The 144,179-nt window shown below is 36.0% G+C and overlaps 7 protein-coding genes across 16 annotated transcripts; 4 read left to right on the top strand and 3 right to left on the bottom strand.

Annotated features, from left to right (window-relative positions):
• Window positions 1–4,683: 4,683 nt before the first annotated feature.
• LOC110812840 (uncharacterized) lies at window positions 4,684–7,256 on the top strand. Of its 3 annotated transcripts, none has more exons than XM_088222531.1 (6): window positions 4,684–4,820; window positions 5,033–5,136; window positions 5,514–5,690; window positions 5,856–5,954; window positions 6,021–6,278; window positions 6,641–7,256. In XM_088222531.1, exons 2-6 carry the CDS (start codon window positions 5,068–5,070, stop codon window positions 7,034–7,036), a joined length of 999 nt encoding a protein of 332 aa, XP_088078657.1. In that variant the 5' UTR covers window positions 4,684–4,820; window positions 5,033–5,067; the 3' UTR covers window positions 7,037–7,256. The 3 variants fall into 3 exon arrangements, with proteins under 3 accessions (XP_088078657.1, XP_088078656.1, XP_088078655.1); XM_088222530.1 differs by having other exon boundaries at window positions 4,954–5,136; XM_088222529.1 differs by lacking the exon at window positions 4,684–4,820 and having other exon boundaries at window positions 4,827–5,136.
• Window positions 7,257–14,535: 7,279 nt separating this feature from the next.
• LOC110812822 (cardiomyopathy-associated protein) lies at window positions 14,536–20,812 on the top strand. 3 transcript variants are annotated; one of them, XM_022039690.2, is made up of 3 exons: window positions 14,536–14,607; window positions 15,096–18,421; window positions 19,257–20,812. In XM_022039690.2, the coding sequence occupies exons 2-3, from the start codon at window positions 15,134–15,136 to the stop codon at window positions 20,511–20,513; spliced, it is 4,545 nt and encodes a 1,514-aa protein (XP_021895382.1). In that variant the 5' UTR covers window positions 14,536–14,607; window positions 15,096–15,133; the 3' UTR covers window positions 20,514–20,812. The 3 variants fall into 3 exon arrangements, with proteins under 3 accessions (XP_021895382.1, XP_021895380.1, XP_021895381.1); XM_022039688.2 differs by lacking the exon at window positions 14,536–14,607 and adding an exon at window positions 14,614–14,964; XM_022039689.2 differs by lacking the exon at window positions 14,536–14,607 and adding an exon at window positions 14,614–14,964 and having other exon boundaries at window positions 15,056–18,421.
• Window positions 20,813–23,264: 2,452 nt separating this feature from the next.
• Window positions 23,265–36,209, bottom strand: LOC110812861 (uncharacterized). Its single transcript, XM_022039736.2, has 6 exons — window positions 35,865–36,209; window positions 34,593–34,763; window positions 33,616–33,849; window positions 24,389–24,478; window positions 24,000–24,119; window positions 23,265–23,521 (listed from the first exon to the last, which is right to left on the bottom strand). The coding sequence occupies exons 1-6, from the start codon at window positions 36,045–36,047 to the stop codon at window positions 23,477–23,479; spliced, it is 843 nt and encodes a 280-aa protein (XP_021895428.1). The 5' UTR covers window positions 36,048–36,209; the 3' UTR covers window positions 23,265–23,476.
• A 14,209-nt stretch (window positions 36,210–50,418) lies between these two features.
• Window positions 50,419–85,896, top strand: LOC110812841 (uncharacterized). 2 transcript variants are annotated; one of them, XM_088223302.1, is made up of 8 exons: window positions 50,419–50,585; window positions 59,161–59,263; window positions 72,947–73,194; window positions 73,883–74,038; window positions 74,173–74,329; window positions 84,061–84,200; window positions 84,294–84,329; window positions 84,590–85,896. In XM_088223302.1, the coding sequence occupies exons 2-8, from the start codon at window positions 59,185–59,187 to the stop codon at window positions 85,493–85,495; spliced, it is 1,722 nt and encodes a 573-aa protein (XP_088079428.1). In that variant the 5' UTR covers window positions 50,419–50,585; window positions 59,161–59,184; the 3' UTR covers window positions 85,496–85,896. The 2 variants fall into 2 exon arrangements, with proteins under 2 accessions (XP_088079428.1, XP_088079429.1); XM_088223303.1 differs by lacking the exon at window positions 50,419–50,585 and having other exon boundaries at window positions 59,136–59,263.
• Window positions 85,897–90,041: 4,145 nt separating this feature from the next.
• LOC110812886 (ELMO/CED-12 family protein) lies at window positions 90,042–108,442 on the top strand. 2 transcript variants are annotated; one of them, XM_088206582.1, is made up of 11 exons: window positions 90,042–90,418; window positions 90,544–90,734; window positions 90,845–91,027; window positions 91,127–91,229; window positions 100,025–100,137; window positions 101,908–101,976; window positions 102,767–102,882; window positions 102,987–103,041; window positions 107,491–107,611; window positions 107,859–108,001; window positions 108,137–108,442. In XM_088206582.1, the coding sequence occupies exons 3-11, from the start codon at window positions 90,887–90,889 to the stop codon at window positions 108,233–108,235; spliced, it is 960 nt and encodes a 319-aa protein (XP_088062708.1). In that variant the 5' UTR covers window positions 90,042–90,418; window positions 90,544–90,734; window positions 90,845–90,886; the 3' UTR covers window positions 108,236–108,442. The 2 variants fall into 2 exon arrangements, with proteins under 2 accessions (XP_088062708.1, XP_088062709.1); XM_088206583.1 differs by lacking the exons at window positions 90,042–90,418; window positions 90,544–90,734 and adding an exon at window positions 90,467–90,509.
• A 110-nt stretch (window positions 108,443–108,552) lies between these two features.
• LOC110812842 (protein DETOXIFICATION 24-like) lies at window positions 108,553–112,884 on the bottom strand. The gene is made up of 8 exons (XM_022039717.2): window positions 112,329–112,884; window positions 110,881–111,425; window positions 110,597–110,683; window positions 110,435–110,491; window positions 110,115–110,353; window positions 109,828–109,946; window positions 109,339–109,425; window positions 108,553–108,910 (listed from the first exon to the last, which is right to left on the bottom strand). The coding sequence occupies exons 1-8, from the start codon at window positions 112,581–112,583 to the stop codon at window positions 108,830–108,832; spliced, it is 1,470 nt and encodes a 489-aa protein (XP_021895409.2). The 5' UTR covers window positions 112,584–112,884; the 3' UTR covers window positions 108,553–108,829.
• A 16,870-nt stretch (window positions 112,885–129,754) lies between these two features.
• Window positions 129,755–135,966, bottom strand: LOC110812871 (protein DETOXIFICATION 24-like). Of its 4 annotated transcripts, XR_015812785.1 has the most exons (11): window positions 135,669–135,966; window positions 134,679–135,220; window positions 134,384–134,470; window positions 134,218–134,274; window positions 133,900–134,138; window positions 133,554–133,672; window positions 133,069–133,155; window positions 131,545–131,959; window positions 131,268–131,335; window positions 130,948–131,045; window positions 129,755–129,976 (listed from the first exon to the last, which is right to left on the bottom strand). XR_015812785.1 is itself a non-coding variant. In XM_088206235.1 (8 exons), the coding sequence occupies exons 1-8, from the start codon at window positions 135,921–135,923 to the stop codon at window positions 129,869–129,871; spliced, it is 1,494 nt and encodes a 497-aa protein (XP_088062361.1). In that variant the 5' UTR covers window positions 135,924–135,966; the 3' UTR covers window positions 129,755–129,868. The 4 variants fall into 4 exon arrangements, 3 of the variants coding, with proteins under 3 accessions (XP_088062361.1, XP_088062362.1, XP_021895441.1); XM_088206235.1 differs by lacking the exons at window positions 130,948–131,045; window positions 131,268–131,335; window positions 131,545–131,959; XM_088206236.1 differs by lacking the exons at window positions 130,948–131,045; window positions 131,268–131,335; window positions 131,545–131,959 and having other exon boundaries at window positions 135,665–135,798.
• Between the last annotated feature and the right edge of the window lie 8,213 nt (window positions 135,967–144,179).

The raw sequence follows: 144,179 nt of genomic DNA, 5'->3' as shown, positions 1-144,179 counted from the left end.
GAAGGTTAAAAAAGTAATGAGAGTGTAGTAACTAAAAAAAAACGTCGTTTTGAGATGGATGGGTAGGAAGAGAGGAAAGAAAAGAAAAGAGAAAAGAGGAAAAGAAAGAAAAGAGAGGAAAGAAAAGAAAAGAGAAAAGAGGAAAGAAAAAAGGGAGCAAAGGAAAGAAAAGCGAGAAGAGAAATCGAGGGAAAGAGAAGGTTCGAGAGAGAGAGAGAAGAGCTGGAGCGGAGAGGAGCGAGAAGAGAGAGAGAAGGAGAAAAAGGAAGGTGACGGAGCAAGCCAAGGGAATGAGGAAAAAAAAGACAGGAGGTACGGTAAAATTTTGAGTTCTTGTATAGGAGTGGAGTGATTTCGAATATGTGATCTTAAGTTGAGAAATCTAGGTCCCGTTTAGTATGTAGAGCAATAGACTACGAGGTAGAGACAAGCGGTTGTGGATGGCAGGTGGAATCGTGAAGGTGCTCATGGAGGAGGCCGCGGGAAGAGAGAGAATGAAGACGTTGGAGAATGGGAGATATCCGTGAGAGAGTGTGGTTATTTTATGTAACATAAGTGTGAGTACATGGTAAAGGCCGCAGGAGGAGAGAGTGAACGAGGAGGTCGATGAGTGGGTGAGATTCGTGAGGGCGAGGTGAGGTTGTGTGTGTGCGAGCGGGGTACACGGATGAGGCCGTAGGAGAAAAGAGAAGGAAGAAGGAAGTTGGTGAGTGTTCTGTGAGAGAGATGAGAGTTGTGATTGTGAGTGTGTGATTGGAGAGTGGGAGAGATCCATGAGAGAGTGTGGTTATTTTATGTAACATGAGTGTGAGTACATGGTGAAAGTCGCGAGAGAAGAGAGTGAACGAGGAGGTCAGTGAGTGAGTGAGTGAGATCTGTGAGGACGAGGCGACGTTGTGTGTGTGCGAGCGGGGTGCACGGAGGAGGCCGCGAGAGGAGAGAGAAGGAAGAAGGAAGTTGGTGAGTGTTCTGTGAGAGAGATGAGAGTTGTGATTGTGAGTGTGTGAGTTATGATATTTTGAATAGGCCGTGGGAGGTAGAAGAATAAGGAAAGTGGTGTGTGAGTTCTGTGAGAGAGAGAGGAGAGTTCATGATTTTGCAGGGGGTCCTTAGAGTGCACTATGGAAGGAAGGAAAAGGATGAGTTCGGTGTGTGGGAAGAGATTCGGGTAAAAGGAGAAGTGTGGTATGACCGTAGGGAGAGGTAGATATAGAAGGAGAGGATAGTGTATATGATGGAAATTTGGGAAAGGAAAATAGAGGCCAATAAGGCGTGTTTTAAGGTATTGGGATAGGGGCGTGTTGGTAGTTGTGTGGTGTGAAGGTGTGGGTTATATATAGGTTGGTATAGCTGCTGTAAATGTAATGGTTGGTGATGGAACATTACCGGCGTGTGTGTGAAATGTTAGTGTGTGTTCTAGGAGGAGATGTGTGTTGGGTTGGTATACCGAGTAAAGGAATAGGAGAGCCTCATGATAACATGGTGGAGCGAGTACGGGATGGTAGAGTCCTTGAGTTGGTAACATTGGGGACGTCGATATTGGTGGTCGCTACCTAGAAAAAATAAGTTGATCGCTGATGAAGGTGATGGTGGGGAGACTCCGACGGGAAGGGGTTTGGTCGCCGATATTAGTGACGGAAAAGAATGGTATTTGGGTGTGTGCGCGGCATATTAGGGGTCGAGGGATAAACGGTTTATTGATGGTCGCCGATACTGGTAACGGGTGAGAATGGAATCTGTGTGTGTGTGTGGCCTATTAGGAGTCAAGAGATAGGCGGTTTATTGGTAAGTGCCGATACTGGTGACGGATGAGAATGTTATCTGTGTGTGTATGTGGCCTATTAGGGGTCGAAGGATAGGCGGTTTATTGGTGGTCGCCGATACTGGTGACGGGTGAGAATGGAATATGTGTGTGTGTGTGTGGCCTATTAGGGGTCGAAAGATAGGCAGTTTATTGGTGAGCGTCGATACTGGTGACGGGTGAGAATGGTATCTGTGTGTGTGTGTGGCCTATTAGGGGGCGGAAGATAGGCGGTTTATTGGTGATCCTGGTGACGGGAGAGAGTATTTGTACGGTTATGGGACGTCGAGGGGCAGTCACAATTAACATGCATAATTTTTTAAATTACGAATGGTAGGTATTAAGTTGAGTAGGTAGAGTACATATAGGACCCCTGAGTTCCCTATTGTTGTATATGATACTTGTAACATAATTTTTATTATACTGAGTTGTATATACTCATTCTTTATTATTTACAGATGAAGTAGGGATAGAGTCGTGATCGGAATTGCTAATTTTCGAGTCTAGCAGATAGAGGAACAGGGCAATAATATTTTCGTTATTTGACATGATTGAATGTGTAATAACTAGTAGTATGGTAGATAGTGTGTCTACTGGGAGTCTATGAGATTATTATTCACTGTGATATTACATGTAGGGTTGCAGGTTTACTATAACTTTGAATAATAGATTGCGGTAAGGTTTCTATGTTTGTGGTGGATTTGGAATAACGCGTTCATATGTGGCCGTGGAATTGTCTTAACTTACGCCATTAAGAAAAAAAAAATGGGTCGTTACAGAGAGCCTCCTAAGAATACATTAACGGAAAGAAGATTTCTTACATAAGTGCTTCACGAAATTTAATATATAGACATCCATGGTGGACAAGCTAGAAAAAGAACTGGCAATTGCAACAACCATAAGTAGATTTAAAGACCAAAAACTTTATTTATGTTTACTTATATATACAGATAAGGCCTAAGGGTAACTTGGACAATATAATATAAAATCCTTAGCTACAAGTTTGAAAAATTAATTAATAGAATTTATTGCAAAAACCAGAACACCTTATATGATAGATCTAATAATCCTTCTTTCAATGGAGTCTAAAAGCTTTACTGGGGTGATTAGTTTTTTTTTATAAAATTTATGTCTAAATTATTTTTATTTTAAACCTAGAAACTAGAGAAAGAATAGAGAATAAAAGAGAGAATTTTTTAGAGTTTTATTTAGTGAACTTTTAAGTTTTGTAGAATGTTAGAGATGGCTCTACCAAAATTTGGAATCTGGCAAATTATCAATTTGTTCCCTATCAATATGAATAAAAAAATGTTATTAACTTTGAATTCTAAGAACAAAAAGATATTATTGACTTTAAAGTTTATAAAAAGCCATTTAATCACATGATTTGTATTGAGGATGGAAAACATGAAGTGACAGCATGAGAATTCATGTGTTTGAGGTTTCAATGTCAATTAATTCATTCATTAACAATAACTAGCGAGATACAGTAGCAACGTTTAGATATGTCAAGTATGCAATGACTAACAGTAAGGTAGTGCGCCAACTACATAATGCACTTCCCTGGAATGTGGATGTCATAGCAAGGATACTTCATTTAAGTGCTTTAGACCTTTCTCACCTTAATATCAAATATTTATAAGGTGACCCCTATTAGGTATTCTATCATGTGTATGTATATGACTTTGTCATTAGGTTTTAATTCTTTAGATTGAGGACTTATCTAATGACATGGCTTCTGATACTTCATCATAAAAAATTTGTCATTAAAATGATGTATTTACTAGTTTTTTAAACATTTTAAATTGTGTAATAAGTCAATTACATAAGATATGTAAAAATATTATTATAATAATTTTTTTTCAAAAATATTATAATAATATATTTTATTAGTAAAAATGAATTATTCTATTCTATCATTTTATTGTAAAATAATAACAAGTATCTGTTTAATTGTTAGGAATATATAAAATCATAATAATGGGATTTAAATACAATTTATAAAGTTTTATAATCAAATAATTAATATTTGGGAGAGAAACTTTTCTTTTTATTTTCCAAGTCATGGTCAAACCCTCACTCCCACAAAATTTTTGTTTTGTTTTCTTTTACGGATAAAGTTTAAAATAAAATATTTTTCATACCGTATATACAATCCTTATATTGCAAAGCTAATTTCAAAAACACATTTTGTGAAGTTTTTGAGTGAAAATTTTTAACTTCGTTTCGTTATCGATCTATAAATTATATTTGACTTAGACAAGCTACCTGTAAAAAAACTTGCATTCTATTTGATTATTGTGGTTTTATTAAAATTTTTTATTATTTTAAGTAATGTAAATCTTAATCTCTGTAATTTTTAGATAATTATTTATTAAACTAATGTGACGTTAAAAAAGATTCTAAAAACATATATTCTTTATATATATAATAAGACAAAAGTACTGATAAAATAAATATATTTTTATAAATAAGTAATTTAGTGTTTGAAAACTAAAACAAAGAAAAATATAGCTTATAGTCATATTCAAATAAGTAAGATGTTAACTAATCACATTTTTCGTCTTATCTCTGGTAGGTAAAATAAAAACATACATTTAGTATTTAGATATGTAAACATCAATGAATCTGAAACAATATGCAGAGAACAAGTGTTATATATATTCATACACATACGCAAATATCCAATTGATTCCTAATTATATTAAGAAACAATTGGAAACAGTGTGTTTCTCCTCCATAAATATATACTTAAACATATATATACATATATATATATATAATGCAAACCCATATTCCAAAAGAGAATATTTGTCATTCATTCCCCAAATAGTAAAATCTATCTATCCCCTCTCCTGTTCTTTTGGCAAACAAAGCAAAGTAGGACCGCAATGTCTCCATTTTTGTGGGATCTTCATTTCCATCTTACCTCCACCATTTTTGTCCATTCAATTTTGCAAAAAACAAAAAACAATGAACAAGAAAAAATCTCGAACACATTTTACATGCAAAACAAAAGGTTTCTATAATTTGACTGTTATCCTATATATCTGCCTTTGCATGCATGAAAGTGATGATATATATGCATATATATGATCATCATCTCATCATTAGTTTCCTTTCTATGTACTAACTACATTGTTTCATTACAGGGATATTAACTTTACTGATGTATTGTTCTAATTCTACATACATTGATGTGTGAGTTCTAATTCTACATATATTGTGTAGCTTAATCTTTCATTACGAAAATAAATTTTCAAAGTATGGGTTCAAACCAATTGCGAGGAAGTGCATCCCAGAAACTTTTTTCCCCAGAAGACCAACAAGCCAAGGTATTTACTTACGATCTGCTCGTTTAATTTAATTTCTATATTTTAACTTATAAACACAAACGTAGAATTTGTAAACTTATAAAATGAATAAATTTTTTAATTTTTGATAAATCTTTCTACATATGAGGAGGCATAACAAGAATATCTCAGATTTTTCAGAAGAAGTCATTTTAGGGTTCTTAATTATTACTTTAGTATCCGCAATTTCATATTACATAACGATCCAGCATTAAAATAATCTGAATTTTTTTCTCAAAATGCATTTGGCAGTAATTTTTCTAATAATATATATCGAGAAAAAGATAATCAAATAGTTAGATTTATTTCCATGCGTAAATCAATGATGAATTGAAATGTTTCAATAAATTAATGATCAGATCAATGAGGTGAAAAAGATTATAGGTGGTATTGCTGATAAGCTACCAGAGTTTTGTTCTGACGAATCCATATCAAGATACCTAAGAGCAAGAAATTGGAATACAAAAAAGGCAGCCAAAATGTTGAAAGAAACTTTGAAGTGGAGGTTGCAATCCAAACCAGAGAAAATTACATGGGTAATTTTTTGTTTTTCATTTTGCTTTCAGCTTTTAATGTCTATTATATATGTGGTGTCTATTATATCTGTAAATAGTTATGTCTATTATATGTGTGTGTGTGTGTGTGTAAAACAGAATTCAAAAGATAATTTTATGTGGAATTTACCTTCTTATGTGTGGTAGGAAGATGTTGTTGATGAAGCTGAGACAGGAAAAGTTTACCGTGCCAATTTCTGTGACAAGAATGGGAGGATTGTGCTTATCATGAGACCAGGTCTCCAGGTACATACATATATATGTGTGTATAATTTGGATAAACATGATATATTTGTGTATATAATGTGACAGGGTACTCAAAGTAAAAGCTCATCATCATGCGGAGGGCATATAAAGTACTTGGTATACTGCATGGAAAATGCAACAATGAACGTGAAGACAGATGAGGAGCAAATGGTGTGGCTGATTGATTTTCAAGGTTGGAAAATGGGTTGCATTTCTGTCAAGCAGACTAGGGAAGCTGCTCATCTCTTGCAACACCATTACCCGGAGAGACTTGGACTTGCTATCTTCTATAACCCTCCTAAAATCTTTGAATCCTTTTGGACGGTAATTATATATATACATATATACTATATACTATATATATACACTTCTTATTCCAACATTTTTTAGTGGTTACATGTATACATGCATGCACAGTTCAAAAAGTAAAATTTAGAAATATGTTTAATTGCATATAAAAAAAAATGTGATTTTTAAAATTTATATATTGATTCAATTCACAATGTATCAATAATTTGTGTTTTGATCATTTAACAGGTAGTGGTTTGTGTTTTAAAATTATTGAGTTACTAGTAATTGAACATGAAAAGTTATACTTATTGTCCAAAAAAGAAATAAATATTATATATAGATAATAAGGGAGTTAATAATAGATTTTGATGGAAGTTCGTGTTGTGTGATGATAGATGGTGAAACCATTTTTGGAACAAAAGACGTATAGAAAGGTGAAGTTTGTTCATTCTGATAATCCTCATAGTCAAATATTGATGCAAGAATTGTTCGACATGGATAAGTTAGAATCTGCGTTTGGTGGTAAAAATACAAATGGATTTAATTGTGTGGCCTACAGTCAAATGATGAGAGAAGACGACGAAAAGAAGCTTCATTTTCTCAACAGTAACACAAGTTTTAGTTCGTCGCCTCTAACTATTAAATCACTCCAATCTAATTTATCAGATCAATATGATTCTGAGGACTCTGATGAATCTCATAGTTCATCGTCATCTTCAGGTGATGAATTAGATGTTTGCGCTACCTTGGCAAGTGTTGATGGCAAAGCTCCAACAATGTTTGTCAATTGAGTCATCTCAATGGTTGAATTAATTAATTGTCAACTCTATATACATGTATTTCTCTTCATAAATTTAATAAATAATTTTGATCACATACAACTCATTAGGAAAGGTACCAAAAGTAATTTATATACATACATTATGATTGTAATGGGTGAATTCTCTAATGTAAGTATATCCCCATTGATGTATGAAAATCTCACTCTTACACCAAAAAACATATACATATATATATGTGTGTGTGTGTGTGTGTACATGTAAATAGGGAACAAATTAAACAAATCATTTTTATATTAATTATAATAAAATCTTTTTTATACTAATCCCTTACTCATTAGTTTAAGTCATCATTTCTTCTTTATACTAATTATTACTTACTAAGGTGGGTGCATGCATACACTAAATTTCATGCATCCCACAATATAGCATGACAAGATAGGTTTAATAATTAAATTATATATTAATAATTTGCAGGTGATATCATATATCAAATAATGAAAACTTTAAAATAATCCTGAATAAATAAATAATTGCTACTTATAGTTGTTTTTTAATTTTTTTTAAAAAAAAAAATCATAAAAGATATTCTTCTAGTAGCATTTCCACATAATTAAAATTTTACACCAAAAAAAGACAAAAGTTATTATTATCAGTTTCCTATTTCAGCTGTAACCTAAAACTAACATCATAATTAAAACAAAGTAATAATACTATATATTATATTATATTTCTTTAGCAGAAAAAAATGAACTTGCATCATCATAGAGGAATCCCCCCAATACACATAATAATGAATATTAGTATATAAGTTATATGTTGTTAGTTTTATAACATGTATTTTTTAAAAAAAAAATAGTAAATATGTATTTTAAAATTTAATGTATAAAAAGATTGCAATGACTAATTATGACATGCTCTAATATTATATCTTCAATTTATATATTTAAATTATTTTTGACAATATGAGTTTTGTAAAGACAATAATTAATAGAGTACAACTATTTATGTATAGGTTAAATTTGATCATACTGCGTATTTAGAATTATTAGATAAAATATGAGTATGATAGTATACTAGATTAATATATTATTTTCTATTAATTGATGATGGTACTAATGATAAAAATAGTGACAGTAATAATAATAATAGTAATAGTAGAATCAATATGATAGTGATAACTTCTTATAGTTACAATGACATTAAATGCATATACTTCGATAATTTCACCACCCTCCATTAACATCTTCCTTTCGACTCCTCTACTTGAAGTTTAACGGTACTTGTAGAGCTTTCTTCTGAAATTTACATTAGTCGATGATAGTTAGTAAATTATGTGATGCTTAAATCACAAAATAATTTAAATTTTATAATATCTTTAAAATTTATAGTCAAGAGATTCATTTCTTGAAATATTATATCAAGTATATAAAAATAGTATGATTGTTGTGTCATGTCATACCTCTTCTCTTTAACTCTTTATATTTGATTAATAATTTATTGTCATGTTTACTTCTTTCTATCTATAAACAACTTTTGACGTAATAAAAAATATTAGTGAATTATCTCCGACAACTCTCGACCAATTGACTATAGATATCTTTCTAGCTTGTTTAACACAAATATCTTTTATATTCATTAGTTTGCAACTACACAACTAATTAATATATAAGAAAAAAAATAGTATATGATCATTAGTATGAGTAAATCAAATTAATATATGATGTTAATGGAATAATTATTATTTTGAAAGTGAAAATTTATAACAAGTCTCATCAAAATTAATATATGTGGACAGGGAGGGTTGGTTCCCAACTGGCAACTTGTAAAGAAAGCAAGAGAAGGAAAGGCAAAAGAATCTACCCTTTATCCAATGAAGTAATTATCATTACCACACACTTTAAGCCAATTCTCAAATTTTTTAATGTTAAAAAAATATCTTTCTTTGTTTTATTTTATATTAAAAGCTACACACCCATCTACATTTTAATTAATTAATTAATTAATTTTAAAAATTTTATATTAAAAATATCTTTATTAATTTATTTTTTTATATAAAAAGTTAGAAACCCATCTACTTTTTCAATTAATTAATTATATATATATATATATATATATATAAAAGGGATGCCAGCTGCTGCCCAGTTCCCTATTCCATACCAGTGGGCAAAAACTGGAATTCTCTTAATTTTAGTTCTAATATCCCATTTTATTCAATTTAAATTTTGAATAATGGGAAATTTTATTTTTTATATTGATGATTTAAAAATTAAAATTTTAGATAATTTAAATATTTATTATTAACAGAACAGAGAGAATGTTTGTTTTTGCTGCACAAAATTTAGTCTGAAAATATCTTAAATGTTAAATAAAAAATTATGTTTATTTTTTTTATATAAATTTGGTAATTTAAATTAAAAAACTAAACTCATTTAAAATTAATTCAATTTTTTTTCTTCAATTTTATCTATTATATTTTAGTTTTTTTTCCTTCAAATATGAAAATAATAATAATAATAAACAAAATTACAAAAAATGATTAAATTTTAAAAAAAAATTAAGAAAAAAAGAAGATAAAATTTAAGATAAAGGCTATTAGTACAAATTATGTCAATGTATGTAAAGACTCAGAACTTAAAAGAGAATAGAATCATAAATTAAATGCAGAAGCGAAATAATAGAATTTACGATTTATATTATTTTTACAATAATTTAGAATATCTAATAGGGTTACAAGAATGTGTAGCAACCCGAAACTTGAAAATAAATAAATTATAAATTGAATGCGGAATCAAAATAATAAAGTTATGGTTCATATTCATTACACAATAATTTAGAATACCCAATAGAGTTACAAGAATAATCATTCAAAAAGAACAAACGAAAAATCAAAGAAATAAATGAAAAGTAAACAACTGTGCATTCTATTCGCAACTCTCTTGTGGATCGAAATCTAAATTTTAGTATTTTTTATCTGAACTGGTTGATGAAAGAGTAAATTATATTATCCCAATAATAATATCACACTACTCATCGATATAGAAATGAAGGTTGGTAAAAATCATAAAAACAACAAATTGAGCTCTTAATTTAAGTAAATTTATTTATTACATGCTTACCGTAGCGAGATTTCTAAAACCAACCTATAGATACAATAATACAAATAACATCATAATCTCATTTTTAATTAATCAGAACAACAACTTTCCATTTTTATCTGTCTACTGGTATTCATGGAAATTCATAGGGATATCCCTATCACGCGTGAACTTTTATTCAACATTGTCAATTAACCGACTGTCCCAATACCTCGTCCAATATGAGCACTAAAAACATTATCCTTCAATACTCCGTCCGGTATGAGGGTGAAACAGGCTGTCTTCATACCCCGTCCGGTATGAGTGCCAAAAATTCCATCCCTCAATACTCTGTCTGGTATGATGGTTAAACGGGTTGTCCTCATACCTCGTACAGTATGAGCGTCAAAATAACAATTTTCGATACTCATTCTGGTATGAGGCAACGTTCACAGTAGGGTTTCTTATGTACCTAGTCCGTTACCATCTCTCAGGATATCCAGTAAGGCTATCATTCATTCATTCACTTAAGCAAGTAATTTTTCGTTTACATTTAATTTTTAGTTTCACAATTTAACTTTAAATCACGCAAAACAAGCAATACATGCATTAAGAAAATATAATTGAATCATCTTACTAACTTTAGTGTATTATTATGTCTTTAAAACTGTAAAATCAATCAATCAGTTAAAACATGACAAACAGTAATAAATAATCAGTTTCAGCTCTATTAGTAACTTGTAATTAATTATCGAAGTTTTCTAAATTACGTAAAATACAATATTATTTATAATTAAACTTCAATTCTATAATAGGAGATAAGGTAAGAGATTCTTACTCGAATTGATGTCCGAAACACTAAACTTTCAGCTACGCCTACTAACATTTCTCGGGCTTTTTGATTTTTTTTTCGGAGATTAAAACACATTTTAAGTACCTAAAAATACCCTTAAAAACTCAAATTTGGTGTTATAAACATTTTTCGACAATTTTAAAAATTCCAGCATAGCAGCACCGCCCTGCTCCGACAACGGCATTGTCGCTCGCGACGGTGATTTGCCTCGAACTGGCTATTTTTGGCCAGTTTTGGTCGATTCTGGTCGGTTTTATGCTCATCCTTGCAAGAAAATACGTTAAGAAATTTCAGTTTGCCCTAAAAAAATTAAAAAAATAAAAACTCACTAGCGGTGGAATTTTTTAGTACAGCGGCTCCGCCGGCTCACCTTCGCAGTTGAGCATTTTTCTTCGGTCAACCTGTAGAAAACATAATAGTAATTACAATTGTGAAAAATTGCACAAAACAGAAATCGGGAATGGGCTCATTGGAGGTAGTTTTTTATTTTTTTCGTAGCGGCACCGCCGGACTTTACCCACAGTTTCCGGCTCATCTGCTGGTTCTTTTACTTTGATTTGGCCATGGAAGTGTTCAAAATAAAATTTCGAGCGAATAAAATTTTTTTTACCTTTTTTGGCAGTCGAAGGTAGCTCCAGTGTGGCGGCGGTCGACTCCCTTCTCTGGCGACTGGTTCTTCTTCTCCAGCGGGGGGCTGACAGTTAGGGTTAGGGTTCAGTGTGGAGTGAGGTATTTATATCCATCTCTCTTTAATTTGAACCGTTCATTGCGTTTGATCTCGACTATATGATTGAGTTTAAAGAAGAAATGAATCTGCATCGTTTATCGCGATTTGATCTGAACAATACGATCTCATTTAAAGAGAAATAAATCTGGACTATTTATCACATTTAATCGCGACGGTCTGATCGTGTTTGAAGAGGGAACAGATTCGGACCGTCCACGTACACAGAAACAAATCTGAACCATCCGATCGCGAGTATGTAGATTGCCAGCGTGACCTCCTGTGTAGCACTGAGGCAGCGTGCTTACCACGCGGTGCACTCCCCTTCGTCGGGGCTGCTGACTGGACAGTCCTACGTGACACATTTTTTTTTAAATTACGTTTTGACCCTCAGTTTCTGATTTTTCTTTCAAAAATATCATCTGAACTTAAATTTTCACCCATTTTTTTAAAAATTATTTTCAATTTCATCATGCATCTATTTTTTCTAATTTTTACATTAAATAAAAATTTATAAATTGAAAAATTATATTTAAATATATTTATTTTTTAAAAAAATTAATCTCGGACAAAATTTCGGGCTCACATATTACAAAATATTTCTTCTTAAAAAACAAACAAAAATAAAAAAATAAATAAAAGACAAATGACGAAGTATTATACAATGACTTTCACTAACTTTTGAAGGGATTTAATGTGGTAAACTGTTCATAACCCTCTTGTTGATCAATTTTTGAATTTTCGTCCTCTTGATCTAAAATAATTAATGAAATATGGAGGTACATTAGTTTAGTAAGAATATCACACTACTTATCGATACAGAAAGTAAAGGTTGATAAAAATAATAAAAATAACATGTGTAACTCTTGATTTAACTAAATTCATTTATCATAAGAAAAATTATTTATTGCATATATTCAATGTTGCGAAATTTTGCTCGCAGCGATGTCGTTGAGCTGTACTCGCAGTTTTTAAGTCACCCACCATTTTTTTTGCTCCGATTTAGCTATGAGGGTGCTCAGAATCAAATTTCGAGTTGACAGAAGAAATTTTTTTTTTTTTTTTTTTTGCGGTCGGAGATCTGATGTGGCGACGGTCGATGGTCGGCTCTCTTCTCCAGTGACTGGTTCTTATTCTCCAGCAGGAGGCTGGTGGCTAGAGTTTGAGTTCAGTATGATATGAAATATTTATACCTATCTCATGTTAATCTGCGTCGTTCATCGTGTTTGATCTCGATCATCCGATCGTGTTTAAAAAAGAAATGAATCTAGACCGTTCATCGCGATTTGATCTCGATTGTCCGATCGCGTTTAAAGGATAAACAAATCCAGACCATCCACACGCGCGGAATTGATCTTGGGCTGTTCGATCGCGGGGCATGTGGATCACCCGTGTGGTATCCTGCGTGGCACCCCGTGTCCGCGCACATTGTCACGCAGCGTGCTCTGATTCGTTGGGATTTCTGACTGGGCGGTCCTACGTAACAAAATTCTTCTTATTTGCACTATAATCTCTAGTTTTTTATTTTTTTTTCAAAAATACTTCCCGTACCTAAATTTTTACTTATTTTTTTCAAAATTATTTTCAATTTTATTTCATAACCTATTTTTTTCCATAATTCAATAAAAAATTAAAATAAATTAAATTAAAAATAATTTTTTATTTATTTAAAATATTAAAATTAATCACATATTAAATTTCAAACTTGGGTATTATAATCTACATTTTATACCTAAATTAGTTTTTGTATATATACATATATATATATATATATTATCTTACCTAAGTTACATAACTTTCAAATTTCTTAATTGGGATTTAACCACTTAGTTCAAAAATGAATACATCCTAAAAAATGTACCAAACACTTTAAAGGCCAATTTCTAGATAAAGACAAAATAATTAGACAAGAAAATAACTTATGATAACTAAACATTTCATGGAAAAAGAAATTAGTCACACAGACATCCAAGTGAACAAATAAACATATGACTATACCGTGCATACCCAAAATTGGAAGAAAAAATTAAAATAAAACTACAAAATCAAAATAGAATAAGAACAATAAAAAAATATTAACTCGAAATAATAACAGACATTTAATTAATCTTATAAAAAATTACATACATCAATTAAATATGACGTATTATAAAATAAAATATAAAAAAATATACTTTATATAATTACAATTATCGTAAATAACTAAATTAGTTATTAAAATTTTGTGATTGTTATAATTTATTTTTAATATTTTTTTATTATAATCTAATTTATAATATTTTTTATTTATTTTAAATATATAATTTTTTTAATGTTTCTTGATTAAAAAAATTTTAGAATAATTACATCATGTTTGAACGTTGAAAGTTAAATTATAAAAAAATTAAAAATTAATAAGTGATAAATTTTAAAAAAGTTTATTTAATAATTGACTCTTATAATTATTAAAAAATATATTTTTTATACATAACAAACTTAGAAATCAATAATAGTGATATTATACTCACAAATTTATAAGAACACACCTAAAAAAGTTTCAATTATTTAGGCTTCTTTTATTTTTATTGTTATTGTCATCAACTTTATATTATAATAGTATCATAAAACTAATACTCTTTTAGAATAGTTATTGTTATCATTATTTTGCATTTATTATATATATTACATAATAAATTTTCATATAATATAATAATCATGTAAATAGAATTTTAATGAAGGAAAATCTTAACTTGAATGCAATATTGGATAAAATAAGTCTAATTAATAATTGCAAAAATATAAATAATATATTATAATTTATTAAGAATAAGTTTAATATATATATATATATACACACACACACACACACACATAAACTTAAAAAAAGCAGAGGATTCTATTCAACTTTTGCTTTGTTGGTGAGATTATGATCTCTCCATTTTTCAACCAGGTGAGTCCAATTTTCTCTCTCCTCAAAGTTCTTCGTCCATTTTCTCTTTTCATTTTCTTTTTAATTCACTACAAAACTTTTGCATACTCCAACCAACCCCTTACCATCACAGACTCTTTCTTTCTCTGTTACAGCCTATATTGTCTTCATCCTTATCAAATTGCCTGATTTTGAATTTGCTTCGATTTCGCTTTATCGGGTTTTCAAATTTTCTGCAACTTCTTTTCTTTGAACCATTTGTGCTCGAACCAGAATCCCTCGGATAAAAGTCCTCTGTTTCTACTTTTTTTTTTTCTTTTGGATACTTGGTCGATGATCATCTGATTGCTTTGGTTTCCATTTCATTGAATTCTTGAGGTGAGTTTGTGCTTCAATTGTTAGAGCATTCTCTTTTGCCTCGCATATTTGCTTCTAATAAGTTTGTTTTTGCATGGATCTATTGCATAAGGGTTTCGTTCTCATTCGAATCTTCCTTTCCATTGGAGCAGATTGGTGAGAGTATCAGAAGAAAAACAGAGGCTTTGTAATGGGTCGTGATGGATATAAATTTGGGGATAAAATTAGGAGATTCTCAGCCATGTCAATTAAGGCATGTTATAGATCAGTGTGCAATCATCCATTTCTTGTGGGTATGGTGTGTTTCTTAATATTTTTGTACAGATCTTTTCCTTTTCTGTTCTCCCTTTTGGTTTCTGCATCTCCTGTTTTGGTTTCCACTGCTATTCTGCTTGGGGTCCTCTTGAGTTTTGGGCAGCCTAACATACCCGAAATTGATAAGGAAGAGAAAATCACCCATGAGAGTGCTCCCCTCAAAACTGAGGTTGCAAAAGATACAACACTTGTTGAGAGGGACCAGAGTTTTACCGTGGAGAGATATGTGGGAAAAGAGAGAGACGTAGTAGAGGATGGCTATGGAGAAACTAGGTTGAGGAAGAGTCTAGTGAGTGAGATTGAGGAAGATAACACTTCGGTTGATGATAGGCCCTTCATTGACGAGAGTTCTCGGGAAATTAAATTTGAGAAGCGAGCTGTTGAGGAACTGGAGAGAGAGTTTTATCCGGAATCAGAAAAGAATGGTGAAGTTCGTGAGGAGAAACCCATAATTGAAGCTTTAACTGATGGGGAAGTGATTCAGAATGAAAAGGTAGCTGATAAGAATCTTGAGGTGGAAGATGATAGGTTCCGAAAAGAGATTGTTGAAGCTGAGAAAGAGGATCCTATAGACATTACTTCTCCAGTTTCTCCTTGGAAACCTCTGAGGCCTGAAGATGACGATGATGATGCTAATGATGGTGATGAATCCTTGGATTCTGGGTCTGATGGTGCAGAGAGCTCCTCGCCAGATGCTTCAATGGCGGACATTATCCCAATACTAGATGAGCTCCACCCACTTTTAGACTCAGAAGCTCCCCAACCTGTTCATATGTCACGTGAAGTAGGATCTGATGCTGCTTCAGAGGGTCCTAATGGGAGCACTGATGATGGCGATGAATCTGATGTTGATACAGAAGATCCGGCAGAAGAAGGTGAGGAAGATAATGATGATGACGATGACGACGAGGAAGGAGAAACCCGAGGAGATAAAGAGGATGGAAGTAAATCGGCAATTAAGTGGACGGAGGATGATGAAAAGAATCTCATCGATCTGGGTAGTTTGGAACTTGAAAGAAACTTACGCCTGGAGAATCTTATTGCAAGGAGAAGAGCTCGTAAAACCTCGAGATTTATCACTGAGAAGAATCTTATTGACTTGGATGGTGCTGACATTCCTTTTAATATTCCACCTATCACTACCAAGCGTAACCCATTTGATGTTCCTTATGATTCCTATGATGATTTGGGACCCATTCCTGGGTCTGCTCCATCCATCTTGTTGCCTAGACGAAATCCCTTTGATCTTCCATATGATCCAAATGAGGAAAAGCCTGATCTCAAGGCAGATAGTTTCCAAGAAGAATTCTCTGGGTTCCACCAAAAGGAATGCATGTTCCGTAGGCATGAAAGCTTTACTGCTGGACCATCAATCTTCGGGCTTCCTAAGCAAGAGAGACAAGATGTTAAATTGAGACCCTATTTTGTCCCAGAGCGGTTGGCTTCAGAGGGAACAAGCTATCCCTCATTTGAAAGGCAACTGAGTGAGGTTAGCGAGTCAAAGGTGAGTTCTGTTCCTGACACTGAGTCAGTAAGTTCTGCTGCAGAGGAGGACAAGAAGCTCAATGAACAAGATGTTTCTGAACAAAATGAGGTGATGTCTAATGCAGACCATTCTTCTGTCCGTGATGAAAATAGAAGTCAGTCATCAGAAGAAGTTGGTTCTGTGGATATTGAACAAGCTGAGAAGAGAGATGTTCACCATGATGTGGTAGAAATAACATTGGGGGATATGGAAACCCATCATGAAATTGAATCAAGTTTATCTGAAGCAGTAGCAACCAATCTTGTTGAACTTGATTCTTGTTTAGTTAATTCCAGAAGAGATCTGGTTGAAGGGGATTACAGTCTTAGGTCAAGCTTGTCATCATTGTCAGGAGTAGATGAAAAATTTACTGACATGAAAACAGTAGCCTCAACAAGTTTGGAGCCAGGTGATCATGTTGAGGACTCTAGACTTTCTCCTAAACCTTCCCTTGAGGAGTCAGAGTTTCATTTTACAAGTGTGGGACCAGATGACCAACAACACAGAGAGCCTGTTTATGATTCAAGCCCCCCGCCAGTTGCAAAGTTCCTATCCTTTTCTTCCACATCTTCTGATTACCAATTAGAAACGGATGAAATGCGATCTCCTCCAGCAAGGGTTGATTTGACAGAAAAGGGATCTGAAATTTGTTATGAAGGCACAAAAAAGAATGCTTTTGATTTTGAAGAGGTTCATGCTGCCTCATCACTGCATACAATGGATGAAACAGAATCCATATCAAGGGAAGTCGTGGAGAAAAACAAGCATGACTTTTCAGAGGCCGGGTTGTCAAAAATTGATACTAGATTTGATGGGCAAAATGGATTTATGGTGTCTGAATCTGTGCTTCAGAATGTTTCTGTTAATGCTAGTTCCTCATCTTCCAAGAAAGAGGGGGACTTAGATCTTGACCAGGATCAGGTGCACTTGTCTAGTGTTAACAATGAGATGCTGGGCAGGGTCCATCAAGAGGTAAATGGGACATCTGATTTTTCACATTCAAGTCATAAGTTGGCTTATCAGGATTCACATATGCCTGAAACAGAGAAAAAACAAGCTTCAATGTTGGCTGAACGCATCCCAATGCTGGAGCCTAGTTTGTCTTCTTTAGATGTGGATCATTTGGAGAAGAATGGAATGGATGGGTCAGTTGCAGAAGGCACATCACGTCCCGGAAAAATCAATTTGTCTAAACAGATTCAAACATTTTATAGCTTTGATACAGATGTCTTTGTTTGTGACCACGAGCATGTTGATAAAGAGCTTTCATCATCAGCTTCATTTATATCTTCTGGTGATTTAACATTGTCTGCAAATGAGCAACAGCCACCATTGGCAGCCAAGCAAGTTTCAGATGGTCACTCCAACTTGTTTTCTTCGGAGGTTCAACATCCTGAGGTGTACTCATTAGGTAAGGAAGATGTTCTTCAGTTTAGATCAGATCAAGCCCAATCATCAAACTCCGATGAAAAGATTGACTCTCATGTCTACCAAAATATGGATGTGAAAGTGGTTTCTGTTGATAGCAATCAATATGCACATTCTAAAGAGAATTATCAATCTAAATTAGAGAAACGGCTCTCCTGGTCAGATAAATCTGTGGTGGAACCATTCATCTCTGATAACCTCGAACACCAAGTAAGACATGCAATTTTGCTTCTTGTTAAATCATGTAGTTCATACTCCCAAAACATTATTTATATTGTCCTATCTTCTCTTTCCCCCTTTTAATTTCAAAACGGTATCTCTACTGACTCAATGATCCATTTCACCAGTATGTAGTCTATATTACTTTTTTCATTTATATTATGTGGCATAGTTGAATGTGGGGCTTGTCAATCCTTCATGAATTCCTTTGTGGGCTATAATAGAATCACGATTGCCCCTCTGGCCCCTGGTATCATCACGGTGTCTTTTCTCCCTTTCTTTGTGTCTGATAAAAAGTTGCTATAAGGATAGGAAGCTGACATAAAAAGTTAAATTACAAGAAGATCTTGATTAATTGTTAAGGCATAAGGAACATTTGGAGCAGAAGGTGCTTCCTCCCTGGCAGATCATTAAGATATTAGTCGTGTGATTGGTTTACAAATGTAATCTATGTATGCTGTGGCTTTGATGTTTAAGCAGTTTATAACCAATGCTTCTTCTCAGTTAGATGCCCTTCTGATCATTTAGATGTGTTTGCTTCAATGGATTTGAAACACATGCATGTTTGGCTTCTGTTTGTATATGACATGTCTAATCTACATAACTTTTTGTTTCTCACCTCATCTCGGGTGGAGGGGAGGACAGCTGTTTTTTCTAGAATGGTCATAAAACTCTTTAATGTCTTTTTATGGTCAAATAGATCTCTCAACATGCTTCAATTTTGACAAACTTATTGACATTCATGCAAAGTCACCATCTCGAAAAATTTTCAAAAAGGAACATTCATGCCAAGACTAAACTATCTAGCTGCTTTGATTTTACTCAGGAGACATCAACTTCCCTGATTGGATCTGCTGACGGAGTAAACTCTACGAGCAATGCCAATTTACAAGAAATCCATGATCCTGATAACAGAATTTTAGCAAATTTATCACAATTAACTTCAGATTTAATGTCATCACCATTGGGGAGCCCTGAATACAAATCACCTTCTGCAGGAGATGATATGAGTGTTGAAATCCTTGATGGAATTGTCTACGAGGACTGCAGTTGTGGTTCAGAACCCTTGGCCTGTTCAGAAGAACATGATTCTCATGTTGCTGATGGAAATATTCATGAAGAGCCAGACGAGATCAAGGAGATTGATGAAGGATTGTTGTCAGAACTGGATACAATTGGGGACTTCAGCGTGAAGGAAGTTGTAGGTGAGTCAATGGACGATCAGCTTTTATCAGAGGGGAGAAATTTTGGGAATCCTGAATTTGGGTTCTCACTGGAAGACTCAACCCTGAAAGAAAAAAATATGGAGCTTCCTGCACTTGAAGTGAGATCTGTTGAAGATATTGACTCAGCTTTTAGACAGATTCATGAGGGAGCTGATGTCGAGGAAGTCATCCTTCCCAGCATGGTTGAGGATCAGCTAGCTGCAGATAAATTGAAAGATGCCGTGGATGTCAAATCAGAATTGCCAGTAGTTGAAGCAAGATCATTGGAAGATATGCATATTGTTTTGAAGCAGGTCTTAGAAAGTCATGTAGATGAGCTGCTAAAACCATCGGGATCAATGGATGAGGCTTCAGAACAAGGAGTCAATTATTCCCATCAAATCATGTCAGAGTTTCCTGTTGTTGAAGCTAGGTCAGTGGATGATATGCATACTGTATTGAAGCAGGAATCAGAAGGAAACATGGGTGGGCTTCCAGAAGTAGAAGCCAACAATCATGTGGTAGTCGAGTCAGAGTTACCCATTGTGGAAGCAAGATCTCTCGAAGATATACATATCACCATGGAGCAGGTAGCAGCGGGCAAACTCGATGAGCTGCCAAAATTCTTGGAGAAGGATACTCCAGCAGGGGTTGAAGCCAAGAATGAGGTATCTAGGAAAGACATTGAATCTAGCAATGCAGAATCAAACATCAAAGAGAGCACTCCTCCTATAGATGAACAAAAACTTGGTTCTGAAGAAACATCTGAAATTTTGAGTTTGAGCAAATCTGACGGAAGTAAGGAGAAGGGAAAATCTGTTAGATCTAGTTCCAGTTCCAGCGCCAGCTCGGACTCCAGTTCTAGTGATTCTGATTGAAAAAAAGCTTATGGTTTTCCTCCTGGATGAAGGGTGTTTGGTATTTTAACATCTCATTTTGATTTTTTTTCCTATTTAGGGTAATTGAGTCTTTTGATTGATTGATTTCTTCAAGAATGAGTTTTGGTTTGATTTCTTGAAGTGTGAAATTTTTGTTGCTCTATTTCACTCTTGGAGAGGGCAGTTTCAAGGGTTTATATATATATATATATATATATATTATGTATGAGAGAGATTGGTTTTGATCCTTGCATATTGTAAATTACTATATTTTGGTTTTCGAAGTGGGAGTTTCTAGATGTGCAGTGTGGAACTGTAATACTTTGGTTTAATCTTTAATTTGTCAATACATGTTTGATATCATACTTGTGGAAAAATTATTGCACAGGCGGGAAGCATCACATATGTATTTTGATTGATTATTACTAAAATTCATATATAATTATTATTATTTTTTTACAATTTATTTTGGCAGACCAATTAAATATTACTCGGTATTGTGAAATTTTAAAATGAATATATATATATATATATATATATATATTTCATTAATTAAGTAGATATTTGAGACAGTTGTAATTTGTGCTGAGTTAAAGCAATCACTGACTAAAATTGATTTTAATCAAAATTTATTTAGTATTTGGTAAGAAATATCTTTACCAAGTGCTGTTAATTTAAAATAAAAGTTTTATATTGTGTGAAATTGACTTTTGAAATTTAATTTAAATTTTTTAATAAAAGTGAAAGCTATTTTTTAAAAACAATACATTAAAAGTAGATTTTGACAAAAATTATTTTTTAAAAACTATAACTTGTACTTTTTAATTTTAATTGTTATAAAAAAACACTCTGTATTTTATCAATTTAATTACAAAAATATTTCTAAAACATAAAAATTGAAACTAAAAAGTTAAATTATATACCTTTCTTAAGAAACAAATATATATTAATTATAATACTACATAACACTCAAAAAAATGCCAAATCCTTACCCTAGCATACAATTTAGTGGTCATACCTCTTAACTATCTTATCATACTGTAAATTTTTTTAAGTAAAAATATATATGTTTTATTAATTGAAGAATTTATACACATTAATTATAATACAATAAAACATTAAAAAATGTAAAGATATACATTTGACATCTACTCCAACGGTCGTCATATCTTATGTTCAAATAAAGAAATTGTATTTAAATATATAACCTCTTATATATACGTGTATCTCTCTCTATATATATATATATATGTATATGTATATATTTGGGACGGTGACACATCATTCAAATTTTTTGCTCCATCAGTCAACAATATTTCCGATCATATCTCTTCTAACCTCAAAGTACAAATTTGTTTATGATTACTTGAAAAGCACACAACACAACGCACTGTCTTTTCTTCCTTTTTGGTTGGCCGGCCACTTAATTAGACTTGTTTTAGCATCTTCACATAGAAATCCAATTTCATAATTACAAACAGTGTTTTGACTTAAATCTTTTTTCAATTATGTACTCGAGTAATACTTTTACTTTTCGTGTATATCAAACTGCTCTCACCAAAATATTTTTAAGAAATTAATAGAAAACAATATTTATTTTAAAAAGTTTTAAAATAATATATAAATAAATTATTATTTGGAAACCTTCTAAATTTGTATACTTTAAGATGAATGGAAGATGTTCTAAACTTTCCCCCCATTTCAAAGGGAAAAAAAAAAGAAAAAAGAAAAAAAAGGAAAAAGAGAGAGATGCTCTAAAGTTTATTGCTCTGGTATTTCATATTTAAAGCTTCAATCTGTGTAAAGTATCTAAAAAGAGTAGGCAAAAAAGCTCTTTAGCCGACATGATGATTTTCTCAAGTGAGAAACTTACCAGCTTAAATACTAAAAGAAGAAGAAAGGATTAAACAAAACCAAGAGAGAAAAATCGAAGATTTCAAAGATGCTTGACTGTTGAGAAAGTTAAGGTGTATATGCAACATGAATGGGTGGCTACTTTCGGTATTGGCTTGTTGAGAAAGTTTAGATTCTACATCACCCAAAAAAAATTCCAACTTATATACTTTGAAGTTCCATTATTAGATATTTCTTAATTCAGATTTGGCTTTTCCCACCCACCATTGCTCTTCTAGATTTTGTGTATTTATATATATATATATATATATGTGTGTGTGTTATGTATCGCTTGACTATTGTTAAATAGAGTTATCTTGGCTCTTATACAATTAAGTGACATTTCATTTTGCTTAATTTTTATTATATTCTTACTTGATGACGATTATAGTTCTTTTTTATCTTAAATTCTAAACTTTAATATAGAGAATTAGAATGTTTGTCGTCAACCCCTGGAATTCGACAAAACAAACATTAAAAGAAGTGACTAATTTTCTTTATGCATTTAATAAGTTTGGGCTATTTACAACAATCATAGTCCTAATTTATCTCTCTCTTCAAAGCCCAACATTTTTTTTATAAGTTATATCTTACTATCAAATTATTTTACTCAGTTTCTTATTTTTCTTACACTCAAAATTCATTTATAAATTATAAATTATAATAAAAATATCAAACTTAAACAAAATTTCTATTTTCATACCTAAAATAGTTTAAATATAAGGACAATATCATTCTCAACTTCTTTTATATTCAATATACGGTTAGTATATCCATCATTATCGTCAGAATATGACTTTGAGTCCTAAATTATATAATCTTTGTTATAAGACAACCGATTAAAAAAAGAGCAGCCGATTAAAAGAAAGAAGAACTGCATAGCATTGACTTGTTTCTTATGAACTTATCATGAATTTTCCACTTTGATATACATAAGGTAAGGTGAACGCAATGCTATGATGATGCTATGACACTATATTTGCTAATGATCATGGTATGGAATTTATCAACAATGAAGAGAATGAGAGATGTACAACACCTAGAAGGAAAGAAAAACAGTACACAAAATTTTACTGCCTTTGTTTCTTCTGCACTGGTCCTGTAGAAGTCCCTGCCTGCCAAAAAGAAAAAAAAAATACACAAAAACTAGAAACTTTAGTTTTGCTAAAAGATGCCAAAGAAACTGATTATTCAGCAGATCACAAAAATCAAAATTCCCATAAATTCCATGCATATTCCATAAGTCTACCTAACTGGGTTCATAACAGGGATACGTTAATCAAGGCAGTTTCCCCTGTAGGAAATTTGGGTAAGGTTCGGGCCCTTGTAAGGACAGTTGAACAAAAAACAAATCAAAGAATAAAAGAGGGATGCACTGACATGGCTGTGGCGTTTCTTTAGCTGGAGATGAAACATTTGAGTAACAATAATTGGAGTACACGCATCACACCAAAGGATTAAATTGTACCTTTGTCTGGAGTGTGACTATTTTAAAGAGTATTTATTTCAGGTAAATGTTGACAGTAAACAGTAAACTGAAAAATATGATGGTAATAATTAGAAATTACAATTCAAACCAATCAAAGAACTTACCACATTTGATAGTTGCTCACTTATGTAGGTCATGGATCCTAACATGGCTTCAAGTGTGTCTCTAGTAAGCTGAAATTTCACTTCTGTTTCTCCTGAAGGTGACTTGGTGTAATCCTGCAGCTGTAAAATGAAGATGAAATAAAAGAAATATATCATCAAGCATAAATCATGTTGTATTAACAGGTAGACGCAATTATGCATCAAATGTGTAAATTATAACTAACTTTTACATATCAAATTATTAAAATCTTGGAATTGAATGGGAATAGAATAGGATTGGACCAAATGCAACATCATAATCACTAAATGAAATATATGGAACATCTGCTAGGCTTCTTGATGTTACTCAACTCTTCGTTAATCATATCAAACCTATATGATTTGAATACCTTAAGAGTGACAATGGCCACTTTATTAGCTGGTGCAGACTTGCAGTTCTCCATGGTCCACGTCATTGACTTGAGGCGTGGTAGAGTTCCCTGTCCATACAGAAAGAACCAATTTAGGGAAGTTTCCAGCAATACCATGTTACCACATGAAATATAGGATGAATAAACAAATGCTAATTTAGAAACAATGAGATCTTTTTAAGAAAAAATATGCCTTTCCTGATGCAAATATTAAACAATAGAACAGTAAAATCAGATACCTAAATTAGCTTCGGTATTGAAAGTTAGCATAAACTCTTAATGTTTTTCAGAAATAATTGAACCCCAACAAAAACAATCTCTTCTCTGCATTGAAGCTGGAGCATCTTGATAGTAACTAACTAGGAACCACATTTTTTCTAATTTACACTGGTCCAGAAATAAGTGATGTCTTACTTTTTTTGGGGAGAAAAAGAAATGCTTTTAGAAAGAGAGAAAAGAATTAGATGCTGAGATGGATAAGTATCCTCCAGCAAAAATAAAAGGAAGAAACACAGATGAATAAAGAGGATGCATGAGAACAAAATAGTATCTCAATCATGCAACATGGGTAAAGATATCCCCACTAAAAGTTCATGGGCCTTAGAGCAAAGAGAAGCAAGAAAATCAGAGAAGTAACTTAGCTGTGTACCTTTCCCTATGGAGTTCAGTGTTTTGGATTCAATACTTCACGAGCCTCTCAGGGATACGCAAAAATAAAAGAAAGAGAAAGAAACAAGAAACACCATCCTTTCCCAAAGAATGATAAGTGTTTGAGCTTTTCGCTTAAAATATCTCCCATGTTTTTCGATGAAAGACCCATAGCCCTGCCAAGATAGTCCCTCCTCAGAGCAGTAACTTAGCCCTGTACCTTCCCCTAAGTGGAATTCAGTGTTTTGGATTCAACTCTTTACAGGTGAGGTGCCTTAGGGACAAGAAGAAACAAAAGATAGAGAGAGAAGCAAGAAAAATTATCCTATCCCAAAGAGTGATAACTTTTTGAGATTGTTGCTTAAAAGTTCTCTTATGTTTTTCCAACGGAAAGACCCGTAGCCTGTAAGATAGACCCTCTCCAGATCACCATTTATTCCTCACGCTACCCAAAAGTCAAAGCCATCCAAAGGAGTGGATATAAATGCCTCCAGGTGAGGAGAACACAGCTAGGGAACAGTGCATCAAGGCACTGCACGCTGAAGAAACAAATGAAGATTACATTCTGAACTCAGAAAGCACATCAAACATATATACAAAGAAAGAGCTCTAAGAGGTCCATGAGCCTGCCCAAAAAATAAGTTCTTGGTATTAGTATCTTGTTTGTGCATCCATGGAGAATTTCTATATCTCCTTCTAAGAAGGAATCAAAAGTTAATTATATGAATAGCATTGGACGCAAGTAATTTTCCACGGATGATAGGGAAGCCCAAAGATAAGAGTAAATGATGTCTAAGAAAATTCAAGAAAAAAGATACACCCGGTAAAGCACCTCCTCATAATAATGATTTTCTTTTTTCTTTTTAGAGAAAAGGATAATGGAAAAAAATGGCACCAAGTGCTACTCATGTACGGGCAAACAATTACAAGTTTCTTAAAGAGAAATGTCATAGAAATACATAAAATCAGCCCCATCAACAAGAAGGCAACCTATAAACAAAATATGAAGTATTGTAAGCCAATAACCTCTGATGCCGGCAAGAGGGGAGCATCTATTTTCAAAACTCTCTTGTTTCTCTCTTCGACCCAGGAAATGGGTGGGGATGGGGCAAAACGAATTCCCCTCTTGGTTAGGAAGCAGGATGCCATGCAAAACCGATAATTTCATCTTCGACTTAGCCCTGACTGCCCAACAAGGTTAACATGCTGGAGAGCAAAATCCCACAGCCTCCTCACTTTAGGATATCAGAGGAGAAAATGCGTGGGATTTGCGCTCTTTGTCGCAAAGAAAGCACTTGTTCTGCCATTATTCTGCCTTTTTTCATGAGATTATTTATCATTAAAATCCTCCATGATGCAGCTCCCAGCTAAAAAAGGCAATTCCCAATTTCACCTTCCAAATTTGTTCGGCACAAACATGTCCAGGATCTCATCAGAGGCCATCATGTAATTGTGTAGGCTAATAGTAAATCTACCATCCTTAGAAAGCTTCCAAACAGGAGTATCCTCAGTGTGCTACTGAATAAAATTTGACTCCATCCAAGCCATAAACATAATGCAATTGTTAACCTCCCAGCTCCATATTACATAGGAGATGCTCTAAGGGATTCCACCAATTATACACCTCAAAAACAACTGACAGTCCTTGCCTCCTTGAACCTGGAAACAGACTATATAGAGGGAAATGTCTGTTTCAATATCCTATTATGACACCAACAATCATCCCAGCATTTAATCTGCTTCCCATTTCCCACCTTGAAATGAATGTAATTGCTCAAATATGACCGGTTCCTTTCAATTCACCTCTAGGGACTAGGGCCAAAAGCACCTCTACTTGGCACAAACACCACTCCACCATCGTCAGGCCAAACTTTACGCTAACATGTTTCCACCCAAGAGAATCCAGACAATAGAAGAACTTCCATTTCCTTTCATTAGAAGTGGATGTGAAACTCTCTAAGATCTAACCAAGCCCCCTTGGTTCTTTGGATGTTTCACATAATTCCCAACAACCAAGCAGTACTTAATGTCATTGACATCACCTCATAGAAAATGGTGTTTGATAGCCTCAATCTGCTCAGCAACTTACCTCAAATAGGAAAAGGGGACATAAATTAAATGAAGAGATTCGATAGTTCAGTTTTCAGAAGAGAATCTATACCCCATGATGAATAGTTTCTCCTCCATCCAACTAACTGTTTGCCATCATAATCATGATGGGATCCCACAGAGGCTGTCATTCTAATATCCGCACAAGGAGGTAGATTGAGGTATTTAATGAGAATTTTGCTAATCTTGCGCCCCGAAATCTGAGAATACTTACTACAAGAAAAAAAAAGGGCAAACCAGCACCAAGTCTGACCTTCTCTGGTTAACCTTCAAACCTTAAACACTTGGAAACACAATAGCACACACCTACTGCTCATCATGGCAGCCCTGTTCGCTTTAAGAATAGGAGAGTATCATTAGAAAAGATGGGGTAGGAAATTACCACCTTTAAATCCTGTTGCTAGTATACAGGCCCTCCAAGAGTTTTGCCAATCTAGCCTGGAGAATGAGGCGATTAAAAGCTTCCATAAAAATATTTAACAGGAAAGAGGAAATGTGATCACTTTGTCTCAAATCCCAGGACAATTTTAAAAAATCAAACAGCCTCCATTCACAATCTCAGCAAAAGAAGTTGTTGAAATACAATGGGAAACCCAACTATACTATTTCTTGCCAAAACTCCTCCTCAGGAGATCAAGGAGAAACGCCAAGAGACAAGGTCATAAGGTCTTCAATATCAAAATTGCCAAGAACTTTACAAGCAGCATTAACCATTTCATAAGTGATTAAGAAGGCATCTAAGATTCTTCTTCCACCAAAAAAAGCCGAGCTTCCCCTACCACTTTATCCACCATTAGACTACGTAGAAAATAAATATTAGATGGTTAGAATTAAATGGTAGAATTGTATTTTCATTTTCTGAACAGGTGGAATTGTCCACCACCACCAGAATTTGTTATTTTTGTTGTTTCCATTTTTCATTATGTTCCCTAAATTTTGGTGTGTCATCTTGGCCGTTGGGTGCTTATAAAAGGCACTTCTCCGCCTCTATGTAGAGGAAGTAAGAAAGAAGAGAAGAATTTCTCATTCTCAATCTCACTCAAATTTGCTTCCATTAAATTCTTCATGGTATCGGAGCCAGTCTGATCCAGAATTCTCCTTCCGCTTGCGCCAGACGCTTCAATAGCCACGGATGACCAAAATTCATCACCCGAAGCTATCTTGGGCACGTATCTTCCTAACTCCACCAACTCTAGAATGGTGGAGCAGCACTCATCATTCATCGCCAACCATAGCCTTAATGGTGATAATTATCTCCAATGGACGACATCTGTTCGGCTATTTATCCGAGGGAAAGGGCATGATGAATTTCTTATCGAGGAAAATCTAGAACCACAGTCGGATGACCCACGAGCTCGTGCTTGGAAAATCGACAACAGCATGGTAATGTGCTGATTGCTAAGCTCCATGACTCCTGAAATCAGCGAAAACTTTCTCTTATACGAATCGGCCCACGAAGTCCGGGAAGCTGCCAGTGAGTTTTATTCCAGCCGCGAGAACACATCAATAATTTTCGAAATCGAATCCACCATTCATGAGCTGCGGCAAGGTGAGCTCACTGTAACTCAGTTTTATAATTTGCTAACCCGCAACTGGCAGCAGCTCGATGTCTTCAAGGACCATCAATGGTGTTGCCCAGAAGATGCAAAAAGGTACAGAAAGATTATAGAACAAAATAGAATTTTCAGGTTCTTCATGGGGCTCAACAAAAGCCTGGATGAAGTGCAGGAACGCGTTTTGAGCACAAAACCACTGATGGGTATTCGTGAAGTCTTTTCTGAAGTTCGGCGAGAAGAGAGCAAAAAGAAGTTGATGCTAGGAGATCCTCAGTTGACTCAGCTGAGTGAAAATGCTTCAGCTCTCACTTCTCACGTCGCCGATTCCCGTGGAAAGAAGAGGCGCCCGTTCTGCGGTTTTTGCAAAAAACCAGGACACTTCCGTAAGAAATGCTGGAAGCTCCACGAAAAACCTGGAGAGAAGAAGTTCCCTAGCTCACGGTAATTTGGCGACTTCAAAAGAGCCATCTGCGCAACCTGAGAGTGCTCCCTTCAGTCCAGAGCAAATGGAGGCGTTGATGAAGTTGTTTTCGTCAAAAATGGGTACTATCTCTGCTTCCGTGGCCCAAAAAGATAATTATCCATTTGGTTTATCAGCATGGTGTAATAAAAAACAAATTTGGATTGTGGATTCTGGAGCCTCTGACCAAATGATAGGAAATCAGCATTTGCTTGGTGATTACAACGAATGTAAGAAAGATTATTTGATTAAAATAACTAATGGATCAAGCTCTAGAGTGGCAGGAATTGACCCCGCAAAAATATCATCCTGCTTGACAGTCAAATTGGTGGTTTATGTGCCTAATTTGAATTGCAATTTACTGTCCATAAGTAAATTGTGTAAAGATATGAATTGCATGGTGAAATTTGACAACTATACTTGTGTATTTCAGGACTTGACTTCGAAGAAGACAATTGGCAATGTTAGGATGGATTAAGGTCTCTACTATATTGCAGTTGATTCATCTTCCTCAAGTGGACAAACTTCTAATGTTGTATGTGTTAATTCAATTCCTATAGATTGCTCAAACAGGGATCATTCAATTATGTTATGGCACTACCGATTAGGCCACCCGAACTTTTTGTACTTAAAGTAAATGTTTCTTACTTTATTCAAGAATAAAGATCCACTTTTATTTCAATGTGAAGTATGTAAGTTTTCAAAACATACTCGCTATTCATTTTCTAGTATACCATGTAAACCCACACAACCGTTTGCACTAATCCACAAGAACTTCACAAATAAAAACTATTACTGGAAAAAAATTGTTTGTATTTTTCATTGATGATCATACTAGAATTACCTGCGTTTTATTATGTTATGGCACTACCGATTAGGCCATCTGAACTTTTTGTACTTAAAGCAAATGTTTCTTACTTTATTCAAGAATAAAGATCCACTTTTATTTTAATGTGAAGTATGTAAGTTTTCAAAACATACTCGCTATTCATTTCCTAGTATACCATATAAACCCACACACCCGTTTGCATTAATCCACAAGAACTTCACAAATAAAAACTATTACTGGGAAAAAATTGTTTGTATTTTTCATTGATGATCATATTAGAATTACCTGCGTTTTCCTTATGAGAGAAAATTCTGAAGTTAGCCAAATATTCCAGAGATTTAATATTATGATTCAAAATCAGTTTCACACTTCAATCCAATTTTTGAAAACTGATAATGTCTGTGAATACTTTGAATCTACTCTCGGAGAATACCTTAAAAAACAAGGTATCATCCACCAAAACTCTTGTGTTTACACCCCACAACAAAATAGCATAACTGAGAGGAAAAATAAGCACATTCTTGAAGTTGGTAGATCTCTTGTGTTTACAACCCATATTCTTAAATTTTTATGGGGTGAAGCCATCCTTACTACTACCTATTTGATCAATCGAATGCCTTCTCGGGTACTAAAGTTCGAAACCCCTTATAAAACCCTCCTTCAGAGATTTCCAGAATCTTATCTCTTAAACACTAGCCCATTAAAATTATTTGGCTGCACTGCCTATGTTCACATTCACACTCACCTCAAGGGAAAATTTAATCCAATGGCCCTTAAATGTGTGTTTGTTGGTTATTTCTCAAGTAAAAAAGGATACAAATGTTTTTTCCCACGAACTCATCGTTTTTACAATATCATGGATGTAACATTTTTTTAAAACCAACCATTTTATCCTACAACTAACATTCAGGGGGGAGAATTTCACTCAAGTATATCAGTTATGGGATATAAGTCCTCTACCATTCCATACCCCGATACCATCTCCTCAAAATACAAATATCCAGGAAATCCTTGAAAAATCATAATCCATCACAGATACTAATGACACATTACCTGCAAAAAGTAAGCTATATGTCTACACAAGGAGAACCAAAAACAAGATAATAGAATTCCTAAATCAACTACACAAAGTCATAAGTCAACTCCTGGACCAAGCACTCATAATACTACAGGTAATAAAATTTCTGACCCGTTGGTTAATATTGAAACTAATGTTGAACTTCCTGTGCCTTTGAGGAAGGGTGTTCGTTCTTGTACCTTGCATCCAATACAAGACTATGCGTCATATGGCAAATTATCTCCTACCTACAAAGCCCTTGTCAGTAAGCTTGATAACAACATGATCCCAAAAACTATTCACGAGACACTTAAGTTTTCAGAATGGAAAGCCGCAATCCAAGAAGAGCTCGCAGCACTTGAGAAAAATAAGACATGGGAAGTTTCTGACCTACCTTCAGGGAAAAAGACTGTAGGATGCAAATGGATCTTCACCACAAAATACAATCCTGATGGAACTATAAGCCGTCATAAAGCTCGCCTTGGTGTCAAGGGCTTCACTAAGTCATATGGAATTGAATATCATGAAACTTTTGTTCCAGTTACAAAACACAACACTATACGTGTCCTATTCTCCTTGGCCTCTAACCTTGATTGGTCGTTTAATCAATTGGACGTAAAGAATACCTTCCTTAATGGAGATCTAGAAGAAGAGGTTTACATGGAAGTTCCCCCTGGGCTTAGCATCGGGCCTAAGAAAGTATGCAGATTAAAAAAGGCTCTCTGTGGTCTTAAGCAGTCTCAGAGGACATGGTTTGAGAAATTCTCAAGGGCAGTGAAATAAATGGGATACATTCAGTGTCAATCTGATTACACATTGTTTGCCAAAAACAAATCAACAGGGAAGAAATATGTCCCGATTATATATGTTGACGATATTATCTTAACAGGAAGAATTTCTCATTCTCAATCTCACTCAAATTTGCTTCCATTAAATTCTTCAGACTATAGATGTGAAAATGGGTAAGCAGGCTTGATAGGCTATTCAGCTTGAACAACAAACCTGATCCATTTCAAATTTTTAAATATCTACTTGAGCTCAGTCAGTTATGGCCGCAAATCCTGACTGAATGGGCTTGGGCCAAGCCAAAACTATTTGGTTTGCCCGAATCCCTTTAACTCAACCTGCACAATTTGACAAGTGAGGTCTGGCCTAGCCTGATGACCACCTTTGATGAGGGGTCAAGCCCATACCAAACTCAGGCGTGTCGACCCACTCGTTTTGCCACCTATGCGCGTGATTCATCTTTTAGACAAGTCTTTGTTGATTAGCTTGTAAATGCATGCCACAAAACTCAAGAAATAAGTTAACCATTTCCTCGACTTTTGGAATAAGAAATAAGAAGGAAGCATTACTACTACTAAAAAAATTCCCAAAATCCCAGAATCCTCAAAACATATCAACAATATCACCCTCCATAATATGCAATTGTGAAGGAAGAGGCCGCACAGAAATTATTTGTGCTTGGGGCTCTGTCCTCGTTGCAAGAGTGAAGGGCCGCATCAACTCCTCCTCAAGAAAAGCAACCTCATGCATCTCTTGTCATGACCATCAAGGCATAAGAAGTTTAAACCATTAGCTCTGGTCTCCAGGGCTCCTTTTCATTGTACAAGATAGAGAAAAAAAAAATGTTTGGCTCATAATTCTTCATGAATCTAGCTTCGGGTAAAGCCTCATACTTCTTTGTAGGCATTTCCTCATCCATTTTACAGAGAAATTCAAAGGCTATGTTGTATTTATTTTTTTGTTTCCTTTTGGTTTTTTGGTTCTCATTTTCTAGAAGGTCTTTGAGAATGTCTTTTTCTCATCTTTGTATCATCCCCTTCTCTAATCTTTAACAATATTTCTCCTTTCAAAAGAAAGAAAAAAAGAAGTTTTTTAGCTGCCTGCCTAAGATCTTTGTAAGTCACTTCCTCTATTATCCACAACAGATTTAGGAACAGATAATTACAACAATTAGAATTTGCCATTTAGTGAAAACTTAATATTCCAATGACCTTCATTTAGTCAAAGTGATTTGAGATTGTTGTTTCCAGGAAATCTCTTCCATTAACAAGATCAGTGGCTTCCTCCCTCATTTCGTTTCTTCAATTTCAAAACCCTCCCTCTGTTATTCCTTCCAAGTGATAACATCAAAGTTCTGCTTTTCCTTCTCAAGCACCTGCTCCAAGTGTTATTACCCCTTGACCAAAAAAACTCATTGAACGCCTTAAAAAGCCACATTATTTCTAGGTCAAATAAGAGGACTGAGAAATGATTCCAAAACTATTTCTAGTAATGCTTAAGATATTGTGAATCTCACCCTCGATCGCAACATCAGATGATCTATACTTTATAATCAGAAACCTTTTAGGTAGAGATATGAGCATGGTAGCTCCAACTAAGAATGCTGGCAAACAAGAACACCCTAGTACAAGAATTTGAGGAGCTTTTTTCTCTATCATTTTCTCTCTCTATGCTAATTTACGTTTTCATACTTCTATATTGCAACTAGCATAAGTTCCAAATCTTAAAATACACATGTTTAAGAAACAAAATTCAAATTACCATGTCTTCAGGAGGACCAACATCATTTTGAATAGATATGGTACGCAGGTGTGACCCAGCAATATTAGTCGTGCTTAGCGCAGACAGTCCAAGGTTGTTAGGACTAAAGCGACCAATCGAACCATCTTGATTAGGCCACAATGACGTTGACATCTCAGAATAGGGAAAGGATGAAAAAGATGATGGCCCATTTGTCTTGACCTGATGGGAGACACTTGTCCTTGGCAATGAGTGCTGCAAAAGAAGAATATCAGAATCGTACCAATAATAATAGTGACAGATAGTCCAGAAGTGTAAGTTGATAAGCAGGTAAAATAGCAAGACTATTATTATTTCAAAATAAACAGAAAAAATATTATATGAATGGCAGACACGGATCAGATTGATGACCATCTAAATTAGTCATCAATCAATTTGGACACAGGACTTCATGCAGAAGTACCAGAATAAATAGGGTGAAAAATAGAAACAAGAATTAGTACGCAATAAAAGCCTTATTCACAATTGTTCAATGATCCATAGTATTCTTCTTTTCTTTAGTGGAAAAAAGAAAGACAACTAGAGGTGCCACTCCTGTATAAGGATTCACAAAAGGTCAACTATAGGACAACCCTTTAAAAACAAAGAAAGGATCCTAAAGCAATGATCCTGAATACACCCAATTGAGGAGGAAGCATTCTCAAAAACCCTTGTATTTTTTGAGGGCACCCAAGGGAATGACAGCCAAAAAACTTCCTTTTGGACTTGGCAAAAAGTCCACAGCTCACTCCAAGTGTAGCCGAACCTAATGAACCAAATTCTAGGTAACTATGATCTATTTGCATATTATAAATAGGTAAATCTATATGTATATCTGCAAACATTTATAGCATATTAATCCCGTGTATATACATGGATAAATATTTACAATATTAAGCCATGATGATATGAGCTAGCTCTCAAATCTTAAAATTTCTTCAATGAGTTTACGAGGTTACCTGTTCTCTGGACATTTCCTCCTTCCACTGATTCTGATATTTCTGAAGCATCATAATGAGCATGCTTTGCAGCTCAAGTGGTAGATCTGGTGGAAACAGCTTCAAGAGATCGTCACCAGCGAAATTTTCATGTACACATTTTCTGATAAGCGAACGAAGGCATGCCAAAACCTATGATCGGGTGTTTACAAATTATTGCAATGTTGATAACATTTAAGAATGACAAAACCCTACATATCAAATTTAAAATCAAACACAAAAGTGAGAGAATATTCTGTTTAGTGTTTGCAAGCAGCACAACAGAAATGCAGGAACTCTGGAAAAGAAAATTGCATGTTTTTCAGTTAAATGCCTTCCCAAATAAACAAAGCAAATCATAGACAAAATCTACATCCAACACCATAAACCAATTGGTCTTCAACCATGTCACCAGGGTCAGGGCTACATGGTTGCTGTGGGGTGATTAACCCCACTGAAATTACAAAAATAAACTTAGTACATGTAAAATACTCTATGCAAAAGTTCTTTACTTTGAGCTCATAGTGTCTGTGATTTTTACCGCATTGATTAAAGATAAAATGGAAGTGTTTAGGTCTCCATGTATAAAAGAAATCTAGAATGTATAATCTTCTTCAAAAAGATTTAATAAACATCATTAGATAACTTGAATTATCTAATCAACTGTTTGCCCGTGTTTAAAAAATTTCCATTATTACTTCATAGCACCAAATGCCAAAATCTTCTAGCTCTGCCAGGCCTCGTGTGATATAGGTGCTGAAGGAAGTCACCTCAACGGGAACAGATTTATCACAAACACAATATCCATCAGGAATTTTTCACTCTTTAATCAGCCGAGAAGAAAACTACTGATAGCCGTTCCTTCATAAAATCAGATTCATTGTTTTCTTTCAATTAAGCTTTTTAATTTTTCAATGATAAATTTTAATTCTCTGTATCTCCTATCCATTCCAACAGTTCCCCGTACACAATTTGCAAACTAACTGCATAATTATACACCAAAACCGACCAGCACAAACGTATAAGCTCCAAATTCACTAAGAAATATAACAAGCCCCAGAAGCAAAGACGAGCCAGAAACAAGTAAATAAAAGACCTAGGAAACAGAGATCATTTATCAAGTGCAGCAAAAATCAGCAAATGCTCCAGGCGTTTCTTTTTTAACAGATATCCATAACTGAAAAAACGAAAGTAGAAAATAAGCCTAGGTAAAGAAGAGAGAGAGAGAGAGATGAGAAGGGAAAAGAACATTACCGGATCGAGCTCGGGGAGAGATGGAAGGTTGAGGAGGGACTGGAAATGAAATTTCTCAGGCGAACGAAGACCGGTTTTTCGAGTTTTCCAAAGATTAGTGAAGATTTCGTCAAGCGTTTCCTCTGAGCTTACAGCAGAGAGCTTGTGCAGTTGCAGGTATAAAGTGTCTTCCCACATTTTCATTAGTGTTTTTCTCTATTTGAGTTTCTGGTTCAAAGGAATGCTTATTTCGGGTTCAAAGGCAGGTTCACCTCTTAATAACGAGGCTTTCGACGGCGCCGGGAGAATATTTTCCGGCGGCATCCGGCCAACAGCTATGTTTGGATACCGTGAAAACGAGGCCAGCTATGGTTGAATTATTATAATAATTATTATTTTTAAAAAAATTTTACATTTTTGGATTAAAAAATTAATCGAATAATATTATTTTAAATTATAAAAATAAAATTATTTAAAAATTGATAAATATCAATATCTGATATCCCTTGTATCTATCAAATATTTTTTCAAAATATAAGTTGTACCTTTTTGGAATAAAGCATGTTATTAATTAATGTTAGAAATTCATAAATAATTATTTTTTTAATATTATTTTATATAATATAATATACAATCTATAATAAATTACATATAAATTTTTAGGGTATAAATATCTTTTGTAAAAATTCAAATTTCTTAAAAAAACTAATTAAAAATTTCTTCTTATTCTTCACATAAGCATAAGTTTTTATTAAAAGAGAGCGCGTATATATGAGTTTTTATCTACGTTATGTTTATTTTATTTTTTTATAAAACATTAAATGGATAAAAATTTTTTGATGTAATAACTAATTATAATTTTTTTATTTTTAAATTTTAAATTAATAATTATTATTAATTCAACTGAGTCAGATTACATGATGGATGATTTATTCGATTAAATTTAATAATTAAAAAATAATAAAATATATATTTATTATAACTATTTTATGACTTATCTTATGTATAAATGTGAATATCATCTTCATCGTATTAATCAACATAACAAGTAAAATAAATTTTTCTAAGATCAATTTAAAAGAAGCATGTAAAATTAATATATTATAATTTAATATTATGTGCATGTATATGTGTAGAAAATTAATTTAATATTTACTAGTATATATATAATCTATATTGTATATATAAGTAATATTAGAAAACGTTACACTGCAATTTTTTATTTAAAAAAAATAAAAAATGAATTGATATCAATCATAATTATATATTATATTAAAATAAAATTAGATATTATTATCTTTCACATTTTAAAATATACAAATAAAATTAATGTAACGGCCCCGAAAATTTGAATGAAATATATGTATTAAAAATGTTAAATGCGGAAGCGTAATAAAAATTTTGATTAGTATCCCTTACACAATAACTAAAACGTACTCAAAACAGGAAAGAACAAACTAACTAAAAGAGATACTCGAAATAAGAACTATAAATATAGATATGAAGTCTTTAAGCGTCCCATTCGCCGTCTTCCTGCGGAACGGACTCGGAAACAATGTCTTCCTGATCTGAAATAATTAAATAAGGAATGAGCTACACTAGCCCAGTAAAGACATCACACTATCTCACCGCCACGGAAGTAAAGGTGGGTAGAAAACAAAATAACCAATGGAGCATAATTTATAACAAATTCTTTTATCAATAATAAAATCATTTACTATCCACTTACCTCAGCAAGATCAATGAAAACAACATAGGAAAATAATAACCTTACAATATCATGAAATCATATACACTTTATAACACAACATATATCGCACATTTACATTTCAATCATCAGAAAACAGATTTCCTCTTTTACCAGCCTACTAGTATCCTTGGGGATCCATAGGGGGTCCCCTGTACACGTGAATCATTAACATTTATAACCTGATTCCAGGGCCGTCCCCATACCCCGTCCGGTATGGGCGCCAAAACCATGAACCTCAATACCCCGTCCTGTATGAGGGTGAAACAAGCCGTCCCCATACCCCGTCCGGTATGGGCGCCAAAACACATAAGGTCTCAATACCCCGTCCGGTATGAGAGATCACGTTCCCGGTAGGGTTCCCTACGGACCCGGTCCGTCCACCATCTCCCATGATATCTAGTCAGACTGTCCACATTTTCCACTTATCAATTCACATAACCTTTTTGCCATTTTCCTTGGCCTCAATCATTCAATCACACACAACATATAAACCAGTAATTGACACCCAACCGATTCGCCTCGGGTTGGCCGTTTTTGGCCAAATTCGACCACGCTTGCATCGGTCCCTGAGATAAAACAACCCTAGGACCCTCGGTGGACTAAAAAACTACGAAAAACTGAAACTTACTGGCGGTGGTGCACTCGAGTGCGGCGGCTCCTCCAGCGTGAGTCGCGTTTTGATGTTTGGCTCCGATCAACCTGTAGAGAAAAGAATAGTGATCACAGTGGTATAAAATTTGCATCAAACGGGGGCCGGGAAGGGCCTCATCGGAGGCAAAAACCGAGGAGGGGTGCGGCGGCGCCGCTGGGTTTCGGCTTGGTTTTCCGGCCGTTTCACCGGTGGTTTGGCTCCGGTTTGGCCATAGGCGGACTCAGCATCGAAAAACGAGCAGGGAGGAGAAAATTTACCTCAATCGACGGTCGAAAACTTCCCCGATGCGGCGGCGGATGGCGGCGGCCGGCTCCTCCGGCGTCTGGTTCTTCTTCTCCGGCGAGGCACTGGCGGCTAGGGTTTTCTGGTCAGGTGTGGGTGGGGTTATTTATACCATTTTTCTTTTAATCTCAGTCGTTCATCAAGATTAAATCTGGACCGTTCGATCGCGATTTAATTGGAATTAAATATGGGCCGTTCATCGCGATGCAATCTGGGCCGTCCGTGCGCGATTGAATCTGGGCCTTCCGTGCGCGCGGGAACGGATCTGGGCCTTCCGATCGCGCGCACGCGGATCGCCCACGTGGCCTGTCCCCTGGTCAGCGTTTCCTTTCCACGCGGCGCGTCCTGGTTGGCCAGGGGCTGCTGACCGGGCCGCTGATGTGGCTGCTGACGTGGTTCTGACGTGACACAATTTTTATAAATTGTGTTTTGACCCCCGGTTTTCGATTTTCTTTTCAAAAACATCCACAGAATCCAAATTTTCACATATTTTTCTTAAAATCAATTTCAATTAAATTTAAATAATATTTTTACCCAATTTTATCATTATTATTATTTTTATTTTCATTAAATTAAATCAAATTAAATTAAATAAAATAAAAAATCAAATAAAATTCCAATAATTACAAAATAAAAGAAATTGAAAAAAAATAATAATAATAATACACTTGGGGTGTTACAATTAATGTGATAATACATACTTTAATTATCTATTTAAATTTTTAAATATGAAAATAAAGTTGAATTTTTAATTGATTATGCACCATATAAATTTTAAATAAAAATATTTTTGATCATATATATAATAGTCATCTATCTAATATTTTAAAAATATTAATAAAATTTAATTTTAAATTAATTATAAATTATGTTATCTACAATTAATTTTTAAAAATTATAATTCATGTCTAGTACGTGACATATCTAATTTTATAATATTACATGCATACATATATTTGCCAATTACAAAATTTTATATCTTTCACACATTTTAAGAATTATATTAATTTGCAAATATGCATAATTAGAGTATTGAAAGATGCATTAATAAGTGAAAATACTTTTTTTAAAATATTTTTATGAATTTAAAAGACCGCATTTAGTTTAAATTTAACATATGAAAATATTCACACATGTTCTAATAATTATATGTTATATTGGAAAGAGAAGGTAAATGAAGTTTGTGCAGTGTGTGGGATTTCAATATTAAAACACACATGATGAACAAGTTACTTATAGGAGAAATAAGATTTCTACAAAAATTTTGTAATATCTATACCCGAAAATTATAATCGAGATAATTTAATAATAATAATAAAATAAATTAAACTAATTTAATTTTAATTTTTTGTAAATTTTTGAAGAATATTTGTAGTTTGGATGCATTTGAAAATTAGAGTCAAAATAAAAATAAAGAATAACCTATTTAAAAAATATAAATAGAAAATTAGGATAAAAGTGAAAAATAAAAAAACTTTGGCCACATGGACTGACACATCAGCAACACGACCGATTGTCGTGCACCGCGTGGCAGACACGCGGGCACGCGTCCACGCAGGGAGTCATGCGTGCCAGTCGATCCAATAGCCTAGATCTCCTCCCGCGCGCACGGACAGTCCAAATTCGTTTCTCCTTCAAGCGTGATCGAACAGTCCTAATTTCATCTGATCATACTGTCCAAATTTGTTTCCCATATATAATTAATTCAACGGTTGAGGAGGGGTCACATCTTCTCGAATGAATAACCTGAATTTAATAGATATGAGTATTTAAACTCCTCATCCACAAGAAACCATAGCCCTAGCTGTTAAGAGGACATTGGAGAATAAGAAGAGGGGAGGCCAGAAACGAACCAATCGCTAAAGAAAAAGACCGGCTGCCATCGCGACTGCACTGGAGCCACCGCCGATACTGGAAAATTATTCCCCCCCCCCCCCCCCCCCCCCTTCTCGTTGGGAATTTGATTCCAAACCTACCTACACCCATATTGGAGTTAAAAGGCCTAAGGGTAAACCAGAAAATACGAGCGGAGTTCGACTGAGCTGCCACGGTCGTGACCTAAAACCCCTCCGATGAGCTTTTTCCTATTTCTTGTTTCTTTCGATTCTTTGACCTTTATGTTCCTCATCTCTTTCTAGTGCAGGTTAGCCGAAGAGAAGCCCCGACCATGAGAGAAGAACGATGGAGCCGCCACACCGAAAAATTCCTCTGCTTGTAAGACCTTAGTTTTCCCTTTTTCTGGCTGACAGAGGCTGTCTAACCCCTTTTTTGTAGAATTTCATGCAAAATCAGCCTAAACCGACCAAAATCGGCTGAAAATGACCAGGCCAAGAAGAGACGTCATTGTGGGCAGCGGAGTTGGCGTAGAAGCACAACAAAGTCACCATGCCAGAACCTTAAACCGACCAAAAAATTTTAAAAATGCTTATTTTGGCCTTTTTGAGATATTTTGGAATACGTAACTTGTATTTTTTTATTTATGTAGAAAAACACAAGAAACTCGAGAACCACTAGGAGATCTAGTGAAAAATACAATTTTTCAAACACCGATGCAGTGTAAGTATCCCTCACATTTTCTCCCATTATAGTTAATTAAAGTTTAAATAATAATAAACGGTTGAAATTTTGTGAATTTTGACAACCTTTTATTAACAAAATACAGGTCACCGACGAAACAAGTAAGGAGTTAGTGTATAGTTTATTTGTGTTGCCTATTTGTTTCAATGTTGCTTAAATTGCTTACTGTTACATCGTATGCTTTAATTTATTAATTTTAATTATTTCTCGTTCATTAGCTTATTTAACCGTTTTATTCATATCTATTGGTTGGTTTAAAATAAATGTCCTCACAATGTTTTCTTAGTGATTAAAGTACTAAATTATATTGCAATTTAATTCTCGTCATGATGTCCTGAAATTATAAAACAAGATTTTGTATGAAATTGATGATTAGTTGATAATGAGGATATGTATGTGATATGTTTATCGGGTGTCATGAAAAATAGTGTACGGATCCGGTACATGGTAAACATTGTCGTTGACATTACTTTAGTCGAAATGGGCTGAGAAATCCTATACTAGCAGGGGTTATGAAGTATTTGTTTTTCTTCATTACCGGACAAAGTATTGAAACAGTAGCGCGTCTGACACCTATTATCGAACAGGATATTGGGACGACCGGATATTTGATAGATTAGATATCAAGTCCACGTGTAGGAAAAATTTATATGGACCCTCATCAATATCGGTAAATAAGTAAAAAGATAAGGTTTGATTACTATTATTTCTTAGAATGTCGAATAAATTGTTATATTGATTATCGCCTTTACAAGTCGTATTTGAGAACTTAAAAGGTGAGTATAAATTACATTTTTAAAATTAAATGAATTTACGAAAAAAAGAGTTTCGTTAGATGTTTTATAATTTTTACCAACATTTAATTTTCTGTATCGATATTAAACATTGACATTTTTACTAAGGTAGTATAGTTCATCTCCCTTATTTAACCGTTTCAAATTAGAAAGATTAAAATCTAGATTATGAAAATGTTGTAAATAAAAGCTATCTTCCGTATCTCATCAGAGTTGCTTTATAATACCCAAAGATTTTTCTTTTATTTTTATTTTTATCTTATTTTAATTTAATTTAGAATTTTATATATTTTAATAATTAATTTATAAAGTTTTAATTTAATTTAATTTAATTTAATAGAAATAATAATAATAATAAAATAGGGTAAAATTATTTTTGGGATTTAATTGAAATTGAATTTGGGAAAAATGGGTGAATTTTTGGATTCTGGGAGTGTTTTTTGAAAAGAAAATCGAAAACTGGGAGTCAAAACATAATTTAAAAAAATAGCACTACGTCAGCAGCCCCGGCCAACCAGGACACACCGCGTGGCAGGGACGCTGACGCACGAAGCCACGCGGGACGGAAATACATAGGCGATCCACGTGCACGCGATCGGACGGGGTATTGAGGTTTATAGTTTTGGCGCCCACACCGGACGAGGTATGGGGACGACCCTAGAATTAATTTATTAATGTGATTGGTTCGCGTGTAACGGGGACCCCCTATGGATCCCCATGGATACTCTTAGGCTGATAAAAGAGAAAATTTATTGCTTGATGATTGAAATACAATAGTATGATATATGTTATGTTACAGAGTGTGCATGATCTTATGATGTTTATGATGTTATTGTTTCTCATAAGTTGTTTTCATGAATTTCACCGGGATAAGGGGACAGTAAAGGTTTTTATTATTGATAAATGAGTTTGTTATAAATTATTCTCCATTGGTCGTTTTTGTTTTCTACTAACCTTTACTTCTGTGACAATGAGATAATGTGATGTTTTTACTGGGCTAGTGTAACTCATTCCTTACTTAACTATTTCAGATCAGGAGGACTTGGTTCCCGAGCCCGTTCTGCAGAAAGACGGCGAGTAGAAGCCAAAGAATTTATTAGTTTTCCTTATAGTATTCATTCATAGTATTTCCTTTAAGTTAGTTTATTCTTTCATACATTTAATTCGTTTTGGTTATTGTGTAAGGAATTTTAATTATAATCTATTTCATTTCGCTTCCGCACTTAGAATAAATATATATACATTTTATTTTAATTTCCGGGTCCGTTATAGTTGGTATCAGAGCCGCGTTCCTCGGACCTGTCCTTTACACAATAATACTTAGAGTAATACTAAACTGAGAATTATTACACAACCATTCTTTATGAAATGCAGGTGCAAAGAGATGAGGAGACGGAGACTCCCACTAAACCAAGCAGCTCGGGATGATTCGCTTCGGGAGGATGTTGACAGAATATTTGAGATGCTCGAACGGATCATTGCTGCTCAACAAGGTCGAGAGGAGAGAAAAGAATTACCCGACACTCCCCCACTACCACAGTTTGAGCCATCGCTGCAGCGAGCGGATCCCGAGCCACCCCTGCAAGAGCCTACTCCTCCACAGTACCACCCAGCACCACCGCCGCAGTATAATCTAGTGCCTCAGCCACAGTATTTCCCAACACTGTCACAGTATGATGCGGTGCCCCCACTATATCAGCAGGTGCCACCACAAGGCCCCCCAGTCTATCCTCAGCCCGACCTAGTCCCTCTTTCACGGGACCCAACTTCTTCCCTAATTGATCCGGGCTACGTAGAGAGGTACAGGAGACTAAACCCTTCCACTTTTGCAGGGGAATCATCTTTCAAAGATGCCCAGTACTGGTTGGCAGAGACAGAGAAGACTTTCAAGACCTTAGGAGTGGTTCCTGAGCAGAGGGTTACTCTTGCTTCCTACATGCTGGTGGGGGAAGCAGATCGTTGGTGGGAGCTCAAGCAGACCACCATACCCACGCTTGTCACTTGGGAACAGTTCCTAGCAGCCTTTAATGCTGAGTACCTCCCCGAGCACATTCGACATTTTAAGGAAACGGAGTTTGTTCAGCTAGTCTAGGGAAAGATGACAACGTCGGAGTATACTTATAAGTTCCTATAGCTGGCCCGATACTCCCCTGAGACATTGATGGATGAGGGCAGAAAGGCTAGGAGATTCCAGTGGGGCCTCCGCCCAGAGATCAAGCGGCACTTGTTGGTACTAGAGCTCAAGATATATTCAGCAATTCTGGCAAAGGTGCCGATCATGGAGAGGAGTTTCAACACCCTTTCCCAGTCATCAGGGAGTCATCGACCCTCAGTTCCACCCCGCAAACCAGCACCTACTACACTTGTCCAACAAAATAAGAGGCTCAGATCTGCGATCCAGGCTCCCCCTCAGGCTCCAAGGGCAGCACATGACAAGATCTGTCAGCACTGCGGCAGGGATCTTGGGGACCGAACATGCTATCACCTCAACAACACCTGTCGCATATGTGGTAGTGCCCAACACTATGTGAGAGAGTGCCCGAGGAACCAGAACCACGGAAGACCTCCTTTTCAGGGCAGGGTTTACAACTTCACCCAGCAGGATGCTGATGCTGACCCGGACGTGGTACATGGTATGTATACTATCTGTGACCATATTGCTTATGTTTTATTTGGCACTAGTGCATCGCATTCATTTGTTTCAAATGTTTTTGCATCTAAACTTAATGTAGCACCTGATAATCTTGATTTAATGTTGTTTGTGTCTACTGCTGGGGGTGAAACACTATTAGGAGAAGTTGTCTACAGGACTTGTGCCGTGGAGAGAGCAAATAGAAAACTGAATTTATACCTAATAGGGTTAGACACGGGGGATTTTAATGTAATTTTAGGGATGGATTGGCTAGCGGCATATCATGCCACAATAGATTGCTTTAACAAGAAAATTGTATTAAATCCTCTTAATGAGGAGCCATTTAAAAATTAAAAAAATTATTTGATACTTATTCCTTGATGGCAAGTTTCTTTAATTTTCAAGTACTTTAACCTTGCTATTTTCTCTAACTAGGCAAGTCCAAGAATGAAATTTGTATTCAAGAGATTCCGGTAGTCTGAGGCTTTCCAGATGTATTTCCGGACGAACTGCCCGGACTGCCAGTGGACAGGAAAGTTAAGTTCACTATAGACCTACAACCAGGTACCAAGCCCATTTAGGCTGCTCCTTACCACATGAGCCGCGTTGAGATGAAAAAACTGAGGAAACAGATCACTGAATTACAAGACAACGGTTTTATTAGACACAGTATGTCTCCTTGGGGTGCCGGAGTCACGTTTGCCAGAAAGGGGAATGAAACGTTAAGACTGTGTATTGATTATAGAGGATTGAACAAGGTCGCAATCAAGAACAAACATCCCCTCCCAAGAATTGACGACCTCTTCGATCAGCTGCAGGGTGCGCAGGTTTTCTCCAAAATAGACCTGCGATCAGGTTACTATCAGGCGAAAATAAGAACAGAAGACATCCCCAAAACGGCCTTTCGAACCAGTTACGGACACTATGAGTTCCTGGTCATGCCCCGACCATCTTTATGGACCTGATGAACAGGGTCTTCAGAGAATTCTTAGATCAATTTGTTATTATTTTCATCGATGACATCTTCGGATATTCAAAAAGTAGAGAATAACATGCTCACCATTTAGCCCAAGTTTTGCAGGTCCTCAAAATGAAGAAGATATATGCAAAGTTGAGTAAGTGTAGATTCTGGCTTGAGCAGACCGCCTTCCTAGGACACATCATATTGAATAAAGAAGTATAAGTGAATCCTGAAAAGATTGAAGCAGTACTTGGCTGGGAAAAGTTGACATCAGTCAAGGAGATCCGTAGTTTCCTAGGAATGACAGGTTATTACCGCAGCTTCGTCGAAGGATTCTCCAGTCTAGCGACTCCCCTAACCTGGCTCATAAAGAATAATGCCAAGTTTGAGTGGAATGAGGACTGTGAGAGAAGTTTTTCAGAATTAAAGGAGCGGCTAACCACTGCACCCGTACTGGCTTTATCGAGTGGATTGGGGGATATATAGTTAATAGTGATGCCTCCTATCTGAGTCTCTGCTGATGGGTTACTCCGGTTCCAGAATAGAGTGTGTGTTTCAGACGACAGTGAGTTAAAGAGAGACATCATGACAGAGTCCCATAGCTCCAAGTTTGCCATGCATCCCGGAAGAACCAAAATGTACCAAAGCATGCGACCCCGATTTTGGTGGAATGAGATGAAGAGGGACATAACTGACTTTGTATCTAAATGCTTGGTATGTCAGCAGGTCAAGACAGAACATCAACGCCCAGACGGGTTACTTCAGCCCTTACCGATCCCAGAGTGAAAGTGGGAACATATCGCAATGGACTTCGTAATGGGATTACCCAAGGCATGTTTAGGACATGACGCCATCTGGTTAATTATTGACCGGCTTACTAAGTCTTCCTACTTCCTGGCCATCCGGATGACCGATCCATTGGACAAGTTGGTAAGAATGTATATCCTGGAAATAATCAGATTGCATGGAGTTCCAGTGACAGTGGTATCCGACAGGGACCCTAGGTTCACTTCTTGGTTTTGGAGTAGCTTTCAGCAGGCCATGGGAACAAAGATGTCTCTTAGTACTGTCTTCATCCTCAAACGGATGGACAATCAGAAAGGACAATCCGTACACACACTTGAGGATATGCTCCGAGCTTATGTTCTTGACTCTGGGGGCCATTTGGATGATCATCTACCCCTGATAGAATTTGCCTACAACAACAATTACCAAGTGAGCATTGGTATGGCTCCGTATGAGGCGTTATATGGGTGCTCATGCAGATCACCGATTTGTTGGGAAGAAGTGGGCGACAGAAAATTGTTCAGCCCAGAGTTGGTGGAGGAGACCACGTATAAAATAGTTAAAATTAGAAAGAATATTCAGACGGCTCAGAGCAGGCAGAAGAGTTATGCGGACACTTGGAAAAGAGATTTAGCGATTGAACAAGGCGACCGAGTGTTCCTTAAGATCACTCCTTTCAAAGAAATTAGTAGGTTCGGTAGGATGGAAAAACTGAACCTTCGATTTATTGGACCATTTGAAGTCTTGGATAAGATTGGTACTGCCGCCTACAGACTAGCACTACCTTTAGAGCTCTCCAAGGTCCACAATGTGTTCCATGTATCCATGCTACATAAGTACAACCCAGACCCCCCCATGTCTTGGCTCATGAACCACTTTCACTCCAAGAGGACTTATCTTATGAGGAAGTACTAGTCGGTATCATGGACCGAAAGAGCAAAATATTCCGCAACTGAAAAATATCATTTGTAAAGGTCGTGTGGCAGAACCACTCGCCAAGGGAGGCTACCCGGGAGCTAGAATCAGACTTTAGAGTCCAGTATCCCCATTTGTTCGACCAAGAGTAAGAGGCAAATTTGATGGACCAAATTTCCTTAAGGGGGTGGGGGGGGGGGAGAGTTGTAACACTCAAGTGATTCTAATTTTTTTCTTATTATTTTTATTTTTCTTTTTTTGTATTTGAATTTTTTGGATTTTTATTTAATTTAATTTAATGAAAATAAAAATAATATGTTTTGAGGATCGAACGTGCGCACGGACAGCCCAGATTCACGCATACGGACGACCCAGATTCAATCAGGCACGGACGACCCAGATTGCATCGCGATGGACGACCCAAATTTAATCCCAATTAAATCACGATCGAACGATCCAGATTTAATCTTGATGGACGGTTGAGATTAAAAGGCAAAGGGTATAGCTAACCCCACCCACACCTGACTACAAAACCCTAGCCGCCAGTGCCTCGCCGGAGAAGAAGAACCAGACGCCGGAGGAGCCGGCCGCCGCTGCACCGGGGAAGTTTCCGACCGTCGATCGAGGTAAATTTTCTCCCCTTGGCTCGTTTTTCGATCCTGACTCTCGGGTGGCGTGGCTCCTCCGTTGCAAGTTGCAGTTTGGTGTTTTACTCCGGTCAACCTGTAGAGAAAAGGATGGTGGTCACGGTGGTATAACAATTACATCGAACGAGAACCAAAAAGGGTTTCATCTTAAGCAAAAATCGAAGAAACCCGCGGGGGTGATGCTGGACTTCGGCGGTGTTTTCTAGCCAATTGGCCGGTGGTTTGGCTCCGATTTGGCCACAGGCAGGTTCAGCATCGAAAAACGAGTTAAGGGGAGAAATTTTACCTCGTTTGGTGGCCGAAAAATCCTCCGGTGCAGCGGCGGGTGGCGGCGGCCAGTTCCTCCAGTGGCTGGGTCGTCTTCTCCGGCGAGGGTTTTGGCGGCTAGGGTTTGGGTTTGGGTGTGGATGCGATTATTTATAACCCTCCCCATTTAATCTGAGCCGTCCATCATGATTTAATATGGACCGTACAATCGCGATTAAATAGAAAATAAATCCGGGACGTCCATCGCGATGCGATCTGGGCTGTCCGTATGTGATCAAATCTGAACCGTCCGCACGCGTGAGATTTGGGCCGTCCATGTGTACCTTTGATCTGGGCCATCCGTGTGCGCGGGAACAGATCTAGGTCGTCCAAAATCGCGCACGCGAATCGCCCACATGTTTTCATCCCGCGTGGCTTCCCGTGCCAGCGTCCCTACCACGCGGCGTATCCTGGTTTATCGGGGCTGCTGACGTGGCACTATTTTTTTAACTTGCGTTTTGACCCTTAGTTTTCGATTTTCTTTTCAAAAACACTCGCAGAATCTAAAATTTCACCCATTTTTTCCAAATTCAATTTCAATTAAATCACAAAAATAATTTTACCTCATTTTATTATTATTATTATTTATATTTATATTAAATTAAATTAAATTAAAACCTTATAAATTAATTATTAAAATAAAATAAAATAAATAAAATTCTAAATTAAATTAAAATAAGATAAAAATAAAAATAAAAAAGAAATCTTTGAGTGTTTTGATGTTTGGCTTCGATCAACCTGTAAAGAAAAGAACGGTGATCACAATGGTATAAAATTTGCATCGAACGGAGGACGGGAAGGGCCTCATCGGAGGTAAAAACGGAGGGGGGCAAGGCGGCGCCGCTGGACTTCGGCTGGGTTTTCCGGCCGTTTGGTCGGTGGTTTGGCTCCAGTTTGGCCATAGGCGGACTCAGCATCGAAAAATGAGCCAGGAGGAGAAAATTTACCTCGATAAGCGGTCGAAAACTTCTCCGGTGCGGCGGCGGCCGGCTCCTCCGGCGTCTGGTTCTTCTTCTTCAGTGAGGCACTGACGACTAGGGTTTTGTGGTCAGGTGTGGGTGGAGTTTGTTATACCATTTGCCTTTTAATCTCAACAGTCTATCAAGATTAAATCTGGACCGTTCGATTGTAATTTAATTGGGATTGAATCTGGGCCGTCCATCGCGATGCAATCTGGGCCGTCCATCGCGATGCAATCTGGGCCATCCATGCCTGATTGAATCTGGGCCGTCCGTACGCGTGAATCTGGGCCGTCCGTGTGCATGTTTGATCTGGGCCGTCCGTGCGCGCGGGAACGGATCTGGGCCGTCCGATCGCGCGCACGCGGATCGCCCACGTGGCCCGTCCCGTGTCAGCGCTTTCTTGCCACGCGGCGTGTCTTGATTGGTCGGGGCTGCTGACCGGGCCATTGACGTGGCTGCTGACGTGGCACAATTTTTTTAAATTGCGTTTTGATATCCGATTTTCGATTTTCTTTTCAAAAATACCCCCAGAATCCAAATTTTCACCCATTTTTTCCAAAATTATTTTCAATTAAATCCAAATAATATTTTTTACATAATTTTATAATTATTATTATTTTTATTTTTTTAAATTAAATTAAATAAAAATCTAAAAAATTCAAATACAAAAAAATAAAAATAAAAATAATAAGAAAAAAAATTAAAATCACTTGAGTGTTACAAATTAGGTCATCAATTTGGTATTTATACAATAAAAATACAATATCAATTTTTAATAATAAATTTATAATTATTTAAATAATAAAAAGTATTAAAATTAAACATTAATAATTAAAGTTGGAGAAAATAATTAATTCAAATAATAATTTTAGAATAATTTAGTGATTATAAAATTCTCAAAAAGATTATTTAAATGTTTGTAATCGTTAGTTTTTTATCTTACATAATTTAATATTATTATTTTCATCACATATTTGGTTAAACACAATACTGCTGTATAATATCTTATTTTGGACACACACACACATATATATATTTTTTAATTGTACATTATTTTTGTTATATAATGTTTGAGCCCTCTAAAATTTTATTAAATATTATTATTTTTTATTAAAAATTTATTTACCGCTTCTATTCCGGTACCAAGCCGGTTGCTCTCCTACTCTGCATTTATTTTCTTTCCTCCGTTTATCTTCCATCTGGCTACGTCTACATCGCCTACTTTTCAAATCTACGGTATCTATAGCGCCACGTGGAAATCCGCAGATTTTCAGAAGATTTACCTTCATCCTTTGTCTCTTTCGAATTTATTTCTTCTATTGTGGAAAAAAAAACGAAACCTTTCTTCCTCTACCCGACAGGTTTTACATCTCTCTCTCTCTCTCTCGCCAAACTACTGATTCTCTTTTAATCCAAGGGTTTTCCATTTGGTTGCGTCTTTTTTGGGATTTTACACTCTATTCCGGAAGCAAAACCAGGTACAATTATGAATTATTTGATGTTTTTCTTGTTATTAATTCCATATGTTATGATTTGAAATCGCTAGCTTCAATTTGTAATTAAATCATTCAAAATCTCTAATCTCCGTGCCATTCTTGTGTCCTTTTTGGAAAGGCTTTGCTGGAACAAAACCCTAAGCTTCTCTTTAGCTGGTGAGAAACTGGGGGTAAATTTAGCTAACAGGGAATTTGACTTTTAGGTTGCGTGCAGCTTATTGACTTATTCCCTCTTTCTCCTACAGCTGTTTGTTCGTACTTGAAGGTGAACGTTTATAGGTTTTAAGTCATCGAATTACAGTGAGGTTTTAGAGTTCTGAAAAATGCGTCTTTTTTTTTTTAAATTTTGTTGATATTACGGCGTGGTCAAAGTGTTCGTTGTGTTAACTAAAGATTATGTTATTTACCTTCTTATGTGATGCTTCTTTGATATGGGTTTGGGCCGGAATAGTTTTGAGGTATTTAGTTTTGCTTCTAAGATAGGGATTCCGGAAAGTCTGTTTTAAAGATGCATTGATATGCCACTTGCATTATTCGCTTGAGTTTTTCTCAAAATGAAAGGGGCTTTGGATTTTTGTAGTATCTTTTCTCTCACCATAAAGGATTCATGTATGCTGTACTTTTGAGAAGGCTTGTGTCAAAAGCATAAAAATTCCATTATAATGTTATAAATTTTACAAAGCTTCAAAAGTGTCGCAATTCTAACCATACATTGAATGAACATAAAATTAAATACACGAAATTTTTTTGGCCTTACAGATCTAACTGATGTTCGGATTCGTCCTTTAAATTGTTTTGATTCTCCACCAATCTAATATGAATATTACTCAAAGCCCAAGCTTTATCTCCTGCTACTATAACTAGTGTTTCTCATCTTAGTGCAAAGAAATAAAAATGAAAAAATGTTCTTATCACTTTTGACCAATCATTGAAATGCTTTTTAAAAAAATATGCCAAGTGCAAATATTTTACCTAAGCCCAACCCTTTCTTTTTTCCAGATAGAAAGATGAGTATATTTTTCATTTAGGGTCTTGGGCATTTAGTTCGTTAAATAATTAGTTGGGTGACTAGTCTAAAATTTCGTTTAATAGGAAGTGACAACTATTTTTTTTTTTTTGAGAAACAAAGAGTTAAAAATGCAGTATGAATTATAAGTTCATTGATACACGTAATATAGAATATGGAATATATTGATGATATGTAACATGAATGGCAAAAAGGAGTTTCTGTACCTCTTGCTCGTCCTTCTATTAATAATATTTCTTTTCCATAATTGAAAATTTGTAATTAAATTTTCTATTTTTTCAATCTTTGTTCATGATTTTTAATTTACAACAGTTAGATATATATAAGAGAAGATTATAGAAAATTTTGTAATTAAATTTACTAGGAAACTAAATATAAATCAGTCATATAAAAGGAAAAGAACTTCCAGTTATAGAATTCGACTATGATTCTGCTTTATAGGAAGATTTATCTAAATATATTAATCTGTATAAGAATTGGAATTTTACAACAAGTCAGATTCTTGCACTCCCCCTTAAGCTGGTTTGAAAATGTTGAACAAATCAAGCTTGGATCTCAATTCTTTAAAAGTCTTCCTAGGTAATGCTTTGGTAAAAATATATGTGGTTTGACAACAAGAATGAATGTGCCACAAAGATAATGCTCTTGACTCTATATTTTTTTAACAAAGTATCTATCAATCTCCACATATTTAATTCGATCATGATGAACTAGGTTCTTTGTTATGCTTATTATGGGTTGATTGTCACATAACACTTTCATACGTTTTGAAGGAGGAAATCTGAATTGACCCCATACTCTTTGTGGCCATATTCCTTTACAGATATCATGGATTAAAGTGCTAAACTCAGCGTTAACACTACTTGATACCATATACTACGTCTTATTTCGCTAAGTAACTAGGTTTTCCTAGAGATATGTATAGAATCCAATGGTGGCTTTTTTATCAGTTAGAGAACTAGCTCAATTTGAACCAGTACATATTTCAATTTCTTGGTTTCTATTTTTCTTGAAAAATAGTTCTTATTCGGCCGTCATTTTTAGATACTTAAGAATTTGAAATACTGGTTATATCTGTCCTTCAGTTGAGTTATTCATGAATTGACTTACCACATTGACGACAAAACTAATATATGGTTTCATATGTGAGAGATAAACTAATTTACCCATTAGATATTAGTATCTTTATTTTTCAGCTAGAGCATTGGAATTTTACTTCCTAGTTTAATGTTGGAAGCGATAGGTGCGTCCATGGGTTTACATCCAAGCATTCCAATCGGTTTTGGTAGATCCAACACATATTTTCGCTGAGAAAGCGAGATTCCTTTCCTTGACCTAGCAATTTATACTCCAGTGTTTGGGATTTCTTAGGTCTTTAGTCTCAAATTCTTTAGTTAAGACATTTTTTAGTATAAATATTTCTTTTATGTCATCTCTTGTAATTATTTTATCATCTGCATATATGATGATAATTGTTTTTTTGTGTGTGAAGGATCATACTTCACAAACATAGAATGATATGTTTGACATTGATCATATTCAAATCTCTTAATTACTTTAGTGAATTGGTCGAACCATGCTGTTAGAGATTGTTTGAGTCCATAAAAGGCCTTTTTGAGTCTATGGACCTTTCTGGTAGTGACTTGACTTTCAAAACCAGGTTGTATCTCTATATAAACTTTTTCCTCCAGTTCTCCACTAAGAAAAGTATTTTTCACATCTAGTTAGAATAGTGGCCAATTCAGATTGATAGTTGGGGACATTAATAGGATTGTTTTAAGGTTTGTTACTGGTGCAAATGTCTCATGATAATTGATTCCTTAGTATGGCGAGTTGGTAACTTGCAACAAATATGTCTTAGACATAATCTAGGATATCCACTCATGGCACACAATACTAAATTTGCAATAACCTTTATTCTATTAGTCCCATGGATGGTTTGCAAGCGGACATGGATCCTTTCAGAGGCTTGCGAGTTGGTAATGATACTCAGGGTAACAACATTCTTCTTAATCCTTTCGACTCAAAGGAGTACCAGAGTTTTACTAATGAACCAAGGAGTCAGGTAATGCCCGGAGAAAGTATAACACCAAAATCAATAATGACAAATTCTAAGATGGAGAATCCCAATATTCCCCTCGTGAGTTTAGATCTCAAACTAGTGGACATATCTAGGAAGGAGGTTAGTACAACAATGTCACCCATAACCTATGTGTGAAGAAAGAAAAAGTATGTTATGGATGCAAATATGAAAGGCGCAACAAGAATAGGAGATTGACGTTTAATTAAATATGAAATCCTAATTAGTATTAGATTCTTAAATAATGTATATTTTCATTAATATTTGATTCCTAAATAGTGTAGAATTTCTAATATTTTTGTTGAATATTCCTAATTAGATTTAAATTCTAAATTAGATTAACATTCTTAAATAAGAATTGTAACCTTTATATAAAGGGGAATACTTGATAATTTTAAAGTACGAGATTAGAGCTTTCTCTAACGAGATCCAAGGTAGCAGTTCCCTTTGATGAGCTGTAATCCATTTTCACAAAATAGGCTGCTCAAAAAATCGCAACAAGAAGAAGAAGCAGATTATGGAACCGAAAATTTCAGATAATCCGCCAGTGACAAGATCCTGGTCTTGGAAACATAAAAAATTGGTATCAGATCCTAACACAATAGGCGACTCTGTAACAATGGAAGACTTACGATCGATGGTAAAGAAAGCTCTCGCTGCAAATGAGGCACAGATAACAGAAATCGAAAGATGCTTAGGTAGTCAGTTGCAGGAGTTATCCTCGCCATTCAAAGAAATGTTAGCTGGAATTGGTCAAAATATGCAAGCTGTTTCGGAAGGAACTGTCAGTAGTCATAACCCGCGAAAACAACCGTCCCAAGTATTTCATGCGGGAAGTCGTTCGCAAGGTACAAACCATCATCCAGGTAATGTGGTTGTTCCTTGGTACACTAAATTAGAATTTTTAATCTTCAACGGTTATGAAGATCCTCTGATCTGGTTACATCGGTGTGAGAAATTTTTATCAATCAACACACACCAGAAGGAGATAAGGTGGGATTGACTACCTTCCACATGCTCGGTGAAACACAACTTTGGTATTATCAATTAGAATATGAATAACCCACAATCAATTAGACTGTATTCAAGTAATACAACTCGATAAGGTTTGGACTGCTAGCTGGAAGCAACTCGTTGGGGGCGTTGGTGAACTTGAAACAAACAGGGTCAGTTAAGGATGATTAGAGGTAGTTTCAGAAAAAATTAGCACGAGCAAATTGATTTGTTCGGTTGATCAACATGTAAGTTTGTTCATAGTAGGACTAATTGATTGTTTCTGCTTAGAGGTCAAGATGCAATCATTTGCCATTTTTGTGCTTGTAATGAGTATGATAAGAGTTTTTGAAAAGAAATAGTAGTTGTGGATTACGACCAAACACAATTATAGTGACCTTTCTCAATTTGTGATCAATCGTAACAATTCAGTTCAGGAAACACCAGTTCTACAGAGTAGTAACATTACGACACAATTTGGTAATAGTTCATCTCTAGTTATAAAGAAACTAACAAAGGCAGGGATGACAAAAAGAAGACTGAAGGAGCTGTGTTATAATTGCGATGAGCCGTTTGTTTCAGATCACCTATGTAAACGTCTATTTTGACTCGAGATTGAATGTGATATTGGATAATAAGAAAAAACCAATGAAACAGCTACATCCACATTCCAAGCTTGAGGACAAATTTGAAAACCAGGGGGGAACAATGTTATGGATGCAAATATGGAAGATGTAATAAGAATAAGAAATTGGCGTTCAATTAAATAGTTAGAATCTTAATTAGTATTAGATCTCTAAATAGTGTAGGTTTTCTTATATTTTAGTAGAGTATTCTTAATTAGATTTAGATTCTAAATTATATTAATATTTTTAAATAAAAATTGTAAATTACATATAAAGGGGAATGCTTGTTATTAATAAAATAAGTAAGAATATTATTTTAAAATACGAGATTGAAGTTCTCTCTAATGAGGTTCAAGGTAGCAATTCTATTTGATGAGTTATAATCTATTTTCATAAAATATGCCGCTCAAGAAATCGTAACAAGGAGAAGAAGCAGACTATGGAATCAGAAATTTCAGTTAACCACCCAGTAACAAGATCTTGGTCTTGGGAACATAATAGGGTAGAAGAGGGAATTAAGGAAATAACAACAAAAATTAACAAGGGCAAAAAGGGGTAATTGTATGGGAAGCAACAAGATTCATTAAGATAGTAGTTGGAATATTAAAGGGTTGAGTTGCGGGATCAAGTGAAAGAAAATCTAGAAAGTTGTTAATAGGTGCGTCTTGATATTAAAAAAAAAAGGGTGTTTCTTGATATATTACTGTTATAGGGAACGGAAAACATGCATGTCGATAGGATGATCGTTGCTAGTATTTGGGATTTAAGTTTTGAAGATTGGCTAGTTGCTCTATCATCAGGTACTTCTGTTGGCATGCTCATGACATTGGGATAACAGGGTTACTGGTAGAGTGGATGTAATTGAAGGATCTTTCTTGTTGTCCGTGTTACTTGATGTGAAAGGGAAAGGATCCTGATGGGAGAAATTTTCCTACCTTTCAAGGTTGTGTAATCTTTGTTAGTGTATCAAGGTTGATATTAACGCTTGCAGATTTGCCCCCAAAAAGTTAGGAGGTGGCAAAGAAACAAGGACTAATAGAGGTTTTAATGCATTTATACATGATTATGAGTTACGAGAGTTACCATTAAATAATGCTCAATTCACGTGGACTATGAGAGGGTTTAATGTATTTCCTTAAGGCATCTAGAGGTCTTAGAAATACCCTTCTCCCCTCTTCTCTTTATTACTGTAATAAAAGCTTTAAATAGAATGATCTAAAGAGTTAGAAACAACCAACTCTTCTGGGGTCTCGTGGTGAGCGAAAATGGTGATTTTGAGGAGGTTACTCATCTATATTTTTCTTTTTTTTTTGGATATGAAACTATTATTTTGCAAGCCTAAACCGCAATTCCTGCTAAACATTAGATGTGTGCTCCTTCGTTTTCAAGCAGTTTTTGGGGCTGAAGATAAATAAGTCAATTAGAACTTATTCGGATAGGAGATAGGAGGGATTCAAAAAACGTGTCTAGAATTTTAAGATGTAGAGTGGTTGATCTTCCTATGAAGTGTTTGACTCTACCTTTGAGTGCTAAGTTCAAATACGTTTTCCTTTAGGATCCCATTCTCAATATATTTGAAACCATGCTAGCAGGATTGAAAAGAAACTTCTTGTCGAAGGAACAAAATTGACGCTCATCAAGAGCACATTTGTCAATTTAGCAATTTACTTTATATTGACCTGAGTATTCTGGTTTGTGTGGTAAAGAAGTTGGAAGCTATGACAATGCAGTTTCTAAGGGTGATACAAGTGAGAAGAGAAGTTTTCTTTTAGTTGCTGGAAAAATAGTCAAAGAACCATATTATAGGGGCGGTCTTGGTATCAAGTTAATGACTGAGTTGAACAAAGTCTTACAAGGAGTGACTTTGAAAATTCCTGAAGGAGAGAGAGAGCTTGTGGTAGAAGGTGATCAAAGCTAAATTTGTCTAATACAGTATGGGATGGTGCTCAAGGCTTTCAACATCTTATGAGGTTGGCTTATGCAAGAAAATTATCATGAGCAAAGAGGAGTTTCAAGAAGCCACAAAATGGAAGTTGGGATTGGGTCAAAAGGTGGGGTTTTGGTTGAACGAATAGTTGGAGGGTAGTAACTAGAGAGTCAATTCCTACATTCTATTCTTTAGCTTGCAACAAAGAGGCAATGATGGCAGAATCACTTCCCAATTCAGAGGGTAATGGAATTTGGGCAGTGGATCTGGTAATGGATCTCAATGATGGGGGGTGAAGGGATATGTAAACTTGTTATGATGTTTGTCTCAGTAGGGAAGTCCTTCAGACTACTTGTATTTAGCTGATTTGGAAACTGGGCTCATATTCTCTGTAAAATCTCATTACTTCCATTTGGCTGCAAGTGAAAGGATCAACAAAGAATTTCGACGGAAATTGATTTAAAGGGTCGAGGCATATCCTAGAATTGCTTTTCTTTTTTACCCCTTGCCTGGGAGGCAGCATGAGGGTGTATTCTTATTGGAGATAACTTGATCAATAGAGGAAAGGTCGTTCTGAATGGATGTTATTTATGCAAGAGATCTGCAGAATCTGTTAACCATCTCCTCCTATGCTGTCCTTTCTCCTATCAGCTTTGGTATTTTACTTATAATCTGTAGGGAGTGAATTGAACTGGGGCAGGATGGGTTAAAGAGGAGATTAGGCTTGGAAAGGCATCCATGGGGATAAAAGCTACAACAAGAATCTTCGCCTTATCCCTTTGGCTACCCCATGGGTTAATTAGAAAGTGAGAAATAGGAGAGGTTTTGAAGGCATAAAATGGTTTTTTTGATAGCATGAAGGACTCTTGATGTTAGACACTGGGTTTTTTGATAAAAGGTCATCCCTTTTACTCTAGGAAGGATTTAGAGAAAGTGATCGATATGTTAAGAGAATTGTAAAGCTTTTGTAAATGGGTTGTATTAGCTTGGTGCATTTTAAAAATACACCTTTTGAGTAAGGATACAGTGATCTTGATCTTGAAAGTAAAATCAATAATTACAGGTAAAATGGTAATATTGGTTTATGTTCTCTAGCCTTGAACCGATATTGCAATTTCTGTAATAATCATAATGACGAAGTAATCCTAATTCAGCCAACCAAATAACTATTACATTCTTAACGTATTCTGCCCTTATATGTTGAATCAAAATTGCTATTAATCATAATGACAAAGTAATCCTAATTCATCCAACCAAATAACTACTACATTCTTAACGTATTCTTCCTTTATACAATGAATCAAACATGCTGTTAATTATTTGAATGGGAATTTATTTGCTTTAAGTAATTTAAAAGCACCATATGGTGTTTTAAGTACATTTTCGAGAGTTCTAACAACTCCATAAGATTTGTGAGAATAATACTTAAGCCAAATAGAAACAACTTGTGTTTATTCATAATTGATGTCTTTTGATGGAAAGGATAAAAAAATGCTTTGAAGAGGGGATATTTTTGCTTGGTAATGGGTCTTTTGGTTGGAGAGAAATGCAACACTTTTAAGTAAAGGTCTTGATCTATCTATGACGTGTTGTATGGATGTGATTTTTGTTTCTATTTGGAAAAAGCCCATGCTCTCTTAAGCAGAATTTCTTCATCCACATTACAAAGGGATTGAGTTATTATATGTTGGCAGGTGCTTGTGCTTTGTTTCTTTTTCTTTTGGACTATAGTTATCTCATTTAGTATGTAACTTTTTTTCCCTTTTAATAATATTTCTTCTTCAAAAAAAAATTTTGAGTGATGACTTTTTTCGCTTTCTCTCTCTCAGCTTTTGTTCCTGAAATTAAAGATACATTGTGCATCTAGAAATTGGTGCTTTTCTAATTCAGAGGAATTACTGCAGGATATGTAGAACTTATTGAGCAACATGAGCAACGAAGTTTTTGAAGCACAGACACTGGTTGAGAAGTTGTCAAAACTGAATAATTCACAACAGAGCATTGAATGTATCCTTCAATCGTCGCAGTTGATTTGTTTATGGTTTTGAAATTTTATTGTGCTTACCTTTTTTCTGCATGAAAAGTAATTTCAGCTAAGTGGATGTAAATAGGAAAGATTACTGTGATTTCTAGTTTATCATTCAAGTAATGTTGTGCTCTGAAATAACAAAGAACAAGTAAGAAGAATTGTGGTATTCTCCAGTGGCCTAGATCTAGTAACAGGCCTTTGTAAACTTAAATCAGAGAGAGAAGAACCAGAAGGTTTATGGTTTTCTCTTGCTTTCTGACCACTCTTGGTTGAATACTTGGTTCGATGGAAAGAACCCAAAAATTTTAGGAGTTTTTAAGTACCAAGAAACTTGCAAATGATTCTTTATAAAATGTTTATTCAAATCAGATAACCTTTCAAGGCCTAAACCAGTACATGATAACTGCTACCTTAGGATAGGACTGTTCATAAGAATACCATAACTAATCAGATTATTTTAAAACTTACTTGAATACTTAACTTAGAGTTTTAACAACCACCTATTTTTAAGACATAACTGACAACTGAAAATATTAAATATATAAAGAGAAAATTCTTAAGTATGTCGAGACAATTTCCATTCATCAAAGTTTTTTTACTGGTGGTATATATATTCTGTACGCGCCCCTCGTTGATGCGGTGGAGGATGTTAAGAAGTCTAGAATGAAGGTCTAGTCTTCAATTGTACTTCGAGAAGGCTTATTATTTGGTGAATTGGGTTTTTCTTGATAAAGTTTTGGACCAGAAAGTATTGGTGTTAGTTGGAGATCATGGATCTCGGGTGTCTGTGATGGCGATTCATCACCTTCATTGATGCTTGGCAGCAAACTTAGCTGCCCAAGCCAAGGCATTGTTCGCATTCTTGTGTTTTCTAGTGAAGTAGTTGATGATGAAGATGATTAAGAAGAACCACAAATGATTTCAGCAGAGTATGGTTTCTTCAATATGAAAGTGGTTTCTAGTGAGTTCAGTGGCTATTAGGATCTGAGTTGAGGGGATCAAAAGTAGTGGCATCCTTGGTAATTTTTGCTGAATCAGGAGGCACATGATTGTAGGGAAAACTTTCAGATTTGTTTCATCCAGTAGTTGAACGAGGAGGATGATGGCTTAGCAGGAGAGGTGATATGATCTGAATAAATGATCTGAATATATGGTTGAAGGATGATTGGCCAGGTTCAGATCAATGTCTGTGGATGATAATTTATCGGGAGATTAGAATCAAGTCAGAAGAGGAGAGGGGAGGGGGGGATGGATGTCTAGGTTTTTATCAGAAACATCTTCATCCTCGGCATCGAAGTGTTCCAAGTTAGAATCAGCTATAGCATTAAAGAGGAAGATTATTAGCATTATAATCTTATGTGGTATAAACATTATAACAAATACTTTCTGTTTTTCAGTCCATCCAAGTATTCAATCACCCAATTATTGTACCTTAAAGTTGATTTTGTGCTTGGAAATCATGGGTTGAGTAGAAGCAAGAGGATCTGGGTTTTCATGGCTTTGAGTTTTGGAGCTTACGGCGAACTGAGTTGAGTATGGGGAGATGAATTTGATGAAATAGGTAGCACTAACAATGGAGAAGAATATTTAAGGCGAAGGAAATGATGTTGTTGTTAAGTAGGAGCAACAGACAAGATTGCTGTCAACCGCTTTAATGGTCCTTTTATGTTTTTTTCTTTTACATTCCCGCGCCCACACATCCACCAGAAAACAAGCCGTATCTTATTTTTGATTTTTTGTTGAGAACCAAATGGCATTAGTGATTTGGAATTAATGTGGAAAGTTTGGGGATTATTTTAATTTAAAAAATATACTTATGACTAAACTGAAAATTAGGCTAAAGCTCGGGAAGTAAAATGATAATTTGCTCTTAGTTTTATAACATAATTAATTAAATATTTATCGGAAATACTTGCTATAACAATTTTCACTATCACTATACTGTATTTTACTTTACAGCTGCTTTTGCCAAAAGGTACTTTTAGAATACTTTTACTAGCTAACAGTACAAGCATTAGTTACGCCAAGTGGATCCTAATATCTATAACCTAGTTGGAGATGGGTTTTGATTTTGTTCTGCTTTTTTTTTTCGGGGGCAGGGGTTTGTCAAAACAGATTAATCAGATTGAAAAAATCAGCTCCATCATTAGGTAGGTGACCCTTGAGCAAATTACAAAGGGTTCTACATCATAGTCCCTAGTATTCTGAAAGCTCTGTTGTTCCTAAGCTGACTAAAGGAATGGAGGGAGGGATACGGGTTAGCAGCTTCCTTTTAGTAATAGATGACAAAATGTTACTCCAAGCCTAGTTTTCTGTCTTAACTATACTGTTGACCACCCCACTCAGGTTGGGAAGAGTTACGGCTTAATCTCAAAGCTTTCTAGTTATAAGTCACTAGATAAAAAGATTGCTTGGGTTTTGCACTCATAATGCCACAGAAAAAATCTTGTTAACCAAGATTCTCACTGTCTGCATCTAGTTGTCAGTTTTTAGGATCTTATGTTGTGTGGCTTTCTAAGTGAAAAGATAATGAAGCAAATAGCTTCCTAATAGGGCTCAATCTCAAAGCTTTCAGGTATAGAACACCGGATAGAAATATGGTTTGGGTTTTGCACTTCCAATGACATGTACATTCCTTGTTAACCAAGATTCTCCCTCTCTTCATCTAGTTGTCAGTGTTAGGATCTTGCACTGCAGGCTTCTAATGTGAAAACAGTAATGAACTGAGTAGCTTTTATCTTCCACATGAGTTTTCAAGGAAAGCAATGAGGAAGCAAATCAGGTTCTTGCAGATGAGTGTAACAAGATTAATAAATTATCCACTGTTCTTGGGAACCAAACAGGGCTGTCAACTTTGTTAGTTTGAAATGGACTCTCTTACTGACATGTCCCCTGGGTGGGGGGGGGGGGGGGGGGTTACGGTTGTGGAGAGAATTTACTTACCAGTCTCTCAGTCATTGAGATTCTTGAGAAGAGGAATATTTTGATTCTACAACTGTGCACCACAACATAATCGTCAACCATCATTCCTTACCAAACAGCTGGTGGAAATAGGCTGACTGCGAGTATGGGGGGTTTCAGCAGTTTCCTTCAAGACTGTAAACTATGAAAAACCTTCGTACCATTGTGAATAATACATTTCTATACTTTTATTTTTCTTAAAATAACTGTAAACTATGCAACATTTATCTCCCAAATGCCCAGTTCTCTTGGTTAGTTTATAGGGGTAGGGTCATCATCTTGTATTGATTATTTTTTGGTCACTAATGCTTAGGATGATAATTTTCGTAATTTGTTGCAAGAAATGTTGCATAGGTTGGTTTCAGGTTAGTATTAATCGCCTTACATGGAGATCTAACTAAAATCTTTTTGAGAATTTGTAGATTCAACATCCTAAATATCTCAATTAGCTGAAAGAATGGTGTGACAACTTTCCTCATGAGGGATGGGGGGATTTAAAAATATAAGGAAGCTCAAATATGTAAAAAAAATAGGTAAAATTTTGGAATAAAAAGGTCTCTGTTCCTTAATCAATTGAGAGTTGTAGACTTGTTGGATTCTGAAAATGAATTGTTAGATACTCAAGGGGCTAATTGTGCCTTTATGCATTGAGTTTGAGGATTTTTTGGTGAAATAAGTGAGGAATTGGAAGGCAAAAGTCTTAAGAGTTAAATTTGCTAAAGATGGGCATGATAATACTATCGTTACCATAGAGTTAGTGGAAAAAAGTGTAACAGTCTTACTGAGGAGTTAGAGCTTGATGATGGTGGGGTGGTGAGAGACTCCTCTATTGTTGAGGCTGATATTATTGAATACTTTTAAGTGGCCTTCCTCAAGGGTCCGGATTGGGATTGGTCGTCTATAGATGAAGTTAAAGGTTGATTGTTAGAAATGCCTTTTAAGGAGAATAATATTAGAAATGTATTTTAGGATGTTAGTACGGGGCAAGCCCCTAGCCGTGAGGCTCGTGTTTTTTAAAATTGTCAATTGTTTGTTAAAGAAGATTTGTTAAAATGTTTTTTAGGAGTTGTTCTTCAAAAGATTGGAATCAATATGCTACCTTCTTTGTTACTTGGATTTCGAAAAAGGAACATTCTCGTAAGGTAACAGATTTGACCTATCAGCCTACTAACTATTGTTAATAAGATAATGGCCAAGGTTTTACTAGTGAGATTATGAGTAGTCTAGGGGATACTATTTCCTTAAATCAAAGTGCCCTGTTGTTGGTAGATAGATCCTTGATGCTACCTTATCTAATGAAAATGTAGAAGATGTCAAAAGAAAGAAAATGATGACTTTGTTTTCAAATTTGACTCTCAGAATGAATATGACAGGTTAGTTGGTGTCTAAATAAGATTATGGATAGATAGGGCTTTGGGGCTAAATTGACATCACGGATTAGAGAGTGTTCTAAGGTAAAAGCTCCTTCTAAGGTAAGTTTTTATCCGGACAATGATGCTTATAAAACTAATACTGGTGATTTGCTTCAGTTGTAGAGCCCGTATTAGTCTTTCGCATCACGTATATCTAATGTGCTTTCATACTTTAGAGGATACTTGATGCAGATCCCAAGATCAACAATGAAATAAAAAACTCACATAATTTCAATTAGCACTAAAAATTTAATCCCTAAATAAACTCTTCCTATTTATTTAATGCACAATTAATCTGTGATTGAAATTAAGGTAATAGGGTTAAATGAATTGATTAGAACGCCACAAAGAAAACTTTGATAAGTTAAAATCAATTTACCAAAAGAAATTGATAAAAACGTCGCAAATTATTTTGATAAGTAAATACCAATTCCCTACTCAACAGGGTTGAAGAAAATCTCACTTGTTGAAAATTAAAATTTTGTAATTTTATTATTTTCAAACTTGAATGAATACAATTGTGAATTGATTGCATGTGAATAGTAATGAAAACAATCTCCTGAATTAATTGCAAAATTACGTAGGAAAATAAATTTATAATAAAATCAGAAACTTGCAACAATTAAAAAGATTGCTTTCTAAAATAGGATAGATATAATATCATTTTTTAAATAGAGAAAATCTTAATTAATGGTAGAAGATTTAAGGGGAATAAAAAGGGAAAATTAGGGCTGGCCAATAAAGAAGAATTATGGACATCCATAAGTTTCCTAAACCATGAGATTTGCCTCCTTAATTGTGCTTTCCTCTTCTTCTAGGATTTATTGTGGCTTTGGAGGAATCTTCCCTCCTTTACCGATTCTCCCCTTTAAGGGGAAGATTTTTTGTGGGAATAGGAAAGGAAATCCCGTGGGGAATCTCCCTATTTCCATCTTGGCCGATTTCTCCCTTGTGAAGAAATTGTTTTCCCTTTCCTTGCTCACATCAATACTGGTTATGTACTTTTTGCTTTGTAAGGTGGCTTCAAAGCTTTTTCCTCCACCGGCATGCATTGTGTCTGCCCATAATTTGATCTTCATTTCTTCTTCCTTGTATGTTTATGATAGGAGTAAAGAATACTACATGCTATGAGGAGGGATATTTTGCAATTAGTTGGATTCTTTGGTTGGACAGAGAAGCTTGAATTTTCAAGTAGTGGTTTTATTATGTCTTCAATCTTGGCATAAGATGGTGTGCTTGGTTTTCCTGTGGGCTAAAATGCATGGCTTCTTTAGGAGGATCCCTCTTTCTACTATTTCAAGGGATTGAGTTTCTTTTTTTTTTTTGAAATAAAAATGTGGTATAGTATTAATATTAACAATGGTACCAAGGGGGTACCACCCGTATACAAAAAATAATTTACATGTCAATCAAATGGTCGATGATTTTTCCAAAATCATCAACCACCTCATAAATGTCATGACGTAACAAAAGAGCATCAAAAGTATGAATCCATTTATACCTAATGTTAGTAAGATCCTTCTCAATCCTGTCAAACGCTTTTGCATTCCTTTTTTTCCAAACCATCTAAAAAATAGATAAAGGGATAAAAATAAAGTGAGTTTTCTTTTTACAACTACCCGCCCAAGCCCATAATTCCTCCCTCACCGAGCCAACCATAACCCAGCAAATCCCCAACAGACTATATACCATTGACCGCATGTTGCATACCACCGGACACCATAGCAGAATATGATTTCTCGATTCCTCATCCCGTTTACAAAGATAACATCTGTTCACCAGCACCATTCCCCTCCTCTTCAACATGTCCAGTGCCAGAATACTTTCACGGGCTGCTTCCCAAGCAAAAAATGCCATTCTAGGAGAAACTTTCGCCTTCCAAATCTGTTTCCATGGGATTCTAAGAAATGCCTTCCCACCTTCCTGAACTAGCTGTCTGTAATAAGACTTTATGGTGAAACTCCTCTATTTGTCATATTTCCAAACTCTTCGATCCCGCTGGGTACCCAATCTGATATTGAGATAGCCGGGATAACATCTCATTATATTCATCCACTTCCCAATCATTCAAATTCCTGAAAAGCTGCACATCCCAAACCCTTTCCTCCCCCGCCACTGAATAGGCTTTCTCAACAACCAAATCTTTTTCCATTGTGATTGCAAAAATTCTTAGGAACCAGTCTTGCAATTTACATTCCCCAACCCAATCATCTTCCAGAGCCCAATCATCTTCCAGAACCAAACTCCATCTCCTCTGCCCACCTTCCACGCCATGCAGTACAGAAAATTTTGACTGTCCATCCGAATCTCTTCCACGGACTCGTACCGTGTGGTTCTCTTACCTCCTTGCTATTACCACCCACAACATCACGACCTCACCTTGCCTCAATCACTCTCCTAGACATTTTACCCTCCTCCAAAGTAAACCTCCAAAGCCATTTGCCTTGAAGGGCATTATTTATTTATGCAATTGATTTTAATCCCAAACTTCCTTTAGAGAAAGGTCTTTTGAGCTCACTCCACTTCACCAAGTGGTATTTCCTTCTCCCCTTCTCACAACCCCACAAGAATTGATATTGACTTTTTTCAAGTTTTCTAGTAATGCTTGCCGGAATTGTCAAAATAGACATAAAGTATATAGGTAAATTAGACAAGGTGCTCTTGATCAAAGTAAGTCTCCCTCCTTTAGACAAAATTCCTTTTCCATTTTGCAAGTCTCCTATCAAAGAGCTCCACCACCGGATCCTAAGTTCTCCCCTCTTTATATTTGACACCAAGGTGTAATGCAAGATATTTGATAGGCAGGACCACCGCTCGGTACCCCAGCACCTTGGCCAACCAATCCTCATCCCTTATATCTCCCACTCTAACTAGTTCAGATTTAGACATATTGATTCTCAACCCCGATATTAACTAAAAACGAAGAAGAATACTGCGAAGGTGGAGCAAATTAGATACCTCCGGTTGTCTAAAAAATAAGAGCATCATCAGCAAAAAATGTGTGATATAGTCAACATTTGATCCCCCTTTGCCAACATTTATTCCTTTAAACAAATTAAATTCTACAGCCCTCTCCAGAAGTCTACGCAAGGCTTCCATTACAATGATAAACAAAATAAGGGATAAAGGGTAACCTTGTCTCAGTCTTCTTGTAGCTTTGAAGGACGGTCCGCCATTCACCAAGACAGCAAAGGAAGTAGTAGTGATGCACGAATTCATCCATCTTCTCCATTTCTCACCAAACCCAAGTTTCCCCAACATGTAATAAATAAATTTCCAATTTACATGGTCCTTAGCCTTTTCCATGTCTAGGTTGCACAATATACCCTCTCTTTTATTACCAGCCAAGTCATCTACTAAGTCCTTGGCAACCAACACCACATCAAGAATTTGTTTTTCTTCCACAAATGCATTATGATTCTTACCAATCACCTCCCCTAACAACTTAGCTAACCTTCTCACCAACACCTTGGAAAGAAGTTTGTACATACACCTTACAAGCCTTATCGGTCGGAAATTTTTAATATCTTTCGCACCATCCACTTCAGCAATAAGAACAATAAATGTTGAATTAATGGACTTGACAAAAGAGCCTGACTAAAAAAATTTACTAAAAAGAACCATCATATTCTCTTTGATCACCTCCCAATACTCCTATAAGAACTTCATATTTAGCCCATCGGATCCCGGGGCCTTACATGAAGGCTCTATGAACCTCCTCTTCCGTGAAGAACTCTCAATTTCATTTCTGCTGGATACATCCAGTTTTCAAAAATGGAGATTATCCAATCTCGTCCTGTAGTTCTTCTCTCCCTCATTTCAGCATTGCTCTTGACACACTGGCCATTAATATAGAATTCTTCTACATAGTTACATTTCCTCCTCTAGTTAGCCATACAATGGAAATACCTTGTTTTCTGGTCACCCCCTTTCTACCATTTTTCCATCGCTTTTTGTTTCCATAAGATAACCTCCATCTTCATTCTACCAGCCACCTCCCTTTTCAAGTTCTCCGGCCTAATTCTATCCCCTTCACTCAGGCACCCTTCCCCTCCAATCTATCAATATCCTCAATTTCCTTGAGACAAGCATTAATGTCTTGCTCAAGCATTAACTCTAACCCATTTTTTAATCTCCTCCTTCATTGACTTAAGTTTCTTAGCAATTTTGAAGCTGGTAGTCCCATCCACTTGGGTTTCTCTCCACACCCGCTACACCAAGCACCTGAATCCATCCACCTTCAGCAATTTGTTGTCAAGCCTAAACGGGACAAGACCCCACTTAATGTCATTCGAGATTAAGCAAATGGGGAGATGATCCGAAATAGGCTATTTGAGGAGTTTTTGGTTCAGCCCTGCAAGCTGCATAAGAACACTATTAGAGATAATGAACCTGTCAATCCTAGACCATGATGGATTTGGTTTAGAGTTTGACCAAGTCCACCTTCCCTCCTTCAAGGGGATATCCACCATATTAAGTTTGTTCACAGCTTCCCGGAACTCCTCCCTTCCCCAAGTATAGTTATCCCCTGCACCCGATCGCTCCCCCCTCCGAAGAGTCATGTTGAGATCCCCACCAATCACCCAACTCCCACCCCATCTAGCATAAAAATCATCTAATTCAACCCATAACAATCTCTTCTCCTCTCTGTTCCCCTTGCAATAGACTCTAGAAAAAGCCCATACCTCCCCCCTCCTCCCCACCCCCCCTCATATTTCTCAAATAAACAAGATAAAATCATTGACTCCCTCGCTACCTCTTTGCAACGAAATCTAATCCCCTTCCACATTATTAAAATACCTTCAGCTGCCACGCTCGCCGAGATGTAATTCCATTCGATGTTGCTGTCGCTCAACAAACTTTTAACTACCTTGTGTCCAATCACCCCTATCTTCGTTTCTTAAATGCATTTAACATCAGGTTTCCGCTTTTTAATACACTCTTTAATCACGCTTCTCTTCTTTCAGTCGTTCAACCCTCTCACATTCCATGATACAATCTTACCTAACATCCAAAAGTATTGACAGCATTCTCCCCTTCCTTGTTGTTTCTCCTCCGACAATCGTAGTTTATCGATGTTTGCAATCTCTTGAGCTCCTTACTGCTGCCTTTCCCCTATTTTCTTTTTGCTTTCTCCACTGAAGCAACCTCATTCCTGCAATTTCCATATCTGACCTCAATGTTCGCAATCAAGCTCAATACTTTGTCCTTTAAACTCTCAAGCGTAACCCCAAACATGCGGCTAAATTTACGGAAATTCTCCAAAACCCAATCCGCGTATAACTTCTCAATAATCCCCACCCATTTCCTCTTCATCGATCTGCGTTAGTTATAGTTCCTCATACTGAATAGGATTCACATCCAACTCTTCCCTTACAGTGTTGTCGAGCATATATGTGTCAAACAAAATCAACTCCATCCCCCCCCCCCCAACGAACAGTCCATGTCCAACTCGGCTTTCGCAATTCCCTTCTCTTTCATCTGTTCTTTGTCTTCCCCATTAACCACCAAAAATTCCTCATTTCTCTCGATCACTGGCTCATTCTGTTTACTGAGATCAATCGCTTCTTCCTCACCCACATTACCGTCTTTACTCCTTTGATCAACCCTAGTATCCTCTTCCGCACATCCCTTGTCCAGTTTCAATGCAAAAAAGGATTGTACCCCGACCTGCTCATTATGTTTGTCTTTAGGTGAGACCTTGTTTAAACCCCTTTTTTTGGGTCTTCAGTCCCATTTGAATCTATTGTGACCCACATTCCTGTTCGGCCCAAGTTGTTCAACCCACTTTCCTTTTTCAGCCCACAATAGATGCCTTCCACCCCGTGATCCCAATCTTGTTCCTTTCGTCAGCCCATTACCCTTTGGCCCACCTGCCAGGTCCAATTTCTCCTCTCTCACGTGATTCCCATTTTTACTATTTTGAAATTCGAAAATGGCTTGATCCGGATCCGATCGTACCATGAGTCACATTTGCCCTACCTGACTCCCTTCCCCTGCTTTGCGGCCAAGAATTTATGCAAAAGACAATCCACCCGCTAGTTCCACCGAGATGCCGAGATTAACTCCACAATGTGGGCATGGAATAAGAACTTTCCTCCTGAGGCACTTGTCAGTAGATTCATTCTTCCTACCTATCCTTTATGCCCCTTTAACCATCACTTTATCTGGGTTTACAATGGGCTGGCTTGTCAACTCATATGTTGCTTTCATCATTTTCCACCACCCCCCAACTTCCTCTCCCGCTGGAATGAAAATCCTCGTTCTTCCCTTATCTCTGTCTCTCACTTCAGTCAGGACAGATGACGACCAAACCTATTGCTTCCTAGTGCAATGAAGAGCTACTTCTCCATCCATTGAACTTCATCCCCCACGTCTTGCCCCACTTTCGCTAGGAGAAGTCAGCAAATGCATCAATAATCCACTTTATTGCATTGCCTATCAGAGTGACTGATGCCCTCAGACCCCTTCCGTTCTTGCAAATGCGTGTTACATCTTTGTCCTTTGCCTCGTTAATCACATCAGGAAGGAAGAAATGTTTCCATTGAGACGCCATTCCCGTTGGTTGGCCAAGGTCGGCGGACCCCCCTTCACCATCCCCTTGTTTCCTTTCAGTAGTGCTATAAGATTCATCCCTTTTCGGCATTTAAATGAAGCCAGATTTAGGGTTTCCTATTCATTTAGTGTGAGAAAGAGAGAGAGAGAAAAGAGAGAGTCAAGAGTCCATCCCCTTGGGTTTCTATTTTGAATTGATTATGTTTTGTTTCTTAGCTTTCGTGTTGATCTTAATGTGTTCTTGTTTTTATCTCTTTGGAGGATAGCTTATTTTCCTTTAGATTACATATCTTCCTACCTCTAAGAAAAAACTATAGAATTCTATGGAATCATGTATTCCTACATCTAAATGAAAAGGAGGAGTACAAACAGTTTAAAACAAATTGCCAAGGAATTGCTAAAAGGTTTTTCTGCATTGTTCTTATGGGCACGTGTGAATTGCTGATTTGGCACATGACAGCTTTGTACTGGGGTGTGTGTAAAGTGTTTTTATAATGCTGAGTCTCGTCATTATATATATATATTTGAAAATAAAAAATATAATAAGATTCATTCGCAGGCATCAAGAGGGTGCAAACCCGTATACAATAATATTTATATATTGATTAAAATATCAATAAGGTCCCCAAAATCATTAGAAAAGTGAAGAGGCTGACCCTTAATTAAAAAATTCAGGGTTTGGAACCAACTATTAAATTCTATCAAAACCTCCTTCCTCGTGTTTATATGTTTTTGCACTGGGATTTGGAGACTTCTGTCTGGTTTATTTTACACTTTCTGTGTTTCTTAGGTTTCTCATCTAGAAAAAGGAAGATAAATTGCTTGGCAGACGTTCTATGCTTTGCTGGACTTTTGGTTCTGCGATTGGAGAGAAATGCAAGGATCTTTAAGTGTCATGTTCCCCCTTTCTTATTTGTTTGAATAGTTTCAGACTCTCTGAGTAAGGTGTATAGCCTTTACCAGGATACTTCTTTGGCTCTTTTGTATAAAGGATTGCCTGGCTGTTCTCCATTGAGTTCTTTTTCCTTCCATAGTTTGGCCAGTCTTCCTTTTTTTGTGTTTTCTTTTTCCCTTTTTGGAGGAAAATGCTTTTTTTTTTATCTAACTTTAATAATATATAATTTTCTACATAAAAAAAGGCATGGGTTTCAGACACCATTGATGTGACTGAAATCCAACAGTCTTTACTATATAGATCTCCGTTGTTAGTTAGTCAGTCGCTTTCTTTTGAAGTTAATTAAAGAACTCACCCCCAAAACCACCTCTATATAGTGGTTGTTTGACCCATGGATTGCTTGTACCCCCTTTTTCATGCATGTAGGAAATTTCGAATTGAATCATGATTAAAGACCATTCTGGTTATTTGTTCTCAGATTGGATTTTTGAGATGGATGGATTTATGAGATGGGAGAAGCAAATTTAGGAGCAGAAATTAAGCTCCAATTAAATTTTAGAGTGAAAAGATAGATAATATGACCTTTCTTATTTGTTTTACAGAGATATTATGGGAGTAGAAATAGAAATTCGAAGATTGAAAGGTAAAAAGTTAAGCTATAATAGGACTAATAGACTCTGTAATTTCTGAGATTGGAGAGGAAAGGAAGAGGAATGATACTCCTGGACTCTGCATGTTCTGTGATGGAGAGAGAAGAAGGGTAGGGAGAGAGACTGCACAGTGAAGAGTTCTAAACTCTTAAGCCTCTTGACAGCCTTTTGCCTTTTAGAGTCCAAAATGAAGAGTCGGATAGTCACTTAAACAACATTGTTTTTAATGAGACGACCTAAAAATTATTTATTACTTCTTTTGGAGCTTGTAATGTATTGACTCTCTTTTGAAGTTGTAAAATGTTTTATTTGCTCTTGAAATTTCAGATGTCTGCTTTTCAAAATTTTTATGGAGTTAAACAATTCTAACCTTTTTCTAGTTCTTAATTTTTGTCTATAAATTAAAGGAAAATCATTATTATTCTTAAGCCATTATATATTCCTAAACTCTAAATTACTCTTGAATCAAGCATTGAACCTAAGAAATAGTTCTATTGAACTTAGCACCCAAATAACAGGCTAAGCCTACCCAAACAGAAAATGAAAGTCAAAACGACAGAAAGTTTTAACAACCAGTTTCCTCTCATTCAGAAAAACTGTTTCTAAGTTTAACAGCGAAACAAACATGTTTTATAAAATTTAAATGAAAAACAGAAATCTGTTTCTGTTGCGAATTTTGAAAATAAAAACTAGGGCATATTTTCATGGACCAAATTTGGACTTTATTCTTCCATGTAAGAACTGGATGTTTGACATAGTTATTGTTTTATTCATGGGTAGATCTGTAGTCCTTGAAATAAAGTAGTGATTATTCTTTATTTCCTTTCCTTCCCTTTGATTTTATCTGCTAATCATTTTCTAATTTTTTTATGTCATTTTGTGCTTGTGAGTAACATGATCAGTGTATTGGTGGCCTGTTGTAATGGTGATTGATTGTGTTTTTTTTTTAAAGAAATGCTGTTCAAGGGTTTTGTTATATTGTTTTTTTCTCCAGTACTTGGTACATGTTCCAAAACTATAGAAGCTAATTTTAAGCGTAACTATAAGGAGCTGGAATAGTTTCTTTGGAGAGATGATACTGGAGAAAGTATTATTTCCCTCTTATTGGTCAATCTTATCTTCCTTCTGTGCTGAGTTCTCTTTTGAATTGATTAAATATGTTATAGGTTAGCCTTAACATCGGTCCAGCATTATCTCGATGGTGTATTTCTCACAGGAAAAAGGCAAAACAGATTGTTGAAACTTGGGATAAATTGTTCAGCTCTTCCCAGAAAGAGCAGTGTGTTTCCTTCCTTTATCTGGCTAATGACATTTTGCAAAACAGTAGACGAAAAGGCAGTGAGTTTGTGAATGAGTTCTGGAAAGTTCTTCCTGCTGCTCTCAAACATGTTTATGAAAGTGGTGATGAGTATGGAAAGAAAGCAGTAGCAAGACTCGTAAGTAGTACTTAGTTATCAGCAGTCTCCGTTAAATTGTTTGCTATATGCTACATTGAAGACTAATAGTCAAAATTTTCTGTGTTTTCTTTACTCTTGCTGTTGTTTGTTGCCCAAAACTGGTTTAGCTTTTTAGTGGTGCTCTCTTTTATTGGTTTGGCTTCTTGTTCCTATGCCAAGCTAATGTTTATTTCTTATGCTGTTTACCTGGCAACCTTTTCCTCATATTTGTTTTATTTTGCTTATTTTTGTTCCAGAAACAGAGAAGAGAACTTTTTTTAATTAGTTAGGATGTAAGATTTAGCTGGAAAATGAGATTGAACACTGTTTTTTGACAGTAAATGACGTGGTATCTTGATCACAGGATGATAAGGAAAAGTTGTTTTTATTGCCTTTTCTGTTTTCCCCTTAAAATATGTTTGGATGGTGGAGTATGTTATATAATATCCTGATTTCTGATATATGATCCCCTTGAGAAAATCATATAAATGGTTTTCATGGAAATTTTTTGTTTCATCTCCTCTTTTCCCCCCCTTCTGTTATGTTACATAAGTATTTTCATGGGCTTTTGCTACTTCGTGCTGTTCTATAGTATTCTTCATCTGAGAGTTTCTCTCTCTAATTTTTTTTTTTTTTTTGCTTTGTTTCTCCCATGTGGGTTGGGATTATTGGTGTGGTTATTTTTCAGGTTGACATATGGGAAGAAAGGAAAGTTTTTGGTTCTCGAGGGCAAAGTCTAAAAGATGAAATGCTTGGCAAGAGTCCTTCTTCTGTTGTAGTGAGCAATGGCAAGGGCACAAATCCCATAAAGATAGTGAAAAAGGATGCTCATTCAGTGAGAATTGTAAGCATTTATCTCTATTTTTTATATTACATATCGTCCTTAGTTGTCTTTTTCATTCATATAATGATAATGTCTTGCAAATACATCTATCCATTATGAATTTGGGATTTATTTTTGCTTTGCTTTCTCTTCAGAAATTGGCTATTGGGGGTCTTCCAGAAAAGATTCTAACTGCCTTTCAAACGGTGTTCGATGATCATTCTAATGAAGAGACAGCTTTCAATATGTGTAATACTGCTGTACATCATTTGAGTAAAATTGGGGAAGATGTTGATAGTGCATCAAATCAAGGTAAGAGTTTGCCGGAAGGGTCAATATTTCTACTTTCATCTGTCATTTCAAATGAGGCTTGTCATTTTGTCCGTTCTGTGGCAAGTCAAATATGGTAGGAGTTACAAGTCACAAGCTTAATATTTGGTGATCTTACCACATGCATTAGGAAAAGACATTTTGTGACCTTAGGAATGGATATCAAGAAAAACTAGCAAGGAGCAGAACTTTGTTAAGATTCTCTTTTCTTATATAGTTAGTAGTTATTTTTTATTATAGTTTTATATTTGAAGATTCTAATCTTATTATTATGTGGACAAACTATAATTATGTGAGTGATTTATTATTTTTTAAATATAAACAGTGAAGTGTATTACTATAGGCACCAAGGGAGCGTCGCCCATATACAAAAAATATTTACATGTCTATCAAATTATCTACAAGGTTTGATAAATCTTATTTTTTTTTTTGAAATAAAAGGTACCAAAAAAGGGGGTATCGCACATGTACAAATTTACAATGTGGTTATAGTTTCACTAATAATATCATGACCTAACATACTGGTCCTAAAATAATGAATCCTCCTATCTCTTGATTTATATAAGTGTAAGGTTTGCCCTCAAAGGCTCTAGCATTCTTCTCTTTTCAAATAATCCAAAAAATGGTCAAAAGAATTAAATTAACTACTTTCCTTTGGATACCTATCCCTTCCCAAGCCCATAATTCCCCACAAACAGTCTCAGAGATCACCCAATTAATTCCTAATAGTCAATAGATCATGTTCCAAAGTCTGTATGTCGTGGTATCACCAAACAAGTAAGTGATTACAAGACTCTTCCGTACTCAAACAGAGATAACAACAATTAACAATGATCTGACCCTTTTTCCTAAGCTTATCAATAATGAGTATACTTTCCCTACAAGCTTCTCAAGTGAAAAAAGCAATTCTCGGAGTCACCTTTGCTTTTCAAATCTGTTTAGCTGGGAATTTATATAAAACCTTCTAATTTTCACCAGCCAGTTGCCTTTAATACGACCCCACAAAAACATTTCCGCTCTTTTCCAGCTTACACACCACCTTGTTCTCCCAAGTTTTTATTTGCTGAGTTTCCAAAAGTGCTAATAATTCAGCATACTCATTTACTTCCCAGTCATTTAGGTTTCTTGAAGCATTTACCGACCATTCAATACTGTTATTGCACATTCGATAGGCTTCTTTAAGCAGCATCTGTTTTGACTGGGCAATCTCAAATAACCTTTGAAATCGCATCATAAGAGCACCCGTTCCAATTCAAACATCAAGTCAAAATCTCATTTTACATCCATTACCAATTTGCCATTTTATGCATTGTCTGAATTTCGGCCACTGTAGGAGGATTTTCTTCCAAAAAGCTCTACCACGCGGTCTGCAGATGTGATTTCTGCCTTTCCTAGAAGGCAAATCTGCAGTTGACAAATCTCCCCATCTTGCTGCAACTATGCTCCTCCACAATCAGTTACCATCCACCAAAAATTTTCATAACCATTTCCTTTGTAGGGCAATATTCATGGTAGCAATGGACCTTAATCCCAGTCCACCTCTATCCATAGGTTTTTTAATTTCTTCCCATTTCACCAAATGATACTTCCGGTTATTAATCTCATTACCCCAAAGGAATCTACATTGAATTGCTTCTAGTTTCTTTGCAATGTTACTTGGAATTGTAAGAGTGGAGAGATGGTAGATAGGAAGATTGACCATTGTACTTTTGATTAGAGTAAGCCTTCCACCTTTTGACAAGAAATTACGTTTTTATCCCGCAAATCTTTTCTCTAATCGTTCAATAATCGGTCCCAAGTGATTTTTTCTTTATATTTAGCACCCAAAAGGACCCCTAGATATTTCAAAGGGAAGTTAACAGCTTTACATCCCAATACCTCCGCAAACATGCTGCTGTCTCAAGGTTTGATAATATCTTCTATAGAACATAAAGGATAATCCCGTATAAAAAAATCAAGAGTTTAGAACATATATTTTGAAGTATATCAAAACCATCAAAATCCTCAACCTCATAAAAAACTCTTCTATTTCTCTCATTCTACACTACCCAGAATATGGTAAGAGAATGATCTCTATCTGTTTCCTTCAGCCACTTATGCCCTGCCACCGCCCAACCAATCCCAAGCAAGCCATAAACCATAATCCATAACTTGTATATAAGGAGACACCAAAGAAAAAGATAATTACAAGTCTCCTTTGCCCTTTTACAAAAATAACACGCATTAACTAGAATCTTTCACCTCTTCCTTAATTCATCAATAGTCAGGCAACATTCAGTGCATGCCTTATACCTTCCAAGTGAAAAACGGAACTTGGGAGGGTATTCTTGGCTTCCACAACTATTGATAAGGGGAATATGCTTCCACATTCATCATACTTGAATAGATTCTTGTAGAAGATTTTACTGTGAACAAACCATCTGCTGTGAGCTTCCACTATAGAATGTTGGTATCTTGATTCAAAGTAATAAGAGAAAGGATATGCAGTAGTTCCTCAAACTCACCAATCTCTTAGTCATTTAGGTTTGTCGACATAAATACTTTCCATTCCCTCATCCCTCCACTAACTTCCGCAATAGATTCACAAATCTTGATATTCTTCCTCTAAGCGATATGTGGAAACCTAACCCTAGGAGTCTTCCCACAATTTGATTCTATCCTCCCTACCAACTGTCCAACTGATGTTCTTATGAAAGTTCTCCCACCCTAAACCTATCTTTTTCCATGAACTCTTCCCATGTGATCTAGAACCCAATTTTGTAAAACTCTTGCTATCATCTCTTCCATATTTAGCCATTATAGTTATTCTTCACATAGCACCTTCCCCATTGATGAATCTTTATAGCCACTTACCTTGTAGCTTTTCATTCATCTCAATCAATGAATGCAGGCCAAACCCACCAACATGCATAGGTTTTTTAAGCTCATTCCGTGCAACCAAATGATACTTCCTACTCTCCCCCGTGTCACCCCATAGGAAATGATTCTGAATAACTTGTAATCTCTTGACCACACCTTTCGAGATTGTCATAAGAGACGTGAATTAGATGGGTAGATTACTGTGAGTGCTCTTGATAAGCGTGAACCTACCTCCTTTAGATAGCATAGCTCATTTCCATCACGCCAATCTCTTCTCAAATCTGTTCACCTCTAGATCCCATATTCTTTCCTCTTTAAATCTAAAACCTAAAGGCAGACCCAAATACGTGATTTGTAAGCTAACAAGTTTGCACCACAAAGCCCTTGCCAACCCATCCCGATCCCCTTTCGAGCCCAACCTCACAACTTCCGTCTTGGCAAGATTGATGTTATGTGCGGACACTATTTGAAAGTCCATCAAAACACATGATATGCAATAAAGCTCCTCTCTTTGGTTCAAAAAAAAACATGATATCATCAACAAAACATGAATAAGTTATCTCCTCGAAACGGTCCCCCAACCCCACTCTTAAGCATCTAAACAACTCACATTCGTTGGCCATTGTAAGCGTAACATTCAAACCTTTCATGACTATGATGAAGAGTAAATGGCGATGGTGGATCACCTTGTCTCAAACCACAAGAGGCTGAAAAGAAAGAACACGAACCTTCATTGACAAAGATCGGAAGAGAAGTAGTAGTAATAAAAGCTTTCATCTAACGCCTCCATTTTTCTCCAAAACCCATCATTCTTAGCATGTAATCCACAAATCGCCAATGCACATTGTTATATGCCTTTTCCATATCCAACTTGCACATTACTCTTTGTTTCCTATAAATGAGTTCATCAACCACTTTATTAGCAATTAAGGCTGCATCCAAGATTTTCCTAACCCCCACAAAAGTATGTTGGCATTCCCCAAGTACCTTGTCAATGACCCTTTATAGTGAACTGTACTTGAAATTACAACATTTGACGTGGGGATCTATGTCTGTCGAGGATCATCATAAGGAGATGGAGATGGCCATGATTAGGTTTAATATCGAAAAAGATCCCAAGGCTACCATGACAAGTTTTTTGGGAGGTTTTAATAAGGAAATTGCCAACAGTGTAGAGTTGCAAAACTACTTGGAGTTAGAGGACATGGTGCATATGACCATGAAGATCAAGAAGTAGCTCAAGTAGAAGGGAGGGGCACGTCACATGTCACTCCTATCTACAGTTCAGAATGGCCCAAGAAAGAGGAAAAGAAGGGAGCATATGTGATGAAGGAAAAGTCTACACCGCCAAATACCAAAAGTGAGATACCTAATTCATCCCAAAAGTATAGTATAATTAATTGCTTCAAGTGTCTCAAAATCATACACATCGTATCTCAATGCTCAAATAAGAAGATCATACTATTGAGAGATTATGACAGAATTAATAGTGGTAGTGACTATGATAATGAAGATAATGACAGCATACCACCAATGAAGGATGTTAAGGAAAATGTTGAATATTCAGCCTAGGAGGAAGCTTTGGTTATTAGGAGAATTCTGAATGCCCAAGTCAAGTTTGAAGAAAGTAACCAAAAAGAGAATATCTTCCCCACCTGTTGCCTTGTAAACGGGAAGGTATGTAGTCTTATTATAGATGTGGGTAGTTGCACTACATTGGCAGTATTATTCTTGTTAATAAACTTAGTTTGACGTACGCGCCATTCTCATCCTTACAAGTTGTGGTTGACTGATTATGGAGAGATGAAGATGACTAAACAGATATTAGTCACATCTTACTAGGAAGACTTTGACAGTATGATAAGCATGTAACTTATGATGGCTTTGGAAATCGTTTTTCATTTAGCATGTGTGGTTAGAAGTTTACACTTGCACTAATATCATATGAGGAGGTGTTTAAAGATTAATAACAATTCAAGAATTCACTAAAGCCCGAAGGAAAAGAAGAACTAAGTAACATGAAGAGAGAATATTATTATAGAGAAAGGAAGGAGCTAAGGAGGCCCTCTTTCAAGAAAAAAACTATTAACTCACCTTAAACCTCCTTTATTTAATGACATTGTTTTGTAGGATATTTTCTCAAAGAATGTAGGTTTAATGAAACCCCTACATAAAAAGTGTTTGATTTGAGGATGAATTATTTTTTAGGAAGGAGGGGATGATGTGAGCATGGGAAGCATGGGCCATGATCCAAGACAAGAAGAAGAAGAGAAGGACAACTAAGAAGAAAGCCAAGAGAGAATCGCTTGCAAAAAAGCCCAAAACGAAGAGAAAGTTGGCAGCCAAGGAAGATACAAGCAATACTCACACAATTTGGATGGATTTGGGTCACTTGGGAGAATATTATGATGCCAAGTCGGCCCATGACAAGAGGATGAGCTAAAAGACTCCAACAAGCCTTTCAATTATTTGTTCAGGCATGGATAAGCGAGAAAGGAAGAGTTGGACCAAGCAAAGAAGCCCATAAAGGCATGGGAACAAGCCCATTAGGCCAAGGGCATAATGGGGGGATATACTCTCCAAATTAAAGGAGTAGTGGAAAAGGGAAAAGAAAATCCTTCCACCCATGAGGATTCTTTCCAATCCGAGAGGAAGACTTTCCCAAGGGAGAATTTTTGTCTTCCTTTCCTCATATCTCCTTAAAAAGGCAACCAATCTCATCTCTTTATGGAAGATTAGACTATCTCTTTAATCCTTTTTAATCCTTTCCCCATATCTCCTTAAAAAGGCAACCAATCTCATCTCTTTATGGAAGATTAGACTATCTCTTTAATTCTTTTCCTAAACACCTCAAGATCTTCCTCAAATGAGGAAACCAAATAAATTCCTTACGAAAGGACTAAGGTTCACAAGTTAGGAAGGAATCTTGAAGATTTGGCGTCCTCTTGAGGCCATAAAGAACCGGCCCTAAATTGCCATTTTATTATCCCTAGTTCTTCCATAATTAATTAAGATTTTCCTCATTTAAAAAGGTTTTTACAAAAAGAGATCATATCTACCTTATTTTGGCTATAATCTTCTTAATTCTTATTATTTTCTCATTTAAGGCATTTAATTTTCTATATAATTTTTACAATTAATTTAGGAGATTTATTTGTTTTTAATGCACATGGCTTACACTATAAATAAGCTTTCAATTCATGGTTGTACTCACTCAAGTTAATAGTAATAAAATTACTAAGTTTCTTTTCAACAAGTGAGGTGTTTTTCATCATTCTTGTTGAATAGAGAATTGGATCGACTTATCAAGATATTCTTGTGATATTTTTCTAATTTTCGTATTTTCTCAATTATCTTAGTTTCTATCATTTAATTGATAGTGGTTTAAATAGAGAGGTTTATTTAAGATTTAAATCTTTGATGATATTTGAATATTATGTGAGTTTTTAATTACACTGTTAATTTTGGATTTTGCATTAGAACTCGTTAACCGTTTTTTAGATTCGTTTGCCATCTTGTACAACAAAAAATTCTTACAAATATTATTTGTCATCGAGTTAATCAATCATGACATAGCTAGATTATTCTCGATATTCCAAGATCGAAAGTTTGGGTCTTTGGCACTTCATTAGGTGACTTCTCTAGTGAGATATTCTTATCCCTCTCTACTGCAGATAAAGATCTGATCGATTTGGACTATTAGATATAATTGCTTTCATTTAGCTTGCAACTAGTGATTGGAATTTGAATGGCTTCCAATTTGGGTGGTTTAATAGAAATAGTTCAATCAGATTGAGATGTGATATTAGAGAGGTCACTGGTTCTTGCTGTAGCCATTCCATAGTTGGTCATTAGTAAGAGAGATTGAAAAAAAGGATTTTTTAAGGTTCAGAGATCCTGCCCTAATACCATGAGAAGTTGTAATTAAATTTTCTGTTTATTGAATTTTTATTCATGACACTTAATTTATGATATCTGAATGCATATAAGAGAAGATTAGTAGGAGTTTTAGTATGAAACTAAATATAAATTAGTACCATAAAAGTAAAAAATCTTCTAGTTATAGAAGTCGACTATGATTCTACTTTATAGAGAGATCTTTTTTAAGATATCAATCTATACAGGAGTTTGACTTTTACAAGAAGTCGGATTCTTACTGTTCGGTTTTTGTGTAACAGAAGATTTGGGATATTCTTGAATTGAGAACCTTCCAGTTGTCTTGTAAACATGTCAGGCATATTGCTTAATTCCTAGCAAGCTATTTTTAAGGCTCAAATCGGCTTTAAAAGGATACAAGTTTCCATGTTTTTCTTGTGAATTTTTTTCCCTAGCATGTTGAACACTTTTTCCCCTACTTTAGGTCTTGGAAAATAATGTGGGGTTTCCATATGATAATAACTATCATATAAGCAACCTTGTTAAACTTTAGTTTTAATTTTCTTCTCTTATCCATTTTGGTAAAAAGCATTATATAAATTATCTCGAAACTCGTTGGTTGTTGATGAACCTTATGATAAAGGGAATGTAACTAAGAGAACATGGTTAAATCCACTCTTGTTTGAACCCATCCAAAATTGCCTTGTACTTTTTCTTAATGATTTGACTTAAAGGATAAGATCCAAACTCAATTCATCTCCAAAAGTATAAATTGCAAATCTGTGACCACAAATCTCAAAATTAGCACAAACGGTTGAGTATTCCCCATGAACTTGCAGAAGTTTCAACTCAAATTTGGGTTGGAAGTGGGTTGAAAGTGGCTTGAAATGCTTCAGTTAAAAAAAGGGCACTTGGCTTTGTATGCAGCTCCATTTCATAAGACGACTTAAGGTAACAACTCAGCTCTAGAAATGGCTTTGCTCATGAGATGTCTTAAGCTCTATAAACTACTTGGGCAGGATTTCGCTCATTGCTAACAGTGCATTTGTAACATGTGTGGTGATTTTGGGTTTTGAATTTTTGGCATTAGGTTCCCTTGAAGGTGGTAGTTTGGAATTGGATCTTGTGGGCATCAATGTGGCTGCTAAGGTTGAGTTCCAGCAAGGCAACAATGGTTTGAGGTGTTGCTGGCAAGTGAGGTTTATTATAACGGAGGTAGGATCTGAGACTTGGTGGGTGATCGGTTGACAATCTTGAGTGTTGATAATGGTGGAGGTGTTGTCCACCTCCTACTGGCGGCCAGAGAACTAAGGGGAAGGATGGAATGGAATAGCTATTAAGTCATAATAGAATAAGGTTGTAATTTGATTGTGATTACATGATCCTGTTTGGTTAGCATATTAGAATAGCAGTTCCATTGTTTGTTTGGTATGTTGTTATGGAGATGGACTAATTGAAATGACTACAATGTCCTTGTTATATTGGTTAACCCTTTATTTTTATTTGCAAAGACAAAATACAAACATTATAATAATAAATTTATATTTCGTAAAAATTTAAAACTATAACCAGTGATTTCAAATAAAAAGAAATACAAACATTATAATAATAAATCTATATTTCTCTAAATTTAAAACTATAACAAGTAATTTGGTCCTAACTATAGTTAATAGTAAATAAAAAATAGTTTTAACAAAAAAACAAAAGCATTTCATCTTCCCAATAAAATCATGGCTTGTAGGATTAAAGTCACCAACTTGGCTATATGCCGCCACTCAGAACATTTGTCATTATCTTTGGTGTCAATGAGGGTTAGCATCTATCTGGAAGGAGATGTAAGTGTTACACAAGGAGGTTACCAAAGCTAATTGTGCAAGAATTGACCTTAGAATTGTTGCATTTCAATAGATTTGGAGTCGCACCGCAGACACAAACATTGAAATTGTAGGGCAGTAATCCTTGGTCCCATTTCGAACTGGACCAATGTTGCATTTCATGCCGCACTCATGCTACTTGGGTGGTATTGCATCATCGTGTGAAGGAGTTTGATGGCGTTTTGTAGAGTTTGTGTGTTTCATGGAGTTCCACTGCCTTTTCATGGAGAGATGGTGGCAGCTATGGGGAACTTGTGAATTGATTTTTCAACTTAAAAGATAAAGATGATATTCTTTTCTATTGTAAATGAAGACTAAAAATATTCCAGTACTATTACATGAAGCTAGAAATAGTAATTTTACCCCTTTCCTCATGAATAGCTATTAAAGGAGAAAATCACAATTTCTTTTGTACTAGCTTACTCCTTGGAATCAGTTCTCTGTGTCAACCAAACATGGCAATGGCCATTACATCAGTAATACCTATAAAATTTCTACTTTATTCATGCCATTTTTTGTGAACCAACATGTAGTAAATGAGGCTGCAATGTGGGTGAATATATCCATACAGATAGATCTTATGTCATATATATATATAAAATAAATAAAAAAAACTCTAAAATTTACTTAGAAAATAAGCTTAACTAAGAAGGTAATCCAATTAGTTGAATAATGTATATTTTGAAAATAACTAAATAAGATGTTATCTAAACCAGAAATAGTAAACTCATGCAAATAATAATCCTATAGTTAATAGTTCCTAAACAAGCTTAGTTACCTTAAATTCTTGATAATACATAGATATTGGAATTGCATAAATATCTCTTATTATGGGCAATATCTCCAATTTATGATACTCTTGTTTTGCATGGAAAACCCTATTAACAATCTTGGAAACCTTGGAGTTTGGGTGTAAGTGGTTCATTTGGAAGGGATTAGGTTTTTATTTCCTTTTCAAATCCAGACTTGGCTCCTCATTCTCCCATATGATGTTTCAGCTCTTTATTCTCAATATATTTGTCTCATCCCGTCTGACTTGTAATAGCTGATACAAAGTTGTTGGTTATTAACTTTTATATATTCTTCATCTTTTGTTTTGGTTAGGAAGTCAGCATGGCTCTTCTATCATAGATGAGATACAGCAGCAGGAGCAAGCACTTCAGCAGTGCATTGGACAACTGGAAAATGCTGAAGCAACTAGGGCGGCCTTGGTTTACCAACTTAAAGGAGCATTGCAGGAACATGTAAATTTTATCAACCCTCATATGTTCTTGAGCCATAGGATTTCAATTTAGTTTTGCATCATTATTGACTACTAACTGATTTAAAGTCTTCAGGAATCAAAGCTGGAGCTTATCCGGAGCCAGTTGCAAGTAAGAATACCACTATTTTCATGAAATCCTAGAAATGGACTTATTGATTCTCAGAATGGCTATTTACTTGATTTTCCCTCTATTTTTAATATTTAATATGTTTTATTTGAAATTTGGAATCAAAAATCTTTTTATTCAAATGCTCTCCCCTCTAGCTCTAACGATGCTGGGGCATAAGCCCCAGTTTTGTGATATCTTCCTCTCTTTCTAATACCACATCCTTTGTCAAAATCTATTTCATTTGTTCTTTCTGCCTGCAGGTTGCTCGATTTCAGGTTGAGCATGCAAACAATATGAAGAAGAGAATGACATCACCGTCGTTTCCTGTTCCCCCAACTACGCCTACAATTTCTGCAACAGAAGCCATGAAGGTGGTAGAACAGACTCTTTCTTCAGCTCAGCCAATCAGCACTCCACCCCATCCTCAGCCTGTGGTTTCATTTGCACCTTTGAGAACTACTGAAGAAGAAAACAAGAAAGCTGCCGCAGCTGCTGTTGCTGCTAAGCTTGCAGCATCTACATCCTCTGCACAGATGCTTACGTCAGTGCTTTCATCTCTTGTTGCAGAAGAAGCTGCCTCAATGAATGGTAGCTTAAAATCTGGTGGGTTCACAGCAGGATTGCCTGTCTTCCCCCCAGAAAAAAGGGCCAAACTTGAGAAACCAATGCCTGTTTCGGATGTTGTTAGCTCAGAAGTGGGCAGCTCAGCTTATTTTACTCAATTGCAACAACAGCCAATAACCAATATGCCAATTGCGCCACCAACGAATATTCAATCTTTGTCCCAGGGAAATCAGATTCAAGCTGCATTTGCTCCTGCTCCACCGCCACCTCCACCAATACCTCTGTCTTCCACAAACCCACCAGCAAGTCAGTATGTTCAGTCTGCTGGTGTAATGGTGGGGGTAATGCCTTACCCATATGGCGCAAACACCTTACCACCTCCACCTCCACCTCCACTGCCACCACATATTGCAATGGGCTTAGCAAGGCCTTCTACTCAGCCACCACAGCAGCCATCTCAATCACAGTCTCAGTCTCAGCAATCACAACAGCAACAGCAACAGCAGCAGCCACCAGCCACTGGAGGATTTTACCGCCCACCAGGGATTGGGTTTTATGGGCAAAGCCATCAGGCAGCGACACCTCCAGTTCCTCGGCATTGATCTCAAGCCAGAGTCAGGAATGGAACCAGGATGTCAAGTATCGGAAGTTTTTGGGCAAAGCCTTCGGCCGGTACAGCCAGAACATTGACACCAATCTTCCTGTGAAATCAGGGAGGCGAGAGTGCCTTCTAAGAGCTGTGTTATTATGTACATTAAAAGAAACATTAGTTAGAATGTTCTGTAGACTTACATCTAAAGTCTCCCTTCAGAGACACCCCCGTAATTCTCAACGGGGGTTCCATGGCGCTATGCATACTTTGTGAAAATATTTTACTTGATAGCCTGCTGTATTTTACTACGTTTATCTTGAGAGACTAGGTTGCCATGTATCTGAGCACTACTGCTTACGCAATGCTTGCGTCTAATCAGAAAACAGTAAGTAGTATGTCTTATTTTATTTAGATTTTGTTTCTAAGAATGCCTGTAGTGTCTGGCTGGTAAGTTTAGATTGTAGTCGATACGAGAACATGTGTGTAATCAGAGGTGCTCTCACGTATTCTATCTTAACTATTGTTAGATGTTTTACATATCGTGTTCGGAATTAAACTAAATAAGTGGCGTTAGTTTTTTGTACAATGCTTGTAAGTCAGCTTGTGTGCTATGTTTCATTGTCCTGCCGTCTTGTTGTATTAAGGTTAAAATTCTGTGTTGCATTGTTGTTTGGACAATTAATTTTTTTTGGCATATTTTCTAATTCTTTTTATATATTTACATGCATATGCATATTGATACGAGGAAACATAAAATGTTTAGTTTCTAAGTGAAAAATGTTATAAATAGTAAGTTCTTATTTTAAATACATACAGTTATTTAAAGACTATATATAATGATGTTAATTAATAATTTTTATTATAAATATTAATATTCATTGATATGTTTTGTAATCCCAGAACGTGGGCATTTTTGTAATTACTTCATTAATTATTTATCCAGCCAAAAAAAAAAAAAGGAAAAGAGCATGGTGGCGCAGAGAACGGAAGAAGAAGAAGGAAGCAAAGACGTGTACGTCGCGAGCGGGAAGAGATGGGTTTTCGTGATTTTTGGAGAATCTTCAGTGCGAGGATGCTGATCTAAACAGTTTCGCTCCACTATAAGCAGCGTAGTGGCGCAGAAAACGGGAGAAGAAGAAGGAAGGAAGGACGTGCACGTCGCGAGCGGGAAGAGATGGGTTTTCGTGATTTTTGGAGAATCTTCAGTGCGGGGATGCTGATCTAAATAGCTTCGCTCCACTATAAAGAACGAAACTCGAAAACAGAGAAAGGAGGAATCCTTGAGGCAAAAGGGGCGTAGAGAGAGAGAGGAGGCCGAGAAGAGAGAGAGAGCTCATCTTCTCCATGGACTCTTCGCAAAATACTTAGAAAAAAATCCCCTCAAATTGTTCTTCTCATTCTTTATTTTCCTTCTACTCGCAGAACCAATTACTGGCCTCTACTTATTGACATAAACACAAATATCACCCATCTCTGTATTTTCTTCAGCGCGACTCCAAGCAGCTCAGGCCATCTCTGTCACAGAAGAAGCTCTCTCTCTGCTGTCCTTAATTTTCGAGCGGCAATCATATACATTGCAGCTTATCATCACCGAGACCCAACCTTCATTGCACAATTGATCGGAGCCAAATCACCAAAGCACGAACCTCACCGGAGGGCCGTCGCACCCGAGAGCACCGCCGCCGGTAAGCTTCGGTTTTCCGTAATTTTTTTTGGAACACGTGCAGGTACTGTTAGTGTGTTTCAGTTCCCCGGAAAAAATTCAGGGAAAGTTAGGGACGGCCTGCAGGCGCACTGTGAATCGTATTCGGATCCCGAAAACAAGCAAGGACCCCTCACCCTATTTCCTATCACGGTATTAAAGTTCAAAATGATAAAACGGTATTTCTTGAATTAACGAATGTGTGAAATTGCTTAAGGTGGCTAATGGAGCCCGAGTCTAGTGTGATTGGTGATTTACTGTTATTTGGCCTGTTTACAGCTTTAAATGCAAAATGAGGTTTGATGTGTTCATTTTACAGATTTGTGTGCATATACTACGTTTTTATTAATCATGGGTTGAATGACTGAAAAACTGATACTGTATGTTGTCTGTTTGGCATGAATTACTGTTTTGCTTGTTTGTATGTGAATTGATGATGCTGACTGAGGAAAAGGAAAATGAAAGATTGTGTAGACTGATAATTGTATTATGGGGGTCAGCCTGACTAGATATCCTGGGAGATGGTGGACGGACCGGGTCCGTAGGGAACCCTACCGGGAGTGTGGTCTCACATGCCGGACGGGGTATGGAGATCTTATGGTTTTGGCGCCCATACCAGACGGGGTATGGGGACGGCCCGTTTCACCCTCATACCGGACGGGGTATTGAGGTTTATGGTTTTGGCGCCCATACCGGACGGGGTATGGGGACGGCCCGTTTCACCCTCATACCGGACGGGGTATTGAGGTTCATGGTTTTGGCGCCCATACCGGACGGGGTATGGGGACAGCCCTGGGAAACTGATTATGAATGTTAAAGGTTAACGGGTAGCGGAACCCCTATGGACCCCCACGGATACTAGTAGGCTGGTAAATGAGAAAAGGATATGTTGTACAATGATTGAATTACAAGAGGCGTGATAAGTGTTATGTTTTACAGCTCATATTATTCAATGATTATGATAATGTTATTGTCTTTCTTATATTGTTTTCATAAATTCCACCGAGGTAAGTGGATGGTAAAGGTTTTCATGTTAATAAACGAGTTTGTTGTAAATTATGCTCCATTGGTCTTTTGTGTTTTTCTACCCACCTTTACCTCCGTGACGGTGAGATATCGTGATGTTCTTACTGGGCTAGTGTAGCTCACTCTTTATTTAACCATTTCAGATCAGGAAGACATGGTTCCCGAGCCCGTTCCGCAGGAGGACGACGAAGGGGATGGCTAGAGACTCTGTAGTCATACTCATAGTTTTATTTTCGAGTTTCTTTCTTAGTTAGTTTAATCTTTTATATTTTAAGTACGTTTTTGGTTTTTCGTGTAAGGGATGTTAACTGAAATTTTGATCTCGCTTCCGCATTTGATATATTTAAATACCCATTTCATTTTGATATTTCCGGGGCCGTTACATGTTTTATTACATTTATGATATTCAAATATAAAAATATAGAATTCAAAAGTAAATGAAACTAAAAGACAATTACCATAAAGAAAAGAATTATGTTTTATTACATTTGTGTTTAGAAAGTTTCTTGGAACACAAGAAAGAGTTCAAGAGGGCAGTTCAGTCGGCTCATTGGTTAGGCAGAGATGGGTTGAGCTTGGAGTAGGCCGGTTAGGCACTCGTGGAGTCATATTTTTCATTAATACTTTAACAATTTACTTTATCCTTGTTATTAGTTTATTATTCTTTTAACTTCACTAATTTTTTATTTATTATATTAAAAAATTTAAGATTTGAATTTTTTTGGGTAGCATATATTTGAGTTTGAACTAAAATGAGTATATTCGAATTTGGTACGATAAAATAAGTTGATTTAAGTATTCTGACTTTCACTTATCTATCACAACAAATTGACGAATCTCGATCTAATTGCCTATGTTAGGACAAGACATAAAGTGGTTCCATATAAACTAATTTGGGTATTAATTGGTGAAGGAATCATCTCAGTTAAATTTGTTTTATTATTTTCTCACTACAATTATACCAAATCAACCCGATTGGTTATAGAAGACTATTTGGATATTAATGATTCTTACGTGCATCGAAAATTTCATATAGTTCTTCCCTTTTGATTGTCTCTTGACGGATGCTAAAAGAAGACGATGTCACATAATGAATGCTGATTAATGCGTAAGATGTTATTTTAGAAATAAAAGTGCATTACATCATATATGATTATCTAATGTCTAAGGTGTATAAAGATATTTAATTTACATATAGTACATTTTTCTCTTTTTTGATAGGTAAATCAAGTGGAGTCTTAATAATAATGTTAGTTTTTATAGTATTACGAGTTATGAAATTAATCTTTCTGTTTATATTATGGATCATGTAAAAAAAAAAAATCGAGTTCATTCATGATGATGATCAGAACGTGATTATTCCCCCCAATATGGAGATTATTTACATAATATTAAAATTTTAAGAAGTTTATAATTGATAAAAACTCCTAAAAGAATTCTAAAAGTTTATAATATTGCAGATGATACTTCATTAGAGACAATCAAAACGATTGAGTGATAAGATACATGTATAATATATGTAACTTAGTGACTCTTTTTACAACTAAATTTTACAATGATAATTTTTAGATATATTTTTATTTGAATGACTGTGATACAGTTTAGATTTTTATTATAGGATGTTATATTTTTTTATTTTATTTTTCTCTTTTTATAGTAAAAATAATTATTATAACTAAAATTAAGAATCTAATAATTATTTATGAAAAAATTCAGCAATTTTCGTATAATTTTTTAAATAATCAGAGGAAGAAGGTTGTGTAAAATCAAATTTCATAAAATAAATGGTCTGACATTTTACTTGCCTTCTCTTTTTACATTTCTCTACGGATGGCTGAGCCGTGAGGTCCGAAAGGAAGATTTAAAGAAAAAAGAAAATCAAAAACTAAACAAGAAAAAGAATAAACCATTTTTCAGATTTCGTCTCTGGATTCTCCCGATCGTCTCTTCTTTGAAGCTTTCAGATTGAAGGTCTTACCGGGAGACATCAGAGACAAAATCAGATGACATTATTTTAATCTTCCCATTTCCTCACTTGAATACCTTCCCAAATCATATATATATATATATATATATATTTAATCTTGAGACGACGTTACCAAATCTATACGCACGCATATAATATATGTACATGTTGCATATATTACATACACGCCAACGCGTATGCACCTTACTTGCGAGCTTCCTTAACTCGGAGGTTTTCTGGTACCATATATTGCGCTTTCCTTCTTTTTTTTTTTCTTCTTTTGTGTAGCGTGGTCGTGATTGCGATGTTTTTTTTCCTCATTATACCCCGGTATATTGAATCAATTACTTTCTTGTTTATGTAGATAGAGGCGATTATAAATTCTGGGTTCTGTTGAATTTGAGCAACAGAGATCATCGACATACTTTTTTCCGGTTCCAGATTGCGATTTCAATTCTACATCTAATAGTGTTTTTTTTTGGTTGCGGAGTTTATTATAAGTTGAAGGTCATTATAATCTGAACTTTTTTCAGGGTCATTAAGAAGAACTTAAAGGTGGTTTTTGAAGTCCACAAGCTTGATTCTTTTACTCTCTCCCTAAGTTTCCTTTAGTGAATGTTGGTTCTTGATTTGGAATGAATATGTGTCTCTTGTTTGATTATTAGGATTTCAAGGGTTTTGGGGTGCGTCATTTGAGCAATTAATAAATGACATCGAAGGCTTTGAGGAGGCGTCTCCACCATGGGGATTTGAATGAGAAAAGGCGTGATTATTATGAGGATTCAAGTTTGGAAGGTCTAAGTGAACCTCTATTGGGGAATCACGATTTAGGTGAAAGGCATTCCGAGGTTGGAATTTGTGGTTGCCGTTATTATTTTTGTTTATTTTAGTATCATATATTTTTGTACACTAAAACTTGTTTGGATTGTCAATTTGACATCTTCCAGGAACGCACACTAGAGGATATTTGGAACGAGGAGCGAAAGAAGGAGCACCTTCATTGGACGTTGATATTTTCTCAATTGATTGCACAATGGGCCCAGTGGATAGGTGTGCTATTTTGCTTTTTCCTTGGAGTTTTGCATGATTTATCTCGATATTTGATTTATTTCCATCTGCAAGTTGACAGTTTAAACATATCATGATGAAGCTGGCGTCTTGTGTAATAGGAAATTTTGCATCTATATTATTTTAATGCATACTAATATATGCTTAAAAGAAGTGAGAAATCATTTAACCATTTTATGATGAAGCTGGCTGCTTATGTAGTAAATGGTTATATCTATCATTTTCGTGCGTTTTGGAATCCGAATATGCTTAAATGAAGAAATTCATGAAGGAGATTTACTGCTTTCATTTCATTTATTGATTGGTTGGACGAGTCAGCCCTACTATGATGGATCTTGCAATAGTGGATTATGGTCGTGATTGTATTTGGGTGGGCAGGGAAAGAAAGAAGTTGGTCGATCATCCCCTTATTTATGTTTTAGATTGCTTGGAAATAAGAAATAAAAGAGTTTCTGAAGGGAATTGCTCTTCTTTTGTTAGAATTAAAGACTATTTGTACCGGACTTTGTGTATATTTTTTCTAAAATCATTCTCTTTCTGATGGAGGAGACAATGAGGACTTTCTAGATATTTAATCTTCTAATACTCTAGTGCAGCCCTCTGCTGCCTTGTGTATTATAGCTTTTGTTCCAAAAAGAAAGTATTTGCATATTTGAAGACAAGTTGAAGAGGATTAATCCAACTGTTATGATCAATGTATACATTGTTGACTGAAATTATGGGTTTTGGTGGTTAATATTCTGCTGAAGTATATAAAAGAATCAACTAGATTTTGAGAGGACTGGATGAGAGAATTGTTTCGACTGGACAAGAGAGTTTTGATTAGACTTTTGACCAGCCAAGAGAAGTCAACCAAATGTAGGGCGAGCATACTTGCACAGCCAATGCCTCCACCCCTGGGGAGGCTGTTAGAATGGTCATTTGGACAGAAGATTTTTGGCCATCAAAAGCAAGACTTTTAGATGTTGTCTGCGGGGAAAAATTGGAAGGTTTAATTGCAGGTGGGAGTAGGAGGGGCTTTAGTGCTTTGATCTTATTTTGAGAAGATGATGTGGACTGGTTGCTGGGAGCTTTATACAAATTTTACTGGGCTAAAGGCAGAAAGGTATGGGGTTAGAACAAGGTGGAAAGGAGTTACAACTTGTGAGTGGCCATGAGCAGGACAAGAGGGGAAAGTTTTTGGTCTTCACAGAGGAGAAAGGGGAGGCAGTGAGGCAAATTTTTATTCTAGAAGGTCCACATGCTGGCGGATTGTGGAGAATGATGTTGGTGTTATTTAAAATGGTAGGGAGAAAATTTGAGGCACCTGGAGAAACCTAGAGAGGTTGAAACAGATGTTCAAAAGCAAGAGCATAGTCCGAAAGAAGGTTGAGAAATTTCGTCGATCATCTTATGCTGTCCAAACTACAAGACGGAGTTGTGGGTGAGATTTGAGGTGAGGAGAGAGAAAAACTTCATCGAAGCTGTGAAGGAGAGTTTGGGACAAGGGAGTCGGGTGGGGAAGACAAGACCTATTTCCAAGACGGGTCTGGTTGATTTTAAATTTCAAAATTATAATTACCAAAACATAGGGGAGGTGTCTCCTTTTCATGTAGCCCAAAACGCAGGGACAATTGTTCTTTTGGTGTTAATTTTACTAAAATGGACCTCGGTGAGGAGAACCCAATTATGAGAGGAATGATGGGCTGTATAAACGTCCCATATGGGTTGGGAAGGGGAAATGCTGGCCGTGCCTGGGAGAGGAGTTAGAAAATCAGGTCTTGAGTTAAAATAGATTTGGAGACCTGTGACTAGAAAAAAACGCACAAATTCGCGATGTTTATCGGGAGTGAGTAGGAAGTCTCTTGATTGGCAGCAAAAGTGGATGTAGACGTTGATTTTGATGGAGGAGAGGATAACAGAAGAGTGGGGGAGATTAGTGGTGATTGGGAAGAGGAAAAGATCAGGTAGAGAGAAGAGGAGAGAAGCCGACACATCTATGGTTTGCTGCGATGCAGTCGAGGTTGAAGATGAGGATTCCATGTGAATTCTGGTAGTGGTTTTGGTGGAGAGTGAGGTGGTTGTTGTTACACCGAGGTAGGATGACATGGCTGTGATGTAGAAGAGGGAGGTAATGGTGGAGGAGAAGGTGTGAAAAGAAGATTAGGGGCTTGATTGAGGAAGAAAATTCAAGATGGGTCCTTCGGAATATTCAATGTATTAGTATCATGCTTGGGGTCACTTTTGACGGCTTAAAAGGAGTAGACTATGGAGCTTCTTAAGAAGATAAAGAAAAGAAAGAAGGAGAAGGCGAGAGGGGAGAGGTGAAAAGCAAAAGTAAAAAATAGATAGGGGGTAGAGAGTTCTAAAGAATTGAGAAGGTTGCAATCTAGCATTAAATATGACAATCCAAGGAAAAGGGAAAAGAAAGAAGATGGGGTGTTTGAAGATGCTTAATGTAATATTTGACCGCATCATTTTTGGAATGTTAGGGGTATGATCATAAAAAAGATACATGTTATTAGGTGTTGTGTGAAAAGATGGGAACCTGATGTGATTTGCCTTAAAGAATGTAAAATAGAATCTATCTTGATGGAATTATCCATGGCCTTTGGAGGACTAAGGCGATAGGTGGGAAAGATTTACCTGTTAGGGAAGCATCTGGAGGGATTCTAATTTTATGGAAGGAGGGGGCTTTTAAATGCGAGGAGGTGCTATTGGGAGAATGCTCTATTTTATGCCTCTTTGAAGATTATAGAAATGGGTGGAACTAGTGTTCATTGTTGTCTACAGTAGAGGCGAACAAAGAGAGAGGGTTTCGTTGTGGAAAGGCTTGGTGGACTATAAGCAAAAATGAAACTTCCCATAGGTTATGGGAGGGGATTTGGAAATGGTCTTAAACAAAATATTAAAAGTTCAGAGAACACTCATCGAGTGTTATTGTTGAAGAATTTAAGAAGATTCTTGATAGACTTCAATTACTAGATTTCCTTCTTATGGGAGAAAAATGGACTTGGCCCAATCAAAGACTTAACCGATTTGTTTAAGAATTCACAGGTTTTTGGTGTTGGTTTCTTGCCAACTATAAGTAACGGGTCTATATAAAAACCTTTGTAATTGACCATCTCTGATAATTTTCCTATTTGCCTTTTTTCAGATGAGATCAACAGAGTTCCTTGCTCGTGGTCTTTGTGGTAAGATCAGTAAATGGTGGAGAGGGACCTTTATCAATCTCGGTTACTGTCACCAAGAAATTGGAAATAATCTACTGTAGATTTTTGTGGGGTGATTCAATGGAAAGTGGAAAATACCATTTGGTGCCTTGGGACACAATTAAAAGACTATTGAATCAAGGTAAGATGGATTTGAAATCTTATGTTAAGATGAATCATGCTCTACAAGGGAAAGGGTTATGGAGGAGGATTTGCACAGGAAAAGTTCCAGGAATATATTGAGTAGAGAATTGGAAACGGGTAGAGAACTAATTTGTGGTCACATAGTTGGATTGATGGGAGGGGCCTTTTGAGGATTAGCTTTCCACGAACTTTTGCCATTATGTACTATAAGAATATCTCTGTAAAGAGGCTTTCCATGGAGACAAGGGCCAAAACGGGTGGCATGTGGAGGTCACACAGGATCTCAATGACTGGAAAATGGATGAATATGAATCGCTTTTGAGGTCATTGACTTTGGTTTTGCTTAAGGAGGATGATGACCAACCAGTATGGACTCTTAGTGCAAATGGGAAATTCATTGTGAGGACTTTCTACAAGTATTTGACCAAGAGAGAAACTGTCGAGGGCAATTTCCTGTTCAGGCAAATATGGAAAGTGAACGCCTCCTCAAGGATAGTTTTCTTTGCTTGTGAAGCTTTTCGCGGGTTCATTTTGTCTATTGATGAACTGATGAGAGTAGGAAAGACTTTGGTTAACTGATGTTGTCTATTTAAGAGAGCGGAGGAGACTTGTGATTATATTTAGCTTCAATGCCCAATCACATATAATTTATGGTCTATGGCTTTTGGGATCCTAGGGTATAATTGAGTTATGGCTGGCTCTGTTAAAGATGAAATGTGGGCTTCGAAGGATATTACAAGTAGGAAAAAACATTGATGGCATATTTCTTTGGCAATTTTTTGGGTTGTGTGGAAGAAAAGGAATAGGAGGGCCTTTGAGGGGTGGAGGAGGGGTTTGCCTGAACTTAGTTACCTTTGATCTTTTGATTATGAACCAATGGTTGTATCCTATGAAGAATCTAGAGGAATTAATTTTTTTTTGAAGTAAAAGTGTAGAGAAGTATATTGTAAACAATAGTATCAATAAGATGTTCTCCCTATACAAAAGAATTTACATTTCAATCAAGTGATCAAAAACATTCCCAAAATCATCCAATCATCCAAATCATTAATGTTATGATCCAAAATCATTTACCCCTAATGTTAACAAAGTCTCTCTCAATTCCATTGAAAGCTATAATATTTCTCTCTTTCCACACTACCCAGAAAATAGATATAAAAATTAGAAGTAACTAAGTTCTTTTATTACATAAGCCCACCCATGCCTAAAGCTCATCTCTTACAGAATTCCAATAAAACCCAATTCAGCCCCAAAAGGCCATAATCTATAGTCCATATACTATAAACCATCGGGCACCACAGCAAGTTATGATTGCACGATTCTGCCCCCATCTTCCACAAGAAACACCGGTTGACCAGAGTTTTACCCCCCCTCTACAACATGTCAATCGTCAATATACTTTCCTTGCAAGTTTCCCATGCAAAAAATGCCATTCCAGGAGGGGCTTCCGTCTCCCAGATATGTTTGATTCGGAATGCAAAAAAATTTCCCCATCCCCACTAATCAAGTGCTGGTAACTTGATCTGGGTTAACAGGAGTAGCAAATCTTGATAATCAAGGACTTCCCAATCGTTAAGATTTCTACCAACTCGCACCGACCAATCCCAATACTCCCCCCTGACTGAATACGCTTCTCTTATCACCATATCTCTCTTCTGTGCAATAACAAATATTCTCGGAAACCTGTCCTTCAATTTATAATCTCCAATCCACTTCTCCTCCCAAAATTGGATTTTATTGCCTTTACCAATTTTCCAACTCATGTATTCTAGGAACTTTTGTCCACCCGACATTATCTTTTTCCACAAACTCGTGCCATGATGTCTAGTGGCTGTTCTACTTGAACCACTCCCATTCCTCACACTCCATCTAGCCTCCACCACCCTTTTCTAATTGATATGCTCACTAATATGTAAATTTTTGTGTGCATGGATTGCATCCTTTTGGTCCCTGTAATTAATGATACTATTTATACCTTTTATTTTAAAAAAAAGAACGGTGGAAAGGAGCAATTGTGAATGGTAAGTCCAACTTTAAAATGTCGTAGAAGATGAAGGTAGTGAAGACATAGTTAAAAAGTGGAGCAAGGAGGAGGGAAGGGGTGAAAGTTTGTTACCCAATTTCTACCATAAGATATGGAGGTCATTGATAGGATGGAGGGGGAAGGTATTTTGTCCACTGAAGAATTGGCTCGCAGGGAATCTATAAAGCTTGAATTGGTAAATAGATTACAAATAAAGAAGATGCCATGGAAACAAAAATCGAGAGCCAAGTGGATTAAGGAGGGGGATAGAGACATAAAATTCTTCCATAACATGGCAAATCATCGTTGGAGGATTAATGACGGGTAATGAGCAGCTAAGATAAGTGATCATGAAATTCTTCTATAGACTATATGACGAGGAGTTTAGTCAGAGGCCCAAGTTGGATGATCTCATCTTCATATCTTTAGATGAGCTGAACCGAGAATCGCTTAAAAGAGAGTTCACTAAGGAGGAGATTCTTGAGGGGCTCTTGCACTGTAGAGGGGATGAAGCTCCAAGTCTTGATGGTCTTGACACGAGTTTTTTATAAAAAATTTTGGCATGTAATGAAAGAGGATATTCTTGAACTAAATTATATGACTTGGGTCCTTTATTAAATCTTTAAGTTTTTCTTTCTTGGTACTCATTTCTAAGGTGGATTTTAGACCTATCAACTTAGGTGGTAGCGTGTATAAACTCATTTATAAAATTTTAGCTAGAAGAATGGCCAATGTGATAGATAAAGTGGTGGACGAGTGTCAATATGCTTTTGTTAAAGAAAAACAAATTATGGGTACGACTTTTATGGCTAATGAGGTTCTAGATGAGATGTTATTCAAGAGTAGAAAGGGTTTCGCACATCTCATTGGGCATGGAGAAGCATTGGGAACCCAATTTCTTTCTTCGGAGCCGTTTCTTTTCCCGTCCCCCCACCCTGGCATAGCGCTTCGCTTCCGGTTCCTACATGGAGAAATCCGATGATCGTGTAAATTAGAGCTTTCTTCATCATATGCAGAGAAGATTGGGTTTCAGGGACAAATGGTGTAGATAGATTAACTCTTGTATCAGTACAACTTTTTTTTGGGTCATGGTGAATGGAGGTCCATCTTTTTTCAAGACCTTCAAAAGTTTTGAACGAAATGCTGTCAAGAACCGGAGAGCTGAAGTTGTTTAAAGGTTTAGAGGTTTAAAGGTGGGTGAGGGTGAGCATGGGGAGGAGGTAACCCACTTATTTTTTACTGGTGAAGGTGTTTTGTGAACTGGTTGAGAGGGAAATGATTAATCTCAGATGCATTTTGCTGAGTTTTCAAGCAGTTTTTGGTCTCAATATCAACTTAACCACATCTAGATTTGTGAAAATGGATGATGGGAAGGATGCTCTTAGTTTAGCGAGAGTCATGGAGTGTAAAAGTGTGGAGTTGCTGATTAAGTACTTGAGGTTATCTTTGGAGGCCGAATATAAAGATGTGAAGATGTGGGATCCAGTGGTGGCAAGGTTTGAGATGAGGTTGACGGGATGAAAGAGAAACCTTCTGTCCAAAAAGAGGAGACTTGCACTCGTTAAAAGTGTCGGCCAACCTCCCTATTTATTCTGTTCATATAGACAATCCCAGTGAGTGTTGCCAATAGACTGAAATCAGTTCAATGTAGATTCCTTTGGGGTGACTATGAGGATAGGAAAAAATATCACTTAGTGGTATGGGATGAGAACAAAAAACCAATGTCTCAAGGATGTTTGGGATTGAGATCTTTAGTGGAGATGAATCTGGTCTTACATGGTAAGTAACTATGCAGATTCATGAAAGAAAAGATATCTTATGGTGGAGGGTGATAGTGGCAAAGTTCGGTACTGTGTATAGAGGTTGTTTTTCCAAAGTATTGACTAGATCGCATGAGAAGGGGATATAGAAAAAACTATGCATAATTAGTAGGACTTGACTGTGAACTTCACTTTCCATATCTGCTTGAACAGAAACCTGGCTTCAGCTGCTACTTCATTCCTAACCAAATGGTTATAGTAGGATTTGACTGTGAACTCTCCTTCTTCTTAAGTTTCCAAACTGGCTGATTACCATTACCGTTAAGATTAACCATTAAAAATAAATGGAGCAATGCCTCATATTTAATCACTAAGGTTACAAATCATATTGACATCCCACTTCTTATTTCCTCTACCATCCTTGTGAGCCTTCTCAACTACGATATTCTTGAAGAAAAATATGACGGAATTGATTTTTAAGATCTCCCCCACCTACCCAATCGTCCCTCTAGAACAAAATGTTGTTCCCTCTCCTCACTTTCTAATTGACACATTCCTGGAATTTTTTTTCTCCCAAGCTTATTTTCCTCCATCCACCCCATGAGATCTAGCATACACTCTTGTGAACCAACCTCTATCCATAGTCCTAAATTTAGCATCAATCACTGTCCTCCACAACCTACCATTCTCCTTCGTGTATCTCCATAGCCATTGCCCTTGTAGGGCTAGATTCATCTTAACAAAAGATCTCAGCCCTAACTCCCCCCCAAGACATAGGCTTCTTAGTTTCCCCCGGCCTCATCAAATGATACTTTCTCCTATCTTCTGCAGCTCCCCAAAGAAACCTGCACTGAATAGATTTCAATTTCTATGCCCCTTTCACTAGGATTGTCATGACAGACAAATAATAGATAAGAAGATAACCAGCGTACTCTTTATAATTGTCCCTTTAGATGAGAGGTTTCTCTTTCACCCTGTTAATCTTCTTTCAAACAATTCAATCACTAGGTCCCATGTTCTCTCATCTTTGTCATTTGACCCTAAGAGCAGCCCTAGATACTTAATAGTTAATGCCACTGTTTTGCAGCCCAACACACTTACCAATCTTGATTCATCCCTTCTGTCATCAAGAAGTGATTAAGTCCATTTGAAGCAATCTTCTTCTTGTTCTCATGACCATATTGTTCTTTTTTCTTTTTGTTTTAAGTGATAAAGAAGAAATATTATTAAGAAGCATAGAAGAAGTTGCAAAAAAGTGAGAGGATAAGGCATACTTGTATAAAAAGTACAGAGAAAGAAAACCACAACAGACAACACTGAGACCTCAACACAGAATAAACTCCTAACTCCTTAGCAAAACAGATCGAAGGTGTTTCCCAAGAAACCCTTGTTATCTTTTGGTTTCTTATGCTTTGCTTGTCTAAAATGTCTTTAATTGGTGGCACCCAAGGCCTGAACTATGTTTGGGCATTGTACATTTATTTATTATCAATGAACTTGCTTTCAATAAATAAGACACTGTAAAACATTTTTTGTTAAATGTTATATATTGTTTGATCAATTAACTTGCTTTATCAAAAAAGTGAGTGTTTCGAGTTTTTGTGGTTGTAGATGGAATTGCAAATTGATTTGGCTGATTTTTCGTAATGGATTTTACAGCAAACATTGTCCTTGGATCTGGCTCACTTATTGGAAGGTTTTTACCTTTAACTTCTGCCACTCAAATTGGACAAAACAAAAGGCTTCATCCACCTACTTTTAGTCCTTTGCAGGTATATGCATTGGCAGAATTTACCAATTTCAAGTTCTAAGAATCTATACATTAGCTTGAATAAAGATTTTAACTTGTTTATTATCTATTACAAATTTTTTCTTCTTTAGTGTGTTTTTGCAATTACGTTGCACTTACCTTTTGATAGAAAATTAGCTTATTCTTCTGTAATAACAATGCAGACCTTTTTTTTTTGAAAGAAGAAGTGTGATATTAAATAGTGCCAAGAAGGTGCAATCCGCATGCAAAAACTTTACAAATCTGTCAAAATATCATCGGATTCCCTAAATACTCACAAGTGTACAGAGGATGACCCTTTATCAAAAAATCTAGTGTCTAGGACCAACAACTTAAGGCTATCAAAAGAAAATTTTATTTCCTCCAAAGCTCTTATATTTCTGTTTTCCAAATAACATATAAGGTAGTTAAAGGAATTAGGCCTAAATTTGTAACCTCAATCGCTTATGTTGGGAGAAATATTCTGGGAACAGGTTTTTGACGTTAAAAACTTAGAAATGAATCAGGTTCGGAAGTTAAGAGCACTTTACTTTTAGGTTTTTCAGATTTCACATTGTTGATTTGAGTTGGGTCCTTTAGGTTTTAGGTTGGTTGTCTTTGTCCTAGCCTTCCAGAGATTCTTTCTACATAGTTTGCAGTTGCACCCTGTTGTTGCCTGCTAAGTTATCACTTTTCTATCTCAAAAAAAAAAAAATGATCGCTGTTGAGAGACTTATTGGCTTTATTAATATGTGTAAGAAACCAGGAAAATATAAGATTGTTTCTAATTACTTCACATTTGTTTTTGATAGGAAAAAAGATTATATAGTGATAGGAAGAAAGTTACAAAAAAGGTGGACTAGGTAACAGCAATAAGAACAAAACAGGACAGAGACTAGCTAGTTGTCATAAGAATAGCTGGCCAATCTCTACGTGCAGTTGATAGAGGAACATCCTTAAAATGTCTATTGACCTTAGCCTGGATGGAAGCCAAAGACAAACTTTACCCCAAAGAATGGAAAAAAGTGATACATTGGTTATTTTGCATATGTTGTTTACTTGTTGCTCAGGCTTGGGTGTGGGTGTCCAAGATGAGTATGGATCCAAGTCACCAACTTTTGCTTTCAAATATATGGGAACACTGTCAATAAGCCCAAAAACATAGTCAACAACTTGGGTTCAATTGATATTAAAAGTAAGAAAATTTATAATCTATATTTCATGTAATAAAAGAATAACAACCTTTAGCACAAAAAGATAGCAGTTCCATATTTGTGGTGGGATGAAAAAGTTATACTAATTAACTGACCAAGCATTACTATGTGAGTACATAAAAAAGTATTATTATGCAAAAACTTTCAAGATTGAGACATTCCAGAACCAATATTCCAATCTTCATTATTCTAAAAGATCATCTTTTCCAAAACAGATTCTTTTCCGTCTCAAAAAAGTAATTCCCCATCTTCATATTTTAATTACAATTTACAGCCTAGGAGTCTTCATTGTATTGAACATATATCCCACATACACCAGTTCCATGTGTCTGACTTGGGTGTTGCTCCGAAATTGAAGAGTCTTAGCAATAAACCTACTTAGGAAGGTTTACTTTGTCGTCATCTTCTTTCCTACCTTAACCTTTCTATTCCCCTGTAGTTTCTCTTAAAAGGATTGCCAGTTCTTATTTTATAATAGCATTCTATTTTATATTCTGTGACATGGGTGTCACTTGTTTTGCTTCCTATGTGATATTTGGTGCTAAGTGCTGTCTTCTTAGGAAGAAAGGTTCAGAAATCTGCAGCAGAGGCTGGAAGTTCCCTTTGATGGTTCTCGAGTGGAGCATCAGGTAGGTGTTCTACCATATAACATAATTTCCACTTTCTTAATCTCTCCCCAGCATGTGCTTTCACTTTATCTACTGATTTAGTTATCAAGGTTGGAAATCTTAAGATTATTATAAAAGGAAAATTTATTGTGAAAGTATTCTCCAGGCAGCATAACTGAAAGTCATTTCTGTCCCATTATTTTTCTCTCTTTGTAATTAGTTATGGTAGAACATTGTTGAAATTTTGTTTTGAGCCTTTAGTAGATAGTGGTTCTGACTTCTTCCCAACCTTCTAGATTTTGGATAAGCCTTCCAAATTATGCTCTATCCAATGGGCATTGGCTGCTGCATTAAATTTCACATACATGTACCTGTGTCTAGGTCCTTTATGTGTGCATCCCTGGCATTTGTTATATAAGCATGCTACTATCTAGCTTCATTCTCAAAATTATTAGCTACTATTTGTTTATATTGCCACACTTGTCTACAAAATAAGCATAATTATGAATATTGGGATGTTTCCTCGTGCTTTGCTTTGAGTATGCATTTAATTTTACGTTTTAACTTCAAGGACTTCAGTTGTAGTGTAACTTTAAAATTAAAAGGTTTATACATAGGTATACTTGGTATTGTTTTCAAATCAGTGTCCCCCCTGATCATTTAGCTTTTCTACGGAATTTTGTATGCTCTGTTGTCTTGAGAGTGGTGGAGGTCAAGTACCAATTTGCTTGCATCCCTCCGTTCTCAAGAAGATTCACCTACGAATGTGATGGATCATATTTGTTTTACTTGCTTAATTTTGTTCTCTTAGGATGCACTTAAACAATTATGGAGGTTGGCTTATCCCAATAGGGAGCTCCCATCTCTTAAATCAAAACTCTGGAAAGATATGGGTTGGCAAGGGGAAGACCCTTCAACAGATTTTAGGTATGTGAACCTTTTTTTCTTCATTATGAATTTTCATGTGGTTGTGCTTTATCGGTTATTCCCTTGACACTTAACTAAATAAAATTTTGTTGTACTGTCTGAAGGGGTGGAGGGTTTATATCATTGGAGAATCTAATCTTTTTTGCGAAGAAGTATCCGGTTTGTTCCCTTGCTTTAAAATCTTGATTAATAATAATACCTGTCATCTATTGCATAAAATTGGATACTAGATGTGTCTTGAATTGGTGTGGGATAGCACTATGCGTTACTCTTCATTCTAGCTGAAATGAACCTTGTATTCTGTTGAAAACACAAGTAGTTGTGGGCTATGAAGAAGTTGAATACTTTTATGAAAACTAGGCTCCAGCTGGGCCCTTGATTGAATTAATTTTGATATACATTTTTCTTTGACTGCCATGATGCACAGGGCTAGGACTAGGTCTTGGTGTTCTGTGTTTCTTTGTACATAATGTAGAAGGAAATCATGTATCAATAACCTTTCCTGGTGTCTCTTCCAATTCCTTCCTAACAGGGATATAGGAAGAAAAACATTATAAAGATTTATTTCAAATGGGAAACTAGTTTAAGTTTTTAGGTTCTGTGGTAGATGAAATTGTTATTGTGATATCCCATTTGCTTTGGGGATAATCTTCTCAGCTTGTACCGTTAAGTTTCCTTTTGGTAGATCCACAATGTTAATAACATGAAGCCGGAAATAAAGTACTATAATGGAAGTTCTTCCACTACAGTAGCAGAGTTAGTTTATATCACTTGTCCTAAAAAACCATGCCACTATAGCCTAAATGGTTTCTGGTCTTTGGCTATTGTGAATACATTTATCCCTAAGAACCTTGTCCAATCTGAAGAAACTTTATTTTTGGGTTTTCTGAATTCCAATTGAACACTGCTATATGGATGGCAATATTTTAGCTTGTTACTGAATTAAGGTGGTCTTTAGGTAGATTTGAGTGAAAATTTATTGGTTTTGCTGTATCAGAAATATTTGCTCCTGTTTCCTTGCTTGGCTTCTCCTACTTTGTAGCTTCTCTTTCTTTTCGACAAAGTTCTTTTATGGAAAACGCATAAAAAGATATTAGAGTAAACATTGAGATTGGAAGTTATCTTACCTTTCTAATTGAAGCATATTAATGTAGGACAAATTAGGAATATTTGCCTATTTGTGGATTAGGGGCAAATTAGGCATCATCTGCCTAGTTTTGGCTTAGGGATTAATTTTAGGTCTAAATACCATTATTGTCCATGAACTGCTTTTATCTATTTGATTTGGTTCTTATATAGTTCTTTTACTCTTTTGGTCCCTCAACTTTAAAAATTCTTAGCATTCTTCCTCTGTTAGCTTTTGTTGACATTGTTAACACATTTGCTAAATGTCCCTGGACTCGATACATAACGCTATTTTATTGGGTACTTTGTCCGATTTGATGTTATATAGCTTCTGATGTGTACAAATAATTTAATTTTTATTTAAAATAAAAAAAATTAAAAATTTAAATCATAAAACAAAAAAATTAAAGTAAAATCCTAAACTCAAAATCGAAATAAGGAGCGAGAGACTTATAGGAGGCGCCACTGGCAAAGTTCAAGAGGAAGGCGGCAAGGTTACTATTGGTGGAAATGACAGGGAGAGGAAAAAAGAGGGGTGGAATGGCAGAGAGGAGGATGGAGAAGCAGGACCTGGACATATTTAGAAACAGTGGACCCAGTAGGGTCAAGGTCAGAATTGTTGGAGGCGATGGAACGCTGGAACCAAAAGGTGCAAGATGAAGATGATAAGAAGAGGAAGAGTTAATTGGAGGGAGAGGAGGGGAAGTATCTAATAAAACAGTGTCACATGTCAAGTTTGGTAACACGTGACAAATGTATTAGCAATGTCGACAGAAACTAATAGAGAGAGACTAATATGAACAATTTTTGTAACTAGAGGGACCAAAAGAGCGAAAAAGTATGAGGTCCAAATTGAATAAGAAAAATAATACAGGGGCCAAAGTGGTACTTAAGGCATTAGTCTTATGTATCATACCTTGAGGCTCTTGGACATCACACTTAAAAATTGAGAATTAGATTGGTAGGAAATAACTAGAGTAGTTAGTGAGCATCAAACTTGGGATTTAAGCATCAAATCTAAAGTTGATATTTGCTTGCATCAAGCAAGTTTGCTGAAAAAATTCTCTCAATATTATGTGAATAATTGATGGCCTTTTGAGAGAGATACAGAGTATTTAATGCCTGTAATGTAATCCCAATGTAACTGAAAAACAGATTAATATTTTTAGATTCTTTTTTATGAGACAAAAAGGTATCAAGGGGATGCACCCATGTACAAAAGATAGCCATTTGAGTGGGAAGATGAAAAAGGATCAACAATAGCCATTTTGTCCAACATAAGGTGACCCTTACAAAATACAAATGGTTCTAAACAAATGATCCTTGATGGAGGCAAAAGAAGAGGAGTACTCAAAAGCTTTGCAGTTCCTCTCTTTCTAAATGGCCCAGAAGATAGAGATACGAGTGAGAACAAATATTTTTTCCAGTGCTTGGTGGTAAGAACCACTCCAGGCCCAAAGATCATCCTTAACTGATCTGCTAACCATCCAAGCCAAGTTGAGGAGGTTGAGAGCTGAATTTAAAAGCCTTCGAACTTCTCAAGACCAAAGAAGAAGATGGTCCCCATGATTTTACTCACTAAAATACAAAAAGCACTTGTTCAGCAATCTGCTTTGTAAGATTATCAATGACCTATCTTTTGTTTGTAAGATTATCAATGGTTAAAATTCCATTTGATGCTTGCTTCCTAAGAGAAAAAAACAATCATAGATGTAGCCTTCATTTCTAGATGTGTCTAAGGGAAATTCTTCAAAATAACATTCGTTGAAACCAAAAGGCTGTAGTAAGATTAATAGTGAAATCTATTTCTAAGTGTCTTACAAGAGCCTTTTGGAAGCCATTTCTTATGTTTGTGATTTTTTTTCTTCTCTTAATTGGGTTTAGGGTGAATGATTGCTTGTGCATCTTGTATTAGGAGGATCATTAGCTTAATCACATCCATTTGGCAACCCGTTTCCCTTGTCTTTATAACCTTTCATGTTGCCGTAACACTCCTATCTCTTCTTTCACTGTTCAAATTGATGGTCAAGGTTCTTGGAACATGTTCTTACATAGAAATATTAATGGTCAAGTGTTATCGACATATTTATAGGACTTAAATAAGAGATTAAAGTTCAATTAAATATGGAATCTTAGTTAGTATTAGATTTCTAAATAGTAAACATAGAATCATAATTAGTATTAGATTTTTAAATAATGTATGATTTTCTATTAATATTGGATTCTTAAATAGTATAAGATTTTTAATATTTTAATAAAATATTTCTAATTAGATTTAGATTGTAATTAAATTAAGATTCTTAAATAAGAATTGTAATCTATATATAAAATGGTATGCTTACTATTAATAAAGATAAGTCAGAATATTATTTTAAATTATGATATTAGAGTTTTCTCTAACGGTGTTTAAGGTAAAAACTCGTTTTGATAAACTACAATTTATTTTTACAAAATAGATCGCTTGAGGAATTGCAGTAAGTAGAAGCAGATTCTGAAACCGGAAATCCCAAAGAACCGTCTAGTGACAAGATTCTGGTCTTGAAAACATAACATCGAGACTCTGTTGCTGTGATTTGTCTGATTCAATTTCTAAATCTGTCATTTTTTCTCCACTCCTGATTTTTAGAGTTTGTTTTCTGGATTTTACTCGTAAATCATTCTTTTGTTTCTTAACCAATTATCGTATGATTTCGAATGCTGCCTTTAGAAAACCTTCTTTGGAAGGTTTCATCTTATTCTGAGTAAGTTTTTGTTTGGACTATGGTTTTTAGTGGGGTTGATACTAATTTCTCTATGTTTGCGGGGAAAGCATTCTTTGTATAATGGGCTTTTGTGCTTGTTAGTCTCATAATCATTCGTCGTATATGGCTTTGAGACTTTAGACTTTGCTTGTTTGGCACTCTTAATGTTTCCTTGGATGCTCCTCCAAATCTTGAGGGATTTATCATTTCTTCTCTTTGAGTGTTGGTTAGAAAAGGAGGATAAATTGCTTCAGAGAGGGGTGTTATTTGTTGGTTGTGGGTGCAGTGATTGGAGAGAAATGCTATGATTTTTAAGGATCATTTCTTGTCTTCTTTATTCTTCTGGGATAGGAAAGACATTTTTGGCATCTCTTTGGATTAAGGCGCATGAACTCTTTAAGGATATTTCTTTCTCTATTTTACAAAGAGATTTCACGGCTATCCTATGTTGAGTTTGACCATTTCTTTCTCTTTTCATTCTCTTTCCACATGTTTTAGTTTGTCATAAGGACAACTAGTCCTCTGATGTACCTTTTCACACTGGGACTTTCCTACTACTTGAGTCTCCTGGGTTTTTTTTTTTGTTGTTTCTCTGTAAACTTTTGAAATTTAATTTCTTCTATGCTTTTCTTTGCTGAAAATTTCTTTGGTTGAACAATATAACCGACATAGAAATTCCGGATTTGGTTTTGCAATAACTATATTAAAACTAATATTTGACTCATGATTTTTCTTTCATTAGGAATCATTTCAGAGATTGTTGCACAAACAAGATGGAAGCAGAGCTGAGTGGGAGTATCCGTTTGCTGTAGCTGGCATCAATATTTCATTTATGTTGGCACAAATGCTGGATCTTCATTCAGGTAAATGAAACATCATTAGCTCTCCTCGTTACTAGCAGAGGATGATGACCCTTGGCCAAATGAATATTCAATGATATTGTACTATTGTTTCGAGCATATCCTTGAAGAAATGCAAATGCCTGTTATTATCGACCTCGTCATTTTGAGAATTCCTCTGTTTACATGATTTTGTTCCACTTAGTTTCTAGTTTTGAATTTGAGAGTCCTATAATATGGGTAAGGCTTAGAAGCTAAGTTAATGTTGCAGGGAAACCATCAACGTTGGCAGGGATCCGGTTTTTGGATCTACTCGGTGAGGATGAAATGGCATTTGATAGTCTTTACTGTGTAGCCTTCCAGATGATGGATGCTCAATGGCTTGCCAAGCGAGCGTCATATATGGATTTCAATGTAAATTGTTCTAACAATCAATTCCCAATTGGTTTTAAAATACACGAAGAATACTTTGAAATCTTTAACTCTTTTCTTTGGGCCGCTTGTGCTAATAATGACTTAATTATTTTCTGTTTCAATTTTTGTTTCTAGGACGTTTTAAAATCCACCAGAACACAGTTAGAGCGAGAGCTTGCACTCGAAGACGTGAGGAATGTGAAAGATTTACCAGCCTTCAATCTTTTGAGATGATACTTATTTAGACTTACAGTCTATCGAGATCATACTCCCTTAGCTCTTGATTCATTTCTTCCTCCTCGAGTACAGATACAGTTTACCCAAAGTCTGTAACAAAGCAATTAATTGTTCTCCTAAACTCAAAGTGTGGTTCCATGTAAATCATGTTGGGAAATATCAGTTACTGTAGAAGTTGAAATATAATGCTTTACATATTTTGAATTTCTTTGTTTCATTTTTAGTTATTTTGGATAATTTTTTTTTATACATTTTAATTAAATTACTGTGGATCTTTAAGTAGTTTTTCACAAAATTTAGACTTATTCCAAATGTACTTGTGAACTTGAGATTTCTCATATAATAGAATTTGACAAGCATGTGACAGTTGGCTGCCATGTCATCAACTTTTTGATGACATGGCAGCAACCTAGATCCTAATCAGCAAAACATAAAATCCAAATCCACCAATACACCTTATATCATGCAAATTATAGATCAAAATTGTGGTACCATTATGAAATAATAAATATAAAAATGATCATTTTACAAAAGCAGGGAAAGTAATCAGGTTTTACTAATATAGAATTAAGAAAATTCATCACTAATCAATCACTCCTGAACTGACTCTTCATTAGATTTATTTGAATTTCTTGGAAACCATTTATTTAGACGCTCAGATGCTCTGTTAACCTGAAAAAAGAAAGAGTAAAATAGTAGTAATTAATTAATTAATTAATTTTTTTTAAAAAATTAAGAGTAAAATAGATCATTAACTTTTCTGTCAAGATAAGCAACTAATACATCAATTTTTTACTCACTCTTTCTGTCAAGGAATATATATATATATATATATTATTTTTGATATTGATATTTGCTTATGAATGTAATTATAAATATATAATCTTAATAGTCTTTAAAAAATGAAAATAAATATATAGGAATCTAAAATTAATAAAATATTAATTTTCCTTAATCAATATATAACTATGTTAATGTCATCAATAAGTATATTATGTGGGTATAGAATAAGATTAAACATATTTAACCATATAAAAAAGGTATTTATTCATATCTCTAATCACTTTAATTATATTTTAATTAAAATAATTTCAACATACCTGCTCATTCCAGTCAGTTGTCCATGTAATGTAACCCAACACCAACGATTGCAATATAACACCGAGTTGCATTCCCATCCATAATCCCTGTAAACCCCTTTAAGTTAAGTAAGTGACATGCTACTAATAATTTAATTTACGTAAAAATAATATATAATTATTAAGCTAAATATAAAAATAATATTATTAATAATTTAAATATAAATTTTTAACGTTTAATAATTTTTAGAAACTAAAGTGTTACGAGTAGTGTCAAAAAAAATGACTATAAAGCACTTAATAAAGTTATTAGTAGTCTCGTGATTCTTAAACTTAACATATTATCAATAATAAGAATTTTTTGAAAATTAATGCTTTGGGTCGAAATAAATTTGTACTTAAAAAATATGAGCCTTAAGTTTTATATAAAATTAATACAATGATTTATACAAAGTTTATCTAATTTTTATATGTTAAAAATTACTAAAGAATAGCAAAACAAATAGTTACCCTTATTTCCAGACCGACCACCCATCCTAGCAGAAGCCCCATTGGTATTCCAACGAAATAAAAGCAGAAGATATTAACATATGCTACCATACTCTGTCTTCCAGCACCTATTGCTACTCCTGAAATATAAACTTCATATCTTTCAATCTACAAGTTTCTGTGCTGTTTATCTCATATCAGCAGTCAAGATTTTGTTGATGATCAATCTTGTATGCAAACATATGAACATGAATTTAAGTAAAATAATTGTGTTTGTATGTGTATGTATATAAAATGTAAGAACATGCCTGAAAGTACGCACTGAATGCTATTGAGTAAAACTGATATAGAAAGTAGGAATGAGAGTTCTGATACATATTCTACTACTTTCTCATCATTCGTAAACAAGTATCCAATCTTGTTTCCAAATATCAGACAGAGAGTGCAGAAGAACAGTCCTATGCAGATTGATGTACACGCTATAACTTTGGCTGAAAATTTTGCAGCTTCTGCATCTCCTTTTCCTAATTCATTTGAAATTCGAACACTGTACAGATAGATCTATTAAGAAAATTAAAGCTCCAACATGATATAACTATGAACAAGTCAAAGAAGAAGAAAATAATACCTTGAGGAGATAAGGAAGCCAAGGCATAACATGAATTCCCAACCTGCTATATTAAGGCTGCAATGATAATTGTAATTTAAAGGATTTTTATGCTTTTGATTTGAGCTCAAACTAAATCAGAAGCCATAAATAATATATATCTATAATATAATATAATATTACCATATAGAAAAGGCAGAAATGGCAACTGCAGCATTCTTCATGTATCCTGCTAGTAAGATTAGAATACTATTGTACCATATCTCCAAGCTGTTTAAAAATTAAAAGAAAACCAACTATGAAAGAAATAATCAAAATTAAAAAAATAAATAAATATATGTATGTCCATATCTACTTGCTATAAATTTTAATAGTGGTGGATATTAATATCTTATTATTAATATATATCTTTACTATAAGATTATCTTAAAGATAAATATAGAAAATGTTTATATATATATATATACCATAGCATCAAACCAGAAGATACTGAGAGCTTTGTAATTGGGAAGAGGTCAGAAAAAGCAACCCAAGTGAATCCTCTCCAAGTTTTTGGGCACCAACCTCCAAAAATATATACGAACTCTCCAATGGCTACTAACCAGTTAGCTATTATAGTTGCACTCATTGCTCCAGAAATTCCCCAATGTAATTTCTTAACAAAGATCCATGACAGTAACAGATTGATCAGAAATGATCCAACAGATAACCATCCGATAATGCTGTTTTTGAGTTGTCCTTGGAGGTAGTTTTGAATGGTGTAGTTGAAGACGTAGAAGTAGAGCATGGGGATGAACCATAAAGAAATATAACCTGCAAGACTTGCAATATCTGATTGTTCGCCTAGTATCGTAAAGATTTGTCTTGCGAAAAGAAATATAGGGAGCAATAATAAGGTTGCAGTAATAAGATTGATGATCCATGATCTTTGTAAGTATATGCCCATCATGTGGTACTGCTTTGCACCAAATGCTTGTCCACAAAGAGTCTCAGTTGCAGTTGACATCCCTAGCTATACACATGATTGTCATAAAATAAATTGACTGTGAGATCCTATGTTTGTTTATATTAATATTTTTCATTGTAGGAATTAATTTTTTTTTATAAATATTCAATATTATTTTACTTATATATTTTAAATAATTACTATAAAGTATATCTTTTGAATAAAGTGTTGACGTAATATAATATAATTTTCTAAATAATATTATATCTACTAGGATTATTTGTTACACAATTTTATTTTTTATATAAATTACTTACTATATATAAACTACATACATGTATAAATAGAAAATTTTCAACGATCAAAAATCAAGTAGTTGAGAATATTCTTTCTACTAAACCTAACATGGTAAAGGAAATAATTTTTTTACATCCCTTTTGAAATAAGAAGAGATTGGATCTTGTTAAGTGAGAAAAAAAATTGAAAAGTACTTAATATTATATTACTTATCTATTTTAGATGGTTAATAGAAGATATATTTTTTAAATAAAGTCTTAACATAATAAAATATAGGTCTCCTGAATATACAAGTAATCTCTATATGTTAAGATTATTTATTGTATGTTATATTTCTCATATATATATATATTACTATACGAACTAATGTTTACATACATGTACAAATAAGAAACTTTCATGGACCCAAAAACAGTCAATTGACAAGTATTCTTTCTTCTAAACCAACATGGAGAAGGAAAATTTTTTGTTACATCCCTTTTGAAACAAGAATAGATTGGCTCTTGTTAAGTGGGAAAAAAGTGCGTAGCATTCTTGTGTTGTTAAATACTTGTATATGTATATACATAAATTAAGAGAGAGAGAGAGAGAGAGAGAGAGAGAGAGAGAGAGAGAGAGAGAGAGAGAGAGAGAGAGAGAAGGGGAGAGAATTGGAAAAGAAAAATTTCTTACAATGACGCCATTAGCAAAACGCAGAACGAGAATCTGAATGAGAGCATAAGCTGCAAGGTGGAGTTGAGAGATATGGCCGAAGAAAGCTTGTGTTACAACAAGCGTTCCAAATTGAGAAACCTTAGCTATCATTGCAGGAAATGCAACATTCCATATCTTCTTTGATTCCTCCCAAACTCTCTCTCTGAAATCACTACTTATAATATTCCTTCTTTCTCTTGATCTCCCAAGAAGAACTTCCCTAGTCTCCTCCATGCTAATTACTCTTCTTTCAAAATCTAAAAATCACACGCTACACCATAAGATATAGATCTATATGTGTATACATAATTAATATATACTTCAACGGGGATTAATTCAACCTAATATTTATATATTATAAACCACACGCCACCCAATCTTCTTAAATGTTTATTAATTAATATACATTTGAGCTGGTGAGGCTTGATATGACCATATGTATCGTTGAACAAGTTTCTATACCCACAAATAGAATATATATATATATGCACATAGATATGTGCATATAATATATGTGTGTGTTAGGTGTAGACTTTAATTTATCTGCCCTTTTGTGTGTTGATATATATATATATATATATATATATGGGATTTGCTGACTATCAATTATATTTCCGTAGAATGCATTTAATACTTACTGAGAGAGAATTTTCAAAAGTATAATTTATGTTAGTTAAAAGAATAGGGGTCACGTAGCAATATTTATATTAATAATTAATTTATAAAATTTGATTCATTAAGAGAGAATTTTCAAGAACTATACTTTAGATTAATTAAAGTAATAGGGGTAATATAATAATACTTACTAATAATAATTAATTTATCATAATTTTATGTTATAATTTAATTTTTAATATTTTATATTCATTTAAATTATTCATTTTCTGCTAATTCCTAACAAAAAAAATTAAAAAATTAAAAAATATTCAAATACTTCAAAAAAAAAAAACAGTTTATATTAAATTTTAAAATAATTAAAATTAAAAAAATTAAAAGAATCAACTCAATTTTGGGTTTGTTTGAGTTGCTTTTTTTTTTAAAAAAAAAAAAAAAAATATTTTTTTTACTACTTTAAAATTTAAAACGTTTATAGTGCCTAAATATAACTTTAATTACTTTAAATTTTTATATTAAAAAGTGCACAAAATATAAAATGTCATAAACTTAAATTTTAAACAAAAAAACGAGAATAAGCTGTAAGAAATCATAAATGGTAAAGATTAATTTAATAATATTATGGTAAAAAAATTATATATTTGAAAGGGTTTTTGAGATGTGTACTGAATAATTATGTTAGAGAGTAAATGTTTTTTTCCTGGGTAGGTTTTAAAAATTGTAAAATTCTGATGTTCTGTAAGAATCAGAGTGAGGGTTAAAAATATTAATATTTTTAAACTAAAGTTTAATGATTAAAGATAATCTTTTCCCAAAGGGTTAGAGTTTAATTCCCCCTCCTAAAGTTTATTAAGTTCATGATATGATGAAAGATATTGTTGTTTAATATATATTTTTATATAGATATTTTATTATTTATTATATTCTCATTTTTTAATGATATGATTTATCTGTTCCCTTCCATTTTCTTGATTTCTATTTTTTTTTTTAAATGTGATTAACTGTTCTCCTATAAATAATGTGCATATTGCTTTTTTTTTTTTTTTAATATGATATTGGTTGACTTTGATTGTTCCTCCAATTTCTTTTTTTTTTAAATAAAATACACATATTTTATTAATTAAATTATATATATTAGATTTTTTTAAAAATTTTTTTTTAATAAAAAATATAGATTTTATTAATTAAATGATACCTACAATTATTAATACTAAATTTTTATTTAGTGAAATGTAAGTATATAAATTACATATCTTACAATAATAACAACTTAATTTATAAATATATTAATATATTATCTAAAAAATATATGAAAATAAATTAAAAAAAAGATTTTAGATTTTTATACTAGGATATAGCCTCATCACAATTCCTTGTCTTTAACTTTCTCTTTCAAATTTCAGTGAGACATTAGAGGTGTTTATATCGTGAATTCTCTTATAATTAAGTTAGCAATAATTATGGAGGATGATAAGGATGTGTTGGATAGTAGTTCAAATTTTTTTTTTTTTTAAAGAATGAATAATGAGGAAAGAAGAAAAAGCAATCGCTCATTCTAAATTGTTATCTTAATTTAAACAGTATTGCGAACATCTAAGTATAGATAATATTGTAGGAATTCAAGAGTTTGATCAGTAATGATATAGGGATAGTGGCATCAATGGTGCAATGAAACCGTCCTTGATGCCAAAAGCCACCTTGCTCTTTCTATGTTTTTTAGTTTGTCATGAGGATAATTAGTCATTTGATGTACATTTTCACCATGGGACTTTCCTACTACTTAACCCTCTTTCTAGGTTTTTTATGTTTCTTTATGGACTTTTAAAATTTATGTTCTTCTATGTCGTTCTTTGCTGAAAGTTTCTTTAGTTGAATAATATAATACTGTTAAAGATATCCATCCGAAATCATCTCTATATCAACCTCATCTGCTATTTCCTCTCCAGCACACTCATCTGTACCAACTCACGTTTGCGATGCTATCTCATCTAGATTGTCTATCTCCTGAAGATATTATCTTTATCTCAATAACTCCAGCATATTTATCTCATCTATTATGCACATATCTCATCCTACTTTCTAGCATCAACATTATCTAATACTATACTATTTAAATAATAATATCTTCAATGAGAATATAACTGTAACGACCCCGAAAATATCTAAAGGAATAAAAAATAATTAAAGTGCGGAAGCGTAATAAATGTTCAAGGTTTACATTCCTTACACAAATAACTTAAAGTACGAAACAACGTTATGAAATTCACTCTTTTGAAAGAAAAATAAGAATTAGGAAATAAATGGGAAATAAATTAATCTACCATCTACTTGCAATTTTCTTGCGGATCGGTCTCTGGAACCTGATCCTCTTGATATGAAATGGTTAAATAAGGGATGAGGTACACTAGCTCAGTAAGAATATCACACTATATCACCGACTCAGAAGTAAATGTTGGTATAAATCAACAAACTAATGGAGCACTTAATTTAAATAAATTCGTATATAAATAAAACTACTTACCGTTCACTTACCGTAGTGAGATTCATAAAAATAACCTATGTAGACAATTAATATCAAACATATAATAATTTTATGTAAAATCAGCAACATAACACATATCACAAGTCTATATATATATCGTCAATAAAGCAAATAATAGTTGTCACTTTTTCACCAGCCTACTAGTAACCATGGAGGTTCATAGGGATGTCCCCACCATACGCGAACCCTTTCCTTTGAAATCTCAATTACGGGCTGTCCTCATACCCCGTCCGGTATGAGTGCCAAATTATTAAATCTCAATACCCCGTCCAGTATGAATGCCAAATTATCATGTCTCCATACCCCATCCGGTATGAGACAACGTTCACGGTAGGGTTTCTTATGTACCCGGTCCATCTACCATATCTCAGGATATTTAGTAAGGCTGCCGTCTTCATCTATTCATCTTCCCACACAACTTTTTCATTTTTCATTAGTCTCCATTTTTAAAATCAACTATAATCACACAAACAAACAAACAAATATGCATTAGGGAATATAAGTATATCTCAATTTTTCAACTAAATGGTGATGACGTAAGGCAGCAATACATGCATTCAAATAATAAAATTGATAAATCAGATACTATTATGCCTTTAAACTGTAAAATAAATAAACAAAAATCAACAGAGAATAATTTTCGGTTTTGCTTCCATTAGCAATCCGTAATTAATTATGCGCATTTATTAAATTCGCACAAAACACTATCGTATTATTTATTTAAACTTCAATTCTATGATAGAGAATATGGTGAGGGATCTATACTCGATTTGTAACGACCCCGAAAATTTAAAATGAAATATGTGTATTAAAAGATCAAATGCGGAAGCGTAATAAAAATTTTGATTAAACATCTCTTACACTAAAACCAAAAACGTGCTCAAAGTATAAAAGAACAAACTAACTAAAAGAGAAACTCAAAAATAAAATCTATAAATATGACTACGGAGTCTTCAGGCGTCCCCTTCGCCGTCTTCCTGCAGAACGGGCTCGGGAACAATGTCTTCCTGATCTGAAATGATTAAATAAGGAATGAGCTACACCAGCCCAATAAAGACATCACACTATCTTACTGTCACGGAGGTAAAAGTGGGTAGAAAACACAAAAAGACCAATGGAGCATAGTTTACAACAAATTCTTTTATCAATAATAAAATCCTTTACTATCCACTTACCTCGGTGAAATTCATAAAACAATATACGAAAGCAATAACATTATCATCATCATGAAATTATAGGAACTGTATAACATAATACTTATCACGCCTTTTGCATCTCAATCATTACACAACATATTTTTCCTTATTTACCAGCCTACTAGTATCATAGGGGTCCCGCTACCCGTGAACCTTTAACAATTGTAATAAGATTCCAGGGCCGTTCCCATACCCCGTCCGGTATGGGCGCCAAAACTATAGACCTCAATACCCCGTCCGGTATGAGGGTGAAACGGGCCGTCCCCATACCCCGTCCAGTATGGGCGCCAAAACACATAAGGTCTCCATACCCCGTCCGGTATGAGAGACCACAATCCCGGTAGTGTTCCCTACGGACCCGGTCCATCCACCATCTCCCAGGATATCTAGTCAGGCTGACCATATTATACAATTATCAATTTACATAACCTTTCATTCCCCTTTTCCTCAGTCAACATCATCAAATCACACACAAACAAGCAACCAGTAATTCATGCCAAACCAGACAACATACAACATCAGGTTCTCAGTCATTCAACTCATAATCAATAAAACAGTGATATATGCACACGAAACTATGAAATGAAAACATCAGACCTCATATAGCATTTAAAATCGTAAAATAAGCCAAACAACAGCTAACCGACAAACACACCAGACTCGGACTCCATTAGCGACCTTAAGCAATTTCACACATTTGTTGATTCATGAAATACCGTTTTATTATTATTGAACTTTAATACCGTGATAGGAAATAGGGTGAGAGGTCCTTACTTGTTTCGGGGTCCGAATATGGCTCTACAGTGCGCCCGCAGGCTGTCCCTAATTTTTCCTGAATTTTTCCTGGGGAACTGAAACGCACTACTGGTACCTGCACGTGTCCCAAAAAAAATCCCAAATTAGACCCAGGGCCCCTTTCGGCCAATATCGCAATTCCAGCACGACGGCTCCGCTGCTTGCGGCAGCGATTCGCCTCGGGTTGGCCGTTTTCGGCCGTTTCTGGCCAAATTCGGCCACACTTGCATCGGTCCCTGTGATAAAACAACCCTAGTGCCTTCGGGGGGCCAAAAAATTACGAAAAACCAAAGCTTACCGGCGGCGGTGCTCTCGGGTGCGGCGGCTCTCTGGCGAGGTTCGTGTTTTGGTGATTTGGCTCTAATCAACCTGTAGAGAAAAGAATGGTGATCACGGTGATATAAAAATTGTATCAAACGCAAGCCGGGAAGGGCCTCATCGGAGGCAAAAATCGAGGAGGGGCTCAGCGGCGCCGCTGGGTTTCGGCTGTGTTTTCCGGCCGTTTGGTCAGGATTTTAGCTCCGATTTAGCCACAGGGGAACTCAGCATTGAAAAATGAGCAGGGGGTATGAAATTTACCTCGATCGGTGGTCAGAAAACTCCCCGGTGCAGCGGCGGCCGGCGAGGGCAGGCGGCTAGGGTTTTTGTGGTCAGGTGTGGGGGTTTTATTTATACCATTTTGCCTTTTGATCACAGTCGTCCATTTTGATTAAATCTGGGCCGTCCGTGCGCACACTTGATCTGGGCCGTCCGTGCGCGCGGGGGCGCATCTGGGCCGTCCGATCGCGCGCACGCGGATCGCCCACGTGGCCCGTTCCTGGGTCGACGTGGTCTTGCCACGCGGTAGTTCCTGGTTGGCCAGGGCTGCTGACTGGGCCGCTGACGTGGTTGCTGACGTGGCGCTGACGGGGTACAATTTTTTTAAATTGTGTTTTGACCCCTGGTTTCTGATTTTCTTTTCAAAAATACCCCCAGAACCCTAATTTTCACCCATTTTTCCCAAAATCAATTTTAATTAAATCCAAACAATATTTTTACCCAATTTTACAATTATTGTTATTTTTGTTATTATTATTATTATTATTTTTTTAAGTTATAAATTAAACTAAATAAATAAAATAAATAAAAATAAAAATAATAAAAATAATAATAAAAAATGCTAAAATTATTGGGCGTTACAACTCTCCCCCCCTTAAAGAAATTTGGTTCTCCAAATTTGCCTCTTACTCTTGATCGAACAAATGGGGATACTAGGCTCTAAATTCTGATTCCAGTTCCCAAGTAGCCTCCCTGGGCGTGTGGTTCTGCCACACGACCTTTACAAATGATATTTCTCGGTTGCGGAGTATTCTGCTCTCTCGGTCCGTGATACCGACCGGTACTTCTTCATAAGACAAGTTTTCTTGGAGTGCAAGCGGTTCATGAGTCAAGATATGAGAAGGGTCCGGGTTGTACTTACGTAGCATAGATACGTGAAACACATTGTGAACTCGGGAGAGCTCGGGAGGCAGTGCTAGTCTGTAAGCAGCGGTACCAATCTTGTCTAAGATTTCAAAGGGTCCAATATATCGGGGGTTTAATTTTCCCCTCCTGCCGAACCTACTAATTCCCTTGAAAGGAGTGACCTTAAGAAATACTCGGTCGCCTTTTTCAAATGTTAGATCCCTCCTCCGGGTGTCTGCATAACTCTTCTGTCTACTCTGGGCTGTCTGAATGTTCTTTTTGATTTTAGCTATCTTCGAAGTGGTCTCCTCTACCAACTCCGGACCGAACAATCTTCTGTCGCCCACTTCCTCCCAACAAATCGGTGATCTGCATGGGCATCCATATAACGCCTCATACGGAGCCATGCTAATGCTCGCTTGATAGCTGTTGTTGTAGACAAACTCTATCAGGGGTAAATGGTCGTCCCAATGGCCCCCAGAGTCAAGGGCACAAGCTCGGAGCATATCTTCCAGTATACGAATTGTTCTTTCTGATTGTCCATCAGTCTGAGGATGGAAAGCAGTGCTGAGGGACAACTTTGTTCCCATGGCTTGCTGGAAACTATTCCAAAACTGAGAAGTGAATCTGGGGTCCCTGTCGGATACCACTATCACTGGGACTTCATGCAATCTGACTATCTCCCGGATATACATTCTTGCCAACTTGTCCAAAGAATCAGTCATTCTGATGGCCAGGAAGTGGGAAGACTTAGTGAGTTGGTCAACAATTACCCATATAGCATCATGTCCTGATCGTGCCTTGGGTAGTCCCAATACGAAGTCCATGGCGATATGTTCCCACTTCCACTCTGGGATCGGTAAAGGCTGAAGTAACCCACCTGGGCGTTGATGTTCTACTTTGACCTGCTGACATACCAAACACTTAGATACAAAATCAGCTATATCTCTCTTCATCCCATTCCACCAGAACCGAGGTCGCATAGTTTGGTACATTTTTGTACTTCCTGGATGCATGGCAAACCTTGAACTATGGGACTCCGTCATTATGTCTCTTTTTAACTCACTGTCGTCTGGGACACACACTCTGTCCTTGAAACAAATCAATCCGTCGGCAGAGATCTGAAATTCTGAACTCACTCCCTGTTCTGCATCCTTCTTGCGGGTTACTAGGGCGGGGTCGACTGACTGGGCTTCCTTTATTCTTTGGATTAGCTCAGGTTGGACTGCTAGGTGGCCCAAACATGTGGCCCTCTTCAGATCTCGCAGTCGAACCTGCTGCGTGGCCCCAATTGACCTGCATTCTGAAACCATTAAATGGGCTAGGGTGCCTGCACTTTTCTTGCTGAGGGCATCGGCTACCACATTGCCCTTACCTGGATGGTATAGGATATCACAATCATAGTCATTGAGGAGTTCCATCCACCTTCTCTAATGCATGTTGAGATCCTTCTGAGTGAAGATGTGCTTCAAACTCTTATGATCGGTATAGATCTGAAAGGTCTCTCCATACAAATAATGGCGCCAGGTTTTCAAGGCGTGTATGATTGCGGCAAGCTCCAAGTCATGGGTAGGATAGTTCTTCTCATGATTCTTTAGCTGTCTGGACCCATATGCTATAACCTTTCCATGCTGCATCAGGACACAACCCAGGCCCAGATAGGAGGCATCACTATAAACTGTATACCTTCCTGATCCACTCGGTAGAGCCAGCACGGGTGTAGTAGTCAGTCACTTCTTCAATTCTGAAAAACTCCTTTTGCAGTCCTCATTCCATTCAAACTTTGCATTCTTCTTTGTGAGTCGGGTTAGAGGAGCTGCTAGGCTAGAGAACCCTTCGACGAACCGGCGGCAATAACCTGCCATCCCCAAAAAGCTGCGAATTTCCTTAACTGTTGTCAGCCTTTCCCAACCAAGTACCGCTTCAACCTTTTCGGGGTTCACTGATACCCCTTCCTTCGATATAACATGTCCCAAGAAGGCGGTTTGCTCGAGCCAGAATCCACACTTGCTCAACTTTGCATACAACTTCTTTTTCCTGAGGACCTGTAGGACTTGGGCAAGATGATGAACATGTTCTTCTCTACTTTTTGAGTAGACTAAGATATCATTGATGAACACGATGATAAATTGATCCAAGAACTCTCTGAAGATCCTGTTCATTAGATCCATAAAGATGGCCCGGGCATTGGTCAGCCCAAACGGCATGACCAGGAACTCATAGTGTCCGTACCTGGTTCGAAATGCCGTCTTGGGGATGTCTTCTGTTCTTACCTTTACCTGATGGTAACCTGATCGTAGATCTATTTTAGAAAAGACTTGTGCACCCTGCAACTGATCTAAAAGGTCATCAATCCGGGAAAGAGGATATTTGTTCTTAATTGTTACCTTGTTTATCCCTCTGTAATCAATGCACAGTCTCAACGTTCCATCTCCCTTCCTTGCAAAAGTAACCCCAGCACCCCAAGGGGAAACGTTGTGTCTAATGAAACCACTGTCTTGTAACTCAGTGATCTGTTTCTTTAGTTCTTCCATCTCAATGCGGCTCATTCAGTAAGGAGCAACCGAGATGGGCTGGGTACCTGGCTGTAAGTCTATGGTGAACTCGACCTCTCTGTCCACTGGTAGACCGGGCAGTTCATCCGGAAATACGTATGAAAAGTCTCGGACTACTGGAATCTCTTGGATACAAACTTCTTTCTTGGGTTTACCTAGTTAGAGAAAATATAAGATTAAAGCACTGGGAATTAAGAAAACTTGCCATCAGGGAAAATCAATACTGAATGATTTTATTAACTTGTAAATGGCTCCTCATTGGGAGGATTAAATACAACCTTTTTGTTAAAATAGTCTATGGTGGCGTGGTATGCCGCTAGCCAATCCATTCCTAGGATTACATCAAAATCCCCCGTGTCTAACTCTATCAGGTCTACCCTCAGTTTCCTATCTGCTATCTCCACGGCACATGCCCTGTAGATAACCTCTCCTAGCAATGTCTCCCCACCAACGCTAGATACAAGCAATAATGAATCAAGTCTATCAGGTGATACACAAATTTTGGAAGCAAGAACATGTGAAACAAAAGAATGTGATGCACCAGTGTCAAACAAAACATGAGCAATGTGGCCAGAGATAGTATACATACCATGTACCACGTCCGGGTCTGCGTCGGCATCCTTCTGGGTAAGGTTGTAAACTCTGCCCTGGATTGGAGGCCTTCTTTGATTCTGGTTCCTCGGGCATTCCCTTGCATAGTGTTGGGCACTGCCGCATATGCGATAGGTGTTGCTGAGGCGGTAGTAGGGTCGGTCCCCGTGATCCCTGCCGCAGTGTTGGCAGATCTTCCCACGTGCTGCCCCCGTAGCCTGAGGAGGGGCTTGGATGGCGGGTTTGGGCCTCTTACTGGGTTGGACAGGCGCGGTAGGTGCTGGCATGCGGAGCGGGGCTGAGGGTCGGGAACTCCCCGCTAGTTGAGGGTGGGTGTTGAAGCTCCTTTCTATGATCTGCGTCTTTGCTAGGACTGCTGAATATGTCTCGAGCTCCATTACCAGTAAGTGCTGTTTGATCTCCGGGCGGAGACCCCACTGGAATTTCCTGACCTTTCGGCCCTCATCCATCAATGTCTCTGGGGCATATCGCCCCAGCTTCAGGAACTTACAGGCATACTCCGACACTGTCATGTTTCCCTAGACCAATTGAGCAAACTCCATTTTTTTCAGGTGTTGGATGTGTTTAGGGAGATACTCCGCGTGGAAGGCCGCTAAGAACTGCTCCCAAGTAGCTGGTGTGAGCAGGGTGGTCCGCTTGAGCTCCCACCAGCGTACTGCTTCCCCTATCAGCATGTAGGAAGGCAATGGCAGCCCTCTGCTCAGGAACTACTCCCAAGGTCTCGAAAGCTCTCTCGGTTTCTGCCAGCCAGTATTGGGCCTCTTCAAAAGAGGATCCCCCTGCAAAAGTAGAAGGGTTCAGTCTTCTGTACCTCTCTATGAAGCTGGGGTCGATCAAGGAAGGAGCGGGATCCCGGGGTAGAGGGACTGGGGCCAGCTGAGGGTGAACTGGGGGGCCTTGTGGTGGCACTTGCTGATGTGGTGGGGGTATTGGAATGTGCTGTGGCGGTGCCTGGTGGTACCGTGGCTGTGGTACCGGGTCGTACCGCGGCTGTGGTGCCGGGTGGTACTGTGGAGGAGCAAGCTCCTGCCGGGGTGGCTCGGGATCAGCCTGCTGTAGCGGGGGCTCAACTTACGATAGCGGAGGAGGTCTGGGTAACTCCCTTCTCTCCTCTCGCCTTTGCTGGGCAGCTACGAGAGCTTCCACCATCTCAAATAGTCTGTCTAAATCCTCTCGAAGCGAATTATCTTGGGCCGCTCGGTTTAGTAGGGGCCTTCCTCTCCTCATTTCCGTGTACTTGCATTCACAAGAAATGGTTGAGTAACGATCTATCGGTGAGTATTTCTCTGAGGCACTATTGTGTAAGGGATGAGTCCGAGGAAATGCGGCTCTGATACCAACTGTAACGGCCCCAGAAATTTAAAATGAAATATGTGTATTAAAAGGTCAAATGCGGAAGCGTAATAAAAATTTTGATTAAACATCCCTTACACTAAAACCAAAAACGTGCTCAAAGTATAAAAGAACAAACTAACTAAAAGATAAACTCGAAAATAAAAGCTATAAATATGACTACGGAGTCTTCAGGCGTCCCCTTCGCCGTCTTCCTGCGGAACGGGCTCGGGAACAATGTCTTCCTGATCTGAAATGATTAAATAAGGAATGAGCTACACCAGCCCAGTAAAGACATCACACTATCTCACCGTCACGGAGGTAAAGGTGGGTAGAAAACACAAAAAGACCAATGGAGCATAGTTTACAACAAATTCTTTTATCAATAATAAAATCCTTTACTATCCACTTACCTCGGTGAAATTCATAAAACAATATACGAAAGCAATAACATTATCATCATCATGAAATCATAGGAACTGTATAACATAATACTTATAACGCCTTTTGCATCTCAATCATTACACAATATATTTTTTCTTATTTACTAGCCTACTAGTATCCATGGGGATCCATAGGGGTCCCGCTACCCGTGAACCTTTAACAATTGTAATCAGATTCCAGGGCCGTCCCCATACCCCGTCCGGTATGGGCGCCAAAACTATAGACCTCAATACTCCGTCCGGTATGAGGGTGAAACGGGCCGTCCCCATACCCCGTTCGGTATGGGCGCCAAAACACATAAGGTCTCCATACCTCGTCCGGTATGAGAGACTACAATCCCGGTAGGGTTCCCTACGGACTCGATCCGTCCACCATCTCCCAGGATATCTAGTCAGGCTGACCACATTATACAATTATCAATTTACATAACCTTTCATTCCCCTTTTCCTCAGTCAGCATCATCAAGTCACACACAAACAAGCAACCAGTAATTCATGCCAAACCAGACAACATACAACATCGGGTTCTCAGTCATTTAACCCGTAATCAATAAAACAGTGATATATGCTCACGAAACTATGAAATGAAAACATCAGACCTCATACTGCATTTAAAACCGTAAAATAGGCCAAACAACAGCTAACCGACAAACACACCAGACTCGGGCTCCATTAGCGACCTTAAGCAATTTCACACATTTGTTGATTCATGAAATACCGTTTTATCATTATTGAACTTTAATACCGTGATAGGAAATAGGGTGAGGGGTCCGAATACGGCTCTACAGTGCGCCTGCAGGCTGTCCCTAATTTTTCCTGAATTTTTCCCAGGGAACTGAAACGCACTACTGGTACCTGCACGTGTCCCAAATAAAATCCCAAATTAGACCCAGGGCCCCTTTCGGCCAATATCGCAATTCCAGCACGGCGGCTCCGCCGTGCTCCGGCGAGCGGCGGCGATTCACCTCGGGTTGGCCGTTTTCGGCCGTTTCCGGCCGAATTCGGCCACACTTGCATCGGTCCCTGTGATAAAACAACCCTAGGGCCCTCGGGGGGCCAAAAATTTACGAAAAACCGAAGCTTACCGGTGGCGGTGCTCTCGGGTGCGGCGGCTCTCCGGCGAGGTTCGTGTTTTGGTGATTTGGCTCCAATCAACCTGTAGAGAAAAGAATGGTGATCACGGTGATATAAAAATTGTATCAAACGTAGGCCGGGAAGGGCCTCATCGGAGGTAAAAACCGAGGAGGGACGCGGCGGTGCCGCTGGGTTTCGACCGTGTTTTCCGGCCGTTTGGCCAGGATTTTGGCTCTGATTTGACCACAGGAGAACTCAGCATTGAAAAACGAGCCGGGGGTATGAAATTTACCTCGATCGGCAGTCGGAAAACTCCCCGGTGTGGCGGCGGGTGGCGGCGGCCGGCTCCTCCGGCGTCTGGTTCGTCTTCTTCGTCTAGGGCAGGCGACTAGGGTTTTTGTGGTCAGGTGTGGGGGTTTTATTTATACCCTTTTGCCTTTTGATCACAGCCGTCCATTTTGATTAAATTTGGACCGTCCGTTCTTGATTGAATCTGGGCCGTCCGTGCGCGCGGGGGCGCATCTGGGCCGTCCGATCATGCGCACGCGGATCGCCCACGCGGTCCGTTCCCGGGTCGACGTGGTCTTGGCATGCGGCAGGTCCTGGTTGGCCAGGGTTGCTGACTGGGCCGCTGACGTGGCGCTGACGGGGCACAATTTTTTTAAATTGTGTTTTGACCCCTGGTTTCCGATTTTCTTTTCAAAAATACCCCCAGAACCCTAATTTTCACATATTTTTCCCAAAATCAATTTCAATTAAATCTAGATAATATTTTTACCCAATTTTACAATTATTGTTATTATTATTATTATTATTATTATTTTTAAAATTATAAATTAAATTAAATAAATAAAATAAATAAAAATAAAAATAATAATAAAAAATGCTAAAATTATTGGGCATTACACGATTTGATGCCCGAAAAACTAAGATTAGATATATTTAACCATATAAAAAAATAGTTTATTCATATCTCTAATCACTTTAATTATATTTTAATTAAAATAATTTCAACATACCTACTCACTCCAGTCAGTTGTCCATGTAATGTAACCCAACACTAACGATTGCAATATAACACCGAGTTGCATTCCCATCCATATTCCCTGTAAATCCCATAGACAAATCCATCAAAACACTAATCTCAATTATTTATTCTAATTTTTTGATCTCAAAAAAAATTAAAAATAAAATTTAAGTTACGTAAAAAAAATAGTATATAATTATTGAGCTAAATATAAAAATTCAAATCACATATTAAAGTGATTTAAGTAGATAATTCTTAAAATTTAGAGTGTTATAAATAAAATCAAAACTTGTGATTATAAAGTATTGTATATTATCAATAATTTGAGGTTTTAACTAATTAATGATTTGAATCGAAAAATATTTATGTTTAAAAGAAATGTAGTTGTTCAATTTTATATATATATAAAAGTTCAAGTCAGCGAAAAATTGTAAAAGAAATAATTACATTTATTTTTAGATGCAGGACATATCCCAATAGAAGCCCTATTGGTATTCCAACCAAATAAAAACAGAAGATATTAACGTAGGCAACCAGTTTCTGCCTTCCTGCACCTATTGCTACTCCTGAAATATTAATTTTATATCTTTCAATTTGGCTACTTATCTCATATCAGTTGTCCAAATTTTGTTAATCAATCAAGCATGCAAAAATATGAATAAACATTTAACTAATTAATATATCAGTATGCACGATAAAATAATATAAGAACATGCCTGAAAGTACACACTGAATGCTATTGATAGAGAAAGCAGGAACCAGAGTTCTGCTGTATATTCTACTACTTTGTCATCATTTGTAAACGAGTGTCCGATCTTGTCTCCGAATATCTGATAAAGAGCACAGAAGAACACTCGTATGCAGATTGATGTACATGCTATGACTTTCGCTGCAAAATTTGCAGCTTCTGCATCTCCTTTTCCTAATTCATTTGAAATTCGAACACTGTATAGACATGTGTATTAAGAAAATTCGAGCTCCGGCAAGATATGGTTACGTGGAAAATTAAAGAAGAAAATAATACCTTGAGGAGATAAGGAAGCCAAGGCATAACATAAATTCCCAAGCTATGATATTAAGGCTGCAATGCTAACTATAATTTAGAGAACTTTTATGCTTCTTGTTTGAATTAAAATCAAATCAGAAGCTACATATGTTTTTAATATAATATTACCATATAGAAACGGCAGATATGGCGACTGCAGCATTTTTCGTGTATCCTGCTAATAGGATTACAATAGCATTGTACCATAACTCTAAACTGTTTAAAAAGAAAAAAAAAAAATATTAGTTATGAAAGAAAGAATCAAAAGTAAAAAAAAAAAAATGAATGTATACGATTGTGGTGGATTTCAATCTTTTATTATAGCATATCTTATAATAAAAATATATACTACTGTGAGATTATAATAAAGATAGATGTATAAAATGCATATATGTATATATGTACCAGAGCATCAAACCAGAAGATATTGAGAGCCTTATAATTGGGAAGAGATCAGAAAAAGCAGCCCAAGTGAATCCCCTCCATGTTTTTGGGCACCAACCCCCAAAAATGTATACAAATTCTCCAAATACCACCAACCAACTACCTATTACAATTGCACTCATTGCTCCAGGAATCCCCCAATGTAATTTGTTGGCAAAGACCCATGATAGTAACACATGGATAAGAAATGATCCAGTAGATAACCATCCAATAATACTATTCTTGAGTTGTCCTTGCAAGTACTTTTGAATGGTGAAGCTGAACACAAAGAAGTAGAGAATGGGGATGAACCATAAAGAAATATAACCTGCGATTTTTACAATCTCTAGTTGTTCCCCAAATAGTGTAAAGATTTGCATAGCGAAAACAAAAATGGGAAGCAATAATAAGGTTGCGGTAACAAGATTGATAATCCATGATCTTTGTAGGTATATGCCCATCATATGGTATTGCTTTGCACCAAATGCTTGCCCACAAAAAGTCTCTGTTGCAATTGACATCCCCAGCTACACAACATGATTGTTAAAAGCATAAATTCACAACAAGATTCTATGTATGTTAAATATTAATATGTCTCATGATAGAAATTAATTTTAAAAAATATTTACTTAATATTATTTTACTTATTCTATTTGGATAGTTAATATAATACAAAATATATTTTATAAATAAAGTTTTACCATGACTAATCATACATCTCGTAAATAAATGTTAAAATTATTTCTTGTTTGTTTTATTTCCCGTATAAATTATTTACTGTGTGAACTAATGTTTTATATGCATGTATAGATAAGAAATTTTCATGGACCCCAAATCAATCAATTCAGAAATATCCGTTCTACTACATGCAACATGGACAGAGAAACTCTTTTATTAAATCCCTTTTGAAACAATAAGAAATTGGCTCTTGTTAAGTGAGACAAAAAAGTGTTGCAAGTAGCATTCTTGTGTTGTTAAATATCTACATCTATATACATAAATTAATATATATATATATGTAGAGAGAGAGAGAGAGAGAGAGAGAGAGAGTTGGAAGAGAAAATTACTTACAATGATGCCATTAGCAAAACGCAGAATGAGAATCTGAACGAGAGCTTAAGCTGCAAGGTGGAGCTGAGAGATATGGCCAATGAAAGCTTGTGCTTGTGTTACAACAGGTGTTCCAAATTGAGAAACTTCAGCTATTATTGTAGGAAATGCAATCTTCCATATCTTCTTTGATACCTCCCAAACTCTCTCTTTCAAACTATTACTTAACCCATTTTCATTCTTTCTTTCTATTGACATCCCAAGAACCTGCCTCATCTCCTCCATGCTAATTGCTCTTATTTCAAAATCAGAAAACCACACACCAAACCATAAGACATACATATATATATATATATATATGTATATATATTTAATTAATGTATACTTCAACGGGGATCAATTCAACCTAATATCTACATATTATAATTAAACGTGTGCTGCAACTAATTTTTTCTAAATATTTACTAATTAATATACGTAGATTTATGTTAGTGGGGCTTGATATGATATGACCATATCTAATGCTGAACAAGTTTATATACCCACAAACTGAATATATATATATATATATATATATATATATATAGAGTTGTAGACTTTTAATTTTATATGCCTTTTGTATGCAATATATACGGGATTTGCTAACTATCAATTATGTTCCCAAAGAATGCATTAATGTTCCCACGTGGAGCAACATTGTAAAAAAAAAAAAATTAAGTCTAGAATACTAATTGCAGTTCTTTTAATGATAATTTCAACTATTAAGATTTATCTATATTTTATTATTATTTTAAATATATATATGCATCAGTTACTATCTTGAACTATTAGTTACTAACTGATGGTATCCAACTAAAAATTAATAATAAAAAATAATAACTAAAGTTAATAATAAAAAATAATAACTAAAAATTAATAATAAAAAATAATAACTAAAGTTAATAATACATTTTTTTTTTTGCACAATAAATATGCATGAATTGTTACAAATGTGAGAATGTATAATTTACTCGTGTTTAATTGTAAACAATAGTTTTTTAATCCTTATTTATTAATATTTATTGAGAGAGAATTTTTAAAAAACATAATTTTTATTAGTTAAAGTAATAGTGATCACATAATAATAAATTATCAAATTAGTTTTTAAAAATTTATATTTGTTGTATTTTAATTCTTAATATTTTTTGTTTATTGAAGCTCTAACAAAGAATTATAATTTAGTTTTTAAAAATTAATTGTAACGGCCCCGGTAATTCATAATGGAATTTGTATTATAAATATGAAATGCGGAAGCGAAGTCAAAACTTGAATAACATCCCTTACACTAAAACCAAAACGTGCTCACAAAATATAAAAGATTAAACTACCTAAAGAAGAAACTTGAAAGTAAAAACTACGAATGTGACTATGGAGTCCTTAGGCGTCCCCTTCGTCGTCCTCCTGCGGAAGCGGCTCGGGAACGATGTCCTCTTGATCTGAAATGATTAAATAAGGAATGAGCTACACTAGCTCAGTAAAGACATCACGATATCTCACCGTCACGGAGGTAAATGTGGGTAGAAAACACAAAAAGACCAATGGAGCATAATTTACAACAAATCCTTTTATCGAAAATAAAACCTTTACCATTTACTCACCTCGGTGAAATTCATAAAACAATATACGAAAGCAATAACATCATCATCATCATGAAAACATATATATGAACTGTATAACATAATACCTATCACACTCTTCGTAATTCAATAGTTTTACAACATATTTTCCTAATTCACCAGCCCACTAGTATCCATGGGGATCCATAGGGGTCCCGCTACCCGTTAATCCTTAACACTTGAGATCATATTCCAGGACCGTCCCTATACCCCGTCCGGTATGGGCACCAAACCATAGACCTCATTACCCCGTCCGGTATGAGGGTGAAACGGGCCGTCCCCATACCCCGTCCGGTATGGGCGCCAAAACACATAAGATCTCCATACCCCGTCCGGTATGGGAGACCACAATCCCGGTAGGGTTCCCTACGGACCCGGTCCGTCCACCATCTCCCAGGATATCTAATCAGGCTGAACACATTATACAATTTTCATTCACGTAATCTTTCATTCGCCTTTTCCCTCAGTCAGCATTTTCAATCACATACAAACAAGCTAAACGATAATTTATGCCAAACAGACAACATACAGTATCAACACCCCCAGTCATTCAATCCATAATCAATAAAACAGTATAATATGCACACGAAACCATAAAATGAAAACATCGAACCTCATGCTGCATTGAAGACTGTAAAACAGGCCAAATAACAGTTAACCGACAAATACACTAGACTCGGGCTCCATTAGCGACCTTAAGCAATTTCACACATTCGTTGATTCATGAAATACCGTTTTATCATTTATTGAACTTTAAAACCGTGATAGGAAATAGGGTGAGGGGTCCTTACTCGTTTCGGGGGTCCGAACACGGCTTCACAGTGCGCCTACAGGCTGTCCCTAATTTTCCCTGAATTTTCATCGGGGAACTGAAACGCACTATTGGTACCTGCACGTGTTCCAAAAAAATCCCAAATTAGGCCCAGGGCCCCTTTCGGCCCAAATCGCAACTCCGGCACGGCGGCTCCGCCGCTGGCGGCGGCGATTCGCCTCGGGTTGGCTGTTTTCGGCCGTTTTCGACCGAATTCGGCCACACTCACATCGGTCCCTACGAGAAAACAACCCTAGGGCCCTCGGGGGGGCCAAAAAATCACGGAAAAACGGAGCTTACCGGCGGCGCTCTCGGGTCTGGCGGCTCTCCAGCGAGGTTCGTGTTTTGGTGATTCGGCTTCGGTCAACCTGTAGAGGAAAGAATGGTGATCACGGTGATATAAAATTTGCATCAAATGGAGGCCGGGAAGGGCCTCATCGGAGGCAAAAACCGAGAAGGGCGCGGCGGCGCCGCTGGGCTTCGGCCGTGCATTCCGGCCGTTTGGCCGGGATTTTGGCTCCGATTTGGCCACAGGAGGAATCAGCGTGGAAAAACGAGTCGGGGATACGAAATTTACCTCGATCGGCGGTCGGAAGTTCCTCCGGTGCGGCGGCAGGTGGCGGCGGCCAGCTTCTGGTTCGTCTTCTCCGGCGAGCGGCAGGCGGCAGGCGGCTAGGGTTTGTGGTCTGGTGTGGAGGTTCTATTTATAACCCCTTGCCTTTTGATCTCAGCCGTTCATTTTGTTTTAATCTGGGCCGTCCGTTTTTGATTAAATCTGGGCTGTCCGTGTGTTTAAATCTGGGCCGTCCGATCGCACGCTTGATCTAGGCCGTCCGATCGCACCCACGCAGATCGCCAACGTGGCCCTTTTTGGAATGACGTGGTTTTGCCACGTGGCAGGTCCCGGTTGGCTAGGACTGCTGACCGGACCTGCTGACGTAACTGCCGACGTGGCTTTTTTTTTTTTTTTTTTCTCCTTCTCGGTCCGGGCGCTACATTAATAGTTTTAAATTTTTTTTAATATAATAATTAAAAACTTGGAACTTAACAGTAATATCATTCATAATAATATATACATTCTAATAACACAACTCATATATGAAAAGATTATACAAAATTCAACAAAGAAATTAAATTAAATAATTAAAAAAAACCTTATTTGTTAAAATTACGAAAGTTTTGTATCCATGAACCGGATTTGCTCGGCTTGTTATTTATAGTTTAAAATTTTAAATTCACTTAAAAATTATAAAAAATAATAGAATAAAAATTTTGTTTTGAAATGTACAAAAAATGAATAAGAGTGTGAACTTTACACACGAAAACATTATAAATATAAATGATACGTACAATTTATTAACACCATATTGATTACTTCTTGTTCTTTTGCCCCTCCTTTAATACAAATAAACTTAACTTAAAGTCTTTAATAAAAACAATCAATTGCTATCGTGATGTCAAACATAATAAAACCCAATCCACCCATGCTTTCAAAATTAAGCATAAGATTTTGGAAGATTTTAATAAATTAAGAGTCTTTTCTAACAAACAATAAACATAATAAGTTGTATCAATCATATATATATATATATATATAATATGTCTTGATATTGAAGAGATTATATGTCAAAATTGTGGTACAATTCTCATGTAATAAATTTAAAATATAATTATTTTATAAAATATGAAAAATAATAACTACCAATCTAAAATAAACAAACTTCATCCATTAACTGAGTCCCTCTTGAACTGAATCTTCGTTACATTCATCTGAATTTTTTAGCAACAATTTGTTTAGTCGTTCTGATGCTTTGTTAACCTAAAAAATTAGAGTAAAACATTGATAATGAACAACAGTTTCTGTCAAGTTTAGTTATATTTAACTTTTTTACTTCCTTTTTTATGGATAAATTTTTTTATTTGTTCTTAAAAATTCATAGGTGTTATTATAAATATTTGATAGCAGAAAAAATATTTTAGAAAAGTAAAAATGTATATGGGTTTAAAAGTAAAAAGAATTTTATGATATGTATCTATACGACTAACAATATAGTAATAAAGGAATGAAATTTTTAATTAAAAAAGTTTTCAATGTACCTACCTGCTCATTCCAGTCAGTTGTCCAAGTAACATATGCTAACATCAATGATTGTAATATAACACCAAGTTGCATTCCTATCCATATTCCCTGAAAAACAATTGAAACACATATCATAATTGTATAAATGAACATGATAATATAATCTCATGCTAGAACTATAGGTATAAATCTCAAGTCATATACTACTAATAATTTAAATTTAAATTCTTGATCCTATTTGTTTATATTAGTAATTCTTAAGTTTATAAAAATAATATTTAGATCACTATATTATTGAGCTCCGTATGAAGTTATTGTAATTATTGAGTTCATAATTTTCATTTTTGGTACCCTATATAAATGACATAAAATTTTCGAAACTAGTAATGTAAATCCATTTTTTGTCCGACAAATATGTCATTGTGGAGCTCCATATAAAGATTTGTATCGTGCACTATCAATAAATTGACTTCAATTAATAGAAAAAAAAAAAAAAATTATAACACCTTTATTTTCATATGTAGCACATATCCCAGTAGAAGCCCAACTGGTATTCCAACTATATAATAGCAGAAGATATTAATATATGCTACCATACTCTGTCTTCCAGCACCTATTGCTGCTCCTGAAATATTTACATGATTATGTAAGCTTTTTGTCAAAAGTTTTGTTAATCAATCTTGCATGCAAAAGATATGAATTAACACTTAATTTGACGTGATCGTGTATATGTGCTTATAATAATATAAATAGATATATGTGTGTGTGTGTGTGTGTGTGTGTACATATATATATATATATATATATAGAGAGAGAGAGAGAGAGAGAGAGAGAGAGAGAGTAAGAATATACCTGTAAGTACACATTGAATGCTATTGAGAAAAACTGATAAAGAAAGTAAGAATGTGAGTTTTGATAGATATTCTACTACTTTCTCATCATTTATAAATAAGTATCCGATTTTTCCCCCGCATATCAAACAGAGAGCGCAGAAGAACACTCCTACGCAAATTGATGTAAATGTGATGACTTTCACTGAAAATTTTGCAGCTTCTGCATCTCCTTTTCCTAATTCATTTGAAACCCGCACGCTGTACAAAAAAAGACTTATGAAGAAAATTCGTGCTCTAATTCTATCATAACAAGGAAAAAGAAGAAAGAAAATGATACCTTGAGGAGACAAGGAAGCCAACGCATAACATGAATTCCCAAGATATGATATTAAGGCTGTAATCAAAATTGTAATTCAGAAGATTTTTATATTTTTATTTGAGCTTAAATTAAATGATAAGTTAAATACAAATAAATATATATATATATATATATATAATATTACCATATAGAAAAAGCAGATATAGCAACTGCAGCATTTTTCGCGTATCCTGCTAGTAGGATTATAATAGCATTATACCATAATTCCAAACTGTTCAAGAATGAAAAGCAAAAGAATTATTATAAGAAAGAATCAAAACTTAATTAAGAAATGTATATCTATCTATCTACTCCTTGTAAATTTTAATAATGGTGTATATAAATCTTATAATTAACATATATGCCTATTATGAAATTATTATAAACAAAGATAAAAACAAAATATGGATATATATATATATATATATATATATATGTACCAGAGCATCAAACCAGAAGATATTGAGAGCTTTATAATTGGGAAAAGATCAGAAAAGGCAGCACAAGTGAATCCTCTCCATGTTTTTGGACACCAACCCCCAAATATATACATAAATTCTGCAATTACAACAAACCAACTAGCTACTATAATTGCAGTCATTGCTCCAGGAATCCCCCAGTGTAATTTGTTGACAAAGATCCATGATAGTAACACATGGATAAGAAGTGATCCAGCAGACACCCATCCAACAAAGTTGTTCTTGAGTTGTCCTTGCAAGTACTTTTGAATGGTGAAGCTAAACACAAAAGAGTAGAGAATAGGTATGAACCATAATGAAATATATCCCGCAAGCCTTGCAATATCTGATTGTTCACCGAGTATCATAAAGATTTGTCTAGCGAAAAAAAATACAGGGAGCAATAAAGTTGTAGTAACAAGATTGATGATCCATGATCTTTGCAAGTATATTCCCATCATGTGGTATTGCTTTGCACCAAATGCTTGTCCACAAAGAGTTTCAGTTGCAGTTGACATCCCCAGCTGCACAACAGGATTGTTAAAGCAGAAATTTATTTCATAATCAGTTCATGTTTGTTGAATATTAATTTGTTTCTTAATTTATGGTAGAAACCAATATTAGAAAATATATACTTTTGTACTTATTCTGTTTTGGACCGTTATTATAATATCGAGCAAATTTCGTGAATAAAGTTCTAATGAGAAGTATGTTTCTTAAATCATCAATGGGCATATGTTAAAATTTGCTCTTGTATGTTTTATTACTCATAAATTATTTTCTATATGAACTAATATTCTTGTGGCACAAGAAGTGAACAAACATGGACATATAAGTAAACTTTTTTGTTAAACCCCCTTTGACACTAGAAGAGATTGGCTTTTATTAAGTGGGAAAAAAGTGAATTACATGTAGCATTCTTGTGTTGCTAAATATATCTACATGTGTGTTTGTGTATCTGTACATACTTACTGTGATGCCAATAGCAAAACGCAGAAAGAGAATCTGAATGAGAGCATAAGCTGCAAGGTGGAGTTGAGAAATATGACCAATAAAAGCTTGTGCTATAACAAGTGTTCCAAACTGAGAAACCCTAGCTAACGTTGCAGGAAATGCAATCTTCCATATCTTCTTTGATTCCCCCCAAACTCTCTCTGCCAAATCACTACTTATAACATTCTTTCTTTCTCTTGATCTCCCAAGAAGAAACTGCCTCATCTCCTCCATGCTGATTGCTCTTCTTTCAAAATTTGCAAGCCACACACTACGTACAACATAAATAAACTATATGTATATATATACTTAATTACCACTTCAAAAGGGATTAATCCAACCTAATAATTATGTATAATAACCTTTTTTTTTACTAAAAATTCATACATTAATTAATTTAATCATATATAAAAATTAATCATTACATAACATGACACAATCTTCAAACAATTACATATAAAAATACTTATTTTGTAAAAGAAAATGTGACAGATCATTAATTTATGGTTAAGTAGTAGTCAATAATAATTATATGTAATAATTAAACATATGTATCTAACCATTTTTCAAACATGTATATTTGTGCTAGTGGAGGTTGCTATGACAATATATATCATTGAACAAATTCATGTACTCCAGAATACATATATACGTAGGTTAGGCTTTCAATTCCATATGAATTTTGTATATGAGCATCAAGTTTCGCTAGCTATCATTATGTTACCAAACACTCTAATAATATTTATAATACCCGAGCCCAAAGAACAATCCGAGACAAAGTTTTTATCTTTATTTAAGTGAAATTTTGAGAAAAAATAAATTAGGGATGATATTGAAAAGTTTTTGAGAAAAATGGGTGAAAATTTGGGTTTTGAGAACGTTTTTAAAAGAAAATTAAAAACAGGAGATCAAAGTACAAATAGAGAAAGTTCGGTAATGTAGGACCACCTAGTCAGCAGTCTCGACGAACCGGAGCGCGCCACGTGGCAAGGCGCGCTGATGTCGGTGCAACGCGGGAGGCCACGTTGGCGATTCGCGTGCCCTCCAATCAGACGGTCCAGGATCGATCGCGCGTGTGTGGACGGCCCAGATTCGTTTTTCTCTTAGACGCGATCGGATGATCGAGATCAACCGCGATGAACAGTTCAGATTCATTTCCTCCTTAGGTGCAATTGGACAGATGAGATCGATTGTGATAAATGTCCCAGATCAATGCGAGATGGTTATAAATACTTCACATCACAGGGGAATCTAAACTCTAGCCGCCAGCCCCCACCGGAGAAGAAGAACAAGATGCTGGAGAAAGAGGCCGACCGCCAACTATCGCCGCACTGGAGTCACTGCTGATCGCCAAAAAAAGGTAAAAATTTCTCATACCCACTCGAAATTTGATTCCAAGTACCCTTGTGATCAAATCGGAGCAAGAGGGATGTCGGGTGAGACAGAAATCGCAGGTAAAGTCTGGCAGAGTCGCTGCGCCTAAAATCCCAAAATTCCTTCGATGAGCCCATTCTCGATTTCCGTTTCACGTAATTTTTTTGATCATGGTGTTCACCGTCTTTTTCTGTACATGGTAGCCGAAGGAAAAATCTTAGCTGCAAAGGAGGATAGCAGAGCTGCCGCACCCAGAGGTCCCCACGCGTGTAGATTTAGTTTCTTTGTGATTTTCCTACCAACCGAGACCCCTAACATATTTTTCTGTAGGGATACAGCCAAAACTGTCCAAAATCGGTCAGACCGAGTCGAATCGCCATAGTGGGCGGCGGAGCCGGCTCCACCGTCCTTGAACCCCAAAATTGTTCTGAATGAGTTTTGGACACCGATTTTGAATTTTTTGGGGTATTTTTAGGTATGTAACTAGTGTTTTGAATTCTACATGAAAAATTTAGAGAACCCGTTAGGAGGCGTAGTAGATAACTCGATATCTCAAAACACTGATTCGGTTAAGGATCTCTTATCCTATTCTCTGTTACAGTAAATTGAGCCTTAATGATGTATAATTTTGTGTTTTTGTAAAAAAATTAAAAAAATTTAAAAATAATTACAGGTTACTAGTGGAACTGGAACTAGTTAGCTCACAATTATCTTAATTTCCTGTTTATTTTTCTGTACTGTCCTGCTTGCTTGATTTTTGTATAGTACATATTTTTAATTTATAGTTTAATAGTCTTATCAACTTATCTGGTTATTTTGGTTATATACCGTCAACATGAATGTAGTTTAATTGATATGTGAAAGTAATATGAGATATTAGTATGAGTTTGTTAGTTGTTTGTCATTAAAATTTGTATGTGAAAGACTTGCTGGTTACCCAGGGAAAGGGCTTACGGGCCCGGTATATAGAAAACCCTACCGTGAATGTTACCTCAATAGGACGGGGTTGGAAAGTCCCTTACCAAAAATGTTTGAGAGATATAGTTCACCTTCATACCAGACAGGGTATTGAGGCGATGGAATGTTTGACACTCATTACTGAACAGAGTATGGAGATGGCCGGTTAATTGTAAATTTAGATATTGGGTTCACAAATAAGGGGACACCCCTATGAACCCCTAGGGGTACCAGTAAGGAGGTAAGAAAGAAAAGCTATTGTTTTTCGTTATCTTATACGTGAAAGTGAAATGTGATATGGATATGGGTCTTCATAGGTTGTTTTTAGAAAACTCATTATAGTAAGTATTAAATAACTGTCTTCAAGTTCTAAATATATTTAAATAAAATAAGGATACCATTAGTTATTTTTCTGATTTTTTTTACCAATTTTCAGTTTTTCATATATGTGATTAGTGTGATATTTTTACTGAAGTAGTGTAAATCACCATTTCATTAACTATTTCAGATCAAGAGGATCAAGATTTAGATCCCGATCAACAAGACGGTTGTGAATAGTTCACTATCCGGACTTCCTTCAAGTGCTAGTAAAGGTTATCTTAGGATGCTTAGTTATTCACTTTTCATTTTATTTTGTTAATTTCCGTTTGTCTTTTGGAAGAGACATTCTCGTTGCCCTATTGGGCATCAAAATTATTGTATAAGGAATATAAACCCTAATTCTATTAATTGCTTTTACATTTAATTTATGAATTTATTTGCCTTTAAGTTCCGGCTCTTTATAGTTGATATTAGAGCCGCATTCCTTGAAACCATTTCTTGCACAAAGACTTAAAAACACCAAATACAAACTATCACTCAACTTTTCCTTATGAAATGTAGGTACAAGAAAATGAATTGAGGTAGACCCCCACTAAATCGAGCAGCCCGGGATGGTTCACTTTGAGAGAATGTTAACCGATTCTTTGAGATGCTAAAGATATTCATCTCTGCTTAGCAAGCCCGGGAGGAAATGAGGGAACTACCAGACTCTCCCTTGCTACCACAATTTGAGTACCCTTACAGCTGGAAAATTCAGAGCCACTCCGATACAACCTTGCTCCTCCATCATACCATTCGACACCACTATAGTACATCTGATGCCTCTATTGCATCATCCAATACCACTACAGTACAACTCGGTGCCTCCACTATATCATTCGGTACCGCCATAGAGCCACTCGATCCATTCCCAGCACAATCCAGTTCCTCTTCTACGGGACCCAGTTCCACTCATGATGGATCCAGACTACATTAAAAGGTACAAAAGACTAAACTCATATACCTTTGCAGGTGCATCCTCTTTGGAAGAGGTCGAATATTGGTTAACTGAGACAAAGAAGGCCTTTGCGACTCCTGGGGTGATTTCTAAACAGAATGTTGTACTTACCACCTACATGCTTGTGGGAGAGGCAAGTCGTTGGTTGCAGCTCAAGCAGACCACCCTGCCCGATCTAGTCACTTAGGAATAGTTCTTGATGGTCTTCAATGTAGAGTACCTCCAAGAGCACTTCTGACATTTGAAGGAGATGAAGTTTACATACCTAGTGCATGGTGAAATGACTGTGTCAAAGTATACTCGAAGGTTCATAAAGTTGGGCCAATATTCTTTTGAGAGTATGATGAATGAGTGGAGGAAGGCAAGGAAGTTCGAGTGGGGCCTCTGCCCTAAGATCAGATAGTAGCTATACGTATTTGAGCTTAGTACCTACTCAGTCATTCTGGCCAAGGCACAACTAGTGGAGAGTAACCTTCACATATTTTATCTAGCAGTGGAGAATCCCATACCCCCAGTTTCACACCACAGACCAGCATCCACTGCACCAATTTAACAGAACAAGAGATCTAGGCTAGTGACTCAGGCTCTGGTAATAAGACGCAGTAGGACTTGCCAGCACTGTGGTAAGGATCATAGGGACCGACCATGCTATCATCTCAATAATACTTGTTGCATATGTGGGAGTACCCAACATTACGGGAGAGAGTGCCCGCAGAATCAGAACCAGGTTAGACCTCCTATTCAGGGTAGAGCTTATAACCTAACTAAGTAGGATGCTGAAGCTAACCCGGATGTGGTGTAGGGTACGTACACTATCTGTAATCACATTGCATATGTTTTGATTGATATTGATGGTTTACATTTATTTGTCTCACACGCTTTTATGCAAAACTTACATATATCACCTGAAAGACTTGATTTTATGTTGTTTGTATCTATTTTTGGAATTAGGACACTACTAGGGAATGTAATATATAAAGCTTGTATCATAAACATAGCAGGTAGAAATTTGAGTTGGACCTGATAGAGATTGATACGGGAGACTTTGATGTAATCTTGGGAATGAACTGGTTAACAGTGTACTGCACTACCGTAGATTGGTTTCACAAGAAACTTGTATTCAACCCTCATAACGAAGAGTCATTTACAAGTTAATAAAAATTTTAAATATTATTTTCACATGGTAATTTCCTCATTATATAGTGTTTTAATTCTGTTGTCTTCTTTACATTAGGCAAACCTAAAAAATAAGTTTGCATTCAAGAGATCCCGATAGTTCGAGACTTTCTGGATGTATTACCAGATGAACTACCTGGACTGCCAGTAGACAGTGAAGTTGAGTTCACTATAGATCTTCAATCTAGCATTCAACCTATCTCTGTTGTCTCTTACCACATGAGTTGTGTTGAGATGGAAGAACTGAAAAAATAGATTAATGAATTCCAAGACAGTGGGTTCATCCGACATAGCATATCTTTTTGAGGTACTGAAGTCACATTTATAAGAAAAAGGGATGAGACATTACAATTGTATATTGACTACAAAAGATTGAATCGAGTTACGATAAAGAACAAGTATCCCATTCCTGGAATTGATGACCTTTTTGACCAGTTGCAGGGTATCTAGATCTTCTCCAAAATATATTTGCGTTCGGATTACCACGAAGTAAAGATTAGGACAGAAGACATTCCCAAGATAGCTTTTAGAACTAGGTACAAATATTATGAGTTTCTAGTCATGCCTTTTGGACTAACCAACGCACCTGCCATTTTTATGGACTTGATGAATAAAGTTTTCAGATAATTCTTAGATCAGTTTGTCATTGTATTTATCCATGATATCCTGATCTATTCAAAGAGCAGAGATGAACATGCTCACCACCTGACTTAGGTTTTTCAGGTTCAGAGAGAGAAGAAATTATATGCAAAATTGAGCAAATGTAGGTTTTAACTTGAGCAGACTACCTTTATAGGATGCATCATATCAAAAGGTGGAGTATCAATGAACTTCTAAAAAATTGAGGCAGTACTTGGATAGGAGAAACTGACCTCAGTTAAGGAGATTTGTAACTTTTTGGGAATAACAAGTTATTACCGCAGATTTTTAGAAAGATTTTCCAGCCTAGCCGCTCCTTTGTCCCAGCTCACAAAGAAAAACATTAAATTTGAATGGAACGTGGACTGCGAAAGGAGCTTTACAGAACTCAAAAAGTGGTTGACTACTGCACCCATGTTGGCCTTACCGAGTGGGACAGGTGGATATACAGTGTACAGTGATGCCTCCTCTTGGGATTGGGTTGTGTTCTGATGCAGTATGATAAGGTCATACCTTATAGGTTCAAGCAGTTGAAGAGTCATGAGAAAAATTACCTCACCCATGACTTTGAACTTGCTGCCATTATCTATACTTTGAAGACCTGGCATCACTACTTGTATGGGGAGACTTTTGAGATTTTTTCTGACCATAAGAGCTTGAAGCATATATTCACTCAGAATGATATGAACATGTATAAGAGACATTGGAGCTCATTAAGGATTATGATTGTAATATCTTGTATCACTTGGGTAAGGACAATGTAGTAGCTGATGCGCTCAGCAGAAAAAGTGCAGGTATATTAGCTCGCATAATAGTTTCTGAATACAGGGTAATAGGGGCTGTACAACATATATAACTTTAGGATTTAAAAAGAGTTGATATTTGGCCCACCTGATTGTCTAACCTGAATTGATCCAGAAAATAAGAAAAGCCCAATTAATCGATTCCACCATAGTTGCCCTCAAGAAAGATACAGAGTACATCCAGAATTTTGAGTTTCTACCGATGGATTGCTTAGGTTTCAGGACAGGATATGTGTTTCAGATGATAGTGAACTAAAAAAGGACATAATGACAGAAGCTTACAGCTCCAAGTTCGCCATACATCCCGAAAATACTAAAATATATCAAAGTATGTGACCTTGATTTTAGTGAAGCGGGATGAAAAGAGAGATATCCAACTTTGTTTCCAAGTGTCTAGTATACTAACAAGTTAAGGCAGAGCATCAACGCGCAAGCGGGTTACTTTAGCTATTATGATCCCAGAGTGGAAGTGAGAACATATCATAATAGATTTCGTAATAGGGTTGCCTAAGGCACGCTCAGGATATGATGTCATTTGGGTAATTATTGACCGGTTCTCCAAGTCTTCTCACTTCTTGACTATCAAGATGACCGACCCCTTGTACCAGTTAGCAAGAATGTAAATTTGGGAGATAGTCAGGTTACATGGAGTTCTAGTATCAGTGATATACGATAGAGACCCCGGGGTCACTTCTCAATTTTGGTCTAATTTTCAGCTAGCCATGGGAAAGAAACTATCCTTTAGCACCGCATTCCACCCTCAAACAGATAGACAATCAAAGAAGACAATTTGCACACTGGAGGATATGATCTGATCTTGTATTTTAGACTTTGAGGACCATTAGGATAATCACCTGCCTCTGATAAAGTTCGCCTACAATTATAGCTACTAAGAAAGTATCGATATGGCTCTGTACGAGATATTGTATGGCCGCCCATGTAGATCGTTGATCTATTGGAAAGAGGTGAGTAAAAAAAAATTATTTGACCCAGATCTTATGGATGACACTACAACTAGGATAGTTAAAATCAGAAAAAAACATCCAAACAGCTTAGAGCAGGCAGAAAGTTATACGAACTCCTGGATGAGGGATTTGAAATTTGAGAAAGGTAACTGAGTATTTCTTAAGGTAGATTGAATTGGTACGACTACCTATAGACTGGAACTACCTCTAGAGCTATTCAGGGTTCATAATATGTTCCATGTATCTATGTTATGCAAGTACAACCCGGACCCATCATACATCTTATCTCACAAGCCATTTTTACTCCAAGAATATCTATCTTATGAGGAGGTACTGGTAGGCATTGTAGACCGAAAGATTAGAGTACTCCGCAACCAAGAAATTTCATTCATCAAGGTCCTATGGCAGAACCATACGCAGAAAGAGGCTGCTTGGGAACTGGAATCAAGAATGAGGGCACAATACCCCACTTGTTCGACTGAGAAAAAGAGTGATCAATTTGAGGGACCAAATTTTCTTAAGGGGGGAGAGTTATAATACATGGGCCCAAAGAACGACCCGAGACAAAGTTTTTATTTTTTAATTATTAATTTAAAATAATTTATTATTTTATTTTATTTTTATTTAAGTAGAATTTTGAGAAAAAATGAATAAGGACGAGATTGAAAATAATTTTGAGAAAAAAAATTGTGAAAATTTGAGTTTTGGGAATATTTTTAAAAGAAAAATTGGAAACATGATATCAAAGTACAAATAGAGAAAGTTTGGCAACGTAGGACTGCTCAATCAGTAGCCTCGATGAATCGAAGCACGCTGCGTGGCAAGGTGCGTTGATATCGGTGCCACGCAGGAGGCCACACTAATGATCTGGGTGCCCCGCGATCAAACAGCGCAGAATCGATCCCCCATGCGTGGACGACCAAGATTCATTTCTCCCTTAGACATGATCGAATGATCGAGACCAATCACGATAAACGGTGCAGATTCGTTTCCTCCTTAGGTGGGATTAGACGGATGAGATCGATTGCGATGGATGGCCCAGATCATTGCATAATGATTATAAATACTTCGCATCACACGGGAACCTAAACCTTAGTCGTCAACACCCCACTATAGAAGAAGAACTAGACGCTAGAGAAAAAGAATCAGACGCTAGAGAAGGAGGCCGACTGCCAATCACTGCCACACCGGAGCCACCGTCAATTACCAAAAAAAGTAGAATTTCCCCCTACCCACTCAGAATTTGATTTCAAGTATC

The sequence above is a fragment of the Carica papaya genome, chromosome 6, assembly GCF_054855325.1.
Source record: "Carica papaya isolate Zhongbai chromosome 6, ASM5485532v1, whole genome shotgun sequence".
Lineage (NCBI taxonomy): Eukaryota > Viridiplantae > Streptophyta > Magnoliopsida > Brassicales > Caricaceae > Carica > Carica papaya.
Note: the sequence above shows the minus strand (reverse complement) of the source record. Positions and strands in the feature narration are given on the sequence as shown.

Bases quoted from the DNA above. Each gene is read 5' to 3' on its own strand.
- LOC110812842 (XM_022039717.2), bottom strand. From the start codon at position 112,583: ATGGAGGAGACTAGGGAAGTTCTTCTTGGGAGATCAAGAGAAAGAAGG. The intron at 110,354-110,434 runs GTATTATTTTCT...CTATCTGTACAG, and splicing joins GGCTTCCTTATCTCCTCAAG to TGTTCGAATTTCAAATGAAT. The intron at 108,911-109,338 runs GTATGTTGAAAT...TTCTTTTTTCAG, and splicing joins CAACTGACTGGAATGAGCAG to GTTAACAGAGCATCTGAGCG.
- LOC110812822 (XM_022039690.2), top strand. From the start codon at position 15,134: ATGGGTCGTGATGGATATAAATTTGGGGATAAAATTAGGAGATTCTCA. The intron at 18,422-19,256 runs GTAAGACATGCA...GATTTTACTCAG, and splicing joins CTGATAACCTCGAACACCAA to GAGACATCAACTTCCCTGAT.
- LOC110812871 (XM_088206235.1), bottom strand. From the start codon at position 135,923: ATGGAGGAGATGAGGCAGTTTCTTCTTGGGAGATCAAGAGAAAGAAAG. The intron at 134,471-134,678 runs GTACATATATAT...ATTCTTGAACAG, and splicing joins TCTTCTGGTTTGATGCTCTG to TTTGGAATTATGGTATAATG. The intron at 129,977-133,068 runs GTAGGTACATTG...TAATCATTTCAG, and splicing joins CAACTGACTGGAATGAGCAG to ATCAAGAGGACATCGTTCCC.
- LOC110812841 (XM_088223302.1), top strand. From the start codon at position 59,185: ATGAGCAACGAAGTTTTTGAAGCACAGACACTGGTTGAGAAGTTGTCA. The intron at 84,201-84,293 runs GTAAATTTTATC...TAAAGTCTTCAG, and splicing joins AAGGAGCATTGCAGGAACAT to GAATCAAAGCTGGAGCTTAT. The intron at 84,330-84,589 runs GTAAGAATACCA...TTCTGCCTGCAG, and splicing joins TTATCCGGAGCCAGTTGCAA to GTTGCTCGATTTCAGGTTGA.
- LOC110812861 (XM_022039736.2), bottom strand. From the start codon at position 36,047: ATGAAAATGTGGGAAGACACTTTATACCTGCAACTGCACAAGCTCTCT. The intron at 33,850-34,592 runs GTAACCTCGTAA...CTTCTTTTGCAG, and splicing joins AGGAAATGTCCAGAGAACAG to CACTCATTGCCAAGGACAAG. The intron at 24,120-24,388 runs GTATTCAAATCA...TTCATTTTACAG, and splicing joins TGGCCATTGTCACTCTTAAG to CTGCAGGATTACACCAAGTC.
- LOC110812886 (XM_088206582.1), top strand. From the start codon at position 90,887: ATGACATCGAAGGCTTTGAGGAGGCGTCTCCACCATGGGGATTTGAAT. The intron at 91,028-91,126 runs GTTGGAATTTGT...GACATCTTCCAG, and splicing joins TAGGTGAAAGGCATTCCGAG to GAACGCACACTAGAGGATAT. The intron at 101,977-102,766 runs GTAGGTGTTCTA...TTGTTCTCTTAG, and splicing joins GTTCTCGAGTGGAGCATCAG to GATGCACTTAAACAATTATG.
- LOC110812840 (XM_088222531.1), top strand. From the start codon at position 5,068: ATGGGTTCAAACCAATTGCGAGGAAGTGCATCCCAGAAACTTTTTTCC. The intron at 5,137-5,513 runs GTATTTACTTAC...ATTAATGATCAG, and splicing joins CAGAAGACCAACAAGCCAAG to ATCAATGAGGTGAAAAAGAT. The intron at 6,279-6,640 runs GTAATTATATAT...GTGTGATGATAG, and splicing joins TCTTTGAATCCTTTTGGACG to ATGGTGAAACCATTTTTGGA.